Source organism: Rattus norvegicus, chromosome 9 (assembly GCF_021556685.1).
Source record: "Rattus norvegicus strain SHRSP/BbbUtx chromosome 9, alternate assembly SHRSP_T2T, whole genome shotgun sequence".
NCBI classification, from domain to species: Eukaryota; Metazoa; Chordata; class Mammalia; order Rodentia; family Muridae; genus Rattus; species Rattus norvegicus.
This window is the reverse complement of record NC_141542.1, coordinates 64,564,292-64,694,750: the sequence shown is the minus strand read 5'-3', so window position 1 is coordinate 64,694,750 and position 130,459 is coordinate 64,564,292. Positions and strand designations below refer to the sequence as shown.

General features: G+C 40.4%; 2 protein-coding genes across 11 annotated transcripts; one reads left to right on the top strand and one right to left on the bottom strand.

The window, feature by feature from the left end:
- The first annotated feature begins 12,201 nt into the window (after positions 1-12,201).
- Stat1 (signal transducer and activator of transcription 1) lies at positions 12,202-52,372 on the top strand. 2 transcript variants are annotated; one of them, NM_032612.3, is given in 25 exon segments: positions 12,202-12,302; positions 12,615-12,800; positions 15,332-15,462; positions 15,856-16,000; positions 19,090-19,188; positions 24,809-24,898; positions 27,693-27,771; positions 28,996-29,087; positions 29,292-29,443; positions 30,209-30,367; positions 31,746-31,838; positions 33,832-33,891; positions 35,130-35,159; positions 35,247-35,340; positions 36,312-36,353; positions 38,462-38,545; positions 39,063-39,161; positions 40,087-40,222; positions 41,681-41,730; positions 42,344-42,438; positions 43,277-43,422; positions 45,392-45,577; positions 46,503-46,578; positions 47,492-47,591; positions 50,812-52,372. In NM_032612.3, coding segments are annotated over 23 exon segments (2,250 nt in total). In that variant the 5' UTR covers positions 12,202-12,302; positions 12,615-12,800; positions 15,332-15,334; the 3' UTR covers positions 50,827-52,372.
- A 2,661-nt stretch (positions 52,373-55,033) lies between these two features.
- On the bottom strand, positions 55,034-127,091 carry Gls (glutaminase). Of its 9 annotated transcripts, NM_012569.4 has the most exon segments (18): positions 55,034-57,640; positions 59,877-59,940; positions 60,029-60,105; positions 60,825-60,886; positions 82,368-82,460; positions 83,082-83,213; positions 84,700-84,876; positions 87,221-87,271; positions 87,743-87,809; positions 90,842-90,900; positions 90,987-91,019; positions 98,300-98,358; positions 104,376-104,539; positions 106,226-106,305; positions 107,429-107,558; positions 111,617-111,738; positions 112,076-112,172; positions 126,475-127,091. In NM_012569.4, coding segments are annotated over 18 exon segments (2,025 nt in total). In that variant the 5' UTR covers positions 126,876-127,091; the 3' UTR covers positions 55,034-57,483.
- Positions 127,092-130,459: the final 3,368 nt, after the last annotated feature.

Here is a 130,459-nt window from a genome sequence, read left to right as displayed (position 1 = left end):
CATGGGAAGCAAGTAGTACCCCCTGGACCTTGGATTCCTGACATCACTCGTAGGTTGCACAGTTTACATTTCTAGGACATATTGGACTGTATGGGTTCAGGAATCCCTTAGCATTCCACTAGTCTCTGGACCTGTAAACTTACTCTGAGACTACAGAAGGGGCAAAACATTCCAGTCTCTCTGATGGAGAGAAGGAAGGTGCACTAGCACTCCAAGTATATAAGCTGCAGATGCACATTGGGTCTCACTACACGGTCTATGAGATCATTGATCACTCTGCCCATAGCAACCATGTAGAACTTCTCAAGGCTGGAAAGAAGACACCTAGTCTAGTCTTTGGCCTTAATGTTATATGTATACATGTGCGTGTGCGTGCACGCATACACACACACACACACACACACACACACACACACACACACACACACACACAGCTTATAGACTATTATTATCCATGTCCTTGCTGAGTCTTTTCCTCCTTTGTTGCTGACAGTAGTCTGAGAAGCTGTGTGATTGATGAGGACCGTGTCAGCTTCCTGAAATTGTCTGAAACTGACAGGAGCATTGAAGGAAACACTATATATTTGGGAATAATGGTTACAGCTTTCTTATTTCCTACCAGGAAATTCTCCACTGGGCTTAGATGTCAAAGGGGGTTTTAGAAGCTTCTCATCCCTGAAATTTAGAAGTACCACAGATTCTTACCTACCTAGCAGATATTTTTAAAGTTCTCAAAATAGAGGGTGCTGACAAAATGCCAAGGCTCCCTGTGTGCTGTTCGTGCTAGACCAGAGCGTACATGGAAGCTGGTGGTTTACTTTCTTTGACGGGGACAGGCGTTACCATATAAGTTCAATAAATGTTTGCTTTTATTTATATCTAAGAAAATCAAAATAAGTTCTTTTTTAAGCTTAATTTTTATTTTCAATCATGAGCATGTAAGTACAAGTACCCTCAGATACCAAGGACATTGGATCAGTTGTAAGCCACCTGATGTGGGTTCTAGGAACCAAACTATGGCTTTCTGCGAGCACAGAAAACCAGGACACTCGAGTTGCAAGATATTTCTCGAGTGAGTCTTGTACTCTAGAGATTGTTTTCTTGGGTGACAGAATTTGGCCATATGAGCTACAAGCACAATGGAAACGGAATTAGATCCTGTCTCCACCAAACCCTTCCACCACCATTTTGTCTCCTTTTAATTGTTCTAAGGAACTGTGCACTATATGGCGCCTGCCACGGGATCTTTTTCCCCACCACAGTTCCAAAAGTTGGAAATACAAGAGCAGGCACCAGCAGGGGCAGTTTCTCCCTCTTCCGGGTTGCAGAAAGGCCTCATCTTTTTTGTGTCATCATACAACCGAGAGGGGACTGGAAGCTCACTGAGGGTGACAATCCGATTCCGGAGAGTTCATCCTCATGATAGCCACGGTTACAACCACTGTGACCAAATCCCTGACAACAGCATGGAGGGATCAGTCCATCACTGTGGGGGACACATGGAGGAGCAGCTCCAAGGGAATGCAAGGACGAGGCTGTTTGCATTGTGGCAGAGCAGAGTGAAGAAGAAGAAAGCAGGCCAAATGAAGTTGATTTAACCTTGGAAGACTTATCTCCTCCGGCTAGGTTCTACATCCTAAAAGATGTATAACTTTCAAACAAGTGCCGAGGACCAAGCATTCAAAATAAGCTGGTCGTGGATATTTTGGATTTAAGCCTTAATATAGCTTAGTGTCCTACATCACTTAGAGCAATGATGTCAGCATAAGAACTTGGCAGACACAAACCTTCAGTCCATAACAAGCCGATGGCAAACGAGAGGCATTTAACGAAACAAGATAGGTTTGATTTTTAGATATTTCCCTTCTCTTTTCATCGATCCCTGACCTGATACACATTTCTCAAGCCATTTTTAACCACTTGGATGAGGGAAATAGTTCAGTCAGTAAACAGATTTTTTGTTTTTGTTTTTGTTTTTGCAAGTGCTAGACCTGGGTTTAAGGACACCCCCCCACCCAACCCCACACACACACCCTCATACTGGCATCCATTTGTAATCTCAGAGCTGGGGAGGCAGAAAAGGGTGTGTCCCTGAAGCCTCCGAGAGCCTCACCTGGTAGGAAAGTTCAGACCGTCGAGAGACTTTTGCAGGGAGAGGTGGGCAGCACCTGAGGGTTGATACTCAAGATTGGCCGTTGGCCTCCATGTGTGTGCAAACAATCAATTCTTCTTCACCTCACATGGTTCAGGATATCTGTGCATCCCTTGTAGTAGTAGGTGACAGAATTTTGGGCCAGGCATAGAACTTTTCTGTATCCATAAATGGATAACGACATAGTCCAGACTTAGCAAATTGGGTGCTGTACACGCTTACTCTAATTCCTGACACAGGGTAAATATTTTTTAAGTTGGCCCTGCACACATAGTGATCCAAATGCTTGCATTAAAAAAATATGTCTTAGGGGTTGGGGATTTAGCTCAGTGGTAGAGTGCTTGCCTAGCAAGCACAAGGCCCTGGGTTCGGTCCCCAGCTCCGGGAAAAAAAATATGTCTTGTTGGTGTAATTAATATACAATAAAGTTAAATTTTTATCATGCCAATATGAGCTCTAACAAATCCAGAGTTTGGAATCACCACTGGAAGGCATAGACTATATGCCTGGATCCTTAAGAAGGAAAAGTTTTCTCACTGGATAACTTCTTTTGTAGACAAAGAGTTCCATTTAACATCAATGGGGGGGCTAGTGCAAAGGTTCAGTGTGTAAAACACACCACAGAGCCTGACAGTTCAGTTCTGAGATCCCACATACAAACTGTAACGTCGCAGCTTGCATCTGTAACCCGTGGCAATACAGAAGGCAGAGGCAGACTGGGTAGGAACTCAAATGTCAGCCTGGAGCATGCAGGCTGGCAGAAACAAGAGGAGACTCCTCAAAAACAAGATGGGAAGAGAAAACTTACTTCTGCAAGTTGACCTCTGCCCTCCACATGTGTTCTGTCCACACATGTGACTGCACTCAACACGGGCAAACATCATACAAATAATAAAAAGTAACAGCGCAAGCCTTCACTTCTGCTTGAAATCTCTGAATAACTCATATCACTCCACGTTTTACTGGAGCAGATGAGTAGAAATTCAGGGGCTCATAAATCCAAATGGCAAAACCCATAGCTTTACTTCCTCTAACTTCTAGTTGACTTTATATGCCCATCATTTTTAATCTAAGAGCAGCAAATTATAATATACCTTTATATCATATTACAGTTAACCCCATTACATATTACTTCAAAATATTGAATATGCAAGGCACGCTTTAGAAATTATGATAGTCAGCCCCACCGCTAGATCTGAAAGGCCACTAGTAAAAAGCACTTATGCTTTGTCACAAAGGCGGTTTCAGACTGGTTTTATGTGTCACCAACTTCACTAGATAATATATTTCAGTATAGCCGGTTTTCTTTTTTTTTGGAGCTGGGGACCGAACCCAGGGCCTTGTGCTTGCTAGGCAAGCGCTCTACCACTGAGCTAAATCCCCAACCGCCGGTTTCTTTTTTTAATCTTATGAATTTTATTTTATTTTACTGAAGACATTCTCTGAAGATCTTCATAGGTAAAAGCATATTTGACACCGTACCTCTGAGTAAGGACAGTGACTCTCAGCAGATCTTTCCCAAGTCTGGGAAGCTTCACCTCACGCTCTTCAGCTCCATCCTCAATTCTCTAATCTTGCAGTGTTTACCCTCTCCTCATGTGTCACACATGCTTCATGGTCACATGTGCTTCAGACTCTAGCCTTCCTGCCAAATGTTCACATGACTCCGAGGAAGAAAGGGTTCAGGCCGTAGCTGCTCCTAAGTCCCCAGCATGGCGTTCCCTCCTTGTCAATGTGCTCCTTGTCTGTCTGCTGCATGCACAGTGACGAAACCCCGTTAGCCACACTATCCCTAGAGTCCGGCACAATCCGACCTTAATAGACAGTTAATCAGTGTTTGGACGTAGGCTCCAACTCTCCCCAACTTCCCTTTGATTTAGCTATCTCCTAGCTATACCTAACAGCTCACACGTCTGCCCACTCGGAGATGAACCCAGTGTCCTGAAACATTCCCTAACTGCCTTCATTAAACTCATGTCTGTTGCTACTTAGGCAAGGCCAACACAACATTCTCTCGTCAGGATTGACAGTCATTGCCTTAAACATCTTGTATACTACATTTGTGAAGACACAGAGAAACCATCTGCACAGGTAAACAGGCATTGGGTGTGAGGGTGCTATAAAGAGCTGGCTGCCTCATTCACACTGTCGGGAAGACTTTCAGAATGTATGTGCACGGATCGGTAGGCCTCCGGGCCTGTGGTAAGGTCTGCATGGCTGAATTAACCTGTGATTTCTACCCCCCCAGTGTTTCAATATAGCAGGTATCTGTTTTTGATCTTACGAATTTTAAGTAAAGACATTGTTATTTGAATTTAATGATAGCAATTCATTAAAAATAGTTCCGAGAACTGCTCTGTATCAAGCATTACCCTTCTCATGATTTTCCACCTGAGTCACAAAGATTTCTGTGTCCATTTGCTCAATTCTCCCATGGTGAGCATACAGTGTCATTTTATACATTTACAGGAGAGAAGGTGTCCTGACATTACCATATTCTTGGTGAGGATAAATGAAGACAGACAATAATACTGGGGTGGGGGTGGGGGGGTAGATTTAATAAGTGTTATGAGGGTTATAAAACTGCCATTGGAAGAAGTCAGCAGTGAAGGCCTCTCCTAGCAGGAGGCAGTCCTGCTCGGAGAACTCTGCCTGCTGAAAACTTGGGGGAATTTCAGGAACTCAGATACGCCAAAATCACGTAGGACCCTCTGCAGGGAAAGCTAAAGACACTGCATTCTATTGCAAATGTAGAAAGCCAAGAGACTTTTAAAATATAGGAGTGGTGGTATAACATTTGTTTCTTCATTCTGTTTCTGTTCAAATGAACATCTAACAAGGATTCTTTTGAAGTAAACATCCCACCCCCGCCATTCCTCTGTGTGGAATGGCTTCTACAGGGCAGGGCATTTAGGACTTTGTTCTTGAGTTCCCAGAAGGACTGTTGCTTCAAAATCCTTAATAGATCTTGCTTTTAATCTCACATTTTCATTTTGCCCTGGGCTCTGCATACTATATAGATGCTCCAGTGTTCTAATTTGGGAAAGAAACCTGCTTTTGCCTTGTGGGATTTACATATAAACTGTATGTGTGGAAGTCGGGTGTGTATGTGTGTCTGTGTGTGTGTGGAATCCCTTCCAAAGAGGCAGGGAAGGACCAGCTAGGCAGGTCCTTTCACATACTGCCAAAACTAGCATCAAGTTCACCTAAGTAACTAGCATCAAGTTCACTAAGTAGGGTCTTAGTTAAGGAAAGCTACAGAATCTCAATCCTTTGTCTCCCAGATCCAGTTAATCATATACATGGCAAACAAGGGCCCAAACTGGTTTTTGTGGGTTTTTTGTTTTTGTTTTTTTTTTTTTTTGTTTGTTTGCTTTTTGGTTTGGTTGGTTTTTTGTTTGTTTGTTTTTGTCAGTCAAAATCAGAATAGTTTCCCAGTGTGACTAAACTATTCTCCTCCCTTTGTTCTTCTCCCATACTACTTTTGTGAACACCCGGAATGGCAGAGGGTGTAAAAACAGCAGGACATCAGGAAAGGGTGTGCCCTTTAGGCTTTGATCCAATGAAGAGCCCACACACTCACCCCTGGCTGGAGGTCCTAGCTCAGGTGTGCAAGCGTGGAAGGGAGGGTAACCGAGAAGAACATAAATGGAGGGTTAGAACCCTCCGCTCCCTTCAAGTCCCTAGACATGCACTCAACCTCAGCTTTCCCCAAGCAGGACGGAAGCTTCCATGTCCAGCCAGAGGAGGGGCCCCGAGCCTGCGCAGTCTGTGGCGTGCAAGGGGGCGTGGGGGCGGGACGGGGCGGAGCGAGCAGGCTGAGGGAAACCCCCGAGCCCGCGCCTATCAGCAGACGCTTTCGTTTTTCGGTTTCCTCTCAAAGCAGCAACTTCTCGGTGCTTGCCCAGTTCCCCGAAAGCACGTGGTGCGGCTCTTCCCAGCAGCCGCCTCCCTCCCGCCGCAGTTTGCTAACCGCGTGGCCGCAGCGCCCCCAGTGGCGAACGTAGCCCAGGCCGCCCGAGGGATCCTAAAGTAGAGCCTGGCCAGGGTGCTGATTCTGAAGGATTCAAGGTCATTTTAAAAAAAGTATGTGCACGCGATCCAACATTAACAACATTTTAGGGTATTTTTCAGGGGTTTTATTTATTTACATTTGCAGAATTTTTACAAAACAGACTGCCTTTTATTCTTTTTTCAGTTTAACTGTTAGTTGGATCTTTTCCAATGCCTTTGTCTGCATAACTTTGATATTCTGTCATATGAATTGTGCTTTAGTTTGTCAGCTGGAAGACTTTTCAATGATATAACTGGAGCTTTGGTAACAGTGCCTTGCAGCACAAATCTTTTACACATACTGGGTCATTTCCTTTTAATAGATTTCCTATAAATCCAAGAACAGTGTAAAAGTTTTAACAGTCTGACTGGATTCTCTACCCGATAACCTTTAAAAAAATATTGATTGTTTTTATGTGAATATGTGTATTCCTGAATGAAATTATGTGTACCAAGTATGTCCAGGTGCCCACGGAGGCCAGAAGACGTAGGGTCATCTGGAACGGAAGCTGGGGTTACAGATGGTTGTATGAGTTGCCTGATGTGAGTTCTGGGTACTCAACTCCAGCCCTCCCTAAAAGTACGACATGTTCTTAACCACTGAGCTATCTCTCCATCCTCAATATTATAATCTTTGGTAACATTTTGCATGCTGTACCATTTGTAGTTAATAAAAAGACTGTAGTTTGGCGATACATGGCCATTCTCCGAAAAGTGTATTGGGAAGAAAAATATCGTGTGCACATGGCAAGTTTGAAACATGATATGTGCCTTGTGTCTTTGCGAGCTGCCAGATACAGGGCTTACTCCAGATATAGAGTTGCTATTAGCTGGGAAGAGAACCAACACCAAGGTAAGGTATTATCAAAATCAAAAACCAAAGAATTAAAAAACAGTGTATTTCTAGTGTGTTCAACTGTGTTACAGGTAAACAAAAAGGGTGTCTATCCAATGAAGTGGCATTCTGGGACTTCATGGTCCCAGTTGCAAGACTTACAATTGGCCAGGAGGGTGAGAAAGCAGTGGCAGGGAGTTTTAGAAATTCCAGTGGATGGACATTAGTAGCAATACTACTGGCAGGAAGGTATGGCTACATTAGAGCGTGCCGGCTGAGAGGCGAGGGGAGTCTGCAAACATTCTACTGTAAGTGTATTTGTTGGGTACCTAGCTGCCATAGGATCGAGGAAGAAAGATTCCAGATCTAACAAGTTCTTTGATGAGGGTGCCTTACACACACACACACGCACACACGCGCACACACACACGCACACACGCGCACACGCGCACACACGCGCACACGCGCACACGCGCACACACGCACACACGCGCACACACGCACACACACACGCGCACACACGCACACACGCACATGCACGCACGCACACACACACGCACACACGCACACACACACGCACACGTGCACACACGCACACACGCACACACGCACACACACGCACACACGCACGCACACACACACGCACACACGCGCACACACACACGCACACACGCACACACGCACACATGCACACACGCACACACGCACATGCACGCACACACACACGCACACACGTACACACGCACACACACACGCACACACACACGCACACACGCACACATGCACACACGCACACATGCATGCACGCACACACGCACACACACACGCACACACACGTACACACGCACACACACACGCACACACACGCACACACGCACACACACACGCACACGCACACACGCACACACACGCACACACACGCACACACACACACACGCACACACACACACACACACACGCACGCACACACACACACACAGGAAAAGCTGTTCCTTGAAGAAGATGCTCCAAGGGGCATACTGTGGGAAAGGGAACTAGGCCTGTTCCCCTTGAGAGTTTTCATTTTAGAAATCAGTTCTTGGATGTTCTGCTGCCCGCCCTCCACCCCTTCCCCACCCCACCTCTGTGAGATGTGTATCAGTGATCTGGTATATAGCACGTTTACAACAAATGCACCTCATCCTCCAACCCAATGTGGCAAAACAGCCACTTACCATCGCTGGTGAGACTGCAGTGGTGGGGGACAGAGTTCTGTTTAACTGAGTCATGCCTGTCAGATTTTGCTTGAATTTTCTCACAAATTTAAGACCTAAGTCTGGAGAACAGCACTGACCCAACAACATTGGTCCATGTAGTCATCCTTTACTCCCCAAATGGCTAGTCTGACTGGTCCAGACACGGCAGGATTCTGAGACTCTGTAATGCTACCCTCCAACTGACATACGCCGTATCTGTTGCCTGACATTGTTCAAAACGAGTCACAAGTCAGGCCTAGATCCAAAGGTTAAAGGAAGAGTTCTCTCCATCTGCCAAGGAAGTCATGTTCCAGAGAGGTGCAGACGACAAAGAAGACTATGGCCACTGCTGAAAGTGTGGACCAGACGATTCTTCCTGCATTGGTAGGACTGTGTGAATGGTAGACAGTATCTAGACATCTGCCTTGCCTGGTTGCATTGCTATTATCGATGTATGCTTCTATTTCTGGTTACTGTGGATAGTTAAGATACTATAAGTGCTTTGCATAGTTAGATAGGTATAATTAATTAATGTAAGTGGGTAAATATAGAATACAAGAAGGGGTGAATAATAGGAATGATCTTGGGGTTTTCCTCCCAAGAAAAAAAGATGTTCACTGAATGAGAGATGTAGAATGCCTTCTAAGAGCCTTTCCCCTGTGACATCATGTGCTGGAGTCATTCCAGTGCCTCCATTACTCCTTATACAATGTGACTCCTAGGTTTCTTATCCCCATGTCTTTCTTTTGTGTCCATACCACTTCTGGCATGGTAAATCATAACTTTCTTCTTACCTGATGCTTCTGGTTGATTTCCAGTGTCTAAAGGAACCCTTGTCATGTCTTGACCTTCTCTTTGAAATCCAAGGCAAGTCTTTGCATTTGTAGTTTAAAATCTACACCATTGGTAAGACGCCCAGCAGCGTTCCAATTTTTTAAGACTATTTACGATGATTATTTTGTCCTTTGTAAAGTAGCTGTTTCAGGGGGTTGGGAGGGGATCTCGGAGATACACAATGAAAGCCAACACTGGACCGTTCTCCACATGGCAGGCTCTAGAGGGTTCCATGAGCCTCTCTTTTCTGGGTCAGAGTATAGGAACAGCTGCACCATTTCCTGGCACAGGGAAGAGGCAAACAAGAGTGAACTGATGGCAGAGGACGTGGCCAGTTTCAGACATCAGGAGTTTTGAAGGAAATCAGAAGTCCGAGGTAGGGCACGGAGAGAAGTGCTCTGTTCTCGGTGAACCCACGAGACTTTAAAGGAAACACCCGATTAGAAAATTGTAATTTACCAGACATGGCATTGTGTTTTTTAGTGTTTTATCTCTTGCCTATCTGATATTGTTGTTACAAAGAGTCAGTTTCCCAAGTTGAATGCTGCATGATAATATCCTGTATGTAAAAGTTTCTTTCTTCTAGGTTTCTGTTTTGGTTTTGGTGTGGTTACGTTTTGTTTGTTTGCTTTCCTTACGTGTTTTGCCTTTTAGAATTTGAGAATATAATATAATTACAGCTTTCTCTCTTCTCTCCAAGCTCTCCCTTCTACCCCTCTCCCCGCTCTCCTTCAGAAGCATGGCCTCTCTTTTTCACCAATTGTTCTCGTACGTGTATAACATAAGTAGAATCTCTTCAGTTAGCATAGTTGTATGGTTCAGTTGTATGGTTTTAGGGCTGACCTTCAGACAACCAGTTGTGGGGAAAAACCACTCCTGTTCCCAGCTTTCCTCAGTTGCCTATAGTTCTTTGAGGGGAGGTGGGTTGAGACCTCATGGGCTTTCCCCTGACCAGTTTAACAGCTGATGTATTATATGGTGGTAACCTACAAAATCAGAAAGTGATTTCCTTCCAGAAACTGTAACTCTTACAGATAATAAGACTTGGACACTTCAAAAACGTGAAACCCTTGAGGGAAAATACAGACAAATGTGATTAGGTAATTAGACAATGAGAGACCAGACAGGAAGAAAGGCAGGGGTCTTCACCAGGAGTCAGTCCTGTGCTACCTGTGTGAGCATGCATGTATGACAAGGAAATAGACTATATCCGTCTATAATATACATGCACACATATATGTGCATCCTTGGAAAATTATTTAGATCTTCTGCTACCTAAAGTTATGTCATTGTCCAAGGCTTGATTCAAATTCCATCTGTTTAAAGGAACCAGTTGACTCTCTAGGTGTGCCTTCTAAGGAGACCTAGTTGAGCCTCTATGATGTCTATGTAAACAAGTTACATTTGACTTGAGAGTTTTTTGTTGGTTTTGCTTGTGTATTTGGTTGGTTGGTTAGGTTTTGTTTTTTCAAAACATAGTTTCTCTGTGTGTCTGTGGCTGTCCTGGAACTCACTCTTTAGACTAGGCTGGCCTCGAACTTACAGGAATCAGCCTGCCTCTGCCCGCTGAGTACTGGGATTAATGCTGTATGCCATCACCACCCAGCTGATCCTAGGTTTTGACATGAGTTAGTTACCCATCAAAGAATTTGAGTATACAGACGTTGGCTTAAAGGACTTTTCAAAGAGAATACTGCTGATGAGAAGACTGAGTTTGGGGAAAGAGTTTTGCTTATTCAAAGAATAAAAATGCTGTAGCAAGCAATGAAAAGAGCTGCACAAACGGAGATTAAAGAAAGTGATAGGGAACACGGCTTTATAGAATATATTGAGAAATTTGAACTGTCTAAAAGCAAGAAAACCCATCATTGAAATTTTTAGATTGGTATGACATGATCAACTTTGCAATTAGATTTTTAAAAAAATCACCAAAATGATGTCTGATGAATTAAGTGGGAGCCAAAGCCAAAAGCCAAAGCTAGGCAGTCATCAGAGAAGCCACTGAAATGATCCAGGTATGAGGATGGGGTGGTGGAAGAAGTAGAAACAGGAGCTGGATCCACTGAGACTTGAGGACCAAGTGTAGGGGACTAAATGGACAACTAAGCTTGGCCCGCATTGTTTTCAAACTAAGACTAAGTATGAGGAGAAAGCTGATGACTTGTATTTTGAGTACAGTTGGTTTACAGACTCAGGAGATATCCAAGGACAGGAGAACTGTGGCACTTGGAGGAAGTTTGGCGTCAGTATACATCTAGGAGAGTTCTGGAACATGGAAGTTACAAGGAAGGACATCAAAGGCACAATGGGAGAAAGATAAGGTTCTTACATTCTTTTTTAGTGGTTTAGTAATGGAGATCGAGGCCATAGGGAAGTCCAGCGAGACAGGAAGGAGCAAAGAGGTCCTTATGGCTTAGTTATCATGATGGCTAAGCAGAGCACAGTAATGGAGGTGTCAATTGTATAAAGTTTTATTTTTCTTAAACATCTTAATTAGATTTATTCATTTCATTTCATGAAATTTTTGTTTTGCTTCCTTCATGCAGCTTTGGTTCCTGTGGAAGTCAGAAGAGGGCACCAGATACCCTGGAACTGGAGTTGGGAACCGCCATGACGGCACTGCAAATCCAACCCCTGTCCTTTGCAAGGGCAAGTTCTTCCTAACTGCCGAGTTAAGGCCAAGTACACGGTGTTGAAAGTTTTTAAGTTGGTAACTTAAGCTCTGGCTTTAGTAACGAAAAGGTTAATCTCTAGTCCCCAGTTCTGAGTCCGCAGTGAAGCAGCTCGTTATTGCAGGATCTCCAAGACTGAGCCTGTGCAAGCACAGAGTTTCCTTTCGTTTTTCTCCAACCGTGTAAACAGAACCTCCAGTCTGCGGTTTGCACCGGGCAGCGGAGCCCCACGTTTCTCACGCGGGGTGGGGAGAGTGGGCCAGGAAGGCTAGGCTGCCGCTACCGAGGCACGGGGGGAGGTGTTACGCTGCTGGAACAGCCGGCCAATCCCAGCCGCTGATTGGCCGAGGAGGAAAGAGGCGGGACGCCTTCTGGCTTTTTCTCCTGCCCGGTACTTTCGGTTTTCTGCGCTGGGCCTGTCAAAGCTCCCTGGAGACCTCGGGGACTGCGCCCCTCAGACCCTCTTGGGACGTAGCTAAGTGGCGCAGGGAGATCTGTCTAGACTCGAGCTCCTGAGTGCAGTGAGTGAGCTCGGGGTGCGGGTCCGGGTCCTGATGTGGGTGCGGATGCGGGTGGAAGTGAGGCGCCCCACACCCTTGGGACTGGGGTCTGCTGCCCACAGATGACCTGTCATGCTGCAGAAAGAACTTGAGCGGGACCGCTTGCCCAGCTCCTGGCGCTGGCGCCCTTGTCCCGCCGTTTGCACTGCTAGGGTAAAATGACTTGTGCAATAACATTTCTCCCGGAAGACACTGCACCTTCCTACTTAACTCTTGCTTGCCTCACCTCCGGCCGGCTCTTTCCACCGCTGTAACGTTTCCTTCCTTTCGCAGTCATATCAACACTGTTCCATCCTCTGAGCCGACGCCACTCCGTGCATGCAACAGGCATATAACTTGCTGTGTGTGGTGGTCGCTTGTGTTGAACCCCCAGTCTGCACCCGGAGACAGCCCAGTAAGTCTTCGTGGACACGAAAGTATTTGGAATCTCAGCTCTTACCGGCTTTCTAAAACTTAAAGGTGGGATTTAGTTCCTGTAGAACCGCTAATGGTATAATTACTATCTAAAATGCTTCCGGAACACTACCTAAAAGTTTAGGGGCAGGTGTATGGATGGGTGAAGGTTGCTTTTATCTGGGAGAAATGACTTGAATCCTGGTGTTTCAATGAGGATCCTGGATTCAAACTTGTAGTTTCATCATGGGGTTTGTCTTTTGCTTTCCCACTCCTACTGATACATACAAGGTTTCAGCTGAACAAACGGTCCTGCGCTAAGTAACACTTATGATTAGGCCATATTCCTGGCACTCTAGGGTCCAGAGGACGCTATAGCAAAAATATATCCCGTCTGAGGCTCTGATGTTTACGCCACAGCAGACAATCAAAGCTTCCCGCGAGGAAGGTTGGAGCTAATGCTCTAAAAACAGTGCAAACCCCAACAAAGAAAGCTAGATGTGGCAGTGACAGATAGCTTTAGAAGTGCCATCTGTACAGAACTCTGATTGCTGGAAGCAGTGTGGTCCAGTCTGCAGCGCAGGCTAGATTGGGAGGATAGTTTGGTGGAGGCATGGAATCGGGAAAGAGCCAACTCTGAACTCTGAGCCGGGTCTTGCCAGTCTCAGGTTTCATGCCATAGTGGAGGGCTGGCGTCCTTTCCAATGGTATTTGAAACGGTGGCTTGCTTTGTAGTCTAGACATTTCCTTACTATACTTTGGAGGGACATTTGTGCAGCAGACACGACTTCATTCAGCACATGAGTGTTTGAAAACAGGTATTTATCCACAGTTCCACATGCTACGTCAAATTTCAGACCCTTACTCAGAGGTCTGGCAGTACCACAGTCTCTTTACCACTCTGAATTGTGGTGGTGCCAGTGTGTAGTGGTGTGTACCCTGTCACATGATGGTTTCTAGAGAATCTTAAGACTTCCTTAAATTAGGGATTGCTGTAATTTTTAACCTTTAGGATTACAATGTAAAAGTTATCTGAAGAGATAAATATTACTTTATCCTTGGAAATGGCATTTGGCAATGCTGTAGGGAAAAAAAAGACATTTCTTTTTCTGAGCTAATGACTCACTGTGTAGCCCTGTAGGCTAGGCTTGTGCTCTGTGTGTAGCTCAGGCTGACCTTGAACTCATGGCCTGCTTGGCCTCAGCTTTCCCAAGTGCTGTGATTTCAGGTGTAGTCAACCAGGCCTGGGCCGTTGTTCCTATTTAAAAATCATTATTAGGGGCTCTTGAAGATGGCTTAATGCAAATACTTCTCACTGTGCAAGCCTGAGGGTCTGAATTTGGATCGCCAAACTCAAAAAAGAAAGCCAGGCGTACTGACCTGCATCTCTGACTTCAGTGCTGGAGAACACAGAGTTTGCTGGTGAGCTAGTCTCAAAAAAATAAACTGGAGAAAGGATTGAGGCTGATATTCTGATATTAACTTTGACCTCTCCATGTGCCTGCCAGCACATATTAAAACAAAAACTAAAACAAACAAAAATAAACAAAAAGCCAACAACAAAATCAGTACCGAGATTTGGGACTTCTTTGCGTCAGATTTATTGTTTGCTTCAGGCACAAAAGAAAAATTATTTCTTTTAAAATGTGTTTAACAAAAATACTTGACTTTATGAGTCATAAATATAAAATGTCAACTTAAGCAAGCGAGACGGTTCAGTGGGTAGAAGGTCTCGCTGCTCTGCTGGAGAATTTCATCTCGTTCCCGGGACTCACAGACGGAAGGAGAGAACCAACTCCTGCAGGCCGGCCTCTGACCTCCGCTCGTGTGATGTAGCACACTTGTACACATACATGTGTGCATGCACATACGATAAGTAAAATGTAATAGTCATAAAATGCCAGCTTTACAACATACTATAATTTGTAGAAAAAGCTTTAGGAAGTGCTTGTGAACTATATTAAGTCTAATAGCTACTTGCTTGATAAAAAGTACTAATTAGTTTTTAATGTAATAGTTGCTGGATACCTCCTTTGTACCTGACATGGTTCCATCTCCTTTTCTGCCGACAAAAAAAAAAAAAAAAAAAAAAAAAAAAAAAAAGATAAGGTACAGGATAAAACATGTGATGAGTCACGTGATAAATACTCTGAAGAAAATCATATTAAGGGAAAGGGTAGTGCTTTCCAGGGCAGAGGTGGTTACCATGGAAATACGCTACCAAAGTATCTGCCCTGACATTTGAACAAATACCTGAGGGTATATTTTCTGTAGAAGAAAAAAAAAGATGATTCCAAAACTCAACAAAAATATTGGGTATGGATGCCATTCATGTTTTTCAGAAACCAACAGGATAGGGCAGCAATTTTCAACCTGTGGGTTACGACCCCCGTAACCTCAAAAATATTTACATTACAACTCATTACAGTAGCAAAACCACCGCTACGATGTAGCAATGGAAATAGTTTTATGGTTGTGCTCACCACAGCCTGAGGAGCTGTATTGCAGGGTCAGGGCGTCAGGGAGGTTGAGAGGCACTGGGATGGAAGTTTCGCCTGGAGCTGGAGGTGTCGTTTACGTGCGTGCTCTTTCTGCAGAGGATGTCGCAGTGGTACGAGCTTCAGCAGCTGGACTCCAAGTTCCTGGAGCAGGTGCACCAGCTGTACGATGACAGTTTCCCCATGGAAATCAGACAGTACCTGGCCCAGTGGCTAGAAAAGCAAGACTGGTAAGCAAAGCACGCTAGCTAGGGAATGGAGTTTACGTCTTAAAAGGATTTGTTGATGAAGCGACTTGGAATTGTGCTTTACAGAAAGTGAATGTCACCAATGGCCACAAGACCAAATTTATGAGCCGTTAAGTACTTTCTATTCTGTCTTTAAAACATATTGTTTGCTAATAGCAAAAATTTTAAACAACCTGAAAATATTTGACATGGAAAGCTCAGGCCCCTGCTGACTCTTTTCCTTCTGGAGAGAGATGCCATGAATAGTTTTTCTGTACTAATTATCTGGCACTCCCTGTAATTTTTCATTTCCGTGGTGTGTGATCGAAACACTATTCAAATTGCTGATAAAACAATGTCAACTTAAAAAGAGAACCTTAATTCCTGCTGTCCTAGGGAGCATGCTGCCTACGACGTCTCGTTCGCCACCATCCGCTTCCATGACCTGCTCTCCCAGCTGGATGACCAGTACAGCCGCTTTTCTTTGGAGAATAATTTCTTGTTGCAGCACAACATAAGGAAAAGCAAGCGTAATCTCCAGGTACGGACCACCTTTGTGCTTCATTTGAAGGGTCTCTGCTGACTTAAAACCTTTGATTTACCTTAACTCAGCAGACGCTACTAAGTGCACACCCATTGGGCATTTAGAGAGGTTACAGAAGTGCGGATAAACTCTCTTTGTGTGGCTAATGTTTATAAATCAGAAATAAACACAAGATCAATCCTTTTTTATGAACAAAAAAGTTCTCAGGTTTAAGTGAAAAGAAAATTGGCTAAAAATTGTTAATATTTCCACCAAAGGGCAGGGCCTTCGTTTTCAGAAATTCTAGTGATCCGTTTGGTCTTCGGCCCTTAATTTCCAGGAAGGTTTGGCTCATTCAAGCCTTACTCATAAGTAAGTGAGTGACTAGAACTAGACTCACTTTGCTTCTGGAAGACTTGTCTTCCACTGAAGAGAAAGCCAAAGAAGAGTCTAGAATTCAGGGCCCTCGGACACACTCCCCACATGCACTTAGCCTCGCTGCCACTCCATTCTGCATTGCAGAATTTTTGTGGTTTAATAGAAATGAAACACAACCAAACATTCCACCTCCGGTGGTTGGGAGCCTTTCACTGTGTTTTCTTTTTGAACATATCTATGAGTTTATATCAGGGAGAAGGAAAAGTAGATTAAGTGTGTAAAACCTCGCTCTTCTGCAGCCGCTCAGCGGTGACTTGTTATAAAGAGCACGATGGCAGTATTTCACAAAGTAACTGACAGTGAAAACAGAAAACTTGAGACGATGTCTTTGTTCTGTTGCACAAACAGATCCTGTGTTGAGGAATTAATTAAGGACAATCATGGACAGTTCTTACGATGTAACTGTATCCTGAAAGAGAATAGTTGTCTTCAAGATGTCCAGGACGATGGATACTAGAGTATCTATATTTGTGAACACGTGAGGTGTGATGCAGTGATCAGAGGGCTTAGCCTACCTGAAGCTCTGTCTTTTAAACATGACACTATACCCAACCCAAATAATCCACATGTATGAAATGCTATCCCAACCCTCATGATACACATGTATGAAATGCTGTCCCTACCTTCATGATCCACATGTGAAATACTATCCCCACCCTCATGGTACACATGTATGAAATGCTATCCCTAATCCTCATGATCCACATGTGAAAAGATTTTTTTTTAAATTAAAATTTGTAAGTTAAAGCAATTTTGGTCCTAATTTATAAAAGAAGTATTTTGCGTTTATAAAAGTACTTTATGTCTCAGGGGATGGTGGCACAAGACTTTAATCCTAGCACTCCGGAGGCAGAGGCAGGTGGATCTCTGTTAGTTCCAGGACAGTCAGAACTACATAGAGAGAGACCCTGTCTCAAAAACAAACAAGCAAACAACAAAAAACAACCAAATAATAATAAATACCTTATTTAAAATTTAGTAGATAAAAAAAGTAAGCTTTCTCAAGGAAGAGAAAAATTTTTATTAAGCCAAGATCTTACTGACTTTATACTCATGACCTCTTTTTAATCCAAAAATGTTTTCTATAACTTCAGGCATATAAGTATAATATATAAAATAGTTACATAAGTCAGGTTTTTATTGATATACGAGTTTTTGATATACTTGTAATTCTACTGTTAAAGATGGAGTCAAATTTACGTATAGTTAATGGAGTCTTCATCTAATATGATAAAATCAAAGCTCTATTAATTTCATACTGAAGGGGACATATGCCCTCTTGAGCGTGTGGTGCTGGCAAGCCCTGCCCTTCTCCTGAATTCCTTCTGCCTTGCTAAAAACCCATAGACTACAGTCCTAAAGTCTGCCCCCGAGGTCTGTTTCCTTCTTTGGTCACTTCTTCCTCCTGAGGCTGACTACCAGGGTCCAGCTATCGAAGTATTGAAGTGCAGCCATCAAAATCTCCCTTTGGCTGCCCTAGTTAACATCCCCAATTAAAGTTAGATGCCTCACCCTAACTTTTCTACAGCAGGAGTTGTGGCTCTACTGCTTTGAAGCACCGGCCCAGGAGCTGTCTCGGATCTGTGGATGAAAGATACATACATTAGCTCATTTTTAAGCCGCTTTCCTGGCTCATGGCTGGGGTTTTGTAAGCCTCCAGTGGCTAGAATGCCCTTACCTTTACTCCTAGCTCAACACCTCTAAATCTTTCCTAAAACAGTTGCCTGGTTACCTTCTGCAAAGCCCATTGGTCTTGCTGCCCAGGATGCTTTCAGGCTGCCCTTGCCCTTCCCACCTACATTTTGGAAGAGTTCCCCTGCAGCTCCGAGTCTGTTCTGTCTTTCTCCCCACCCCAAGTATCTCCATTCTTTTAGACCTCTCTCCTAGCCTGGGGGAGCCTGGAAGTTCTACCTCTTTCTTTCCTCTCAGCCATTGGCTGCTGGCATCTTTATTGCTTGAGAACCAATTGAGGGCGAGGACCTTCAGAACCACTCTTCTGCAGGTTTCCCCTTTTATCTTTATAAACCGCCATTTTTCTATGGCCCACATCTGTCTCCACTCTACCCACAGGCAGTCCTTTGTCCCCTCCTAGGACAAATACCCCTTCCCCCTCTCTTCTTTCCTTCCCTTTCTTCCTCCTCCCTTTTCTGCAGTCTTTGTCTCTTATTCCTTGTCCTTTGTCCCTCTAGGGCAAATAAATCTTTGTGCTGAGAACTTGGTTTGGGGTGGCAGGAGGTAGGGGCCAATACCTATCTGTACAGATACGGATTTGGAATGACAGTAAGGACATATCAAAAGCCCTGTTTCCTATAAGTAAGCCATTATGTCATTGTAAGGGCAGAAATCATTGTATGTAGACGCAAACCCTGCAGTTAATCACATGCAGTGCTATTTTAGACCCCGTGACACTGTGCTGTGTGGGGGCGGGTGCAGTGCACAGTATCCGTGGCTGTGCACCAAGTCTTCAGTGGAGTCCAGTGGGGTAGCCCAGAAAGCATGGCCAGCGCCCACCGAGGCTTCCTTATGTGTCTGACTTTTAACTTAACTCCCAGTGCTGCATATTTGAGAGCCTTTCACTGTTGCCAAGATTTCTGTGATCCTCAAATTCCATTCCACTGCAACCCACAGTTATTCCGTGATTTATTTTTATCCCAACCACCCGTGTCTAGGATAACTTCCAAGAAGATCCCGTACAGATGTCCATGATCATCCACAACTGTCTGAAGGAGGAGAGGAAGATTTTGGAAAACGCCCAGCGATTTAATCAGGTACTTTATTCTGAGTTAATGCTAACGGTTAGAGACACATTGCTTGGTTCACAGATAGTACCAAGGCCTCTGTCAAGACACGGGTGAATATACCTTCTGATTTTCTAACTTCAGGAAACTGAGACCACACGTTTTCTAGAACTGAGCTTTAAGAAGGTCGTTGTGTAATGGAGCTCCTTCCCAGTGAGAGCAACGGCACAAAAGTGAGGCATCTGCAGGTAGTGCTAAGAGTAAAGAAGATACTGTCATGAGGTGACTGGGCCAGGCCTAGTTCTTTAGGTCAGGGTCAGAAAACTTCTCCCACAGAAGTGGAAGCAGTCACTCCTTCTTTAAAAGGGGAACAAGAATACCCTCGGCAGGGAATAGAGAGGCAAAGATTAAAACAGACACAGAAGGAACACCCATTCAGAGCCTGCCCCACACGTGGCCCACACATATACAGCCATCCAATTAGAGAAGATAGATGAAGCAAAGAAGTGCAGGCCGACAGGAGCCGGATGTAGATCGCTCCTGAGAGACACAGCCAGAATACAGCAAATACAGAGGCGAATGCCAGCAGCAAACCACTGAACTGAGAACGGAACCCCTGTTGAAGGAATCAGAGAAAGGACTGGAAGAGCTTGAAGGGGCTCGAGACCCCATATAAACAACAATGCCAACCAACCAGAGCTTCCAGGGACTAAGCCACTACCTAAAGACTATACATGGACTGACCGTAGACTCTGACCTCATAGGTAGCAATGAATATCCTAGTAAGAGCACCAGTGGAAGGGGAAGCCCTGGGTCTGCTAAGACTGAACCCCCAGTGAACTAGATTGTTGGGGAGAGGGCGGCAAGGGGGGGAGGATGGGGATGGGAACACCCATAAAGAAGGGGAGGGGTTAGGGGGATGTTTGCCCGGAAACCGGGAAAGGGAATAACACTCGAAATGTATATAAGAAATACTCAAGTTAATAAAAAAAAAGAAAAAAAGAAGTGGAAGCAGGTGAAACCTCAGATCCTGGTAGCCTTGCAAAGGACTGGTCATGGGAGGTACACTCGGAGTTCACAGAGGTGGGGAAAGCACACAGATCCAGGCTGTTTTGGGACATGGAATAACCAAGGACGACTCTACAGCTGTGACTTAAGTCACTCGCACAATGGTAATGCTGTCTGCCGAAGGAGAAGTCAGAGAGAGGCAGAACAGGGTTACCATAGGACACGACAGATATGGGAAGGTGGGAGAAAAACTAACAGGAAGATAAAAGCTTCATTTTTAAGAGGATTAAGGCACTTGTTAAATGTTTGTGACATCACATGAGATGAGTCGGAGTTGTAGTCTGATGTTGGGGTCATGGTTTTGCCGGACATCTTGTAGGCCCTCCCAGCACGTGGGTGCAGCAAGGTGTTCGAGTTGCGGTGACATTTATATTTCTTTATTGAGATGTGTGGTGATGAGACCAAGATAGGCAGGTGTCAATGAAACCGCTGTGGTCCGAGTTCCTCTGTCCCAGCCAGTCCAGCAGTGGAAGGAGAGAGCATGCAGAGGACACAGCAAAGTCTGTGCAGTGCATTTCACTAGCAGATGATGCCCGGTGAAATGTGTCAAGGTGGAGAAGGATAGAGAGCAAACATAATGCTGGCAAAGGCCTTTCTCTCTGCATTCCTGAGCTTTTGTCACGTTCCTGGAGAGCCTCCCATGGGTATTTAGCTAACTGACCCCCTACAACAATGAAGACACCTTAACGTGTTCGGTACGTAAATAGCATCTGTCCTGTCGTCAAGCTGATGGTTCATTTAGTACCTCACCTAGAGAGCAATCTGGACAGCAGCATTAGAGCTGGCTACCTTGACTCCTTTCAGAGGAGAATGCCTGTCTTAAACCTGGATGCACGTACAGAGCCTACAGAGGAAGGTTTATTCATGGGAATATCTCATTCTAACAGTGGCAAGGGTCTCCTTATATTTCAGATAGACTCGCAAAGATAGCTGAGAGCAGAGCTTGGCAGAAGGACAGACTGCCACCTTTGCAGGTTGCTGTGGCACTCTTCACCTTTGGCCTCTCAGCCTAGAGTGGGCAGAGCAGGCAACCAGAGCGATCTCCGTTCTGTCACACCAGCCCTACCCTCTGGCAAATCACTGGGACTTTTCAAAAGTTTGCCCACTTTTGAGCTCCCGTTAGAAAAGTCCAGGACCTTAACGTTGAGCCTCCCAGATGAGGAGGGTTGAGCACTTTGCCAAGGCCTCTTTGCGTGTGGGGTGGAGTGGGACCCCGTAAAGTGGGAGGCACAGCAGGCACCCTTTGCACAGTGCTCTCGTCTTTGCTATTTCCTCACTTCTGAGGTTAATTTCTTTTCGTTCTTACATTTGTATGAATAGGATGACGAGCCTGGTTTATGTTAGAAAGTAACGTAGTTTGAGGGACAGTGGCATTTGGGGGATGTGAGTAAAACACTTGTGTGTGTGTGGCTCCAACAGGTGGACCATGTTAAATTTGGAAAATTCTGAGTCTGTTCAGAGCATTCCGAGAGCACAGAATTATACAGATATGTTGACACAGGAAGCCTGTTATTGCTCTTCTGTTCCATGTATGTGTGCCCATGTGTGTGTGTGCACCTGCATGTTGAGGCCAGGTGAGGACATGGAGAGCTATGCTGTTTTCCCTACCACTCTCCACCTTATGTTGAGACAGGATCTCTCATTAAATCTGCACTTCTCCTTGGGCTCAATGGCCACGACTTTTCCGGATCTGCTTGTCTTTAATAACATTTTTAGAAAAACAAGTTACATTATATACATTTTCCTAGAAGACTATACATGCTTTACTGCCTTAGATACTTCTATGATTGCAGTGTTCCTGGGTTGTTAAAAGGAAAGTAAAAACAAAAACAATAAAAACCTACCTCATCTAAAATTAGTATCACTATAGGAAGTGCAGAGTTGTCTTAATGATATTGGCATTGAGTGAATACCTGTGTGGTCCCAAAGAAGCAAATTTCTTATAGGACATGGGAATAAGGCAGAGGAGTGGAGGCAAAAAGGAAATAACAGTCACATGACTAGATTGGAGCAGGAGGGTAGCTGGGTTCCACCTCAGTCCCCAGGCTACTCCATTAAGCAGCACACAGCAATAAGACAGCTGTCAGGGACTGCATCTCATTTGTAACATGACTGTCCATACCCCTTGTCTCATTGGATAGGCAGGGGCTTGCATTTGGAGCCACACAAGGAAGTGGCTCATTCTGCATGGCCCTTTCATTGCATGTTGAATCTGACATATGGGACCGAGGGTGCCCATTCTTTGCACATACTTCTGATACTGACAGCAGCCAGAAGTCTCAAACTCCTGCTGAAATGAAAGTAAACTTCCTGTGGAGCTTGATAAACAGGGCAAGAAACAGTTACAGACCAGATTTGCTTATCTGCTTATGCAATATCTGCAGGAGAATCCTAAGTGGAAAGGCATAGAACAGAATTAAGCGCCACACTATAACAATTCTGCGTCATCACCAAGTAGGACTTATTACAGGGTACAAAGGTAGACTGTGACTAGGGAATCCATTGGTATAATCCACCATCTTACTGGATATGAGAAGGAAAAGTCTTTGCTTCTCTTCAAAGCATGTTAGAAAGTCCTGTGCCCGTTCTTGATTATAAAGAACCTCATAAGTGAGAATTGGTGGATTTCTCATGGATGTACTGAAATATAGTATCTTATTCGTGTCACCATTTTCTACAGACAGTATGTCACTAAATTATGCCAGAAACGTTGGTAATGATGACTGCTATACCCACTGTGATTGGTGCCATGTTGGTGGTGCAGTTATGCAAGAAAAAAACAAAACAAAACAAAAAGCACAGGAATTTTTAAAAATTTTAATTAAAAATTAATTCTTTAATTAAAGAGATAAATTAAAAGTAGGAAGGTCAGGAGTTCCAAGTCACATAGCCTGTTGAAGCCCAGCCTTGTCTGCATGAAATTATTCTAAAAAATGCAAAATCCAAACAAAACAAAATTAAGAACACCAAATATGAGCTTTCTCTTGGTTAATAATTTTTATGTGATCCCAGTAAGAAATCATAGTCTGTTCTCTAAAGCTGTACAAACTGAAATCCCTGTGAAAGATAAGTGTGTAATGGAGGAAGGAGGGAATGCCGGGAGACTACGGCGGTGCACGGGACGAGCACACTAGACACCGTCTCGAATCACACATGGCTTACCGAGGCCTAATGTATGAGTGGACAGGCCAGAAGGAGCAGGACAGCCGACACATAAACTCAGATACGTGTAGACATCCACGAAGCACCGGGAAATTATACGCCTCCCACAAAATGTAGCGAAGACAGCTTTATGATTACATTAAATAGAGGCACAAACTTCCAGCTCGGCTCGGTAGGTGGTTTATATCTATAACCTCAGGACTGAGGATGGGGAGACACATGGCTCAGGAGTTCGAGGCCATTCTCTGGTAAGGTCAGGGTTTCTCTGGGATGCTTGAGACTATCTCAGAACAAGAGAATACGTTTCAAATGTTTGATAGACCTCAGTGTGACTAAGGGGCAGCTTCACGGTCTTATTTCACAGTAGAGTAACTGTTGTAGCAAAATACTGTGTAGCCAGAAGCCGCTGTGTGTGATAAACTCTGCACGTGACGCCGAGTGGTTTGCCATGAAGAAATGATACATGACTGAGGAGACAGATATGTTTGTTCTGAGTAAAACATTACCCAGTGGTTGATAGACCGAGATGTCATGTGATCATTACTGTGCGCGTCTTTAAACATTTTCATCTGTTAGTTTAAAAAGATGATATAGAGGATACTTTAAAGGGTAATAAATAACGAACTGAAAACACTAGGGGAAAGCATGCCAACTTAAATCTTTTAGTTGGGCAAGCTTTCCTAATAGGAGGTAAAACCTAGTAGAGTCTGCACTGTGAAGGGCATAGCACGCTCTGTTGGTGTATCTTAGTCTTTATTTCACTGTTTACAGCTGTGTCCAGAATATTTCTGACATTTACCTAGCTAAGTGAGCAAACCAGGGTTTGCCCAAGGTAGACACAGGTGCTGATTCCTAAATCTTCTGGTAGGTCTGATTGTGCCCAGGGGTGGGGGGTGAGGTCTGTATTTACTATAGATTTTGTGTTTGGGTAGGGGTTCCATAGTCCTGGACGGCAGTGCTTTTGAATTTTGATGCACCTCTGAGCCAATAGGATGAGGCTGAAATGGTACCCAGGGAGGACTTGAGTTTGCAGGTCCACCCAGGTGAGGGTGCAGCAGATGTAGGGAAGACACTTTGGGTCACAGGGTCTTAGGGTAACAGTTCCTGGGCTGTATACATAATCCGAGTGCAGAATTTGACCAGCCGTAAGTAATGGTGCCATTAAACTATGTGAATTCATGGAACCCCAACAGGAATATGCCCGCGCTCCGGCAGCTTTAGTATTAGTTGGCCAGCGTTCTCCAGGGCCTGGGGAAGTGAGGGGGTTTTTAATATGCATATGGGGCGTCTGTAGTGAGATGTGCAGTGTCTTAGAAGGCAGGCCACAAGGTATGGAATTGACTATAGAATGTAGTCAAGTGAGTATAAATAAGTATATCAGAGAAAACGATGGCTGCTAACAGTGTGTTTCCCATTAAAGGCCCAGGAGGGAAATATTCAGAACACCGTGATGTTAGATAAACAGAAGGAGCTGGACAGTAAAGTCAGAAATGTGAAGGACCAAGTCATGGTGAGTACTGACAGAATACATGTGTCGTCGTTGTTGTTGCTGTTGTTGTTGCTGTTGTTGTTGTTGTTGTTGCTGTTGTTGTTTTTCTATCACCTTGAAGGGAAGAAGTTTCAGTTTCTTCTCTAGTAGTTGAAAAGAAAGATCACTCTAAAGTTCTGAGCCAGAAGAAAACTGGTCAACTTCATGTCTTATGACCTCCGTTTGACTTCTAAACCCTGAGCTGCTTTTTCTTCTTTGTGGACTCATGCAGTCAAGGTTGACTTTGCCCTCATTGTCCAACAAGCTAGATGCTGCACTTATCAGCCCTGGAGTTACAGGGGGCTTCAGGATAAACATGAACCACCTTCTACAGCACTGATTTACCCTAAGACTCGGAAGATAAACGAAAGCCATTTCATGCATTTGTATCTCAGTACATTTCTGATGAGAATAAGATGTCTGCAGCAACTTAAGATAAATCCTTGAGATGGTTGATGGCAGCAAATGACTGAGGGGGTCCCCTTGCGTCTACCCCAGCTGAGAGGTGTAATCGTGTCTGGGTAACAGGAGCATGGCCTGGATCAGGGGCTTTGGACAGCACCCTTCATAACCCCAGATTCATGCAGCAGCTTTCTTCTGCAGCGTTAGGGAAATGCTTCACTGAGGTAGAAATAAGTGGAAATAGCCACTGTATACAGAGAAATAAAAATTTAGACCCTGAACCAGGTAATATCAGTTTGATTGTTTTTTACATTTTCTAATTTTGATAAACGATCTTTTTATAATTATAATTATTTTAGTATTAAAAATATAAGGGACTTCTCAGCAGTATTAATTACTACATAATCATTTTCATTTCTGCTTTAGGCTAACTTATAGGACTCTGTTCTTTTGGAGTACTTAACTAATAACAATGAAAAACAGCTTTCTGGTGGTGAATGATTGTGGATGATTGTGCAAGAGGTAGCAATGAGAAGGTGTCCTTACTACTGAGTAAGTGGGCAACATCCCTGGGCCGCAGTTTCAGAGTCACCCAACATAGTTAATATTCCTGGAGTAGATGGTAGAGGACGTGTTCATAGGGAGCTTCATCATAGTCCTTGTTAAATCTAACAAGTCTGCAGACACTTGTTTTCAGAAGAGTAGCCAGCGTCAGCTTCTTCCCAGTTAGTTAAAAATGAAAGTCCAAATGTTCATTTTTAACCCACTATTCTTCAAAATCCATAAAATAATCACAACAGATAGACCAAGATTAACTGTCCCAATCATTCCTGACTGTTTTGATCTTTATGATGTAGAGGAACCCAATAAACAGAAAACACATTTTTCATTCATAATATCCTGCTTATTTGGGGTCTAAACACAGAGGCAAGAGGTGAATGTTTCCCCACCTGGTACTTAGAATGTAGTGGTAAGATAGAATCAAGTCAGGCACAAAACACACACACACACACACGTGCTAGGAGCATAGGTGGGCAGCCTGCAGCCACTTGGGACCTTCCAAGTCTCCATTTCCGTCCCATCAGAATGGATGCATACAAGCCTCTGAGAAAGTCTTTGACGGTTTGAAATGAGTATTCCTGATTTGCACAGTCTGGAACTGGAGGAGCTTGACCAGGGCAATGTGTCTGAAGCTAGTTGGACTAATCTGTCCTTCTTGTAGCTCTGGATATCCCATTCATCTTTTGAGTGCTGACAGACTCAGTATCTCCTATCGGGGGCACCCATCCTGGCCCACTGAGCCACTTTCTAGATCAATCTAGATCGTCAGCTGTCTACAGTCAAGCTCCTGTCTGTTCACAGGCACTCTCACCCAAACACTTCTGTAGCTCGCTTAGACCCGAGTTCAGCTTCATCCTCATTAGCAGAGGCTGAGACCTCCAGACCAACTGGTACATTTCTTTAGTCACTCCCACCCACAAAGTGACTGTAGTTCCACGAGGTGGGGATGCTGGGAGGAGTGAGGACTGGGCTCCCCAGCTTCACTCTGTGCTGTTTCTCTTCCTCAGCTCAAAGGAAGTCTTCAGTCCACCACAGAGTCTTCTTTTTCAATAGACCAGCTATAGATTCTGAGAAAAGAATGGTGGTGAGATCTCAATCCACTGCTCTCCACTGGGTCAAGAGGGATAGGGTATGGAGAGGAAGAGGGACTAAGATGTGCCAGCATATTATAAGCCCTGAGCAGCAAGTAGGTCCCACCAGGGCTGTTCCTGATCATCAGGCTTGTGGCAAACTTGGCACTGGTACTGGGTGAACATAGTGGTAGACAATACCCCGACTCTGGGTTGAAGGGGAAGCTGTATGGGTGTGGGTGTCTACCAGGTCATGTGGCGCTCTAGTCTTTACAATGATTCTCAATCCTAACCGTGTTTACTGTCCAAGGCTACTGACCAGACTTGCTGGTGCCAACGTGTATTTACAGTTTCTCCAAAAATAACTAAGGCGTTACGACTGAAGAGAGGTTCCAGGGTAAATTCACTGTGCCAGAGGGGCAGGATGCATGCCATAACATGTACTAATAAGCCTTCCAGGCATTTCAGTATATATCATTCAGCCGCAGATAAATTCCTCATGCTAAAACCCTTTTCTGGTTTCTGTTTCTGTTCTCATCTTGATGGTTCCCTCAGTAAAGGATGCACTAGGGCTAACCTCTCCTCACATCATGCTCTTAGCTGGAAGCCACAGGTTCGATCTACTCTCTGAAAAATGTTCTTACATTCTTATTATTGAAATCTTTTGTGTAAAAGATTGGAGTTCCATAAGGATGCCCTATCTTTCAGGGCGTTAGGAAACTTATTTCTATCTTTATCTGCAGTGCATAGAGCATGAAATCAAGACCCTAGAAGACTTACAAGATGAATATGACTTTAAATGCAAAACCTCTCAGAACAGAGGTAAGAACCCCAACAGTTCCCATTGGTTGCATCCCCCCCTCCCCCCGTCTACATTAGTAAACAGATCAATTGACTGCTTTGGACCTCTTGATGACCTAGGCCAGTATGTTTTAATTGGTCAGCTGTGACGATGGTTTGGACCAGACATTTTCCTTTGCAGCACAGTCCGGTGCCTTGGGCTGTGTTAGGCAGCATCTGTGACTGAGTTACCAGAGGCTCTACCCTCCAACCTCTAGTAGTGACAATCAAAATTGTTTCCATTCATTGGCAGATGTCTTCAAGGGAGGAGAACGAAGTATTTGTTGGGAAAGACAAAATGGTCCACAGTTGGAATTTCTAGGTCCTAACATCCATGAGCACTGTGGGAGGGCAGTGTTTCTCCAGTGTGGTTGCAACACTGTGTTTTATTGTTGAGACTTGTTTTTAATGATAGTTGAAACTAAAATGATTCCAAAAGGCCATGTACAGAACCCCATGCCCGAGTAATCACTTGGTCAATGGGGAGAGATTGTTAGTGTAACTCGGAGATGTGTGAGGAGAAAGAGCCTCAGCCACTCCTTCCTGGTGTGTCTCCTCCCTGAAGGCCATAGACAGGCTCTGTACACACTCATATGTTGCTTTGCACGCGTGCTCATTTAATCAAAACTTGGACAGTGACTTAAATAGTACATTTATTGTCACTTTACGTGTGCTGGTGAGAGCCGGCATTCGGTTTAAGTGTGGATGTTTTCATACCTAGGATACACATCGGTAAACTCTGCCTTAGTTTCTTTCCCCATTGCTGTGAGAAAATACTCTAACAAAAGCAGCTTAGCTTGTAGTTTTAGCTGCAGGTCCAGGTACAGTTCCTCACTGTGGAGTAGTCAGTCAGCTTGGAGCAGCCGCTCACACTTTATCCCCCACAAGGGAAGCAGAGAGATACAAATGCACGCACTGTTGTTAAGCTCCCTCTTTCCAGTGTATAGTCCAGGATCCCTGCCCAGAGACTGGTCATGCCCTCAGCCAAGGTCAGCTTTCCCACGTTAGTCACTGTAACCAAGGTAACCTCACAGGCAGGCCAGGAACCTGTCTCCCAGTGAGCCTCGGTTCTGTCAAGTTTAACTCAGACACCAGTCACACTTCGCGTTTTTATCGTGGTTTACCCGAGTTTGTGTGAATCTTGGTTTTAGTTGGCGTTTATCCTCTTTGCACATTCAGACGCACTCCCTGTTCCTTCATTCACAGAAAGCGAAGCCAATGGTGTGGCGAAGAGCGACCAGAAACAGGAACAGCTGCTGCTGCATAAGATGTTCTTAATGCTTGACAACAAGAGAAAGGTAGCGACTGCTTCCCAGTCATGGAACCTACGTAATGAGCTTTAATTACAGTTTACTCTGTGGGGGGACGGAGAGCACAGGACATCTCTGTGACTCTCAGGAACCTGGCTTGGCTTGAGCGAGTGCTTAAAAACACAAAACAGAATCCTCGACGTTCAGTCGTTACACATGAATTTATCCCGCCTCGTTCTTCCTCTCCTTCAGGAGATAATTCACAAAATCAGAGAGCTGCTGAACTCCATCGAGCTCACTCAGAACACTCTGATTAATGATGAGCTTGTGGAGTGGAAGCGAAGACAGCAGAGTGCCTGCATTGGGGGACCGCCCAATGCCTGCCTGGATCAGCTGCAAAGCTGGTAAGATTTTCCCAGAGTGAATATTAGCAGCTCATGCAGACCACAGACACTCATTGAGTGCCTTTAGGCTGGTGGTCAAAGGGCCCTGACAGCACTGCATTGGAGACCCTGACATGTCCGGCTTCTTGCCCGAGAGCATTTAGAAAGAACATTGATACAAGTGGCTGTTGCGAAATTCAGCCACATCTGCTCGATTGCCTGATTTTGACCATACAAAAACCCAAATGAATAGTAGTTACTGAGCCCACTGACCAACTTGAGACCTGATACTTACTAAAAGCAAAATGGCTATCCAGACAGTGGTGGCACATGCCTTTAATCCCAGACCAGGTCTACAGTGCAAGTTCCAGGACAACCAAGGCTACACAGAGAAACCCTGCAAAACCCTGCATCCAAAAAAAAAAGAAAGAAAGAAAGAAAGAAAGAAAGAAAGAAAGAAAGAAAGAAAGAAAGAAAATCCCAGGATTAAATGATTAAATGAATTAATAGTTTCTTATGGTACATCCATTCAGTCATCTATCAACTAAATAACCTGCGAATGTTGGCTGGATGGTAAACACTTTTCTGGGACTTGGACACCCAAAAGAGATTGAATTTTGGGGCTTTCTCCTGAAGAGCTTCGCACTGGCTGAGAGTGAAGGGGGTACTTTAGGAAAACGGGGAGGAATTCTTTCCAGCAAGCAGTTCATGTGGTGGAGACGGCAGAAGTGGCCAGCTGACTGACTGGTTAGTGCTCACGAAAACTTCACGTCTGTCCCTTCCCAGGTTCACCATTGTTGCAGAGAGCCTGCAGCAGGTCCGTCAGCAGCTTAAAAAGCTGGAGGAGTTGGAACAGAAATTCACCTATGAGCAGGACCCTATTACAAAAAACAAGCAGGTGTTATCCGATCGCACCTTCGTCCTCTTCCAGCAGCTCATTCAGAGGTAAGGCCAGGTCCCGAAGACCATCTCCGGTCATGTCGACAGTTCCGAAGGGTTTGATGTGTAATGTGGACTTTGGCTACTCTGCTTTGGCTCTCGGCAGTGGGTCGTGTGCTTCCAGCCACACGTATGTGCACAGGTGCGCGCACGCGCGCGCGCGCACACACACACACACACACACTCACGCATGTGCACACGCACACATAAAGACACACTCATGCATGTGCATACGCACACATACAGACACAAACACATACACACTCACGCATGTGCACATGCACACATACAGATACACACACACACACTCACGCATGTGCACACACACATACACACACACAGACACCCAGACACACTCACCCATGTGCACATGCACACATACACACACACACACACCCAGACACCCAGACACACACACACACACACACACACACACACAAACATACACTTAGCTTATTTTTGAAATGCCTTGGCTACACAAGGGCTGGGCAGTTCTAATCTCCCACGGCTATGCTCCTGGCTCAACACCTTCTAAATCTACCTTTAACTTCACTGCCCTGTTAACCTTCTGTGAGGCTCATTGGTCTTTGCTGCCCAAAATGCTTCTGGGCAGCCCTTCCGGGGGCTTTCCCTTTCCTCCTACATTTCAGACGATCTTCCCTCTGTAGCTCTACATCTGATCCAACTCTCTCATGGCGGTTCTGTTTCCCCTCCCTGCTGCAGCCTATCCCTGTGCAAGTCCCGCCATGTCTCCCTTTGCCCAGCCATTGGCTGCTGGCATTATACTGATCGATCAAAAACCAATTAGGAACAAGGACTTTCAGTGTCTGGATGTGTAGATTCCTGATTAGAGAACCAAATCAATTCAAAGCATTAGAACCAATTCCCAAGAGGACGGGCTTACCGGTTTTTAAGGGCACTTGATTCCGTGTACCCCTCTTTCATGCCCATGCCTCTTCCTTCTTTTGGCTTCCTAGGAACGGTATAGTCCTTTGTACTCTTTCTGCCCCTTAGCGTGCGTGTGCCAGGCCCAGCAAGTGTGATGTCAGATGTCTGTTCTCCTCTCCCTGTCCTGTGGTCTCAGCCTGCACCAGGCTCACCTGTCATATCCTGCCTCCCACCAGCCTTTCTCAGTCCTTCCCCTAGGCTCTGAAACGCACAGCAGGATTTTGGTCTGGTCCTTCATTTCCTGGTAACCACGTCAGTTCCTCAGCTACATGTTAGGCCTCCCTTCCTCACTGACCCATAGGCTCCAGTGCTCAAGTGTTTTCAGTCTTTCAAGTTTCCCATCTACTGTCTCTTTAGGGAAAAGTTATTAATTATTTTTCACTGTAATAACTGTGGTAAAATCGCTAATTTATCTATATTTCTGGAATGTTGACAGCTCCTTTGTGGTGGAACGACAGCCGTGCATGCCAACTCACCCTCAGAGGCCCCTGGTCTTGAAGACTGGGGTACAGTTCACTGTGAAGCTGAGGTAATTGACATACAACTCCCTATACTGCCTGTCCCAGAAATGGTGCCTTTATCCCCCCACTTCTCCGGCTTGCTTCAAGTTTATAATACTCCTACCTCAGCTTTCCAAGTGCTGGAATACACCTAGCTCTTTAATTTCCTTTTATAAAATGCTTCTATGGAGGGATCTAGAGAAAACAATTTTTGAGTAGTCGTTTTAATATGAAATCTTACTTTGAATAGCCAGGGTCTATGCTCAAAATAGAAGTATAAGTAATATAGTTGCATATATACACATGTGCCTGTTTTTTTCTCGTTGTAAATGTAGTACATTTTTATAGTAAAAGGATATTAGTGTAGGGAACCTCAACGTTAGATCAAGAATCCCGTGGCCAAGTTCTCAGCATAAAGGGACAGAGGACAGGGATAAGGGACAAAGACAGGCTATAGAGAAAGAGGGATGGGGGAGGGAACTAGGGAGGGGGGGAAAGGGGAGGAAGGCGAGGGGGAGGGGATATTTGTCCTGTATTAGGACAAAGAACTGTTTTCTGGATAGAGAGGGGGCACATGTGGCCCATAGAAAAATGGCCGTTTATAAAGGTAAAGGTGGAATCCCATGTTAGGATGAGGTGTTTATTTTTAATTGGGCATGTTAATTAGGTGATCTAAAGGGGCTTTTAATTGCTGGATTTGACTTCAGTACTTAGATAGCTGGACCTTGGTGGTTAGCCTCAGGAGGAGGAAGTGACCAAATAGGGGAACAGACCTTGGAGGTTAGCTTTAGGAGTGTAATGTAATGGGTTTTTTGCAAGGCAGAGTGAACTGAGGAGAAGGGCAAAGCCTGCCAGAGCCATGTTTGCCATACTTGAGCTGACCAGAGTCCCTTCTCTTGGAATTTCAGGAATGTTTTTAGACAGAGTCCCAAGCAGCCTAACCCAAATGTGCACTGGCTCATATGAATCCTAGGCAGACACTGAAGTAGTGTGTGAGTGTAGACTGTGGTGTATGAATGTTTCTGCTGAGTGAATTCATACCTCTCACCAGGGTGTACCAATGTTCTTGATCTAAATATCTGCGGACAATGGCAGTTAATCACCCATATCTATCCTCCCATAATTTTGTACACATGTGTGTGTTTCACACTTAGACGCATGCACATAAATATATGGCATGTACAGCATTTCAGTTGTTAAAATTAGGATGACATTTGTACGCAGTCTTCTTTTGTCCTTGCTACAGTGGCAGGGATGCTCTGTGGATGCTTTGCTGGGTTCTAGGGAGTGGCTGCATCCGGTAATTACTGCTCAGGAGATGAGGAGCCTGGAAGGGCTGGGCTTGTCGTCTGTGGGGTGCTGCTGTGGGTAGAGGCAGCCCTACAGCTTACAAAAACACCAGTGGAGTCTGGAATTCATAATGGACAGTTAAGAGGAAAGCCACGCCCTCACCTGCTCCTCACCAGAAGCCCCAAGCTCCTGCCCAGGTCTCTAGCTTTCAGAGCAGAGGCAAATGGAGTCCTGGTCCACTCTCTTTCTACGTCCCTGGAGCCATCCTGCTGTTTTCTGATTATGGGTACTGGTTGTAATTTAATTTCTTGGTGGTGCTTTATCTTTTCTTCCACCAGCACAGGAAATTATAAGTTTTTTAAAGAGTGATATTCACTTTTTTTGCCCATATAGTATTGATGAGAAGTGGGAATTTTGATTAAAGCAGTGTCGACAGGTTATATAAAAAAGCAGCTGTTTTTACTAATGTCTCATTACAATGGAAAGTCAGTGCTGTGTCTGTTAGAGTTTAGTGTTAGAATTTTTCCTAGCATTGCCAGCTAGGAACTGACTCTACAAATACACAAAAGAAGAGCCAAAAAGCTATATAAACTTGTCAGTTCATTTTAATAACCATAATCTAAAAGTGGGGAGAGTGGTTTATATAAAAGTTCACAGTTGGGGAATTTGCATAGTAAACACATTTTGGTCAATAGCTTTTGTTAAGGTAATGACTATTATTTTTCTTTCCAGACTGTTGGTGAAATTGCAAGAACTGAACTATAACTTGAAAGTGAAAGTCTCATTTGACAAGTAAGATTTCTTTAATCTTATCTAAGATGCTATTTAAAATGCTGGTTCTGTTAACCAATCAAATAAGCAGATTGGAATTTCTTTCCAGGACTAGGGCTGTACTGTAGGTCCTGAGGCCATGGTCTGTGAGGAGAGGCACCTAATGGGCTATCAAGAGCCAACACAAGCCGTTCTATCAGACTTCCATTACTGGCTCCTTTCTGAGGATTCGCCTAGAGCATGGACTCTCTAGACTAGAATAAACAAAAGAACAGAGGAAAGGGGATTGCCTTCATCAAGTCATAAAGCAGTTGGGCTTGCCACATGGCATCTCTTAGGCCAGGCCCAGAGAAGGGCCCTTAGTGCAACACGCCCAAAGATGCAGGCTTGTGTATCGTAGTCATGGGGGAGGCTGTTTCTGGAATGAGGTGAGAGACATCTGGGGCAGGCATGAGGGGGTGTGACGGGTTGGGTGTGAGGCACAGTAGAGCCTGCTGCATTCACTTACGTTTAGTGGCTGGCACTGAAGGACAAAGAATGGGAACACTATCTTGTTATTTTCTCCAAGTCACTCCAGACAATAGGGATTGAGAGAAAACTCACTGCTTTGTGATATCCTCTCGTTTCTGGGCAGCAGAGCATTGCTGTCTGTGGGTCACTAAGTGCTGAGATGGGATGTATATAGTTCGCTGAGCTCCTTAAACCTGTTAACCATTTACACCTCACAGGTCCCTGTAGTGTAGAGCCAGCAGCAGGCTGAATGAGAGAGAAATGCCAGGCAGGTGGCTTAGCACCCGAGACATTCAGTGTTGCTTGATCTCACTTGTGTGGACGAGAGGACAGGGGCCATGAGCATAGGCGATCCGCTATTGTCTTATACATATGTTATATGTATATTTTATACATATGTGATGTAGAGACCAGTCTTGCTCTGAAGCACATGCTGGTCTGGAACCCATGGTCTCCTGCCTCTGTCTTATGTGTGTTGAGATTCAGGCATGTGCCAGTGCCCCTGCTCATAGATCTGTTTCTTCATTCCTCGCCCCCTCTTCTCTCCTGCCTTCCTTTTCCTCTCCCTGTTTTAAAGGAAGGAAACATATTTACTGAGTAAAGCACAAGAGGCAGTGAGCTAGGAATTAACTACAGTACCACCCGCAGCCGGTATATTCGTTTCGTCTGTTATTTATATGTCTGTGTAATCATATGCATCTATTGTGTCTACTAAATCTAATTTCAAATTTACATATATCTTTTTACAGAGATGTGAACGAGAAAAACACAGTGAAAGGGTAGGTGTAGCATTTGCACCATACTTTGCTGTCTTGTTTGTCTGGTAGTTCGAAGCATTTTAAGGATTTATGTCTTGCATTGTATAGATTCCGGAAGTTCAACATCTTGGGTACTCACACAAAAGTGATGAACATGGAAGAATCCACCAACGGAAGTTTGGCAGCTGAGTTCCGACACCTGGTAGGTAGAACAATTTGCTGTCTTGAGTCTCCTTGCTGTGTGCTTTGACAGGGGCTGTACCAATCTCAGTAAAGTGCTTTATGAACTCACATGTACATAAATTGTATGAGCACTTGTCTCCTCCTCTGTGAGCAGCCCCTATGGTTCTGGCAGCATTCTAAGGAAACCATTCCCAAGTTCAGTTTTCACCTCTCCTGCCTGACTACCAATGTTGCAAGAGAAGGAGGCCTCAAATAAAAAAGGGGTTGGGGGCTGGAGAGATGGCTCAGCAGTTAAGAGCACTGTCTGCTCTTCCAGAGGTCCTGAGTTCAATTCCTAGCAACCTCATGGTGGCTCACAATCTGTAATGGGGTTGGATGCCCTTTTCTGGTGTGTCTGAAGACAGCTACAGTGTACTCACATACAATAAATTAATTAATTAATTTAAAAAAAAGAGAGAGAGAGAGAGAGAGAGAGAGAGAGAGAGACCCCTCATTCCACTGGGTAGAAGGGTGCTACTCTCCGCCGGTCTCCAAGAGGGGGCTGAGCCTGAAGGGAGGTAATGGTACCTTTTCGCTGGGTACCAGCTTGGGAGCTACACGTGAGGTGAGAGCCTCCATCCAGCTTGGAAGTCTATTAAGTGCCCAGATTGGCCCTTTAAAGTTCAAAGATTGAAAGCGAACTGGGAGACTAGGTCAGCCTGGCCTGGAAGATTGCAGAGACCAGTAAGAAGCTGTTTCATGTGCTTGGGGACTTGAAATGGCTGCTGAAGGTGCCTGGAGTACCATTGCGTGCAGAAGGAACGGGCCTTGGTTCTGGGCCATCACCTCTCTTAGAGCACCCACACCCCACCAGGCTTTGGGAAAAGGCACTTTCCCTCTTGTTCTGAGGAGACTATCACACCTTTCTTTCTAGTTCTGACTGAGGACTGATCTGTGAATAAACATATCAACTCTGATGATTAACTTGCCATTTGGGTTCTTCTTTTACAGCAACTGAAGGAACAGAAAAATGCTGGGAACAGAACCAATGAGGTACGCATCTGTGGGTGGCGAGCAGGTCCTAACCGAATAGATCTGCTCCAAGAGGATGCATCCCAGAGTCCTGGGCCCTGGCATGGAAGGGCACTCAGGGTGTCTGTGGGGATGGTGAAAACACTCTCCCGTGTGCTTTCTGTTTGAAAGGCACTTTAACCCACAGTCTCATTGACCTTACGTCCAACCAGATGGGGCATAGCGAGCTTTCATATTGTTCACTTGGGTGAAGAAATGAAGACCCAGAGTTAGCATGGTTTAGCTCAGAGTGCACAGAAAAGCTGGAGAGGCTGAAGGTGACTGTCTTGGTTAGGGTTACTACTGCTGCAAGGGAACTTTGAACAAAAGCAAACTGAGGTGAAAGGGTTTATTTGGTTTAACTTCCCCATTGTAGTCCATCTCTGAAGGAAGTCAGGACAGGAACTCAAGCAGGGAGGAACATAGATGTAGGAGGATATCTGGTCTTTGCTAATTTTGGGGTTCTTTTTTTTCTTCCACCCTTTTTTACCCTGCCCTTTCAACCCTCTAACACTAGATAAGAGAGGAAAAGAGGGATAGAAAAGAAAAGAGGGATAGAAAAGAAAAGAGGGATAGAAAAGTCCCAGAATAATGTCAGTTGGAAAGGGAGTGATGTTATTGTTAGACTACTTCCTACTGATTAGGGGCACCCTCAGGGCCCTAGCATTTGTATATCCTTTGAAAACTTCCCAGAATTCCAAAAGTCACACGATCACGGAAACTCTAGCTGGCAAAGTCGTGCTTCTGCTAACGCATGAAGGCAAACCAGTCAGTTGCTGAGGACAATCCCAAGCAGCCCCATATCCCCACACCTGGGATTAAAACAAAAAATACTCATAATATTTCTGTGGGTTTTTTTTTTAGAGAAACCAAAGTGTCAGAATTTTCACCACACAGGAGCTGAGGCAGAGGCCATGGAGGGGTGCTGCTTGCTGCTTACTGGCTTGCTTCCTAAAGTTTGCTCAGCCTGCTTTCTTATAGCACCCAGTCTAGGGATGCCACCACCACCCACAATGGGCTGGGCCCTCCTCTATCAATCACTACTTAAGAAAATACCATATAGCTGAATCTTGTAGGGGCGTTTCCTGAATCGAGGCACCGTCTTCTTGGATAACTCTTGCTTGTGTCAAGGTGACATAAAGTTAGCCAGCACAGTGACTTATTCTGAAGATCTAGTATTGCAGAGGGTTCCCTGCTACTGCGTCTCCTACACTGTGACGTTGCCTTGTCATAGATCCCTTTTTACATCCTGGGCCTTAGGAGCTATGGTCATGATGATTGAAAGAAAATGAGAAATGGTTGGGCGTGGTAGTGCAGGCCTTTAATCCCAGCAGTCAGAAGGCAGAGGCAGGGGACTCCCTGAGTTGGAGATCAGCCTGCCCTACAGAGTTCCAGGACAGCCAGGGCTGTTAGACAAAAAAACTCTTTCTCAGAGAGAGGGTGGGGGAGAAAAGAAGGGAATGAGAGGGATAGCTTGGGCCTGGGCTGCTTTGAAATTGTCCTGGGAGCACTGTATCGTTGACTGTTATTCCATATCATGACCAGTGGAGGTCACTGCAGCTCCGTCACAAGTGCTGGCCTGTGCAGCACACACTGATGAGTTTTGCTCCTTAGCTGTCTTTGTCACCTTCTAGGTCTAGTAGCTGTCTCTATAGTTCCAAGATGGTGTGACACAAAAGAGATGTGTATGAAGTCACTTCGAAACTATCCCTTTCTACCCAACCAAAGCACTTACGACCAAGCACATGTGGGTCAGTTAGCAGTTCCAGGAGAGGCTCTGACTCGTAAGACCCACCCTCACCTCCACTCCCCCTGTGAGGTGTGTGGGAGCAGGCAGATGGCTGGAGGTCAGGGGGCCACAGCTTGTGGATAAAGCCACTTGTAGTTGCCACCTTCCCACTGGCGTTTCTGTCTCTGAATACATAATCCTCGTCATGATTTACAATCATCTTTGAGAGGACGCCAGGAAACCTGGAATAGTAGAATCTGGGGTATCGAGCTCTGAAGTCCGAGTTCCGGCTCACAGCTGATTTTAGGATCTCTACAACCTCTTTTTGGTTTTGAGAGCTGCTTTCTTTTCCTTTTGGAAGGGTCCTCTCATTGTCACCGAAGAACTTCACTCTCTTAGCTTTGAAACCCAGTTGTGCCAGCCAGGCTTGGTGATTGACCTTGAGGTAAGATGCCAGTTTCCTAAGGGAGAATAAATTTTGTCTTTACTTCCACACGGGTTTGTCTTTCAGTTTCTGTTTCAGAGTTACGTACCTAATTGTTAAAAATGACGATCCCTTTAAAAATTACTGCTTTTAAATTTTTGTGTTTAAGGATGTTTTAGCTGCATATATGTCTGTACACCACAAGTATGTGTGGGGCCTGCAGAGGCCAGAAGAGGGTATCAGATCCCCTGGGACCCAAGTTACAGACATCTGTAAGCCACCATGTGGGTGTTAGGAATCAAACTTGGGCCCCCTGGAAGAGCAGGCAAGTGCCCTTAACTACTGAACCATCTCTCTTGTCCCAAAAGTGATCTTTTCCAGTTAATACTATGTTGACATTAATGATGTAGGAAGATGGAGGCTTGAATTAACCTTAAAATTTTGCAAAAGAAATGTTAGGATTTGTGCCAGCCACTGCTGAGTGTTTAGCTATTCAAAGGGAGAGTCAAGTGATTTCAAGGTCTTTGTTCACTTTCAGACCACCTCTCTTCCCGTCGTGGTGATCTCCAATGTCAGCCAGCTCCCCAGTGGCTGGGCTTCTATCCTGTGGTACAACATGCTGGTGACAGAGCCCAGGGTATGGAAAACACGTGATTTAGTACAAGGCTGCTGCTGCTGGCTGCTTCCATTACCAGGTGTCGGGGAGAACAGTGCCAAGCTGCATGGCACCACTGAGGACCTTGTGTGACAAGAAAATAGTCACACATATGTGCCGGGCATGGGAACAGCGATTTTCCTTTCTGTGTGGACGAACTCAGGCAGTCAATGGCTCTATTCTTTTGGTTGTAGAGGGAGTATTACTTGTTTTAAGATGTATGCGTTCGTTAAATGGGCACGCATTTTTTTAGAGCAGGAACACACTGCAGACTGGCCAGTTGACTCTCATTAGGAAATACTGTGTTCAAGTAGTCAGGAGCTCTGGTTAATCAAATACAGAATCATTGCTCCCAGGGGAAAATGTAGAGCTCAGCTTCTGTGACCTTTCAGTCCCAGCGTTCCTGGCAGCCCACCTATAGGTAATGGGAGGATGCTTCTTTTTAGAGGCACCTTATCTAGTCTATCTTGACTTGTCACACTGTAACTCATGCCTGAGTGAAGTTATCTAACATACTCTCTCCATAATGTCCCCCACAGCTTTCGTGTGCCTAGCACCATTTTAAACAGTTCAGTCACCAACAAAAATCACAAAAATGTGAAAACCAGAGGGGCCAACTGTGAGCTACAACAAAAAGCCAGGATACTGTTTCATTCTATCTTAGCCAGGGACAGCAATCTGTGACCACAGACTTGCCTCAAGTATTGATTTTGGAGTTATAAGTAAATTGTAGTGAATATATAGATTAACAAGCGCGAATCTGCTAATTCTGAGGATTCTCGTCGGCATCAGGGACTGCCTGTGTGTCACATAAGCCAGCACTGAGCTCTGGGGCAGGCTGTGTCTGAGCTTTACCTGTGGCAGGTGGCTCCTCTGTAACCCCAGCTTCTGGGTGTTTTCTTTCCAGAATCTCTCCTTCTTCCTGAACCCCCCGTGTGCGTGGTGGTCCCAGCTCTCAGAGGTGCTGAGTTGGCAGTTTTCGTCAGTCACCAAGAGAGGTCTCAACGCTGACCAGCTGAGCATGCTGGGGGAGAAGCTTCTGGGTATGATGGACATGCACCCACGAGTTGGCCTTCTTTATCCTGTTTCTTAGAGGTAGAAGAGTGTTAAAATCAGTTGGTTTTTTAACTACAGTCAATTGTAGCCAAGTGAGATCAAGGCTTTGAGTCCTGAAAGAAACAATGACTCTTGCTTTCTTACACACATGTGACTGAGCCAGGACCTTAAGGGGAAATTTTTAGATTATGAGTCTGAACTACGATATCAGTGAGCAAGCTGAGCTCTTAACTATCCGTAGAAGTAGAGGAAAGGCCCTTACATATTAAAGTTCTAGACTTAAAACCCCGGGGTCTTGGGCCAACTGTGCCCTTGTTGCAGGAGGCAGAGCCATAGTTTTGTCTGATCAGGCGGCCTGGAGCGTGGCAGATAGTTCTATGTAAGTGGCTGATGTCAGAAGACTTACTTGCCTTCTACCATCAAGGCCTCACAGATCTTCCAGTGAGCCGGAGTATCTGAACCATGTCTTTAAAATTCCATCGACACTGTTGTCCAGGTTTGCTCTCTGTGTAGCAGGCTGCCCACGGATGAAGTGGGACTTCCTTAACTGGGTGTCCCTCAGCAGGGTCTTCGCCCACATGTGCACATTAACCAAGGTCCACATTTGATGAGATGCCAGGATTTTTTTTTTCCCGCTTGTTGTAGCTTAGCTGTGGTTCTCTTTACACAAAGTAGTGGACTTAACACAGCTCAGACCACAGGCTGCATTAATTCACATGGCTAATCATGTTTATGGTTTGTATCTGTTTGAACCACTTTGTGAGAAGGCTGAGGGAAATACCTCAGTTTACAGTAAGCTTATAAAATCCCCTGGGGGTGATTGGTCTTCTTTTGAACTATACTTTTAGTTTGTGAGGCATTTTGTGGGGAGGGACTTCATGTAGGCAGTTAGAGAAACAGTGGGGAATGGTGCTAGGTGGGGGCAGAGGGGGCTTCTTCACAGAGCCTTCAGGGAGACAGAGATCACGCCAGTCAGATCAGCCTGGAAGAGTGCGTCCTGGGGAGGGATTTATAGAGATCGGTCTGCTCTCTGAAAAAGGAGCTAAGAGGCACCAGATGGCCAGCCTGATGCTTCAGCTGTCTCTGCACTTTCATAATCAGATGCTCAGTAAGTCCCCATGCTTTCCTTCATGCAGCTGGGGTCAGACCAATAGACAGCAGTGCGCTGATGCACATCCGTAATCTCAGGCTGGGGGAGTCAGAGGCAGTGAGTTTGAGGCCTGACTGGGTAGAGAAGGTTTGAGACTGCTTGCTGGTCCTCTCAGTCTGTGTGGTTGTTGTTCCATTTCGAGTTAGCATGCCAGAGAATATGATGTGGTCATAGACCTATGATGTAGTCCTCCATTGCAGTAGATACAAGAGCTCTCAGCCCAACTAGAGCAGCAGATCAGTTTCTGTTTGGTAAAAAGGCTCTTATTGTTTGTTTGGTTTTGTTTTGTTTTTAGGCCCTAATGCTGGCCCTGATGGTCTTATTCCATGGACAAGGTTCTGTAAGGTGGGTATTCTCTGGGTTTTACACCCTGAGTCTGAGTTCTTCCCGTTCTGGGAGCTCTCTATTTCTCACTGTGGTACTTCACTGTTTGCTTACTCTGGAATGTTCATCTGCCCCACACCCCCACACCCCCACGGACACGCTGTTTGCTTTCCTACAGGGCAGGAGGTTGGTGTGCAAGCAGAGCCAGGCAGGAAGCACCTGCCTGAGTGATAACATTCTTCCACATTCCTCACACCAGCTTCTTAATCACCAGGGCTTTGGCTAAGGCCGTGAGAAATGTGTGCCGTGGAGCCGTGCAGAGCGGCTCCAGCTGAGGGCACTTGCACAGGAAGGCCATACCCTGCAGGAGTCACCAGCTGGGGTCAGCAGCTCATGCTGGGCTCTGCTACAGTGAGGACACTCCTGTTTTCCAGTCATCTGGGAAATCATCTTTGCTGGGTGCTGCTCTTGGGAAGGGAGCCAAGGAGGGAAAAGCTCTAGCAAGTCAGAGGCAAGGGGGTCCAGGCATCCCCACTCAGGAATGACTGCCACTCTTGCCTGACCTGGGGTCTCTTAGGAAGGGCAGGGCAAAGCGGTGCTTTGGTTAACCAATTGTGCACCTGTATACTTCCAGGAAAATATTAACGATAAGAATTTCTCCTTCTGGCCTTGGATTGACACCATCCTAGAACTCATTAAGAAGCACCTGCTTTGCCTCTGGAATGATGGGTAAGGGTCACGGAGCGCTCTTAAGGCTGGGTACAGTGCGAGCTGGTCTTCAGCTTTGGCAGCTTAAAAATGCATGCATAAGGCTCCGTGAAAGGACACCCTCGGGAGATTAAGCATGTCTTAGGGTATATATATATATATTAAAGTTAAGTTAAAAACAAAAACCTCTTAGTACCATTAATTTATTTATTCATCCCCACAAAAATTGTCAGTCTTTTCTGTAGAGCCATAGGAAAGAATCAGAAACCAGCAGGTGGGGTGGTGCAGACCTTTAACTGCAGCAGAAGGCCGAGGCGGAAGAGGCTCACCTCTGCTCACAGCGTAGCAAGTTCCAGGCAGCCAAGGCTGACAGTGATACTCAGTCTTTTTTTTTTTTGTTAAAATAAAGACAGGAAGGAAGGAAGGAGGATGGAAGGAAAGAAAGAGAAATAAAGAGAAAGTGTTTTGCTCATTCATTCCCAGGATCAACTGATATCAAGTGGTACCTGTCAGTTGATCAGGTGTGCTGGTGTTTGAAAATCTGTTATTTGAGACTGCATCTCCAGTTCAAGATGTATATGCAGACATTTTCATGGCGTTTAAAGTCAGCAAGTAACAGCACAAGACTCATTGCCTGTTTACCGAGCAACATTCCCAGGCTGTGTTCATCTTGATTCTTACTTAGCGCATGGCTCTATAAGTGAGACGCTTCTTTGAAGTACCAGTTAGACATTTTGAAAGTATATGTTTTTATAATATGTTCTCTTGTCAGGTAGGAGAAGTTTTCTTAAACTGTAAAATTGAAAATTAAGTTGATGAATGAAACCCAGAGTGTCTCCATTAATCTCTTTATATCCAGGTGCATCATGGGCTTTATCAGCAAGGAGCGAGAACGTGCTCTGCTCAAGGACCAGCAGCCCGGGACGTTCCTGCTTAGGTTCAGTGAGAGCTCCCGGGAAGGGGCCATCACATTCACATGGGTGGAACGGTCCCAAAATGGAGGTGGTGAGTGAAGTGTCTCACACATGCTGGCCTGCCACACATGTCCCTAATCTACTGCTGAGGATCAGCCCATTTGAATAGCTTTGGAACGGAAATAGCATATCCTATAATTGCACTACCTAGCTCTCCATAGAGACCTGAAGCAGTGTGGACACTGGTGATATGCTGCCCGGAAATGTGTTGTGGAAATGATGCATTTCAAACCAAGGCCAAGTTTTTCCTTTCTCTCGGGGTGATTGCCTGCAGATCAAGGATGTGAATCAGTCCTATCTCCTCCCAGTTGTTGGGAAAGACCACATTTCCCACATGTACGACTTCAGACTCAGCTCGTTCTGGAATAAAGTGCCCATGTGAGGTCAAGCTTTGTGAGATGCATCCCTGCAGACTCCTCCACACGCTGTTAGCAGACTCTGCTAGGGTGAGGTGCAGCTCTGCCCACCTTCGCGCAGAGGAGAGGAGCTGTACCGTCATCTCTGCCGCATATTAGATTTCTATTTAGCCAAATGGCTAAAACACTCCATGGTATCCTACAGCAGGTTGAACAGAACAGATGGGAAACTAATAGTTGCTAAGACTTACTTGGAGAACCGTAGGGAAAGCTGGGTGTCCTAGGACTTTCTGTTTTCTTCAGATAGATTCAGGATAGTCTTGTGATTCTACTGATCTTTGTTCCAGTGAAATAGGAAGCCTGGAATCAGGGCCTAGTAGCAGATGGGTGCTGAGGTCAGCCTTGTTTCTTTTTTTTCCTGGCAGTTTATGTCTCAAGCCCACTGAGATACGGGTCTGAGAAACTGATCACAGAGGAAGGCACTTAGCGGCCAGGAAAGCTTACACAGGGCAGCACCAGCTACAGGGATTTAGGCTGTAGGAGAGGAGAGGAGAGGAGAGGAGAGGAGAGGAGAGGAGAGGAGAGGAGAGGGGAGGAGATGGTCAGGCTAAGCTCAGAGGACTGGTGCACAGCCAGAGCTGGGGTTCTGGGCTCCAAACAGAAGAGAACTGAAGCACAGCATATTTCCTGGAGGTCTAGAGGGAAGAAGTAGCACATAGCATCTTGGTTTTATTTCAAGAATTGCTTGTTTTAATAAAATAGGGATTTTATATCTGAAAGGAAAAGCAGAAAGCAAGCATCTTCAATGACTTGATCTGTAGCCTGAGCCTGATGACGTGTGTGTGTGTGTGTGTGTGTGTGTGTCTGTGTATGTCTGTGTGTGTGAGTGTGTATGTATCTATGTATGTTTGTGTGTGTGTATCTGTGTGTGTGCGAGTCTGTGTGTGTGTATCTCTGTGTGTCTGTGTCTGTGTGTATCTGTGTGTGTGTGAGAGTGTGTGTGTGTGTGTATCTGTGTGGGTGTGAGTCTGTGTGTGTGTGTCTGTGTATGTCTGTGTGTGTGTGAGTGTGTATGTATCTATGTATGTTTGTCTGTGTGTGTATATCTGTGTGTGTGAGAGTCTGTGTGAGTCTGTGTGTGTGTCTGTGTCTGTGTGTGTCTGTGTCTGTGTGTGTGTGCGAGTCTGTGTGTATGTATCTGTGTGTCTGTGTCTGTGTGTATCTGTGGGTGTGTGAGAGTGTGTGTGTGTGTATCTGTGTGGGTGCGAGTCTGTGTGTGTGTCTGTGTGTGTGTGTGTGTGTGAGAGAGAGAGAGAGAGAGAGAGAGAGAGGGAGAGAGAGAGAGAGGAAGAGAGAGAGAAAGAGAGAGAGAGATTGATTGAGATTGATTAGGTACCTATCTTGGGCTAGAATTAGAGCCTGAAGGAATGCAGATATCACCAAGGAAGTTGTTAGTAAACAGTGAAGACAGTGTTTGTTTTTCCCTCCTTTTAAAGCAGGAGTGTGATGCCTTTAAGTACAGGGGCTGACTCCTGAGTGGACAGCACCCGTAGGCTCTAATTCCCCCTGGGCTGTGTCTGTGGTACTTTAGTGCTCTCTGGGGTGCCTGGTACTCACTGGACTTCATTGGTTTCCTCCTTGTAGAACCCGACTTCCATGCTGTTGAGCCCTACACGAAGAAAGAACTTTCAGCTGTTACTTTCCCAGATATTATTCGCAATTACAAAGTCATGGCTGCTGAGAATATACCAGAGAATCCCCTGAAGTATCTGTATCCCAATATTGACAAAGACCATGCCTTCGGGAAGTACTACTCCAGGCCAAAGGAAGGTGAGTGCTAAGCAGGCTGTGAGGCCCCACGAGGGAGAGGCAGCGATGCCCTTCCTGGTGCCCCATGGCTCCCAGACAAGTTAATAGCTCCCACTGGTCCTCACTGTGCTATAGGTGAATCGTAGTAGCACAAAGGCCAACTGTAGACTTCCAAACTGTCATTCTCTTGAACTCATGAAACAGGCTTTTTAAAACAGCACACAAATTCAATAAAAGTCGAAATACATTGACTGGCCTCGTGTGGCCATTAAGAGATGAGTACGTATTTCTGTCTTAAGGATATTGGAAAAGTCTGTTTTTTGATCTTGTATATTTGTTATTTTTCCACATAAAAGGAGTAAAAGGTAGGATGCAAGGCAATTTCTTCTAGCCTGCTTGGGTTAAAATGGAGGAAACTGAGGTCCAGGATCAGTGAGGGGCCCACTCAGGTAGGCTCAGTTACTTGTGGGAACCTGTCGTTGTTAGCGACTGTATGAACAGGAAGCCTCCTCCTAGGGTACGAGTCTGCCTCCCAGGTCATGGGATTGCATTTGGAAAAGTTCAAGTTAGATCTGTCCAGCTTTGCCACAAAGCCAATAGCCTTTTGGAATCTGAAGTCTCACGATGAGATGCCTTTAGCCCACCCACTCTCAGAGCCGTGCATACCCCATCAGCTAAACCAGAGAGACCTTAGGACATAGGGGCTTCATTTGCTGCCTTGTAGGATTTCAAGTCTTGGGAAGAGGGAAGTGGTTAGGCCCCTAACCTTTTCCTGGTTGTTTCTTCATTCCAACTAGGATTTCAGTTGACTTAAGCAAGGTTATGAGCCCACAAAATTTCAGGACAATAAACTGTCAAGTAAATCAGAGTTGATCCCTCAAAGTGACCCTTCTGTTCCCATGTGATTTCCGCTAATGTGAAGTGTATATGGTGTGCTTGCTTGTAGCACCAGAACCGATGGAGCTCGATGACCCTAAGAGAACTGGATACATCAAGACTGAGTTGATTTCTGTGTCTGAAGTGTAAGTGAGCACAGAAGACTGGCTTGTTGAGAACCTCAAGCCAGCCCCATCCCTGGCCGGGGCTCATTGATTGCACTGTCTCGAGGCTTGCTTTCCCAATGTAACTGATGTTGCCACCACAGTTGGACGTTCTGGAAAGATCCTAACTAGTCCTGGTATCAGTGCTTACTGGCGTTTTACTGCCATAAGATTAAAAAACAAAATACCAGCAACAACAACCTGCCACCCCAAACCCACAATAAACAAAATAAAAATGAAACAAAGTTGTATGTAAGGACTCCCCAAACTGACACTTGAAAAGAAAAAAAGCATGAATAAAAACAACCAAAACTCGACGAGTGGGAAAGCAGTTCTTTTTCAAGCAAAGGCCAAAGTTGGAACTGGGGTCCGTTTTCTCCGCTTGCTTTGATTCTGTCGTTTCAGTCCATAGAAGGTAGGAAGTGCTGGAAAAGTCATTGTCAGTTATTTGCTTGCGGCACTGTCTGGGGGTGAATGGATGTAGCCTTCATGTAGAACCCTGTGGAGCAGCCTTATCTGCATAGACCTCAAGGTAGGGAAGAGGGATCCCCCAGACATCTCTTGGTACTTTTCTGTCCAGGGTGAGCCTCGAGAGTCCACCACCTCAGGACAACACTGCACATCTTCACACTGAGGCTCCCCCAGGCCGTAGTGGTATAGGCTTCAGTCTGGCAATTGCTCATGTTTAAATTCTAGTGTATCCCAAGGGGCCGGGCCGGGGACATAAACCTCCCATGATCTGTACTGTGTGAGATTCGTTCTATACAGTGTATGTTTTTCTGACATGAGAGTATGAAGTGATCACGCAGCCTCAGATAGACAAAGTGTCTCAGCTTGCACTAAGGCCTCTGTAACTCAGGTGTTGACATTGCCCTTTCCTCTCTCTCTATTCCAGCCACCCTTCTAGACTTCAGAGCACAGAAAACCTGCTTCCCATGTCTCCAGAGGAGTTTGACGAGATGTCCAAGATAGTGGGCTCTGAATTTGACAGTATGGTGAGTTCTGTGGCAGGGGTATTTCCACCTTGGGAAGACCTGAGGCAGGCTGGTACTGCATCAGATCTGGAGTCTGCTGTAAGGAGCCCAGAGAAGGGTCTCTCCCTCTCCCTCTTCCTCTCCCCTCCTCCCTCTCCCTACCTCCGTCCTTCCCCGCCCCTCTCTCTCATGAGCCTGTGTTTCAGCTAGCTGCCTCATCAGCAGGATTTCTTTGTAGCATTTCACATTTCTGTCCCCTGTGACGTAAAAAGGTCTGGCCGTGTATTAAGTTCACACACTAAGGGATCAAGATTGTTTTCAGAGGCAGACGTTTTCCCGTGCCTGCTGTTTCTATCTGAGCCTCAGTAAAGGACTTACCGTAGGAAAGGATGGATGCCCGCCAGTTACATCGACTGCACACTGCCTAGCAGTGGTAGACAGTTCTGCCTGCGTTATATCCGAGACCTAACTCATTCTGCCGGCTTCTGAGGCTATCAAGGACTTGGGCAGAATGAATGGCTCGGAGGGTGACTTACTGGGTATCAATGTCTAAATAGAAACACGTGCTTGCAAAAGAGAACGTCTTCTTTCGGGAGAATGTTTTTCAGTGGATTAAATAGTACCGTTTGTCCTTCAGCCTGAAGGCCTTCATCACACAGGTTTTGTTTGGGTGACTGGAGTTTTGCTGATGCTGATTTCAAGCTCTGGAGTCAGTCCAGTTCATTTTTCAAAGCTTGCCTGATGCGTTCAAAAACAATTCCCTCAAAGCTACTGCAGGCTTTCCTTCATCAATGCGCGCTTTGTGCATTTATCTGTTTGTGTTCAGTAATGAGAGGGAGGGTCAGAATAGGGGATGGGAGAGAGAGGGTGCAGAATGCATGGCTAAAGCTTCGTGCACCCGCATTCATGTGCTAGGCGTGCTAGAATGTCATCTCAGTGATGCGTGTTTCTCCTGCGTGACTTTGACTTTGGTCTTCACCTCACTGAGCACACTACGAGTCCTAGAGAACACCTTACAGCCTTCTGACCCTTGAGCATTCCTAGTATGATTCCAAAATAGCTGTTTTCTTCATGAAATGAGACTTTGGTCCAGGTAACCTAGCACCGGTTAGTTCTGTGAAACATGCTTTCTAAGTCTCATATGAAAATGGAGTAATGGTGAAGCTTGATTCAGAAAATGTAAAACAGATCAACGGGGCCACCACACAGGGCAAGCTTTCACACCTCCTTTGCTAAGAAAATCACCTTACCGTCGCCACCCCTGCCACCAATGGGTCATGCGTGTCAAGCTTCTCCCATGCACCCGGCAGGAGCCGTTTGCGTCTGTTTGTGAAGGCAGTGCCGGGTGAGAAGCCTTTGATTGGAACTTGGCATGTGCTGTTCCAACTGTCATCACCATTGTAGTCTGTGACATAGAGAACTAAGCTGTTCGTTCCTCAGTCTGTGCAAAGAACACTGCTTTCAGTACGCCGGAAGGCAATACTGTGGGGCCTCTTCCACCTTCACACAAATTCCAGGAATGGGTTTGTAGTCTTTGGACGCCCCATGTAGCTATTGTATTCCAATGGTTTTTTTTTTTTGTCTAACATATGGAATAGATACATAGAGATATAAAGATACATTAAATTTGTGTGTAATAAGTGTGCACTCATCACAGTCGTCTCCAGGCAGACCCCAACAATCCCAGGGACTCTAGCAGAGGCCCTGCTCTGCTTAAACAAGGGAAGAATGAGACTGGCCTGTCAAATCCCTGTAACTACCACCACGTGCTCTGCCCCCAACCTTATTCTTGACTTCTGTCCAGCATTTGCTTTTAGAATTAGAACACATGAGCTAAGTGAAATCCAAGCAGTCGGGAGGCTGAGACAGGAAGGTCTCATGGTGGAGGCCACGAGACTACATAGAGACTCTGTCACAAAACAAAACAAAAAAAAATGGAATTAGTTGTGTGCTCTGAGGTGGAGGTGGTCCATGATTAAAAAGGTACTTGGGGTTGATGGTTGGTCCAGCCTTGGCTCTCGAGGAATTGTCCAGTACACTGGTGCTCTCTGTAATATGACCTGGATATTTATTAGTCTAACATTTCCAAACAACAAGTCTTGTCCCTCTGGACTGGAATAGACCTAGCCTACTTGCCTAGAGGCCTTTGTCCAGAGCTCATGCTAACAGATTGTCTACGACATTTTATACATGCTTTCAGTCTTATACTTTGACCAGACCTATGTGTTAGGCACTATTAGCCAACTTAGCACATGAAGGACTTGAGGTTTACAGAGGTTAATAAGCCAGTCGCAGAGTAACAGGATGTGGGTGTTTCTTCATCTCTCTCTCCCCGTCTCCCTTGCTTCTACAGTATACCATTTTAACTGCCCATTTGTGCCATCGGCCAGACTGCAACTGGGGGCAAAGGCTTCCATGTGCTTTGCAATCTAAAATTGACTACAAACCCATTTTCTGGAATTTGTTTGAGGGAGCAAGAGGCTGTGCATTCTAGCGGTGTGTTTGTATTGGTTCTTCTGGCCCGGGGCTGGAGAATTCTCCATTGTGGTGCTGTCCTGCACCCTGAAGGGTGTTTAGCAGCAGCCAGGCCTCGACTCTCTGGAATATATGATGTCAATAGCACATACCCTGCAAAGGTAGTGTCACAAATGCCTTCAGAGTAGCCGAGACCCATCCCTGAGACAGTCGGAGTCAGCGGCAGGCCAGTGTTCTCTGAAGAACAGTGTCCTGTATCCAGGGCAGCGAGGCAGACTAGGGAGGGAGCTGAAGTGCTTCATAGAGATTTCACTTCCGATTTACTGCCCACATCTGAAACAGCGGTTTGTTTGTAGCAGTTTGTTTGTTTTGCTTACTCAGTGGCCTTTAAGGGAAAGTCATCAACTCCCTCCCTCCCTCTCTCTCTGGCACATGGCTCAGCGTTTCCTCACACTAGTTTTGAATGAGCTGATTTGCCGTGATCTGTCCCCAGACTTGCAGAACAGCAGAAAGCTTTATATAGTCTGTCTGGGTTGAGTCACAAAATTAATCCAGCAGGCCAGACAGTAATAATCCATCAGTTGAGGTGGTGTGAAAGGTCCTGATGGTTCCAGGAGAGGGATAGGACATACTAGCCCTTCTGGTTCCATGGTGGTAGTTTGCTGAGGAAGCATTGTCCTGCTCTCCTTTCTAGGAGGGCGATGGTGTGAAATATGTGAATCACATGTCCTTGTAATAAACCTAACTACATTTTGTCTTTTTGCAGATGAGCGCAGTATAAACACGAATTTCTCTCTTCTCTGGCGACATTTTTCTTCCCATCTGTGATTCCTTCCTGCTACTGTTCCTTCATATGCTGTATTTCTAGGGAAATCAAGAAAGAACAGCCCATTTGTTGAACCCTGTTGATAGCAAGTGGATATTTCTCTAATTAGAAACCTGTTACTCTGAAGGACTTCATGCAGCTCACTGAAGGTGAAATGGAAAGTTACTTATGCAAAGTGGATTTTGTAAACAAAAAACAAGAGAGCCACCCACGCCTCAGGACCGGAGTGTGAGTGTTGAGGGAGGGTGAGGAGTACTCTAGTAATACTCTGTAGTCAGTGCCTACGTGCTGCACTGGAAGATACTTACGTGGGGAGGGACCTTCATGATGTGGGGATACTTCTGTCCTGGAGATACATGTCCCCTCTCCTCTATGGCTGCAAGTCTTCCACTGTCTTACGTATGGCATGGTTCAAAGTCAACTTTAGATACAATGATATATCAGACTGGAGTGGGCATCCTTCATCAGAGTGGGAAGGAAACAGTCGTGTTCCTTAATGCAGCTTCTGCATTGGCCGTGTTAATCTTAAGGCTTGGTTGCTCTCTTCAGGATTAGCTTTGTTGGTGGCTATGGCTGAACAAAACTAAACACCAGTAGAAGTAGGAACATTTTCATGAGTACTCTCTTCAGTCTGTACTCCACCAAGCTAAACGGTTTTTGCTGTCTTTTTGGTCATTGGTTGAATAAAATTGTCTTTGCACATCTATCAAGGGGGCTAACTTTCTTAAGGCAAAATTTTTTTTTTAGTTGAAATTACAGATGTAGGTAAACCCAGCAGTTTAACTCATGTTCTTTAATGGGCTGATTTTATTGTTTTTAGCTGGTTGTCTTAATTAGCCATAATCTTGGAAAAAGCAGTAACTATTTGAATCATTAGCCAAATATGAGTATCAGATAATTTTAAAACACTCCCTGTAAATTCACTGAAAACTACTGTTAGCAATGAATGTGTTTTTCTGATAACTAGTCACAAATGGTTGCAAGGTCTGTCCTGTGTTTTGTCACCCTTTTGAGGGGTGATGTTCTGTGGTACGAACACAGCCTGGTGGTTCTGGTCTCAGGTTGGTCTTCTGGGCAGCTTTCACAGGCTGCCGTCCACGAAGGTACAGCTAGAGTGTTGTCCCATAATCCTTTGTTTTACTTTGGTGAAGATCAATCCACCTTACAACCCAAGTGCAAGGTGTGTACCACAGTTACGTGTGCATCACAGTTACGTGTCCACCACAGTTACGTGTGCACCACAGTTACGTGTGCACAGCCCTTAGTGTTGCAGGGAAGCAGAGGCCTCCTCTCTTTTCATGTCAAAATGAAATGACCAGGAAACAAAACATTTAAAAAATATTGTTTCTAAATTCTGAGAGCTAACCATTGCTTACATTGTTGTCTGTTGAAACAGTTTGTTACAATTTCATTCCGTTGAACTAGCTGAGACTTTAAGAAATGTTAAAATTGTGTTAGTTTCCTACTATTATGTAATATAAAGATATATGTAAAGTGTCTAGTATTGTGAGTTGGTTTTATATCTCATTTATGTATCAGTCCTATTTTAAGTGCTTTTTAGAAAAGATTTATTTAGGTCTATATTTTATGTATATGGGTGTTTTATCTGAATGTATGTATATGAGAAGAGGGCACTGGATCCCATGAGACTACAGTCAGATGGGAGCAGTCAGGTTATTGTGAGGCCATGTGGGTGCTGGGAATTAAAACTTAGGGCCTCTGGAAGAACAGCTGAACCATCTCCTGAGACCCATATCACTTCTATTTTAAAGGAAGGATGATATTTTCCAAGTGTCACCCTTGCTTACTATCCTGCAGTCACAGTAACTATGGCAGTTTAGTCAATGGGCAGACACAGTGGTAAGTCCACTTGAGGTAGGGGCATTGGGATCAGGAGTTTAAAGTCATTCTTGGCTGTGTATAAAGTTCAAGGCCAGCTGGGCCACATGAGATCAGACCTAAGTCAGTGGAAGACATCCACGTACTCTTAGATAGCTGACTGTTGTAAGGAGCCACCAAGCACGTCCTAGTGTGAGGATGTTTGTGTGTTTGAGTATGACTAGGGTGGTATTTTCTAAGTATCGAGCATATAGGTAGCACTTGGGATAGACTGATTTAGGGACTTCCTGAGGTGGCATTATATAAATAGAATATATTGACTGCCTGAAAACTACTGTGGATGAAGGCATGTCTCAGTAAACAGAACAGACCTATGGCATCTGACTGCCCCAGGGGAGCACCTGAGCTGGGAGGCAGGCATTTTCTTGTTTAAGATTTATTCATTTATTCCTCAGATCTGTTAAGTACCTGCCTCGAACCAGCCACTATTCTAGAAGCTTGGAAGGCACTAATAAAAGGAATGCCGATGTTCTAAGACGCTGGGTCACATGCTCAACACAGCCACTTTACCCATTAAAGTTTCGTAGAGATTTTGTGAAGCAAAAATAGCCAAAGGAGCTTGGGAGATGGGTCAGCAGTTTATAGAGCATTTGTTGCTCGTAGATCCAGGCACATCAGTCTAGCACCCACAGGGGTTGGCGGCTCGCAATCATTTAAAACTCCAGTTGTAGGGGATCTGACCTCCTTGGGCACCAGGCACTTACGTGTACATATGTGCACAAATGCAAAACATTTATACACACAGTCTAACTTTTAAACTAGTCAAAAGCTATAGATAATGTAACTGTTATAGAAAAATATACATAATTTCCAAGAAAGAAAATTTAAACCAGCCGCGGAAAGCTGCGGCTAAAGCTGTTCAGGGATACTCTTAACTTGGGGTGGTGTATATTGCACTCAGACTTTAAAGGACTACGTGACTTATTGTAGGAGAAATAACCATAACTCATTAAACTTATACCGAGAACACAAAGTAAAGCTACCCAAGGTAGAGCAGCCCCTGTATTGTCAGACTTGTGAGTTTTGTACTTTCTCAGGCTGGGACACTTAATTCCCCATTGTTGCTGTGTGGGCAGCTTCCTCCAGGTCTTTTCTAGAAATGAAGTCATGATATTTTGGAGTCATGAGTCTCTAGCTCATCAGGGACTTTCTGCTGATCACTTGAAAAGGCAGCAAGAGGCATGGCTAGCTCCATGAGGTCCAGAGTCAGATCAAACCCTAGAAACAGAAACGAGCTCTTCTTGTAATGCCCTTCTAAGCCCAAACACATACACGCCCGCTAACTTACACACGCAGTCCTTTCATACCCAGTCCTTTCATAAAAACAAGTAAGTGCCACCCAGCACATCCACGAGGTGTTTATTTCAGCATCCCTGGTTTATGAACTTACTCATGTTACTACAAAGATTAACAAAATCAACCTAAACTTCTAAAAAGTGCCATAAGAAGTATGATCAGTCTATTAACAAATACAGCTTTTCACGATTGGAGTTACCTGTGTGGTCTGCACCACTACTAAGCTTCCACCTGCAGATACACGTGTGCAGTAGCAGCTGACGTATGTTGCAGGGCTTAACCATGTAGCAGTCATGCTTGGCCTCGAAACTCACCTGAGAGGCTTTAGCTCGTAGTTGTTAGCTGACCTGAGTAAGAAAGATGCCAGCTGTAACTCTGTGTGAGGGGTCAGGGAGAGAATATGGGAGTAAGAGTTCTATGTCATGGTCCGCTCTTGGGTCCCATCTTACTCAATGAAAAGTGTGGGTTAGAGAATTTCACATGCCATCGACACAGCCTATAACCAAGTGGCTTTGTGGAATATAACTTCTGTACGATGAAGATAGAATTGCTATGGCATGCACATAACTGCTGTGGAGTTAGAAGCTAACTTTACACCCAAGAGGAAAGGCTTCACCAACAGGGCTTTGGGGCATTGGAGTTGAAAGCACATGAGGAATTCAGGGAGGCTGCCAGCTAGTGCGACTCAGGCCTGGTATGATCGGACTGGATCAGCCCTCGAGGTAGATTTCAATGCTCTGTGGAAACATGTTTTCATTCAAGAGTGCTTGCCGTGGCATGGGTAAGAGCACGTTATGAGCTTCTAGAGGACTGGGCTAGCCTGCCCAGCACTAACCGTCACAGCTGGTCCTCAGTTCTCATCTTGGACCTGTGGTCTACGTGCCTGGCTCACGGCATGCTGGGTGTAAACCAGTTACAGACTTCCAACCCAACCTCAGTTATCTGAAGAAAAGTCATTTCTCACAGCTTGTTTTCAATACACATATTTATTATGCTGTAAAAAGCAACACTACCTGATCTCATTTAAAATAAGTATTTCCCAATTTCAGAATACTTACAATTTATAGTTTTAAGATTTCATTTTGGGAAATGTTAGAAGTAAATACATTCATAGCTGTGGACTCCCCAGCAGGGACCTAGGGCAGACATCGGTTATCAGGTCCCTGACAGACGTCTGGATCGACAGTGAGTCCAGCTCTGCCGCTAAAGCAGTGTAGGCAGTAGTGGGCGTAGCACATCAGCAGACAGGGGCGTCAGAACCGGGACAGCAGGGACAGCGGTATGCAGAGATCGTTGAAGCCACACGATCATGTAATGGTTCTGAGAGACAGAACCATCACCTAGGGTTGTAAAGCCAGAACAGACGTCTTTGGAGTTTACTGATGGCAGCAGTCAGCGGCTCATTCACACACTTACAGGGTCCTTGCTGTTATCAGCCAGCAGCGAACAGCCAGAGCAAGACCTGGCCCAGGACAAAGAGCGCACTCAACCAAGCCACAGAGACAGTATGAAGCAGCACTGAGCTGAGGAGAGATGAAAACATTTGTCTCAGATAATATACAAGACCATTATCGGAGGGAATCCTTAAAGTCACTGGCAATATTTAAGTCACACGCTGAATTCCGGAAAGCCGGCTGCTGCTGCACAGTGGTATGTCCGCTGACTGCAGCGCGCTCACCCCTGAACCTTGGAGGAGGTTCCTGGGGAGGATGCTCCGAGTACCCACCACCTGTCCTGAGGGGTGTGGAAGGAGGAACACAGTGACAGGGCTGGCTGCCCACTCACATCCTCCCCACAGACTCTGGAGCTTAGAAACACGTTAGTGGTGCCTTGTCTTAGTGAAGGAACACTAGGGAATGGAGGGGATGGCCGAAGCTGACTTTGAAACAGGATCAAAGCAGCTGGAGTGAATAATGAGCCACCAGACATAAAGCTTGGATGCAATCAGTGCAGATAGTGAGGGTCACAGAAGATGCTGTGTTACTGTGGGAACCAGTAGTATCTGTGCAGTTGAGAATGTTGCTAATTTCATAAAGCATTTTCCAAGAAATCCGTGTGTGTGTGTGTGTGTGTGTGTGTGTGTGTGTGTGTGTGTGTGTGTGCGTGCATGCAAAAGTGTGGTTAGTATCAAAAGTCCTCACTAACATACCCTTCATCTCTTGGAGGTATAATAGGGTACGTTATGTGGGACTCCTAGACAATTACGTTCTCACAATATTACAATTATCTAAGGTTGCTTTTTACCTATTATCCAAGTTAATCATAAATTGCCTTTTCCAAAACAAAGAAGGGGTGGGTCTAAATTTAAAATAAAGTGTCCTTTTCTTATTGAACAATATAGCTAGCCCACCAACAGTTAAGCAGTAGAGGAAGAGAAGATACCTGGAATGCCACAAAGGAGTGCTATCTTGATGCAGACATTTGACATCAGGATTAAAAGTAAATGTTATTTGTAGCTTTTCCTAAATATATCATTATAACTTTGGTAACTGGAAGCATTTCTGAATTTTTCTTTATTGTAGAAGCTGAGAAGACCTTGCAGTCATCACTGTCTTTACTCCTAAGACTGATGACTAATTGAGATGTAATTTTGGCTCATCTTCCTCAGATAAACAGCCAAGCTCTATCTCTGATGGCAGAAATGGGAGGCTTGATGGCTTGCTGAGGAGACCTGAAAACTGCATAGTAAGCCAGTGCTCTCTTTCCCAGCTGAGGGGGACCGACAGCTACACACCACAGAGAGGCTGGCCTAAGCCTTGTATGGAAAGGAAAAGTTTCAAAGTGCTAGAACCACAGTCACACATATATTTTGGTCACCAAACATATCTTAATAGATTCCCTGATAAAATCTAATCAGAATCAGCATATTCTATGAACAGTTAGTAGTAATTATTTTAATATTTAAAGAGTCACACTGTGAAGTGAGGTGATAGACATTTTAAACACTCAACCACACAAGTGCAATGGTCTCTCAAACACTCAAACTAAATCTATGTGTAAAGTTCTTAAAGGTAGCACTATTTTCGTCTAATGACAGCATCGACCCTATGGACAGACTGTACAACAAAGCTCAATCCTAATGCATATGAGCATATATCATCACCAGGGCTTGAAAATGTACAGAACACAAACCGTGGAAACCACACAGTTCAGCTAGCATTGGTAACTACTCTTTTACATCAAATTGTACAACGCACGAGGTAACTATTGCTCACATTGTGAAGGGAGGCTACTTCATTTCTATTTTTTTCCCAAAGAACTCAGATTTGTCGTGTGCGCACAATGAAGGAGGCTCCGGTAACACTGCAGGGACAGATGTTGTAAATACACATTACTACCAGATAGAAACACACATGTTCTCCATAGCCATGTTCCACAATGGCTAGGTAAGTAATGTAAGTCTCACGATTCAGACCATTATAACAACCCGTCAAGATTCTTGTGGACAGTCTGGTTTTCTTTTCCATCGTCAGAATCCCCTTGAGGTGTATACTGAACTTGGTATTCCTGGAGGATTTTAAAAACATCATGGTGTCCAAAGTGCAGTGCTTCATCCATGGGGGTGTTATTCCACCTGAAGCACAGAACAGCACACAGATCATCAGTCAAGTGACTCAAAATGGTGCTGCAGCACCCCAGGCTTTCCACCAAGCTCCACAGCCACCCACGCCCGCTTACGCGTTAGCAGTGTTACAAGGGAGTCGGCCCCCGAAACACAGAAGAGTCCTCAGGGTTCAGACACTGGTCTGAGAGAGACATCCTGATAATGAGGCTAATGGAATGGCCTGTCTCCTCATCCAAATGCTAAGGGGGCCTTTGGAAGCCACATCTACTGCTGACCGACATTTAAAAATCAGGTAGTGTAACACCATCCTAACCTGTCACAGAAACTTATGTCCTTGTGAATTCAGAAGTCACAGCAAACACTAAATCTTCCAGGTTTCTATTGACTTCATGACATTAAATGTACGTTAGATGAACAAGATGTGCCCAGAGGAAGTGACCCTTTCATCGTAGCTAGCAAGGGAAGGAAGCTGCAGGCTCCACTGGCCCACTGCCTGGTCAGAACTCCTAGTCCATGTGCTGCATGAGGGGTTGCTGCATCGTGAGTCAGCTGAGGTCTGGGGAAGGACATGGATATAAAAGCCCGGGCCCTGTAAGGGCCAGACTTGCTCCTTAGCTGCTGCTTCCTGCCCAGCCAGTGGGGCCTGCCCCTCACCTCCTCCTGCTGCCTCTCTAACGCTTGTTCCTGTCCCATCTCCTGGCCTTTGCTTCTTCCCATCATTCTGTGTCCATCCAGAACCCATCACCTTCTTTATAGAGCACAATGTGAAGCAAAAAAGTGTTTTATTTCACATTTTAAATGTTTATGGTGGCCTGCTCTTAATTTTTGAAATCAGGTAAGTAAAACTTTACATGTCTTGCTTCTCAAGAGACAGCTGAATTACTGACTTTTCCCTTTGGTGTGGCTTTTCATTAGGGAGTCATGGGCTCTCACAGATCAAGCATTTGTGTCTGCTTTTGGGAAAACTGCCAGGTCACCTCCTTAACATCTCTTCCATAACGTAATGAGCACTAACTCTGCCTGTACGAATACAGTGTTTCAGTCTTGCTGATTTATAACACAGGTGACACTGATTCTGCATGATGCGGAAAACATGGAGCTCCAGTTCTGGACTAGGTGAACACACATTTACCAAGTTACTCAACTATCTTTTGTCTGAAAAAGTTCAACTTCTATTCTCCAAGGCCAATTTGGAATTTACATATAAATATTTCCAACATATATTAAGTAGTGTTTGAGTTGAGATATAAACACAGGGAGACACTTTTAAGTTTTTTACTCTAGAAACCTGGTGGGCACAATATTGGGTATATAGGAGGTCTGTCAGCCTACCTTGAGATTTTGGAGGACTGCCACATAGCTTATTTCAACCCTTCTTTTAAATAACCATAGAAATGGAGAGAGAGCCAACATGTTACTACTTCAGAAAATCACTAACAGACTTCAGTTATTGATGCCATAACTTGTCATTTTTTTGGTAAGCTGAACCAAAAAGATTTAAGCCCCTAAAACAAAGGCTTAGTAATCCAACCGAGTTGGAGAGAGTCAATTTGCTCTAAACTTTGTGCAGCTCTTAGGCTTCATTCCAAACTCTACACTTTAAACAGCACTAAGCATGGCTCCATTGCATTCTTCTGAGCCCCTATCCTTACTGCTACAGCAATGGCTCAGCCATTCAACTTCAAGACGGGATGCCCAAGTGGTGAGCACAGTTTATGGCATGCTTAGCACAGCCCTCAGCCTTAGGCCACAGGGCCAGGAGAGAAGCACAGAGGAGCAGGGTGTTCTAGGTGACCCTTCCCACTCCAGGCAGAATACTTTCCCTCATTCAGTACCTTCAAATCTCTCCTCTGATGGACTATTTACTATCCAACTGCCACAAAGCCAGCTTAGACTAACTGCAGCAAATCCCCAAGCAACTACAGCACTCGACATCGGCTTCCTTACAAACTTTCCTACTCGTCTGTGTCGTCTGTCCTATGTAGTTACAAGTTCCTGAGAACAGAGTTCCCATTTTCTCTTTTCAAGTATGAAGGACTGTCTTCTTCACGTGCTCATTGGTCATCAGACCTGAAAGTCCTGAACAGGACGCCACTCTTGGATATGGAGTTGGATGTCACCCACACGGCAAAATTCTGCATGTTCCTTTGTAAGACACCATGGACGTAAGCACTACTTGACACTCGAGTCTGTGTACTCAACTTGGGACGTAGCGACTATGGGAGCCAGTAATTTAGACACTCACCTGTCCTTGGGGAAGGGGTTAACTTTGCAAGCTTCCAGCAAAAACTTCACAACTTCAACATGACCTACATTCCCCAAAACACAAAAAATGTCCATTAGTCTCAAGTAGAATTTCAGCCTGTAAAAGCTCTAAGTGGTTCCTGCATTTCCTACCTTCTGCAGCAGCAACATGCAGGGCTGTTCTGGAGTCGTAATCTCTCTGTTCCATGTCCATGGCTGACAGAGCAAACCTGACAATTCATAAATAGCTAATCACCACAGAGATTAATTTAGTTTAGTGGTAACATCTACCCCATCAGTTCAATCGAGGCCTCTCATTCCTGCTTCCTGTGTTACCAGACTGAGGGTAAATACCACGTGACTGCTCTTCCTCAGCTTTGCTACTTTGGAGTAAGAGAAATAGCAGTCTCTCCCAGAACTAAGTTCCATCCCATTATTAGTGGCATAGCTGTATTGAAAGGGCAAAAATGTCTTGGCTAAGCTACCTGTTTTCATGATGACTCCCAGTCTTTAACCCATTTGCCAACAACAGATGAGACATCAATAGATTTCTAGCATGGAAAGCAGCCTAGCCATATCCTCTTCAAAGGTCAGTTGCAACTCTGAGAGGGAACCCATGCTCACTATCCAGTATTTCATGGCCTTTCTAATCCTGGTAACATGCACTATACCAAACATCCTGGCTCCTACCTCAACAGAGATATTACAATAAACCACTCGTCAGTGGGCTAGTTACCTCAGAGATCTCGGCAGGTCTGACACACTGGAAGTGGGGGTTAGTGTATATATATATATATATATATATATATATATATAGTTTATATATATATAAAATCTTGTTTGGGTAGCTTTTATTATAGGTGTCAGTGAGACTTTAACCTTAGGACAGCTGCTTGACCAGATGCACCTTCAAACACCAAAAGCCAGTGTTTGCACCCTGCCCGCATACCTTCGGAGGGCAGACACATCTCCAGTGTACGCAGCAAACAGGAGGTTTATCACCGACTTTACCTGTGGACAAACAAACGGATACTTGTGGGAGAAAGCAAATGAGGCCATTGCCATATAGTTTCCATATGCTTTGAAGACTTCAGCTGGATTGATCAGATGTTATCCCAGGCACACATCTAAAAAACACACATGGCCTTAACCAAGACTGATAGAAAATTAAGTGGTAAGATACATGTGGGAACGACTAGAATACTGACACAGAGTGGAAACTCATAACACGTCTGCAGTGAAGAAAACTAAGTTCTTTAGAAAACTCATGTAGTATGTATGTATGTCTCACTCCATTAAACAAGTCTACATGGGTAAAAGTCATCCACGCTAAAACTAACTCAGGCTACATAAATGTCTCATCACTGCCAGCACCATTGGCCTCTCTAATTACTGACTTCCTTGTACATCACCATAAACTTAAGAGCAAAGCTGCTCTTCAGTGGGGAATCTTGACTATTGCCCGGATGATTAGTGCAACTGGGGCATGCTCAGAACATATGACACTGCATAAAGGGCAAGACCCTGCTATAGTGTGGACCATGGCTTAAGGTGCATCTACTTTTGATAGTTACCTGCTCATTTTATAGTTAAGTGGAAAAGGCTAGTTATTCTAAGATATCCAGTTTTGACCTGCTTTCATTCAGACTACTGATCCCTGTTTATTGAAAGCCCAGACAGTACTAATTATAGAGTACCAAGTTTACACCCTGTAGTGTCAGCATTCATTCTGATGACTCAACTTAATGGGACTCAGTGGTAGACATATTAGTCTAACACAGACAGCACAGGATAGCCCAGCTCTCCAGAAATAAGGCCACAGTTGTGGGACTGCTTCCCTCTAGACCTGAAGCCTGACGTTGCCTTCCTCACATTACAGCTCCCCTTTCCATAACCTGTGAACTTTAAGGCTGGCTGCTGAACACCGCTGAACACCTCTGACTTAGCATTCAAAGGGTTTCCTGGAAAGTAGCCCAGTAATTTTCCATAGAAAAAAGGACCCTATGGTTAGATATGTTCTTAAAATACTAAATTCCCCTATTGGTGATTCATGGGCAGGAGCCTGTCTAGCTAGGAGAGTGGCACATCCCTAAACACCACTCTTTACTGAGATCACCTCAGAAGTCCATGCCTACCTAGTCAGTACTTCAGCGCACAAACTCCGTCCTGCCCACTCTTTGCTTCTGCCAGCCTCTGTGCCTATCCTGTTCCAGAGCTGTGGGAGGGCGGGCTTTTACTATAAAGACTCTAAGAGCATGAGAACATCACTCCTCCATCTCTTCACTTGGAGAAGAGTGATAAAAACAGGTTGTTAGTCTCAGTGACTTTGATAGTTCGGCTGGCTATGAGCCACCACTCATGAATGCAGTACCTGATGTGACCAGAGAGGGCTTTGGATACACTGGAACTGGGGTTAGAACAGTTGTGAGTCACCACCATGTGAATTGGGTCTTCTGCAAGAGCAAGAAGTGCTCTTCACAGAGGAGCCATCTCCCAGCCCAGGATGTTTTAATCCCCATCTCCCCTGTGCTACCAGTCAGCGTGAGACTGATCGCCTATTGTTAGAAGTCACTAACTTCCCATTGTCTGCCACTGTTTCTCTTTCCCATTAGTTCCCTTTAGACTTTGCGCAGGCAAAGCCCAGGTTAAAGAACCCCACTGGTGACACTGATTAAAACTACACAGACCACATAAACCCATCTTCACAACTCCCAATACTCTTAAGCAAACACCACGTCCTCCCGCTCTTCCTTCTGTCCCTGCCTCAGACCCTGTCTCATTTCCGAGTCCATCCTTCTGCACTCAGGCAGGCACTCTTCTAGATTGCCTGCCATACTGCCAGGGTCTTTGCTTCTAGCATCTTCTACATTCACCTCCTTCACTTCTTCCAAAATACAGAGAAAAACCTATTCATTCAGCATTTTACCCTAAAGTTTCCCCCTTTAGGACGTACTTTCTGAATGTGTCTTTTATTTCCCTGAGAATTACCTCCACATCTTGCTAGCAGTACTCTTCAAGCTCCACTGCCTTTCTAAGCCAACACATCTCTGGTGGCCTCTTGTGACCCTGAACACCTCCTGTTAACTGCTGGGCACACTCTCCACGGCCTCGTGGTACTCCAAAGGCTGTCATCAGCCTCATTTTTAGCACAGCATCCCTCACAGGGTTCATAGATTCTTCCAGGGAGAATGACTTCCCATTGTAGATCTTGAACATCCAAGGCCTGTTCCTATATCCCAACTGTTGACTCCACCAGACTACTCAGCTGATATTCCATATTCCACATCAGAGACACGACTTACTCCTGTTTAAATGGGTTTGGGTTTGTGCTGCCTTTCTCTCCTCCAGACTCTCCTGGTTTGTGAGACACAATTCAGCACTTGTTCATTCTGAACCCCAGAGGTCAGAGCTGCTGACTTTGCTTGTGGAGTCCTCCACAGGGACGGCTGGCTGAAGTCCAAGAGGATACCCAGTAGCTGCCCATCCCACCTAAGTATTCTACACAGAGTACCTGCTCAGGGAGAGGCCTCTGGTAACCCACATCTAGTGCAGCATATGCAATTAATCCCCCAAAACATTTACCAAGACACCAGTTTTACCACCCATCACTACTGCCATAGCTTATCTAGGTCCCAGTCTTATCTCAAGTGGAGGACTGTGACAGCCTATTAAACCCTTATCATCTAGTCCCCAGCTTGTTTATCATCTTTGTCCCATTTCATTTAAGCTCCCTATGAGCGGAAATCTGGTGTTTTCTTTCCTGACTGTACAGTGGCTGCTGTGTATCTGTATATTAACACTGAATTAAGTGAGCATTTTCTTGCACAGAATCAAGCATTCAACACTATCACTACCTTGGGTTTTTGCCCAGCATTTAAGGTTCTTCAGTTTTGCTAATCTGTTTTTCTCTCTTTATATTGACACAGCAGAGCTGGTCTTGCTCACTAAGCCCTTGTTTCTGTGCCTGCTTGTCCAGGTGTCTTCTCCTTACTTAACCCATTCACACTCCTACTTGCCCTGCCACAGCATGAACTAGGACCCATCATTAGATGTTTTCCTCCACAACCTGAATAGAGATTCTGCTCCTCCGCAAAAGTGCAACTTAGGTCTGTCAAAGTGTGGCCCTCCACCCTTTCTCCATATGCCCTAGGCACCCCTGGGAGCACTAATACAGTATGTGACTGGAAGTAATCTATGTATGTATGCATGTGTATGCACCGCCACATACGACCCTAGGGTATATTCACTTTCTATCTTCCCTCCCCCATCACAGAAGCAAGCTACGGATTCTGATACGCATATACCCACACACCATATACCCTTGATCCTAAAATGTTAACTTTTCCCAAGCAGTCATAATCCTTATCTGTTTTAGTTACCATATACATGAACTACCAGCCTGTGTTCTGGGTTGTGTTTGCCTTTTGTCCAGTGCTAGGGACTGAACTTAGGGCCTTGAACATTTGAGGAAGATGTTCTCCCAGGAATGTGTTCCTTGTTTAGTTACTTAGTCATTGATAAAAGAAAAAAACAAGCTGAAATTTTCTTGTAAGGTCTAGGGAGGGCTTATTATACAATGCAACTAGCCTATGTTAAGTTTTACTAACAATCCTCAAGCATGTTTCAGTTCAGAGATACAAACAAATTGAAATTAAATGAGAAAGAAATGAGTGCAACAGCTAGTTTTGTGATAAACAGGAGGGACATTAAACTTAACAAAAATTACAAAAGGAGAACTAACCATACAAGTTTATTATTATTCTCATTGAAAACAAAAAGCCTGAATTTGGTTCAAACCAGTAGAAAAAATTTAATCATGAACTCTCTCTCTCTCTCTCTCTCTCTCTCTCTCTCTCTCTCTCTCTCTCCAAGACAGAAGGCACTAGAAAGTATCACATGCCTGGGTACTGCTTAAGAATAATACATCACAAATTCCTCCATATTTCAGACATACTTTCTCTGTTTAAAGCCCTGGCTGGCTTTGAACTTAGAGCCTCCCACCCAGCCTGTAGGATCCTGGGATTATATGGATGTGCCATCCACATCCTACAGTGGTATAAGTTTTAGTCTATATAAATTAAGTATGAGCTTTAGGCACCAAGAAATAAAATGAGACCAACAACTTCAAAAGGAGTATCACATTTACTGAGGGGTAACATTTCCTGTTCTGTTCAGTGAAACCGAAATGTCCCCTAGAAGGTACATGGTAATATCAATGAAGGAAAGGGACACCGCACAGCTCCCATGCACTGTCCAGCCAACCTTGCAAAGGATATGGGCCTGCTAACAGTTACAGAGCTCTTTCCTAACTCTCCTCTTGACACTACAGGTCCAGAAAACAGTGGGTTAACAGTAACTGCCAGGGGTATAAAATCTGCTGATTCCTTAGAAACAGAGACCAAACATGGCAGGGACAGGAGCTCTGTAAATTGAGGGTTCTAATATCTACCTTCCCACGGTGAAAAATTCCACTGGGGCATGGATCCATCAAAACTTTATAGATTAAAAGCTCAGAGTTTCCTTGTCTTCCATGTTTTCTAGTACTATGTTTTCTTTATCAAATCATGTCAGAACTTGCCAGAACCAGACACTGTTATCTTAGTTTATTTGTACAAAGTCTTGACGACCATAGGACAAAAAAATGTTATAGTTCACTTGAGTTCACCTGAATCTGGCATGCTAAAACCTTACTTGTTCTGCCAAAGCTACAAGTGCATTGTGTGTATATTAAGCTTACTATTCTAAAATGTGACAGGAATCTAACATCATAACGTCTTCAACCTCTTATTTTGAGCTTTACAAGCTCAACTGTGACTTGTTCCCCAGATACCCTGCTAACTGCCCTTTAAGTTATGAATCGTGCTGAGTTTTTGTAGTGGGTTAATTATGAGAAATTCAATGTTTAGTCATTTCTGAATCTTTGACAGGCCAGATGTTAAATAGATAGATGGCTATGTTCTATTTATTAATTGCTGCTAAGATGAAGAGCCTTGGTTAAGGTTATATGATATCGACTAGTGACCAAGCATAGAACCCGGTTATTTGCATTCTCAGTCTGTACTTAATCCCAGTGATTCAAGGCCTTGACAGATCTCATATTCATAACTGAACAATTGAGTTCTAATTCCTAAGGGCCTTTGCTAACTCCTGGGAGGGAGAGAGCTAGGAGAGTAGGAGGGACTGGGTCACTGGTTTCACTTTTATCCCAACTGTGTGTTTTCTACCTCCATCACCAGCTCCTGTGGAACTGGCCCCCTGATTTCTTTTCCTTAGTTTGTCTCCACACTAACACTTACCAGCTCTATTACAGGGGTTTAATGTAAAACTTAGGTAACTAAAAGGCTGTCCTGTCTGACCAGGCTGTTCTCCGTTTCTGCTCCCTGCAGTATCGGTTGCATGGAATGGATACGTCTGATAAATAAACCATGACTGAAGATCCTGTTTTGTTTTAGAAGTCTCACTCAACATTTCTCAGCAAAGTGTGATCTAAGAAACCTTGCTAAAAAAATGATTACCCACTAAACAAAATATTGAGATTATGCCATTACAAAATAAAGAACAAAACAAACAAAACACCAACCAAAGAAATAAAGCACACCCTTCCTCTCCTTAGCTGAATCAAGGACTTCTAAATATTAAATGAAAATAAGTCCTTGGACTTCTTTCATCAAAACCTTTCTTCCTTTCAGGTAAAAACACACTTACCTACTCTAATGTGGCTAAAGGACACTTTCAAGTTGACAATATATGGAAACCAAATGCCTTGCTGTCAAAGGTAAAAATATATATGCAGTGTTGTGAGCAGACGTGTCTTTTAGGAGCCACGTGACTATCAGCAGAGACGCAGAACACAGTTTTATAACACTGAATGAAAGCAGGCTGAGTGAGAGGCCACCTGCTCAGAAGCTTTCCCGTGATTTACTCGACAATGCTATTCAAGAGCTATATATAGACAGAGCTAATGCAACTGACCTGATTGGTCAGAACAGAGGATTAGAGACAATCCTTATGAGTAATGGGAGCAATTTCATGCTCATATTTACATTTTCCCTGCCATAAACACAGGAAGTTCTCCTAAGGTGATTTCAGCAGAGAAATCAAATAGTCAACTTTGCTCTAATACCAAATTCCTACTCTACGGGAATTTCACTTTAAAAATACCAGGTGAAAAATGGCACCTCCAAAGGGCATTCTATTCTTCATTTAGCTCAAAAATAAACTCTGTTAAGCAAGCCAGTTAAAATCATCTAAGAAGTCCTGTTAAAAAACGACTACTCGGGCTGGAGAGGTAGCTCAGTGGGTAAGAGCACTGACTGCTCTTCCTGAGTTCAATCCCCAGCAACTACATGGTGGCTCACAACCATCTCTAATGGGATCTGATGCACTCTTCTGGTGTGTCTGTAGACAGCTACAGTGTACTCTATTTATAAACAAAAAAAATAAATCTTTAAAAATTACTACTCGTTAAAAAAAGGAAACAGAAAAGAAAAAAGTAAGATTATATCATTAAAAAAGGGCAGAGTACCTCCTCTCCTTGACAGCTAGGCATGTAAATGAAAATCTGGGTATTAGAGCTGAGTCTGTCTGATGCCAGGGACCTTTATCAGGACAAGAGATGTCCTCTAAAAATCTTAATACCAAGATGAAAACATGCTGTGATAGCAACTCAGAGATCTTCATTTTTATTAGTGTCAATTTTTCAATGATGTAAAAATAAGGGAAGAATTCAGTTTGTTATAGCAAAACCAAAATCAAATAAATGCAGAGATGTACAGAATGTATCTTTGTTCTTTGTATTTAATTCTCTAAAACGTGAAATGTGAGTTCTGGGTCCATATAACAACCATTCTGGAAATCAGTCTGGAGAATCCTCAGAAAATTGGACATTGAACTGCCTGAGGATCCAGCTATACCTCTCTTGGGCATATACCCAAAAGATGCCCCAACATATAAAAAAGACACGTGCTCCCCTATGTTCACTGCAGCCTTATTTATAATAGCCAGAAGCTGGAAAGAACCCAGATGCCCTTCAACAGAGGAATGGATACAGAAAATGTGGTACATCTACACAATGGAATATTACTCAGCTATCAAAAACAATGACTTTATGAAATTCGTAGGCAAATGGTTGGAACTGGAAAACATCATCCTGAGTGAGCTAACCCAATCACAGAAAGACATACATGGTATGCACTCACTGATAAGTGGCTATTAGCCCAAATGCTTGAATTACCCTAGATGCCTAGAGCAAATGAAACTTAAGACGGATGATCAAAATGTGAATGCTTCACTCCTTCTTTAAAAGGGGAACAAGAATACCCTTGGCAGGGAAGAGAGAGGCAAAGATTAAAACAGAGACTGAAGGAACACCCATTCAGAGTCTGCCCCACATGTGGCCCATACATATATAGCCACCCAATTAGACAAGATGGATGAAGCAAAGAAGTGCAGACCGACAGGAGCCGGATGTAGATCGCTCCTAAGAGACACAGCCAGAATACAGCAAATACAGAGGCGAATGCCAGCAGCAAACCACTGAACTGAGAATAGGACCCCCGTTGAAGGAATCAGAGAAAGAACTGGAAGAGCTTGAAGGGGTTCGAGACTCCATATGTACAACAATGCCAAGCAACCAGAGCTTCCAGGGACTAAGCCCCTACCCAAAGACTATACATGGACTGACCCTGGACTCTGACCTCATAGGTAGCAATGCATATCCTAGTAAGAGCACCAGTGGAAGGGGAAGCCCTGGGTCCTGCTAAGACTGAACCCCCAGTGAACTAGACTGGTGGGGGGAGGGCGGCAATGGGGGGAGGGTTGGGAGGGGAACACCCATAAGGAAGGGGAGGGGGGAAGGGGGATGTTTGCCCGGATACCGGGAAAGGGAATAACACTTGAAATGTATATAAGAAATACTCAAGTTAATAAAAAAAAAAAAAAAAAAAAAAAAAGAACCACTAGCAACCAACAGCTGTCTCAGTGGATCTGAAGTCCCTGCCAACGCCATGGGCTAGCCTGGAAGATGCTAGCCTGGAAGACTCAAGGCATGCAGCGGCATCCCCTTTATGCTGGGCTACATACACAGCCGACGGCGTAACTCTGCGCTCTTAGGAAGAGGAAGAGGAGGAAGAATCTGGCTACCAAATATTTATGTTACTTCAAAGAAAACAGCACAATCAGGGCCACTGAAATCCAAGGATGGCTACAAAGGCCTTGTCTTGGGTAAATTAAAACTAAACACAAACACGGTCCTTAAAATGGATGGGGTTCTATTCATCCTGAGACACAGTAATGGCAGCAAATTATACCTTTAATTCAGAATCAAATTCTCTCCCAGAATGTCCATTATACTGACAGATGGTCATGAGTTTTCTAGTTACTGCAATCACAACATACATTAACTGCCTCAACATTAGGGGGAATCTTAATTCCCACTGGTCTATGGTAAAGCATACTTGTTTCACTTTTGTGAAAGCTCAATGGTGTACTGTATGCATCACATATAGAGAAGTTCGACTCTGTTTCCCTAATGTTTTGCAAGGTATTTTAATAGCCACCCAAATCTGATCATAATTCACATTACAGTGCCAAATTCTACATGTTTAGAAAGCTTCTGGATAGATGTTTTACTATCTTCAAAAATAAAGTTTAGATATGATATCTGTGTACACATACATCATTCAACATCTGGCATAGGCTTTATTATCACCTAGCAACTGTCCCTATTTTAGCATTTACAATGTTTTTTCTTGCCTCAGCCTTCTTGAGTGCTGGGACTACAGAACTGCACCACCATGTTCTGCCTAGCATTTATACTCTTCTAACAATGTTTTTATTCTGAAAGTAAAGAAGTTAGGCATGGACAGAATCTACTGTCTATACACAGTCCACTTGTGAGTCCGTGATGAATCTGTGCAAAGTTCAAGAAGAGGCACGTTCTAAAAAGGACAAGCAGGGTACAACTAAAAGCATCTCAAGCCTTCTGTGTGGGAAGAATCTGAAGTAGCTTCCAAAGCCTGCTAAAGAACACTGTAAAACCCTCTGCTTTCCAGTCTTCTGCTAAATCCAAACTCAAGGTCCAGTCCCAGATACTGAGCACGCCCAACTGTCCTGCCCCTGCCTCGGCGTACGTGAGGGGCACTGTCCAGTCTCCTGCCCCCTTCTCTGAAAGAACTATTCTGAAACCTTGAAGTTTACCTCCAAGCCCACGATTTATTCTCAACAGAAAGCACCGCCCTTTCTCCAGGGGAAAAAAGCTAACATACTCCTAAACCAACCATATCTTCAAATCTGCATATTTTTTGGAGGTACTTTTCCCAATCAAAGCTAATCTTTCTCTCACCTGAGAGCTCCAGCTCTTTCCAGGAACCCCATTATCGATTACTGCCTCTCTAGGATCTACTCCAACCTCTAATTCTTGACAGGATAATTTTTATCGGCAGTGATGAGTTCTGGGACTTTTACATTTCAAATCAAGTACCAATTTTTTAAACTAGGAGGCAGGGCTAGGTTACCCAGCCATAAGATTGTCCATAGCATCTACTCAACACTTTTTAGGTAAAATGGCATCTTAACACCATGGGGGTGTTGAAGTGGGGGGAGACACATGAACACGATGCCTTTATCTTAGTTCTCCACTGAGTTCACTATTCCTAACTGTCAGAAACACTTTTCTAGACTTCTGACAGTCCTTGGGTTTTCTCCACTGGCTACTTTTTTTATTTCCAAGTGAAGGTCCCTCCTGCTCTATCCTACCTAGAAGTTTCTAGGGCTCAGCCTGAGGTCTGCTTTGCTTCTCACTTGTCCTTTTCTCCTTGAACAGTAACTTCAGACCTCTCCTACTGCCCTCCTAAATATTCTCATGTTCACGAAGTTGAACCTTAGCATACACATCCCTACAGCTCATCCACTGCTCCTGGCCAGGTTGGTGTCCACTTGCAGTAACAATCTCTGTTGCAGGCAGCAATGTACTCAGATAAAACGTGTCCTTACATGTAGTCCTGTCACTAGAGTGAACAGTGCCAAGTGGGTTTCTGAGGAAGGTTTTCCTGATTGAAGGTGCCTCTTTTCTCCCTTCCTCCACTTAGCTGTTCTGCAAAGGCCAAAGCAGCTCAGACAGAGCAGCCTGCTTCCAAGTATAAGGTGACAGGCACGAGATCCAAAGGTTGGTTGAGTTCATTCACCTTGCTGTGAGTACTAACCCTGGAAAGGCTTCTTTACTCTGGTGTTTAGAAAGTAACAACCTTTGCTACCTATAGTTAACTCTTTTAAGAGCTGAAGATGAACTACTTTCTAGCCCCTCCCAAGATGTGCTTCTGTGGTGTTCGTGGGAAGGGCAGCAGCTTTAGTCCTATTGCTCATCCTAGCCACGGCAATGAACTTGATGTCACCTTCTTCTCACCCACTGTATGCTAAGCCTCTCCTAGCACATATCCCAAGTACATCATCAGAATTTTTATTCTCCCTCTAGTACATTTTCCAGTGTTTAAAAACTGAACCATTCTTAAAAGCTGTCAAGGCTCACATGGCGGTTTGTCTAAGATCAAGTCCTTAAGGTGGAATGTAAGACCCTGTATAAACGCTTCCCAAACTATCCTGAGAAATACAGTGACAGAAGATCTAGAGCTTAACATTCTTTACTGCAGCCCTGTTTACAACAGGAAAATTATGGGACCTACCTAGGTCCTTACTGATAAGTGGGAAAGTAAAGATGAATATACATATAGCAGAGTATTCACATATTCATAAGACCATACCTTCTGTGAGAAAACAGTTGGAATTGTAGATCACATTGTGTAACATAAACCAGACACGTGTTTGTTTTTTCATACTAAATCGATCATAGGTAAAACACAATAAATACTGGAGACTCAGAGAGATGGGGTAGGGGTTAGTTAAGAGCACGTCTTGTTCTTGCATATGTCACAGGTTTGATCCAGCATGGTGGCTCACAACTGTCCCTACTCAGTTTGAAGAGATCCAATGCCCTCCTCTGACTTCTGCATCAGGCATATATGTGATATAGTCATACATGCAACAAAACACATACATTTAAAAAAATCTAAATGTTTTTAAAATAAAAAAGACATACAGGCTCAATGAATCAGGAAATGGGTAATAGACAAGAAGAATAATGCCAAGGTTAATTTATAAAGTCTGAAATTACTCCATCAAATTAAAATAGCTAAACAGATTTAATTAAATACATGCTATTTAAATAAAAACTAGTGAAATGCTAAGAGTAATAATAACTTTCTCATTTTAGTTCTTACTTGACAAGAAAAATGCTTTAAAAGACTATATAATATATATGGAAATACAATTTCAGACATCAGCAGGGAAATATATATATATATATATATATATATATATGGATTATGTATGTGTGTATGTACATGAGCATGATTTTGCAGTACCAGAAGTTAAGAGAAGATATAAAATCCCCATTACTGATAAAGGACTAAGAACCTTCTGGAAGCTATATAAAATACAAACTGAGAACACTGAATTGGAAACCTAGAACCCACTGCTCTTATACTCACACAAACAGGAAAGAACTTCCTAAGAGGAACGGACTACTTAAACTCACTCACTCTATCCTTTACCTACCTATCTCTCTGCCTGTCTGTCTGTCTTAACTATCACAAAATCAACACCCAACCAGAACAAGTTATAGTGGGCACACTGACAAGGACCTTGACAAAAAAATAACAAGGGACAGTTTTTACAGGATACCCCTAACTGCAGTACTATGTATTGAAGACTCCCAGACAGTGCGTTCTGTATTCCAGTGTTGTGATTTTGCTTCAACCCCTCTTCCACACCCTACCCTGCACACTTAATTTATCACTAAAGTCAAAACCAAGCCAATTATTCAAGGACAACTATAGTAGGTTTTGGTGAATAGGGAAATTTCATGCTCATCACTGAATCATCATAGTTTTGATTCAGTACAGAAGCTAAATTCACTCTTGGATGATGATATTCCAGTTCATAATCAAGAACTAGAACAGAAGTAAATTCTACTTCGATCACTGAGATCGGAGTTAGTGAAGATTTTCAATAAGTAGCGTTAGGCTAAAGAGACAGTTTAGGGACATGAATTTTAAAACTCAATTTGTTCTGAATCAAACAACTCCCAGTGTTTGCATTCACCGTAGTGTCTATAATATTTAAATAACCTAAAGAATGATTCCAGAGGTAGACTGGGATAGAAGCATCCTACGCTCAATAGACAGCTGACCATTCCAGGTCACATCTGCTCTGATCATGCTGAAAACTTTCTGAAGCTTCCTATCACTCTTATGTGAGGGGATCTAGGAATTTTTTTTTCTTATGAGTACAGAATACACTCATATAAAATCATGGAATATTGATGACATGGCTTGCAAGCACTTATTATACTACTAAGTTCCATTAAAAATTAAATTATAAAACACTGAGAAGTTTCTTTAAATTCTTGGTCTACAAAGTATCATCCCTTTGATTTTTATAGAACATTTCCATCCTATTGACAAGTACAACAGGACACAGCATGGTCTATGGTCAAATATGACCTGCTTTCCTGATGATGCACTCTGGAAGATGTGTGAACCTAGGGGTTTTAATAACCTGTCTAGAATCCAGAGACAATAAAATATTTAAATGTGCAATGGACCTGCTTCCTGGTTTCCATAAGAATAGAAGTAATTCTGAAACATGCTTTTCAATGGTGGGTGACCCACAGTAAGCACAATCTATGTTAGCTATTACAATGATTCTAGAAGCCAAACTATCCAAATTTTAACTTTACACTGCCTCTGCAATGTACAGAAAACTCAACTACCTAGGCTAGCAAGACAAACGACTTGAACAAACCTGGGCCACATGTGTCCAGGCCCAAACCTTTTGAGGACTAAATTAGCTCACGTGTGCACATCTAAGGCTCTTGTGATAATAGTTTTTGGCACTACAAATAAACATGGTTAAGACATTTTCTCCCGTTTTAAACTGTGACAATTTTAGGTACACATGGTCATTTCAAACTTGTAGTTAAGACCATGTGTGAGGGCTGGAGTAAAGCCTTAGAAGTTCAGTGAAAACTTGTAGTTAGGACCATGTATGAGGGCTGGAGTAAAGCCTTAGAAGTTCAGTGAGTAGTTGGAGTTCTGTTTTCGGCACCCACACCAGTGGCTCACTACTGCCTGTAACTCCAGCTCCAGGGAGATCCAACAACACTACTCTCCTGTATCATAGGTATATACACCACCCCAACGTTATTAAAACAAACAACTACAAATGAAAAATAAAAGAAATATGGTATCTCTTAATGAAGCCAGCTTTACTCACACTCTGGTAAAAAAAAAAAAGTTAGTCATAGAACTAGTAAACAGTATGTTTTAAACATACTGTTAAAATAGTGGTTGCAGGGTTGGGGATTTAGCTCAGTGGTAGAGCACTTGCCTAGCAAGCACAAGGCCCTGGGTTCGGTCCCCAGCTCCGAAAAAAAAAATAGTGGTTGCAGAGCAGAATGAAACATAAAAGGATTTCTTTTTAAAAGAAAACATGCCCATATAGGACAGCCCACCCAAATACTAATACTAAACCTCCTTCCTAGCACCTGCAAAGAATGCTGATGAAGATGTAAATGGTACGTGAGAAAACTCTGCAAAGCAAATTATCCAGAGCCCCCAAACACAAGGTAAGTGCACTAAGTGGACATTGACACCTCCGTTCCAACAGTCATCTCAAACAGTATTCAGTCCAAACTCTAGATGCAAACACTAAATATTTAAAATAATAAACTATAACTGCAGAATAAAAGTTTGGGTTATATATTTCAGGTAGATTTTCTTAAAAGGCAACAAACAAAAAGTCCCCCAAGCAAAAGGAAACGACAGACCAACATTACCGAGCAGAAGTGGGAAGAGTCCATGAGCAGCATGGTAACTTAGAGGGGGAATCCCTTCGGGGGTAACTCATCATGATAAAAATTTAGAAAGGTTTCACTCTGCCAGAAGCAAACTATGTATGAAAAGATTACAAAATGAACAGGCATATTTAAATACACATTTGGCTTGTCTGTCAGGATTTTTAAGTTATAAGAACAGACCCATAGAATTCAATTAATTTGTATGCCATGGTTTTATACATTATTAATCTCACTTAAGGGAAGAAAGTCTAAGATGTAAATTTTATTTTGTCCCCACACATGACACTGCACAGTAATGACTAAATGGGCACATATAAAACACTTAAGATTTAACTGTAAACTACAACCAAAGAGAACTTTAACAAAAGACAAAGAATCAAGATTTTAATTTTACAATGGAATAACTCAATCATTATTTATACTTGTACATTGATGCTAATATTCCAGCTTTCTAATTTTGGTATGTAGGCTAGGAGAAGTTAGAATTTACAAGTACAGCAATTTCTTAAAAGCAGAGATTCGCGTACCTGTGAACTGGCAGGGAAAAGACTCTACCCAGCACATTTCAGCTGAGACACAGAAAACAAACCCAGCCCTTTCCTCCTTTAAACTTGGTGCTTGGACTCACCCAGAGTGAGCACATGATCAACACCATGCTATGCAGCTACCAGAACAGTACCTTTTGGATGGTGTTAACTCTTACATTTTACAAGTCAATAAAATCCTTAAAAAACGAGTAACATTTTTCTCATGAAAAAATTGAAATTCCAAACCATAAAATGAAGTCGTGTATGTTAGATAATATGCACTAGAGACGAATCAGGAACTTTGTTGCAGCAATTCACAGGTGCAAATAAAAATGTGTGGCAGCTTGTTATCTTACAGGTTCTTGGGAAAACCTAACACCCAAAGAAAAATAATACTTGCTCCTGCCAATGCTACTTTGAATAACCTTTATATTTTAAACTCCAAAGCGATTTGTTTTTAAAGGCAGTGGTGCAACATTTATTTTTAGAGTCATGCTTCTTCTACACTTACTTTTCTTTCAAAGGTTCCAGGGTAATATTTTTATTTTTAGAACTAGGGTGTAATTATAACACTCATCTCTAACCTGACCGGTTTTTATAAACTGCAGCACTATTACTTAATGAAGAATAAAATTAAATGGTTTTAATAAATGTTGATGCTACAATCAACTAACTTCAGTTGTACCACCACTAATTATGTTTCTCCACACCGTCTGTGCAAACGAAATACTATTCAATATTCCGTCATCACACGTGACTGTAAACACTAAGGAGAACACTGTAAGTGTGAGCTTATGCCTAGAAGCCTTGAAGATTATGTTCAAGATCATTTTAGTGATTCTAAACAAATCAAAACTGCACAAGATCAGAGTGAACCAAAGGACATCACCGATTTACACATTCATCTGTTTTTTTTTTTAGTAGAAAGGAAGTAGACCCTTCCGCTGTTTATAGACTACAAATGTAATTAGTCTCAAGTATTACTTCAGGGCAGAGAAGAATTTTACTATAGAAACAAAAATCAGAAATATAATATAAAAATAAAGACTATTTCAGGTAAGAATTTTTCCTTTCAAAGGCTAATAAGCCTTTCAAAAATAGGTAATTTTAATCTGGGGAATTAGAGGTGGAAGCATTTCGGTAAGTTGATATCAATACTTTAACTCCTGTGTACATTTACGTGTGGGTGAGTTAATGCGTACCAGGTCACGTAGGAACCCATGGGGCCCAAAGGAGGACACTGGATCACCCCTGGAACTGGAGTTAAGGTGACTGAGTTACCAGTGGGTGCTGGGAACCAGGTCCAGATCCCAGGCAAAAGCACTAGGTACTCTTAAGAGCCATCTTTCTAGCCCCAAAGACTACGAGGAAAATCTTAAAAAGTGTAAAACCTTTCCCTTTGTCACAAAATTTTAACAGAAACACTGCAGACTTCGTTCGGCAAGCTCATGGGATTACTGGCAGAATTAGCGGACAATAGAAGTCAACCTATGGCTTCATGGGACTTTATCACTAAGTCACACCACAAATCCCTTACCACAGACTTTTAAAGTACTAAGATCACAATGTTTAAAAATTTAAAAATTGTAATTTAGCGTTAGACATAACTACAAAAATAAGTCTTTAAGAGCAATATACCTAATCCATATTCTACTTAATTAATGGTAATGAGCTTTGAAGCCAAGCTACTGTTGAAGTTTTAAAAAAGTTATGCTTTATAAACATGAATAAATATGAATATTTAAAAAACATCTATTAATCACAACTTGAAAGTGCTAAGATACAAACAAAATGTATTAAACAGAAATGGCAAATATTTCTTAAACCTGTTTCTCATCCATCTGTACAAAAAATATAAATGGAAAAGGATTGACATCTGTAGCAACCCAATTACTTAAAAGATTTATGATCAGTCTTTGTTTTAAAAAGTACTTTTTCATTATTAAAAATGTTAAGAAACATCAAACTTTACATTAGATAGTTTACGTCTCTATTTTACATTAGATAATTTTTCAAATTTCTTCAAGTGTGATGTTTCCAGTATTCACATTACTAAACTACTGGGCTTATGTCTGGGAAAGGGAATAACGTTTGATGTAAATTAAAAAAAAATATCCAATAGAAGAAACTGAAAGTAAACTACCAGATCTGGAAAGAAAAAAACCTCCCATAATACAACTAAATTTCTTACATTTCTAGGAAGTAGAAGATATAATTTTTCAAACTGCTGCAATTTGAAATGAGAATGACTATATTTCACACATAATTGCCCTTAGCAGAGAACTGCCATGTCAGAAAATAGTGTCTGAGTGGGGTGTGTGTCTGTTCTAAATAAATCTTAACCTCTCGACTGTAGGGTCATGATGCATGGCAGTAAACTTTTACTCTGCATCTTCAGGTAGCTTTGGTTTTGTCACACAAAGCTCATGTAAGATTTAATAGAAAGTAGTGGAAAACTGGCGGGCACAGGGATCACATGTAAGTAAACTAATGATAACTCTTAAAATTTTCATTCTTCAACTTAAGGTCATCTAGGAGACATATCAAGATTCTTAGAGCAGATTCTCATAACTCAACTTGCAGTGAATTAAATAAAACTATTCCATAAAGTAACTATTCAAGCTGAGCTATTCAACTATTCAAGTCAATATAAATAGGAATAGGTTTTGCTAATTTGGGACTAGCAAAATTTCTAGTTATGGCAAACACTGTAGCAGGAATACAGTGATTCGATAAATCATATCTAACAGACTACGTGGAACAGGTGGTCATTTTCAGAATTAGTAAATTTAAACAGGTACACATGCTCCTAGGAACAACTGCACTGTTCAAGTAGCATTTTCTCTTTTTCCTTTACTTTATTCAGTGGGTTAAGAAATGTATCTTTAGCTTAAGTAAACATAAACTATTATAAATATAACATGAACCACACTTAAACTTGTTAATTAGTACTGAAAGTTATTTAAGTTATTAATGCTAGATAACCCAAACAAGAATACTTTCCTCTTTGAAAATACTTAAAATGTACTTAGGGAATCGCTCTAAAGTATGGTCTAGACAAACAGAAAAATGTGCCAACAATGCATGTATTCAGTTTATGTAATTTGGATGGTAATTTGAAATGAGTTGTGAAAATATACGAAAGCTCCTAAAGCAGACTTTTTTTTATTAGTCAGCCCACTCCATATGAACAACAGTGTGATTCTGAACAAAGCAACGCATCTTGCTGACTTGGCAATGGTTCCGCCCCCACTATTTAAACAGCAAATGGCATCAGTTACATTCTCCCTCAGAAGCAGAAACAGCCTGCAAATAGAATAAGGTGGTTTTTTTTCTCGTTTGTTTCTTTTCATTTCTTTTTTATAGGACTAAGGGCAGGTCAGTCAAGTCTTTATTTAAATAATCCAAGTATAACCAATGGGAAAATTCCTCCCTACTATACTTCATTAAAAGTTAAAACTCAAATGAAGACTTTCTGGTATTTCTAGTTTCCTTTTCAGGCAATCTTCAGAACAGTAAATACCTTCACAAAAGATAATTTTTGTTTAAGTTAAAACCCCAAGTGTTTTGTTGTTTTTTTTTTTTGTCTGTTTGTTTGGTTTTTTAATTTTAAATGTCACAGGTGTTTCAACATATATATTAAAAAAACAATAAAATCAGCTTAAAATAAATTTATTGTACAATACAAAATGTAGGCATACTGGAAAATAAAGGTACATCATTAAATATACAAAGCAAATGAAGAAAGCTCAACAACACAAATGTTTTAATCCAAACACTAAGATAAAATGCACAACATTTATGCTAAAAACAAAATATTTCAAGAATATGCATTTCAAATGAAATGTTAATGATGGCAAAAAAAAACAGAAAAAAAAGAAAAAGGAAAAATATGCTGTCATGTAAATGCTTGAATATCAAGAATCAAAAATGGTAGGAAAAATTAAACCCAACAATACTGGGTACTTCTCAAAGAACTTTATTTGAAAAGAGAGTATTTATTTGAGAATACTGAAGGGAACTGAGATAAATCCACAAAGTGGCAAAGCTTTTCTTTCCTCTTCTTGTCTGCAGATGCCTTCCCAGTACCTCACCTCCTCTTACACTCACACCTTCCTATACACATTTTTGAATGCTTGTTCTTAACAGCATTCTTTAAACACAGCAGCTGACTTCATCCTACTTCATATTTAAGTGTACATTCAAGCATTACCAGAATTATATATAGGAAGTGCCAAAAATTAACAAGTTTTGAAATTTACACAAACATGCACACAATATGAAAATTAAGTCATTTTGTAAAGTAAATCCAACTTCTGAGTGAAACAATAAAATGTTCTCATAGAAAATGGAGGGAGAAAAACCTAAAATCCTTTTTCCAATTAAAGTGTTCAATTACCTGAATCATAAATAACCCTGGATTTAAGAAAAGGAAATGCTCAGTGTCCGCAGGCAGGGCAGTGGCAAGGCTTTAAAACATCCAGCTAGGAAATGCATCGGAACACCAAAGGAACAGACAAACAAGCCTTTTCTAAAACTCATTATGTAATTATTTAAATACAAATATTAATACTTAAATTAGCCTAACGGCTTTAAGGTCGAACTTTTGAGAAGGAACCTTTTCTTGTATCAGAGTTTCCGATTTCAAATCAGATCTTCAGGAGTTTCCTGTATCTTATTTAGAATCTATATTAGTGAAGTATTTTTTTCCTGCACTTTATTTAGTTACAGAATTTTCTCTAGTGAACATACGTCATAATTTTAAAAAGCTATAAGGCTTTCATTCTCAATCACTTGCCACAATTTACAAGCTTAAAAGTGATTTGACAAAACAAACTTGAATTGTGAGAAAAACAAAATACACAAAGAAAGAAATGTAAATAAATCCAGAACTTTAGTATCATTTTGCCAAGATAGATTTTAAAAATATGTATGTCGTTTACAACCAGATTAAATGGAACCTATGGCTCTCTTGAAAAAAGTTTTGATTCTCAATATTGCATTTTAAAAATAAACAGAAGCATTCCAATTCAACAAATATTTTAGTTATATACTTAACACCTTCAGACTACATTCATTTCGTAAGTATGCTAATAAAAATTCAAAAAGAACAAAATTTATGAGATGCTATAATTATCATAAAAGAAATATTCATTAGCACTCATGAAATATAATAAAATTACTAAAAGCTAAAAAACCAAATTACTGTTCATACTTAAATACAACAAAAAAATTACATGAATAATATGAAAATACAATCCATTTTGAAGATAGTCACTGTCTCTTTTTCTGAGCAGCTAACCATTATAGCTTTTAAATAACAGGACATGCCATTCTCACACATCTGCAACTCTTTGGCTGGACTGTTTCAGTGATGTGAAACATTCCTAATACATTGTGATTCTGACAGAACAGAAAAGTTTTAAAACAACAGAAAAAACCAGACATTTAAAAGTATTTGCATTTTAAATATTCAAAGCCAACTTCACCACTATTACTGGCATATATGTAAATTAAAGTTAATTTTATAATCTACTGCTCTTTTAAATAAAATAGTTTTGATTACTTTGCTTTTTCAGTCTTGTCTTTAGCACAGAAGTACTTACGACTGCTACAGCCAATATCCTATCAGTTATAGTAAAACTGAAAAGGAAAAGCACTTCTCAATGTAATATGCAGGCTTCAGAACTAAGAAAGACAATCTGATTACCAAATTATATAGATAAAATTTTAATGTAACTAAGGAAATTGCATTAAGCTTTAAAAAATAAAGCAAAATTTGCTTTACTTGTAAATGCTCTTTCAAAACTTAAGAAATATTTTTATACAAAGATTACAAGCGGAAAAAAAACCCCACAAAACCTTTTTAAGTTTTGGTGCCAGTACCCAAGGTTAATAACAATCGAATGCTTGAATAAATACTTGTTTAGAAAAATAAACAAGAAAGAAAGCAAATGCCTAACGATGGTTCCGATGTTAAAAGGAGAAACGCTTGCAGCTAGAGCCCACCTCTAGCTCCTCTCCCCCAGACTTTCCATTCTATACACTATAGTTGTAGACGTGTCGTCACTTGACTCAGGTGACACTTTTTTCCACACTGTGTCTTTTAAAGCAAGTTCTTGCTGGAGACTCTCATAGTCCAATGGTCCAAAGGAATGCTAGTTGTTCAAGCAACATACACAATTTATTAGTGCACTTGAGTGATGAAAGGTCCAAGCTATAAAATGTATTTTTCAATGAAAGTTATTAAGATCCATTAACATGTTCACCCATCACTGTCATCGTTTCAAAGTTTTCAGATATTAGTAAAGGTTACTCTGATTGGAACTAACACAAAATAAAGTTGGCACTTACAAGATGTACTTAGTACACATTAAAAATATTATTTGTGTGTTTCTAATGTACACGGTAATTTTACTGTACATTCTCTTCGTGTGGGATGCAAAGGAATGGAATTAACATTCTCAACAGCAAGTCCTTTGGCCCAATGAAAAAAACCCTGAAATCCTGATTTTTCGACTAACTCTAAAAAGAAATGTTTGTGCATATGAGGCCACACAGTGATAATAAACAAGATCTTAAAGGTATTTAGCATAGAGTACTACAGTTTTCTTATTACAACCACCAAAATCTATCATTAAACATGTTCTGGAAAAAGTGTCGTCTCCAGTGGCCTTTTTCTTATTTAGTCTAATATACCTGTCCATTTACATATTCATATACAAACTAGACAACGAGCTAAATTTAATCCCAAACAATAATTGACAAATATTAGGAGTAAAAATTAGATGTATAGTACATAACATCTTCCAATATATTCTTTTAATGTAATCGATCATAAAACAATTCAATAAAAGCAGCAGAAAACCAGTACTGCTAAGCTACCAATTTCCAGTTTAAATATCACAAATGATTTTAATATCTATGACTACAATAAAAATAACGTACTTATTTGAAACTGGCAGACGAGGCTATTGACAAGCTGGAATTCTACATAAGCTACTTCCTCACCTTAGAGGACACTAAGAAGCAGCTAGGGAGGGAGGTGGCTTACCCTTTGATCACCTCCTTCTCTCCGAGGATCAAGTTTTTTTGCAAAGTGTCTCAAATTATCATAGTTATGGAAGTTACACAGAGAAACAAGATCCTGTAAAGAGTTACACAGAACACATATAAGAAAGCAGCTATTCACTGACTGTTCATTCATATTTCAACAAGTCATGCCTTACGTGTGCAGCTTCACTGCTACCTCCTAGCAACCACCTGCAGGCTAGCGTGACAGACCAGAGCCAGGGAGAGGACGGGTCGGGACGGGTCAGAAACTTAGTTCTAATTCTCTACTGCTAAGTTTTTGAAGACTGAAAATAAATTATAACCTGGGAAATTAAAACACTCAGCAGTTAAGAGCATTGACTGTTCTTCCAGAGAATCCTGATCTGATTTCCAGTATCCACAAGGTAGCTCACAACTGTCTGTAACTCCAGTGTGAGGGATACAACAGTTTCTTCTGCAAGGATATTAGTTACAGTGTGCTGCATATATATGCAGACAAAACACACATTAAGTAATTTTTTAATAAATTAAGCATAAAGTAAACAGAATTTTCTGAAAGAATTAAATGGAACCTGTTTATAGGCCATAGGTTTACACACACACAAAAAAAAAAAAAAAAAAGGTAAAAAAGGTAAAAGAGGTTATCACTGGATGGACAGCTTAGCTACTATGCCTACACCCCCCCCTTTTTTCCTCACTAATAAAATTTGCTTACGTGACAAAAGTGAATTCCTTTAACACTGTTGCCCATCTTGTCAAGAGGAGGAGACCAACACATCATGCCCATGACGTTGGGGACAACTAAAAGAATACCCCCAGCAACTCCAGATTTTGCAGGAAGACCAACCTGAAAATAATTCAAATAAAAGGACATTCATATAAATATTTTAATAAACAAAGGTTATGTTTGAGAACTGTTTAACAATTATGGTACATAAAGGACCAACCTTGACACGTGATTTAAAACCCTGAGACCTACATAGAAGGACAAAAGAGCTTACTCCTTCAAGCTGTCCTCAGACAGATATCTGCAACCTTTCAGCCTCCCAATTATAAACAGACAAACAGATAAAAATATCTTGTAAGTTAAAGTACTTAAATCTGAACTGTGGAGCTCTGAATATTTTTATTTTTACAGAAGTTATTTTCTAATTGTCCTAAAAAATAAAACAAACAAAAACCACAAAAAAAAATGAGGTATGAACTCTTCACAAGATTTTCTGTACTTTATTGCCAGAGAAATAGCCAAAAATTAGATAAATGTTAATGCAGACTAATTCCCTGCCAAAAAAGGTCAAACTTATTATAAGAAACACAAGGGAAAACAGAATAGGCATAGAAGAAAAGTCTAGTCAAAAGAAATATATGGAATGAATGACTCAATGTTTTCAGGTAAAAATATCTGTATCTCTCTTTACAGAGATCCTGAAACAACAACAAAAACATTTAAGAAAAGAGAAGAAAAACCCCAATTATAGCCTCATTTACATTCCAAGTCAACAAAAGGTTCTATAACCATAGTTTATAGAATGGTACAGGCAATGTCAATGATTAAATACTGTATTGAATTTGGTGGTAATGTTAGAGTGTAAGAGGAACAGTTTAATATGTGCTAGCTGAGGTTTTATGGCAGTACAATGCTGCACTGTCTTTACAATTACACGCTGGAACATAAGATAAATAAAAAAAGCAAGTATGTACACAGATGAATCAAGATGAGTCATGTATTCATAATTGCCGAAGGTGACTGGTGAATAACATGACATTCATTCCTATAACTGTACTCACTTGAAAACTGCAGTGTCTGCAAAATGGCTCAGTAAAGAAGTAAAGGAGTTAGACAGTAAGTACGGTGGCCCAAGTTCAATCCTTGGAGCCAAGGCATAGGCACTAATGCACAAGCAGACAAAGTTCTTAAAACACAAAACAAAAAATTACAAAACTTTTTGGGAGAATAGTATGATGCAACTTAGTAGGATCAAATAAAAAATGTCTACATATTTTACAAGTACCTAATAAGCAAAGATTCAGGCCTGTGTGAGCATATTCTGAGTTTACAGTCAACACAGTGCTAAGCATCAGTGATGAAAACCACAGCAAGTCTGGACTAACCTGGGACCATGAAATGCCTTAAGATCATAAGTGGTGACGGTAGGAATGACTACATTTTTAAGGACATCTCTCAGACTTTTTAACTGTACTCATCTGTAACCAGTTAACCTTAAAACAAGTCTCTGTCCAAAAATAATATATAGCTTTCACAAGCTGTATCTTGAATGGTACCAATCTAGACCAATTCCCTGCAAGAGAAAGCAAAAGCAACAGTCACTTACATGAAATGCAAACTGCCCTGAGAAGTCATACATGCCACAGGAGTGCATTAAGCTCAGGGTATTCCGAACGGCCTCAGGACTGAGCACTCTTTCACCAGTAATTGGGCAGAAACCGCCATTAGCCAAGGTTGCAGCCATCACACTTGCTGACTCACACGTCACTTCAATGGAACAGAGCTAAATCAAAGGAAAAACAAACGAGTTTTGAAAATTTAGGCTTATGGCATTTTCATTATCTTAGCTTTTCCTTTTTCTTTTTTTCGGAGCTGGGGACCGAACCCAGGGCCTTGCGTTTGCTAGGCAAGCGCTTTACCACTGAGCTAAATCCCCAACCCATCTTAGCTCTTCTAAAGGGATGGTTGTACTCTAAAGCTGACATTTCTAAGATTTCAACCTACCAAAGTTTCTAGTCATCTTAAAATGTAGTCAGATTTGTCCAAATTTATAATATTTTTGTGGCTGAATTAAGTGAGAAAGAGCCAAGCCAGGCTCTAACTTCCTATTATATATTACTGTTAATCTTACTGTGAAAAATAAGCCATATCTTTTAAGATACAGCAAAACACATCAGCATTATGACAGAAAAATGATTACTAAGTATGGGGGAAGGTATGTGTTGATGATAAAACACTTGACGTTTCACCTATAACAAAGCTTAGTATTCTAATTTACAGAACAACAAATGACAAAGAGAAATAAATATTTAAGACAGCCCTGGCCTGGGCTATATAGTACCCAGGGCTATGTAGGGCCATGGATCTATATAGTGCCACCCTTTAAAGCTCCTATCAATCAACATTCATTAGCCATGGGAAACACAGAGTCTAGCTAGAATGAAATTTCTGCATGTAAATGTTATCAAGGTAAGAAAAATAAAAACCAAGGGTATACTGAATAGTGGCATACTTGCTTTTCATGTCAACAAAGCCCTGAGTTTGATTCCCAGCATTGAAATAGAACATTGACAACATTAATAATATACCTCACAAAACCCAAAGTTACCCTAAACCTAAAATAATGTTCCTTCACATTTTACTCTTAATTAGCAGCAACCAAGGGGAGAAGAATAGCTTCCCTAATCAAGTTGTTACACTGACCCACAGAGCAAAAGTCTTATTAGGAAAATAGTTTCTAAAAGAAGTAACATTTAGCCAGGTATGGTTGTAAACAAAAACCCCTGCATAGCTCAGTACTGTGAGTTGGAGGCCAGCCAGAACCCATCTCAAAAGAGAGAAGGGGAGCTTTAAATTCCTATTATCACTGCCTGAGTGGGCAAATACTTTCAGAAGTAAACTTTAAATTCCCATTTAAATAATTTTCTAATTTATACTTAGGATTAATCAGAATTTTGCTTTTCATAGAGGATTGAAATTCCCATTATCACTACCTAAGAAGGGAAGAACTTTTTAAAACAAAATAATTTCCCTTAATTGTGTCCTAATTAAGTATTAATCAATTCACTTATCATAAAGTAATAGTCTCCTAACTGGACAAATATCAATTTAAAAATGATTTCCTGAAAGCATGATGTTCTCTTAGTAAAATCCATTTCTCCACAGAATATAGTAACACCACCATGGGTGTCTCCTGATTTCTATACTAAAGATTTGAAATTTTACAATAGATTAGTAGTATTAATCTAACTGTAATAGCCAAAATTAAATGTTTTATAGGTTAGAGTAAAACTGACACTAATTTCAGGTGAGTTTTGAGGAGTTACTCACGTCTCATGATATGTTCAGTGTTGTATTTGCTGGTAAATGAAATAGGTCATTCTTGAATTAATGTTATATTGATAGACTGAATCCCCACTACAGCTCTCACACTAAGTAAATAAGAATCTGAGACCTGCACTCCCATCGAGCTATCTTCTAAAGATACTATAAGGTTAAAAATCAAAGCACCTTCACAGGTAAAGACAAACACAAAGTAAATGAGAAAATTAAAAATGTAGTCTACACATCTCCACATTACAGCATGATTTACATGGGGAAGGGAGGGATTTCCAAGAAGACTGTCCTAAACTGATGTCTGCACCATAGGAAATTATGTGTGTGGGATGCTCCTGACATTGACATCCTAACTTAGAGGCCCAGGCATACTACATGACACATGTGCTGAACAATTCTCAATGCCAAATGAATCAGATAAAAAAAGATGCAGTTAAGAGGATAACAAGACAGCAGAAAAGAATGACACTTCAAAATATTGCTAGACACCCTCTGAAAAAAGTTTTTCCAAGGCAAATATAAAATCTATAAAAGTACAACAGGAGAAATCAGGTTTTAAAACTGTCCCTCTTCATCTAAATGTATTTCTACACTGTTTCCCACCTCCCGTTCTCATGTGTGGGTTCTTAGGATATATGGACTTGAAGCAACCTTTCATGACATCTGAAAGTCAATGGAAATTTATTCTCTCATGGCCTAGAGTCAGGATTTCTAAGACATCTATATTTTATAAAATGTGACAGAGCTATTTACTTACAAAGATAATTCAAACAACTAAGAGTAAAAATTACCTGGAAATAAAAATCTAGTATCCCAACCATGTCTGTGCCTTCTGGAAAACACTGGAAAAGAGCAAAATCCCAAAATACAGAAAAGCAATGAAAACATGAGCAAACAAAAAACCAGACAAAAAAAGTACACAAAAAAACACACCAGTATTTAACTTTAAGGTACATAAAATGTTTTACTTTGCCATAAAAGAATATAATAATAAAATAAATTTACATCATGTTATATAAAATTCCTAAATTTTAACCATTAAATAATTTATAATCATATAACCTTACATTTCTTTAAAGTAGTCAAATACTGCACTTAAAAAAAAAACAAACTAACCAGAATTTGTACGAATGTAGTCAAATATTTTAATACTACCAAATACATAAATTAAATATTAATGAGTAATAGGCTAACACTGACTCAAGAGTGTTTTGTAAAAACTTTTTACTTTATATAATTAAAGGCTAATGTAGAGTTCTTAGATGTCCTTTTATTAAACAAAAGTAACATTGAATAGGAAAAAAATGTAAAACCTTCTTTTCTTTTAAGTAATATCCTATTGCAAAATTTCGGTCTCCACTTTCTCGTTCAGATTGAAACCTAGAAGAAAAAAATTATGATTGTTCTTGAATTGTTTAACAAAAGTACAGTATAAAGACTGTGATCTAGCACTCAGGCCTGTTGGGTTCTGTCTCAGTTCTCTCAACAGAACAGTCCCATTCCCTTGGGCAGCAAGCCTTTTCTTACAACGAAAGGAGTGACATCAATTCATCTTTTCTAAATTTCATACATCCTGAACATAGAAGCTAATTTTAAAATGCCAAACTGAAATAAGCTGAAATGGCTTGTCAAACTGTCTTTTAGAATCATAATATACAGTGACGTGAGGGAGCTGACAAAATGTTAAAACAGCTGACACATAAAACGGAACCTGGAACAGTCACTGGATTAAAGTGTCATGTCCCATGAAGCAGGAGCAATTACTAAAGTATGAAAGTAGAACCTCCAGGACAATTTTTTTGTTGTTGCTTTTTATTTTTTAAGACACTGTATGTCACCCTAGTTGTCTAGAATTTGCTTTGTAGACCAGGTTGGTCTTGAACTTAGCAATCTGCCTGCCTCTATCCGTCAAGTGCTGTGATTGAATTAAAGGTGTGAACTACTATAGCCCAGCTGTCAAATATTTTTAATGTCATGTGTGATTGGCCTGCATGTATGTCTGTGCACCACTTGTGTGCTTCATTCCCATGGAGGCAGAAGAGGTCCCCAGTCCCCTGGAACTAGCAGCTGGTTTTTAGCCACCAAGTAGGTGAACTCAGGTCCTTTGGAAGACCAGCCACAGATCTTATCCATGAGCCATCTCATCTCTTCAATCCTTGGGGACCAAAATTTTAGAGGTATTAAATGTCAAAACCTAGAACATAATCTGGAATACTTAATCAAGTTTCCCTGTCAAACTCTGACAGTAGTTGGGGAAAGAAAAAGGAGTGAAATAGCAGACTACTGAAATGAGCTGAAGAAGGCCTGCATTTAAGTAGGAGTTATACAGTCAAACAGATGATTAAGTCTTTCATAGGAAACAGAAGAGACACAGAAGTCTTGCCTTAAAGCTTTCTATAATATAACCTACAAAGGGATCCCTGGAGTAATTAAAAAGAAAGAATTATCATGAAAACAAATTACACAGTACATCTGAGAGATCAACCTGTAAAAGTCCAGAAGCAGAATAGTATTTTTGCTGAGTAGTGGCAGAAATAAGAGTGACATTCAGTATTACCTTTAACATTTCTAACAGTAATAAATAGGGAAAAGCTCTTATCCTGTTCTTCCCTCCTTTCCCTCCTGGCACTAGAGAATAGATAAGGTATTTTACATAAGTGCTCTACCAATGAGCCATTTCCCCAGCCCTCCTTTGACTTATTATTTGGAGATAGTTTTGCTGTTACCCCAGGCTAGCCTTAACAGCCTGCTGATTAGCTAGGCTTAGCCTGTGCTACAAGGCTCAGTTTTTTTATACCTTAAAAAAACAAAAAACAAACAAAAAGAACTTAACTTACTGAAAGAACAGAAAAACTCCTTATGAGATCTCCAGAAAGTTCCTAGAAAAAATGGCTAACCTTAGGCAACAGGAACCTCTGGTCCTTCCAAAGAAAACAATCTGTCTGTCCCTGCTCTTTAAAAGCCTGATCTTCAAAACCAAATAAATAAACAAAAATACAACCCTCACAAAAGAAAATTTTAAATGCAAGGATCTAGAAACTGCTCTGCTTCAGAGACTAAACAGTTAACAAATATACAATATTGAGTTAACATTGTTTTCTAAAGTTATTAATATTCTGTTCTTGAACATATTAACAGCACTGTGATTATGTGAGCTAATGAGTCTGACGAGGTGGCAGAGTGCTTAAGAACATTTGCTGCTTTTACAGTGGAGCATGGCATGGCTTCCTTAGGTGGTTCACACAAACGTCTCCAGCTCCAAGGGATCTGATGCCCTCTTCTGGCTTCTATAGGCACCCCAACACACACACACACACACACACACACACACACACACACACACACACACACACACACACCCCTTTTAAACTCACACATACTTACTCTCGGAATACATGCTGAGTGACTTAAGGCTGCAGTATAAACTACATCATGACTTCAAATGATTCAGCAAAGAAAACTCTGGATATATCTCTATTTACAAACATCTAACTACAAACCTACCTCCCCTCTTCCTCTCTCTCACTGAAAAACGAACAGGCCACAGAGATGGCTCACTTATTAAAGTGCTGAGATCTGAGATCAAGTTCCCAAAACCCAACTAAAAGCTAACATGGTGGTATTCACTGGCCTATGACCCCAAAGCTTGAAGGACAGAGACAGGGAGACCCCTGAGACAGCCAAATCAACTATTTCTAATTCAGTGAAAGACCCTGTCCTAAAATAAAAAATAAATGTGGACAGTAAGTAAGGAAATACACTTAATATCAAACTGACAGCCATATATGTGCATGTCTAAGCCATAGATGTGATGTGCATCTCTAATTTGACACCCACGCAAACTCAGAACACAACACACACAACATACAAATTAAGAGCTTAAAAAATGAAAAGGACAGAAGATACAAAACATTCTTAAATTTGAATAAAAGACATATATCCTTTGTTCATTCTTTCAACTTTTCTGTAGACTGAAACTTTCAAAATAAAAAATTGACTTAAAAAAGATCAAGTTAGTCAGGCATAGAAAAATGAGTTAAGACGGGTATTGTATTAGAGCCAAAAAGAAAATAAACAAGCCCAAATATTTTGAGATAAACTAGAGGTCCCTCTGGACTCTACAATTATTCATATGACATCTATTAAAATTTCTGAAAAGTACTTTTAAATGTTTCTTAAACCTGATTACCTTCTAATGACCATATTCTGAGTAATTACTTATTCACTGAAATAAGTTCTAGGGCCATAAGTAAAGACTGCATACACACACATGCTTACATATATATGTGTGTCTGAATGTGTTTATATAAGAAGTAAAACAGTATTAAAAATAAAATTTTATAGTCTAATTGTCGGTAAATTAAAAAGAATTATGAACAAGTGTAAAGACCCAACATACAAATTAGACTCACGTTGCATTACTGAATCCGACATATTCATTACCAGCCATCTTATTCAAAAATTGCATCACCTACAAACCAAATCAGAAGTATGAGTAACCAACATTAAATACTCAAGGAACATTATGCATAAACATAGTTTGGTGTTAATACTTACATAGTCAAATTTCTCAGCATTATTTACTCCTTGCTGAAAAGAAATAAAAGACAAGCATGTTAATACAGACACTACTGATGGTAAGAACGAAGCTAACACAATACATACTTTAAACCCCTACCATTGTAATCAATGTGCTGCACAGTGCCTTTACATCTAAGAACTCCTTCTAAAGTAACTATATTTAAACTTTTATACATGTCAATACCCTTATGTTGAAAAATAAAGAATTACAAAGGGAGTATATATTTTAAAAATATATTTACTAATCCCAGAGTTAAAGAATACAAGTTATGCTGGAACCCCTTATCTTTCAAATAGCACATGATCTGTTTCAAACACTTAAAAGTTCACTCTTAAAACATAACTAAGAATATATAAAGCATGATTTTCAATTAAGAACAATGAATTTTTAAAAATCAAACTCTTTAACCATTATTGAGTTATAAAACTGAGCTCTAACAAAACTGACCCCTTCTACTTCTAGCATATGCAAATGCTGGCTATACTGTCCTAACATGGAGAAAGTTCTACCCTAAGTAACTCTTAATTGTAACAATATTTGAGGTAAAAATTTTATTTCACAGTTCTAAAAAAAATATCTTTTATTATATTTAACATTATGCCAATTCATATTGTGGAAGATGTATTGTTTCATTACTTCTAGTTCTGACATGTCTCTACTGCAATTGTCATGAGAAAACGCCTGTGTAATGGAGATCAGTTCAAGTAGCCAAATGGTTTCATTTTACCTCGACGAAGTTTACAAAGCAGTAAGCTGTAGATCTGAAATCAAACGTATTAATTGGTGATATGCACCCAATAGAAACAATACATCTCTAATTTCTAAAACAGGATTCAAATAAAATAATTTGACAACCATTTTAAAAAGCAATTTCTTAAGAATCTATGCTCAAAGTTCCAAAGTACTGTAATTTGGAATGTTGTTATAAGGGAGTTTTTGTTCCAGTGTCATCTAACATATAAAGCCAGGTCCATTCTCCCTATGAGAAGGTCAAGTTATGACTGAGATAAATATATAAAACACTACAAATGAAGTTATTTAAGAAAGTACAATCACAGGTATATAACTAGAACAAGAAGGAACACCAAAGTATGTTATCAAAATCAGACATTAACAAAACTTAAACAATGTAAGAAAAACAATGACAAATAGATTATAACCCCTATAGACTTTTCTAAAGCATCCCAACATGTTAACAACTTTCTTATATTATACCCGAATTTAAATTGTAGACATGTAACTCCAAAGCCGTTCAATGAAAAATAATTAAAAGAAGAAATTACCAACTTCATTGAACTGTTGCAGTTGTCAAAATATTCCATAGATCCTAATGCTGTAAAATATGTAACAACATTTAAGCCACAAAAACCTTTTCAACCTCAGAAAAAGAAAAGAAAAAAAAAAGCACAACTTTTGGAAAAGGATGTCAGCATTTATACTGTGCTGTCACATGGATATATCACTGATTATACAACTTATCAATAGAAAATAAACAAGTTACATTGAACTTTCATTCTCTGACCTAAGCTGTACCCTGTAAAATTAATATAAGTTTTCTTTGTTGAACTATCAAATTTAATATAAAAAAATCAAAAAACAAAAACCATTTCAACTCTAAACTTGCTCACATACTTGGTCTTACAGCTTACAAATTAAAATTTTTTTAATTGTTTTAAAAAACATCTTTAATGTATTATTTATTGCATTCAATATCTATTTCTAAATGATGTTTTTAATAGGCACCTGAAATACTCTAAGCAGATTTATATAAATGGGGGAAAATAAAAACTGGATGATCATGTGGCCTAAAGAGTACCTCTTTCCCACTTAAATGTAATAGTATTTCATTAATTTTTGTTCTTGTTAACTATCCTGAAAATCTTTACGTATTAGTTGTCTGCATATACCTTGTAAAGGTTTCATGTAACAGATCAGATAGATAGGACCTAACTTTAATATTTTAATCTTGAAATGTTACAGTAAAAAGCTTTTGTTCAAAGCTCTTAGGAGAAAAACAAGTATACACATACAAAACGGAGTAAATGTGCTCTGACAAACCGAAGATAAACTGAAAAAAAAAATCAATTTGCTATGGCTGGTTATTCTATTTTATTTAGTTCACGACTGAAATTTTCAAAGTAAAATGTAAGAAAAGAAGATGCTAATTTGTAATATCTTTTAGAGCATTATCTTAGGTCTTCAAAAGCATAACTGATTTTTAATTCATATTCAAGTTTATACTCTCTACTGCCAGAACAGGGTAAGAATTCTCACCCTATAGTGTATATAGACATTATGAAATCTGCTCATAGCTAATGAGCAGACTGACACAGAACAAGGTTTGGTTAGAGCAATCTTAATTACTCAGGCCTTTACATACCTCAACCTTATCACATAGCAAGCAATATTGTAATTAAGCTGAATGCTTAAGGCCTCATTTCAATTTTGTTGAACTACAGAAAGGGCAATCACCTAGAATACTGTTACTGGTAACACAACTCAGAACCAGGTATTGATTGTTTCCCTGGCTCAAACACTAACTTAAGTACTTTAAAGTGTTGTCTCATTAGCAACCAAGAGTTTTACCCTAGCAGTCAAGTATATTAAAATGGAGAATACATAAGATGGCCTTCCTTCTGGAAAATGAGACCTACCTAAACCCAAAAGCGAATTATTTAAGAAGGGCATATGCAAAGCAATATTCTTAAACTAGCCATGCTCCCGCCCTTAGTCCCTTCTGTACCACAATATGTTTACTCCAGCATGAAGATCAAACTACAAGCACTGTTAAATATTATGTTATTTTAATTCTAGAAAAATCCACAGAAATTTATAGTAATTATAATTCAAAGAATTTGTAAAAAACTAAATTGGGCAAAATGTATTGTAAAATTCTAATGTATTCACTAAATGATTTCTAAAAGCAATCCGGGGTCTGTTTGAAAAGAATAAAAAGGGGTAGAAAATTATATAAATTTAACTTCTATAAATATGCCTATTAAACTATAAAATTTGCATCTCTTGAAGAAAAGTATAAGGGGAATTTTTAACAAGGGTGATAAAGCTTACTGTCTACTAAACCATTAATGCTTTAAATGCCAGGGAGATGGCTCAAGGCACAAAGCTTGCAGCATTAGAAAAAATAAATTGAAAGTCTTAATTTAAGTATGTCCAAGTATTTTTATATCTGATTTTATAACATTCATGAATGAATTCACACATGTAACAAAAATACTTGGTAACACCAAAAAATGTCTCATTAAACAGAATGTTAATCAGCTATTACTAAGCATACTATAGGCATAAAAAGTGAGCATGCTAACTAAATAGTAAGAGATCACAGAAGAAAGAGGCAAAGTGATAGAAAATGATTTTATAAAATAGTCTTGGTTTGTTCCTGCCACTGAAAATCTTCTGAAACTAAACATTGCTAAACTACAAATTAGTATTACAGATAAAAAGTAACACTGTTCTAGATCTGGGTCTCAAGCTCATTTGGAGACAGGGCCTTGTTAGCTTCAGAGCACTGGGATAAGGACATGAGCCACACTGTGCCCTGCTAAGGGCTACTATTTTTATAAAATATTTTTTAAAAAATAAAGAACAGAACAATTAAGTTAGTTGGAAAAATCTACCTTTTGATTAAAAAAGAAAAAAGAAACCCCTCAAATGCGTCAATACAGCACTAAATTCCTGTGCTAATTGTACCAAGCCATGCACTACTAAAAGTGACAGACCATCTTAGAATGTGGGCTTTACTAAGAAACCCGCCCGTTCACAGCTAATATGACGAATGGAGAAGAATATATAGATAAACTGGCCTTGAGTTTATGGAGCAACAATTTGAAATATTTATTTTTTAATTAAAAATATAACTGCTTCTTAAAACATAAAATATACCCACACAAAACCAAACTTTTTAAAGTAATAAAACTTAGAAACAACTACTAGAATAGTCATAAATATAGAAAGTCATGTAGTTTACTATATTTCTAAAATTAAAAATATGTGATAGTGACAATTATTTTGTAATGCTACCCTCAGTTTCCCAGTCTAATACTCAAGACTCGAACTTTTGAGCTAAAATTAGTTTTTTATCACGGAAAACCAAAACATGTGAAATATGCTTCTTCACATCAACATAGCTATTTCTCTTATTTTTATTCTTTTCTTTAAACCAAACAATCACACATCATCATCATGAAATCAAACAGACTGAAACAAAAAACTATTCCCTTAAAGTTAGTAGCTACCAGAGGAAAAAAGCGAGTAAGAATAGTAATCCTTGTCTTTTAATTATGTGCATTTTAAGTGTAAAATTACATTTGTTTTTAAAAAGGTATTTACCTATATAGCTTTGTTTAAAATTTTAAATATTGGAGTTTTCCTATAAGCTTAGTGGTTAAGAATTAATGCAACAGGCTCCTTCTGTCCAAATCCTCCTTTTTCCACAATCTGCTAATCCTTTTGAACATTTGCTTTGCCTCTTCCCCCATTTCCTGAGGATCACCACCAATCCTACAAGGAAAAAATATCAATACTACAAAATTATGAAATAAAGAGTCTTACTAAAGACTCTACTTTTTTTGGAGGCGTGTAACATGAGATTTGTTGCAATGGTACCATAACAAAGCCCCAAATTTTGACTGGAAAGACAAAACAACAACAACAAAACATCTTAAAAAGAACTAGAAGCATGGCTGCCTCTAGCAGCCATGGAAATGTGACCATGCTTTAGGCACAAGGTTAGGTTCCTTGGATCTGTCTGTGTACAGATAGCAGGCACCAACTAGAGTGTAATAATGACTACACATCCCCATTTAAAAAAATCTGCAACTTTTAGGCCAATACATCACTGTGTACAAGTTAAAATAACACAGTATTCTACCTTTATAACTGCTAAAGTCAAAGATATCATTAATTGAAATGGCAATTCAATCACCTGTTATATATAGTACAGTAAATTCTAGTAAATGACAGAACAGACTGAGCTCAAAACCAGATTCTATTGATGACAGAACTCATCCAGTGTCCATTCCCAATAAGGAAGACAACTGGCTCCTTGGCTATGATTTTATTACCTCAACTTCAAACCACTACTAAGTCATCAATGTATTATGATACAAAGACTGCATACAGATACTTAATAAACCTAAATTGTTTCTTTAAAAGAGCCTAAGGAATGTCTTCTTTTTGAGGACAGTTTTACAGCTCTATCAAACTCTATCTTTTAAGATTTGCATTATGTTCAATTAAAAAAATACTTGTGAAACAGTCTGAAAGTAGAGACTCAAAGATTAAATATGAATTTGCAACTTTGCTGGTTAAAACATCAAATTTTCAAATACAAGATGACTTTTCTGTATTATTAGAGACTAAATTGCATTATGTTGTCTGTGTTTCTTTACCATTCCTAATTATGCCAATGTGGATCAATATGGTTCATGACATATGACTGACCATGATAAATGAAACTAATGAAATGATGGTTTGGTATGACAAGACATGCGATTCCCACATGCAGCAGCATATCTGTGTACCTGACTGAGCCCATGAATCATTAACAAAAGGATTTTAACTGCATGCAGTTAAAGAGGTGTTCTGTAAATCATTTATATATGTCCTCTAAAGAGGAATGTACTGGTGTACAGTGTTAATCTGCTCCAAAGTGACCACCTTCTTTGTGATAGGATCTCAATTCCTGTGGCATGGTCTTACTCATCTACCCTCTTTGAGACAGGAACTTACTTCCTGTAGCATGTTCACACTCACCTCAATCCTCCTAGTCTACTCTGAGTCACTACATAGCTGAGGGTCCTTGAACTTCTGACAGACCCACCACTGCAGTAGTTTTTAAGCTGGAATCCACAAATCATCTTTCAGAGGATTACGGAACCCATTAAAATGTATGTAAAATCAGAACCCAGGCATTTTGTGAAGATCCAAAAATGGTTTAGAGCCATTCTAGTGGTTTTTTGAAAAGCAAGCATTGACAGAGATTGCAGGCTAACTTTCCTGAGTTCTAATTTATTACCTGCTCAACTCTGATAAAGGCCCATTTATCTAGGCTTATACTTAAGACACTAAAGGCAGATCTCTTCTTTGTATGTAACTGCATTACTACTGTCTACAAAAATTTTCACCTCAATATAACTAGAGATCATAAACTAGCTACATTAAAAAATATCTAGCTATAAATCTACTTTATTAAAATTTAAAAAATTAAGTGGGCCGCTTATAAGTCATTGCCCTAAAATATACATATATTCTTAAGATGGCAATTTTCTGCTTTAAAATTCACTAGCAGTTAACATAGGACTTCTAGTACAGCAATTAAATAGATTCTTGTAACTGGGCTCTAAGCCTGTAATTTACCCTTCATCGTTTTGCATGTATTCAGAGTAATCCCCATCCACAATAATGTATGTACAAATCCATGAGTTATGTTTGGCTCTAACCTGGAATAGACAGGCACAAATTTACTGGGAAACATATAAGTGTCCCAAACACAAAATAGATTTTAGTAAGTAACACAACTAAAAATATAAAATGAAAAAAAATGGGTAAACATTTGAAATTGTGTGAAAGTTCCATACAACAGAACCATTTTGAAATAGTTATTTCAAAACTTTAGCTTCCAATTATTAAGGCAATCAATCCAACACTAACAGAAATAAGTCAACATACAATGCAAACATCAAAACTTAAGTAATGTAATAATTGGAAGAAGTCTTACTTCTTTTACTTATGGCATGATATAAGTAAAACAAATGAAACAAATTTAAATGAGAACTGTGATTCCAGCTTATAAAACATTTATTGTTTTTCAAATAATAAATGTTTTGTTCTAAACTTAAATTAGAACATTTGCTCTCACATTTATTAATAAAAATAACATATAGTAAAATGCTTCTGTTAATTCTAGTAAAATTCTTTGTAGAAGCAAAAAAGAAAAAAATATTTAAAACATTAAAAAGAAACACCTCAACTCCCACTGATCTGTAAAGTTCTTAAATCTGTCCAAAGCTTCATACCCAGAAGTTAACTAACAGTTGGGAATCATGTTTTTCCCAACTAATGGTTGGGAGTCATGTTTTTCATTTTGTCCTTGAAATGACATTGGGTGGGTAGGGGGTTAAATAAAATTCTTTACCCAATATAACACGACTATTTTTTTAATTACAAGAGAAAACTTATTATCACAGTCCCACATAAAGAATCCAAAATATATATTTATTCCTTATTTATTAAAAAATTATTAGGTTAAAAGGAAATGTCAACATTTTACCTTTATTAGTGAAGTCACAACAATTGCTCCAGCATTTACCATCGGATTATGTGGTTTATCTGTAAAACATGATAATGAAATATTGTTTTAAATGCTTGGTTCCACTTCCTTGGATGCATACATACTTTTCTACAGGGAGACTTGGTTGGAGTAAGGTATACATCAAACCAGTTGTTCATACCCAGAATTCTGTTCTGATAATGACATTGGTAATCCAGTCATTTTACTCAATCTTCCTTTATGTATGTAAGTAGAGACTGAATCTCTCTCATAGTTATGTGTTATTTCTGTGTCTTTGCCTACATGTGTGTATCTGCACCACGTGCACACCTGATGTCTAACGAGGACAGAAGAAGCTATCAGATCCCTTGGAACTGGACTAAAGAGTCGTGAGCTGCCATGTTCCTGCTCAAGACCAAACCTGGGTCCTCTGAAAGAGCAGCACGTGCCCTTAAAAGTTTTAAGCAACTTACACTTTTATGTTCACCCACAATCCTATTTTCTTTTAATTCTTTAATAGAATTTTAAAAGCTTAACTTGCATTACCATTTACTGCATAGCAATTATGAACAAAACTCTAGGGTATAGGAAAAATATTAATTTAAAAACATTATTTCTAGCAAGGTATAGAGGTGCCTTTTCTAATCCCAGCACTCAGGATTGGAGTTCAAAGCTACATGAGCACCTGCCTCAAGAGAAACTAACAAACTTCTATTTGTCAAAGTGACTTATTTCTCATGGGTAAGCTCACTGAACCTGACAATCCTAGCACAAACATAACCTGTACTACATTATAGTCTTCTTGAATCTAGCAAGTTACACTCCACAAGTCAAGCCTCTAGCTCAATTTGTGAGCTTTGAAAAAGCAGTCAAACGTGGACAGACCCATGGCTCCACTGCATATGTAGCAGAGGATGGCCTTGTTGGGCACCAATGGGAGAAGAAGTCTTGGTCCTGCCAAGGCTGGACACCCCAGTATAGGGGAATGTCAGGGAGGCGAGGTGGGAAGGGGGAACACCCTCATAGAAGAAGGGATAGGGGATATAGAGATGGGAAACCAGGAAAGGGGATAACATTTGAAATGTATCAAAAAAAATCCAATAAATACAAAAGGAAAAGAAAAAGCAGTCAAACAGTTCCTCAGAACATTAATTAAACAGAGTCACCATGGGACCCAGCATTCCTCTCAGCTATATGCGAATAAGTCTACTGTCCCTTCAGCTGAAAGGTAGATAAACTGGTCTTATTCATGATTGAATATTAAAGGGAATAAAACTACAACATGCATGAACCCTATACATATTAAGCTAAGGAAAATTAGTCATAAAAGAACAAATATTAAGTGATTCCATTTATCTGAAGTTTCTCAAATAAATCTTTACACAAGAATAGATTGCTAGATTAAGGTCAACAAAAACCCAAAAACCAAAACAAAACCCCAAGACAGGGAATAATCACTGTATATGAATATGGAATTTTTTTGCAGCTGGTCAGTGTTCCAAATTTACTGAATGATGATTTCAAAACCCTATGAAGTCAGTAAAAGCTACTGAATTCTATATTTTGTTACTGCTGTTTGTTCTGAAACAGTGCAAGTAAGCCAGGGTGTTCTCAAGCTCATGACTCATGTAAAAGTGAGAGATGAGAGCACACATAGCCTCCCACCGTACACCCTGAATAAATAAACTGCTATTAATAAGTTTAACTCTAAAGATAGAACATTTTCTGCTTATTTCTTTTATCATCTAAAAAAAATTAAATCAACAAAGTAATGGCTTTCACTTTGGTGTCTTCATACACATATACTATATATACTCTGCTCACATGCTGCCTGCGCTCTTGCTGTCCTCCCAACCCCATTAGCCCCTTTACTAATGTCTCTTAAATATCTAGACTGTGTAAGAGAAAGCATGTGGTTTTAGATACTTTTCATTTAAAAAAATTAAGGATTAATTGTGTATATTATACTCCATTTCCTTCAATGAAGAAACAACAATTCAAAACCCATCCTTTAAAATTGCACATGTTGGATCCAGAAATCCTTCTTAGCGAGTGTCTGCAAAGGGAATAATGACTATATTCTGGAGGCATCATTCTTCTGTGTTCACTCCGTCACTTACTCACCAGAGCTCAGACATGAGATTGACATGCATATGTCTACCAGTGGATCAACAAATCAAGACAATATAGCATATAATAAATATTATGCAACCTTAAAAAATAAGAAAACATTTCATTTAGGTAACACAGATAAACCCAGAGGATATTACGAATAGTAAAACCAGATACAGAAAAACAAATCTTCTTTATGTAGGCTCTAGAAATGTGGAACTTACAGTAACAGAAAATGATAGTTGTTACCATGGCTATATGGGTAGGAGAGAAATGGGGAACTATTGACCAAAGAACAAAATTAAAATTAGATGACAGCAAGACCAGGTTATCTACTAGATTATAATAAGAAGTTTCAAATTGCTAAAGAAACAATGTGTTCATGCTACAAATAAAGTCTGTGAAACAATTCATGACAATTTGATTCATCCTTTTATGGTACAAAGCACATGTTGTACTCCATCAATGCTTACAATTGTTAATTAAAGCAAGAAAAACTACATTCTAAGTAATGTACCATGAAGACTAGTTCTAAATTCAAAGCTTATTGTTAAAATCTAAACACTGCAATGCACTAAGATTTTACTTTCCCAAGTAATGCTTAACAAAGGAAATATCCTTTCCCTGAACATATATAAAATGGTATCACTTGCTTTTTCTGAAGAATGCTATATTATGTGTTATGTACGTCAAGATGAAATAAAAAAAAGCAAAATACTTCTAAATATTATCAACCTGAAAGAAAAGTCCCAAGCCAAGGAAAGCAGAACACAGAACTCGATAGTAAAACTACTCTACATATGTACTTATATAAAACCTTGTTAATCTATTATTTCAGACTTCTTTTGTTTTGTTTTATGCAGTCTCAGGTTTAAATTCTTAGAGCTAGAAGGTAAGCAATGTGTGTGTATCCACACACACTCAGGTATTTGATAAGTATCAAGCAAATGCTATACAAATTCATCCAAGACTTTCTCAAAGAACAACAAATTATTTCAGGGCACATAATCTACTGATTCTTCCACAACTGGTTCAGAGTCAGGTACCTAAAGTAGAAACTGGTGAAGACCAGCAGCATTACTGCAAGGCAACAGCACTCTACTTAACACTCGGGAATGTGAACCTGCTGTTTTCTGAAGTAAGGTAGAAGTGAAGAAGCCAATTTTAAATTTCTGAACATTCACTGGCAAGAGAAATAACAACTCGATGCCATTTGAAGTATTTGGCACACCAGAAAACTAAACACGTGAAACATTTCAGTTTATGGACAGGTTCTTCATTTTAACAAATCTCCAGTTGAACTCTGCAATAAACTATGCGTGAAGATTCTTGACTCTTTCTACTTCCCACTTAATATGCACACAGCTACTCTACATAGCTCAATTTTATAGTGCTCACCTACATTTTCCCCAATCCCTCAGTTTTATCATCTCACAGAAACTCACTTTTCTTTGTCAAATCCTGTATACATATAAAATATTTTGGCTTTGATTAAAGATCATTCCCAATATACAAAACTTGAACTGTCTTCTAAATTCCATTATCAGAAGAACATGACTATGAAAAGCTTAACTCTGCCTTCTATCCTGTATCAGATGCAGTTTGTAAATCTTTCAGTATTAGCTAAATAAATTATACCAAGAACTAAATCCCTTGCAGCCTCAAGCTGATTGATTACTCAACAAGGCTATATAAGTATTAGTCAGCTAACCTAATCCCTACAGTGTAGAAAAGGATGGAGCAGCATGGTGGCTTGGTGGGTAAGTGCTTGTTCTGCAAGCCTGAGGCCTGTGTCTGATCACTGGAACCTGTATACAAGTATGAGATACGTGACTCCACAAAGTATGGTGTGCACACACCCTTCACTGCACAACTCATTACATATTATTTATACTTTCCTCTTCAAAAGTACATGTAATTACAGAGTAACTACCACCATTGCTTACCTTAGTCTTTATTATTATAATCTTACCTAGCAAGAGTGATACTTTTAACCATGGAACGCTGAATACAGGTACAAACACATTTATTTCTTCCCTATTAAGTCTCATAGTAAAATTTTAAATATGAAAAAGATCTCTAAACTGTTTGGGGCTGATATAAAACCAAGACTCAGTAGCACAGCATCCCTTGAGAACTTATAGACAAGTCCTCTTGTTAAGTTTTATATTTTAATTCTTATGAGAACCCAGTACTAAAATCTTGAATTCTCAACACATTTTTCTTATACAGACATGAGTAACTTATACTTTTACAAACCATTCATGAATATGGCAAAAAGTTTATTAATAAATGTCAATTCATTTATCCCAACCTTCATTTTATCTTTTTTCTCCCAATAGAAATTTTAAATTTCTCAAAAGTTAATTTGCTATTTCACATGTTTTCCCTGGATGCATGTATGTCCCAGCCAGTGTCTTAACCACGGAGTCATCTCAACAGCCCCTCAAAAGATTTCTAATATTCAAATTCCTACATTTGTTTTAGATACTTAAATATCTTCCTCCAAATGAAAATATCTGCCAAAATGGCTTACTCTTCCTTGCCTTCCAAAGGAAAATATCTCTTATACTATAAAATGTCTTATCTTCTGGAAATAATAGAATGAACGTCAATGAGACTAATAAGAAATTTTGGAATATAATATCCTAAATGAAATTGCCAATATATGTTAATTTTCAAAACTCAGCTCAAAGATTATGGTAAAATACAGATGAAAACTGCTTTAAAAATATATACTGTATCAGTTGTGATTTCATTTGAAGAACTAATAAAACACTAATGAGTGAGACCTTTCAATTTTTTAATTTGACAGAAAGAAAACGTAAGTTTATCTTTTACAATTTTTCTAAACTTCAACTGCTTCCTTCAATTTTGTACCTTAAGTCATTAAATAACTAGTAACCTTACACATACTGCAGGATACACAAAAGGAACCCTACTGAATGAGGTACAGGTCGCTCAGATTTAAAACCTCTATGAGTAAAGTACTGACTACCACTGTTTTCCTTCCTCGGTGAACGTCCGTGTCTTGAGTAGTAAGTAATCCAATTACCTGATCTAAGATATTTCTTTCAAATAACAAATGTTATGAAGGAGAAAGACCAAAGTCACAAACAAATCCCACTCTATTAGCTATCATAAAAGCCACAGTACATGAATACAATATACCCTCACATTTCTACCCACGGTCCATACAGAACTGTCCTCAGGTATGAAAGCAGTATATGAAACATTAATACATCATGTGAAAAGAGAAATACCACTCTATTAGAACTTGCTCTGTTAGAAAAATCCATGCTATCTCCTTTCTGTGTTTCCTTTCATAATATAGACATACATTTATTTCAACAGAGTGATTCATATATTTTATATGCAAATGAGGGTCTGAGCCTCTAGCCTCAAAATGGTCAGGATGCTGAATCTAGCTGTCTGTTTCATCTTTGCCAAACAGGATCTTTCAACTGAAACAATTAACAATACATTCATAATAGTGAAGACTACCCCAGAACTATTAGCTGATTCCACTAGCTTGTTCTTAAGAAATTCTAGACGCTTTCAAATATTAATATAACCCTTGATAGGTGACACTAATGAGCTCTTATAAATGGACAATGTCTCATGTAGCTAAGGTTACCCTCAACTTTGTTATGCAGCCAAGGATGGTCTTGAGCTCCTGGTCCTCCTCACTCCATCTCCTAACTGCTGGGATTACAAATGTGCAGTGTGCCCAGCTAGAGAATGTATTCTCTACTCCTCTTGCTAATGGCACAAGATAACCTAAAATAACCATTTTAAAAAGTAGATGATTAAACTATCTTTAAAGATGATAAAAAAAAAAAAAGAAATCCTATGGCAAATTTTTAAAAGAAATGGTTTCTTCAAAAGCAGACTTCAAATTACTAAGATTGAAACAGAAAAATGAGTGATCTCTTTTTCTAGCCAATTTGGAGGTATCCCTTACCATCTTCATTCAAAAAGAGCTTGTTGAATCTTAATCCACTTGGCTCCTTCCCAACATAGCGATGCACATACTCAGTTCCCAGGTCATTGACAGCAATTGCATATTTCAGGGGCTTTACACAGGACTGAAGACAAAAGGGAACTTTGGTATCTCCAATAGAATGCCTATTAAAGTAGATTTAAAAAACAATTAGCATCAACTAAAACTGTTACCTGCATGATTTGACTTGTTCTTCTGTATTATTAATTCTAATTTATAAGTACTTCCCTGTAATTCAAGCATAAATGTTTACTTCAACATTAGAGGGATGGCTTGCCATATGCTGCTGTAGTAAAGGTGGCCACCACCTGACTTACATGGGACCGACATGATAAGAGAATAGATCCCTACCTGTTATCCTTTGCTCTCCACAAGCACATAACAAATGTAAACATTAAAAAAGATTATGTTTAAAAGGAACAGTGCAAAAAAAATGATAAAAGCTTAAAGTACTCAACAGAGTAACAGTTTTATTAGATATTAAATAATTTTCCTTCTACTTCAGAGTAAACTGCCCTTTTAAAATTTACTCCTTAAAAAATTAACATGTTTAATTATAATAAAAAACCATTCTTTTTATTATAACTTAGGAATAATTCAGATTAGATAATTAAAAAAGAGATAAAAAAGGGAAGTCTAAAATTCTACGTTGACCAGACGAGTCTTAGTAAGCTCTAGGGTACTGCCAGGCACAGTGGAACACACCTGTGATCAAATGGACACGAGGTGTGAATTCATAAAGTCTGAGAATAGCCTGAGCTACAAAGTAAGCTTTAGGTAAGCCCAGCTACATAAAGAAACCAATTTAAAATTGGAGAAAAAAAAAAAAAAGGAATGAAATGATATCAATATCAATTCATCAAGCTGTATATACAGCGTACAGTTGTATACATTTTTATGTTAAGCTGTATTTTCATTTTAAAAAGTAATTTAAAAGAAGGATTGTATTTGTAAGATAATTTTTTTCAGTGGAACAATCAGAAATGGCATAATTTTCTGACATCCAAATTAGAGCTGGACAATGAAGCATTAATGTCTGACTTGCAGCTAAATTAAAGTAGACTGAGCATTGAGTTGTGTAGACATTTTTGCATAAGTGCAGGTGCATGTGTGTGCACAACTGTGAGGAAGCCAACACCAATCTTTCCTCTGCTGCTCTCCAGTTTATTGAAGCAGGGTCTCTTGCTGAACACGGAGCTTGGCTATTCCCCAGTTTTGCTAGCCAGCCTGCAGAGATCTGTCTTCCTCCCAACTGCTGGAATTTTAGGGAGCCACTACATTTGCCCAAGATTCTGTGCCAGACTCCAAGTCCAGCCTTCACATTTGTAAGCCAAATCCTTTATCCACCAAGACATCATCTCCCAAGCCCAGAAAGTACCGTTCTTGAAAAAAGATTCTCATAGTTTAGCACGTTTCCAAAGGTCTTTCTTAATTTAGATTAAAAAAAAAAACAAAAACAAAAACAAAGCATTCTCTTTATAGTTCTCCCTCATCATAAGACTTTCTGATAATTCTCTAAGAAACCTCATTTGTCAGCAGCTTGCTTAAAATACAAGCACTTCTCAAATACGGTTTTCACGTATTTATAAAAGACTGTATTTTACCAACTGACTTTTACTTGACAAATTATTGATGAATAATGGTTAGATTATGCTATATAACTTCAAGGCCAGCTTTAGTTAGTTGCACAGTGAGTTCAAGGGCCAGACTAGGTTTTAAAAAAGTCTCAAAATAAAAATTATCTTCCTTTCTAACTTATTAAACAAAATTCAAGACTTAAAACTGTTCTTCAGACTTTAAAATAGACTTACCTTTGCCCATCTACGGTACAAACAGATACACCCCACAAATCAGGACTGAATTTGGCCAGTTGAGGAATATAATCAGCAACCTATCGAAAATATTAGAAAGTTGTTAAGAGATACAATATAGGCAGTGTTTGCGCTCACCAATCGCTAGTTGTTTTAGTGTTAAGGAACTGACTTAGCCTGTCTTAATGATGCTTATAAAAACTAAGAACACTGATCTATAAACTTTGAGTATTTGCATGACATTAGGTGACTTTTCTACCATTCTGATTTCCAATGCAATCTTACTTCTTAAAAATGCAAAGAATTTAAAACAAGAACTTAAAGCCTTTTTTTTTCCCGGAGCTGGGGACCGAATCCAGGGCCTTGCTGCGCTTACTAGGCAAGTGCTCTACCGCTGAGCTAAATCCCCAACCCGAACTTAAAGACTTTTAAGAAAAAATAAAAGCTTGAAACCAACCTTATAAAACTGAGGTTATCTAAAATAGTCTGCTACTATTTGGAGTATCTGGTTGAGAGTACTAATGAATGCAGTGCCTAAAGCTGATGTTGTAGTTGGTAGGGTAGGGTGGGTAAGGGTGTTACAAGTTCTTCTACAGCACAGGCTGATAGGCTGGTCTCAAACTTGCTTACACTGTGAAGGCTCCTGATCCTCCTTTCTGTCAATCCTATATGATGCTAGGGTTACAGGTAGGCACAACAATGCTTGGCTTTCCCTATATTATTTTTAAAAACTAGAAATAGTTTACTATTTCTAACATTAATGGGTATCAAATCTGCAGAAATATCAAATAAAGTCATTTTTATTAATTTGAAAATATGAAGCCACTTTAGTCATTTCTGAATTTAAACAGAAACTTTAGCTAGGAATGGCGGCACATGCCTTTAATCCTAGGACAGAAGAAGCAGAAGCAGAACTCTATTGAGTTCTAGGCCAATTTGGTCTACAAAGCAAGTTCCAGGACAGTCAGAGCTGTTACACAGAGAAACTCTACCTCAAATATCCAACCCTCACTGCTCCAAAACTTTAAACTTGGTTTCTTTCTAGGCAGAATAACAAAGGGTTAAATAGTTATAGTGATTTAAAAAGCACTAAATCTAGAGGCTCGACCCACTGAGTTTCTTAATTTATACACAAAATATTCAGGCTTATTGTCTTTATATAAAACATTTTATATTAGGAAAATATGTGTATCCAAACCTTACCTTCCCTCCAGACTGCTTTTTAGCACTTTCATATAACTCATCGATGTGTGAGGTAAAAGACATAAAGTCAGGGATGACAAACTTTCTTCTAAATGCTTGTGTTAACAAAACGATGTTGCTTTGAACACACCTGTGAAATGTGATGGAAAACAGAGTGGGTACCTTTCAGTTATCGGCATCCACTTAATAGGAGAATATATTGTTAAATCATAAAATTATACAAGTCAAATTTAAAACATGTTCTTCCTATGTTTTCTTTCCTTCTAGCTTATCCTGAACAAAGAAATAAATTAAACATGCCTAAAATTTTGTCAGATACTAAAATGTAATTCATCCTCTGAGGTTTAAGTATTGGAAAAAATTTGCATCCTACCAGAATTAATAAATACTCAACATGAGATCTGGTTAACAAAAATCAGCCTTTAAAACACCACAAATGAGATTATGAATATTTTTCAATATTAAGTAACCTCTGACATATCTTTCTTAGCTCCTATATAATCACTGGGTAATTTTCACAAAAATGACAATATTTTAATGCGTTTTTCCTGAATAACACTTTGAAAAATAAAACCAATTTGATTTAGTCACATTCATCAATTTTTTAAGTGTAAATACATGTTGACATGTTTATAATTTGAGTAGTATTTTATATAAAACCAAAACAAGATATATATGTATATATGTAACATTACAGAAATGTTTTCACTGTTAAAAAACATTTCAAAGACACTGATATAAACCAATATTCTGTTTTCTTCTGAAAAGGATTAAGCCAAACCTAATGTTAGTGTGACCTAAAGAAGTTTGTGTGTCATAGTACATTTTAAATTCTGAGCTAAAAACCGTCTTAAGATTTCTGAGTATCAGTAATTCAGTCACGGGGCATTTAACTTATGAAAGACCAATCACTACACATGAACATCAAGATGCAACACCAACTATAATATTTTAAGGCAAGTCCCATAATAAGATTTAAAAGAAAGAAATGTTGAAGTCAGATCATTGCTATGAGAAAGTTATTTACATAACTATAATCCTTACAGATAAATAATGTTTTAAGGAAAAGGAAAAACAATGGGCACTATTAATGATCTTAACCTTAAAAATACCAATACCTTCTAAAGAATTTCTCTGCTTCACAGACAAGCAAATGAAATTAAGAAGCCAGGAAATGTACTAATAAAATTATCATTGATTAAATATTTAACCTTTAAATATCTCAAACAGCTTCTAAAATTCAATTTTCAAAAATCGAAGTTAGAAGGAAAAAATTACTAGCATACCTTTCTCAAATAAGAAAGCTAAAAGTAATTCCTAAAAAGTACTATTTATTTTTAAATTAAGTAAGTTTCATTTTCAAGAAGTTACAAATAAAATGAGAAATACCAAGCAAATTTAAATTATCAACTCACTACTACCTGCCCCCACTAAAACCCCAACACACACTAATATTTTAAATATTTAAAACTATTCAAGAGGCTAGAGAGATGGCTTAGTGGTTAAGAATACTGACTGTTCTTCCAGGAGACTCTGGTTCAATTCCCAGCACCCACATGACAGCTCACAGCTGTCCGGTACACCAATTCCAGGAGACACATTCCCTCTATAGGCCTCTATAGGCATTGTATGGATGTGGTGCTCAGACATACATGCAGGCAAAACACCATACACATAAATCTCAAAATAAACAAAGAAAACTAATCACCACCTTTAGAGAGTATTTACAGTCAACAGAACACTGCACACAACTTTGGGTATGGTGTTTGTTTGTTCTAGCATATTTGTAAAAACCACGTGGAAATAGCCTTAAATGGGTTAAGTTACCAATAAAACTTCAGCCTTCAGAAGACTCCAACTACACATAATGACAGGTGTTCAAATAGTAAAGATTTTTGTGGAAATTATTTTAATATAGATCTCATCAGTGTACTAGAAAATAGAAGTTATTTAAAATGAATTCTGAGGAAAAATACTTTTGCCTTTCCACGGGCACCATTACTTTCTTGACAACTAGGTCTTACAAATACAATGTATATTAATATATTACAAATTTTTTCCTCACATAATTTTTTACTATTAAGTAATATTTAAGGTTTTAGAAAACCAAATAATTACAAATGTAAACCATTTGCTGTCTCTAAATAAACAATTCTTAAAATATGGTCATACATTAAAAACAGTTCTTATATTTCTATAGTTTAACAAAGAATGAACAAGTGAATAAAGAATTTGCTGTTAACACAAATATTTTCTTCCTCTTGTAACTTTAATGAATAGTAATATAAAAATAATGACTTCAAAGATAGGCATAGGCAGCCTCCAACTTTTAAATGATACAATTCATTTACCCATGCTTTAAATAGTCACATACGATACTGGTTTCTCACTGTGAGAAACCAGAATTATTGATCTTTATAATTACTTCTTTAAGAAAAAAGGAATCCCATGTTTTAAAATCGCCATTCCAGCAAACATGGAATGATACTGTTTATTTTTGGCAACCCCAATGAGGTAACTTCTTATACTTGAAATCAGAAGGAATGTCTCTGGAGTCATCATCTTTCAAAGTGACCTAGAAAAGCTAGTAAGAGGTTCTCAGTTATTTCATTTTAGAAATGAAAAGGAAAAATCCTTTGTCTATGACCTGCTATAAAAGACTACTGTATTTCCATGTTAAATTGGAGACTGCCTACATTATAATCATAGGTTTTTATAACTCAAGTTTGTATCTAAAGTTATGGTAATTAATATAAATTAATTCAATTACATTTTATGATAGTGGTTTCTTGGGTTCATAATTGAGAGAACATTTAAATTGCTTTTAATTTTATAATGAAACAATGTTCATAAAGCACATTTTAATGTTTAAATGTGCAAATTAGTTATTCCTTTAAAAATTACAAAGCCAGTTCTCTATATTCACAATCCAATCTACCAGCAATTAACTAAACTCACAGATAAACTAAAATACCTTCCCAGAAGACACCATAATCAAGAAAGAGTATGCTGCACAGATTATTCCTAGGACAAATCCTTATTACAAAAGCATCAACAAACCTAGAGGTGAGTTCATTCTTTTCACAAAATAAACAGATCAACAGACTTAAATTCCTAATACCAAGTACACAGTAAGCATAACAGCTATACTTTAAAGTTGGCTGCATTAAGAGAACCAAGAGCTTTAGTTCAAAATTGGCAGATATCTCACAAACATGGCAAAAACTTCAGAGAACTTTATTTAAACCCTCCTAGGGACTCCAAGATGATCTACAACAAGTCATTTAATACACCAAAGAAAAGGTAATTAAACCACACACACACACACACACACACACACACACACACACACACACACACACACAAAATTAAATATAGAAATTCCTTAGATCCATCTCAACTGAAGCCTGTGGCATCAGAAAAAATACCGTCTTATAGTTGTTTATAATTGTATACTGCTTTCTATGAACTAATAAATTAAAACATTATTTGACTCTTTAGGGTCAATTACAAACATGCTAACTAAAGCTTAAAGTAAACTAATACAAACACAGTAATGAAGATATGCTAATTCAGCAATGTCAAAATGTTCTCATCCAACAAAATCAAGGTTTTAATCTTCCAAGCTGTCTAAAGTTCTCACTATTTTACAGAGAGAGGGAGGAAGAGAGAGGGAGAGGGAGAGAGAGGGAGAAAGGAAGGGGAGAGGGAGAGGGAGAGGGAGAGGGAGAGAGAGAGAGAGAGAGAGAGAGAGAGGGAGAAAGAGAGAGAGAAAAAAGAGCCCTTAAAACACTTGAAAAAGAGAATTAGGTGATGCAAATATGCAAATACAAGGACTACAGAACTGTTTGAAGTCCTCCTCTCATGGTCATCATCCAAGTCACGGGATGGAAACAAACTACAGGCTAAACTGAAAAAGTCGGCAAATCATGCAGACAGAATAGAACAGCCAAAGTATACACTCTCTAGGCACAAAACAACATGTATGGCTAACTTTCATTACAACGAATTTAAACCCAGTGTATAACAGAACCTTAATATACACCATCACTGGTTTTCAAAGAAATAATATTTACAAATCCTTTTCTCAATTACACTATGGTCTTTAAAAGGTAAAATTGTGTTTTAAAAGCAAAATCATCATACAGCATAGCAAATCACCATTAAAGGTTTGGCAGAAATTTTTACTTTTTAAAAAGATCTTTGTCTAGCATGACACCATCTGACGTTGTCTGAAGAGTTAATCTTAACATATCCATACACTCTTTCAACCTGGGATCAGATGTTCGCAATCCTGTAGATTTGAGTGCCTGTTTTTAAAAAAATAAGAGTTTGTAAATATATAGCGCAGATAATATATATGCTTATTCCAACTATAAGTTTCATTCCTGCATATAAAAGTTTCTACCCAATACTTGGTCATGAATGTGGTATTTGTATCACAATTATCCACTTTCTGGACAAGTTTCTCATTGTTTCCTTTTCTTTCATTACCTTGGAGTGAGCATAATAAAAATTTGAAAACAAGAGAAACACTGTCAGTCAGAAACTACAAGTCAGTAAACTTTAAGATCATATTTCAGTAATACTGTATAATGAACTTAGCATTACTTCTTTGAAAACAGAGAGAAAAATGTAAAAACTTACTGTAATAAACTTGTGAACAGGTATCTTTTCTTGTCCTTCTGCAATTGTATAGAACAGCAAATCTTCCAAGCTAGGTAACAGACCCTGCTTTACTTTACTAAAGGAGAAAAAAAAAATAGTACAAAATCAATCCTTGAGTACATTTTCTAATCAATTCCATTATTAAATAACCACTGTACCAGATGAAATGATACATTCATGAATACTATAACCATAATAAACACTGATTCCCCAAAGTCAAATCAGGGTGGTGCGGTGTTTGGAGAAGAGGGGTTGAATCTAAGTCTTGAAGATGTTTACGCTCATGACTTAGGGAAAGTTGGAGAGGTCAATGTCAATGTCACCAAAGATGATGCCACGCTTTTGAAAGGAAAAGGTGACAAAACTGACATTGAAAAATGTATTCAAGAAATCACTGAGCAGCTAGACATCCCAACTGGTGAATATGAAAAGGAAAGCTGGATGAGCGACTTGCAAAACTTTCAGACGGAAGCGGTGCTGAAGGCTGGAGGACAAGTGACGCTGAAGTGCGTGAGAAGAAGACAGGGTTACACATGCTCTCAGTGCTACAGGAGCAGCTGTGGAAGGAGAGGCTGTGCTCTGCTTCGGTGCATCCCAGTCTTGGATTCATTAAAGCCTGCTAATGAAGATCAGAAGATAGGTATAGAAATTACTAAAAGAGCAGGTAAAATTCCTGCATTGATGACTGCTAAGAATGAGGGTGTTGAAGGATCTTTGATAGTGGAGAAAATTCTGCAGAGTTCTTCAGAGGTTGGTTATGAAGCCATGCTTGGGGACTTTGTGAACATGGCAGAAAAGGGAATCATTGATCGAACAAAGGTTGTAAGAACTACCTTACTGGATGCTGGGGTGGCCTCCCTGCTAACTACAACTGAAGCTGTAGTGACAGAAATTCCTAAAGAAGAGAAGGACCCTGGAATGGGTGCAATGGGTGGAATGGGAGGGGGTATGGGAGGTGGCATGTTCTAACTCCTAGAATAGTGCTTTGCCCTTATCAATGAACTGTGGCAGGAAGCTCAAGGCAGGTTCCTCACCAATAACTTCAGAGAAAATGACTGAAGAGAAGGCAGGCTGATCACTGTAACCATCAGTTACTGGTTTCCTTTGACAATACATAATGGTTTACTGCTGTCATTGTCCATGCCTACAAATCGGTTATTTTGTATTTTTGAATAAAGACATTTGTACATTCTTGATGCTGTGTGCAAGAGCCATATACCAGGGTCCTGCTTTCAACTTAAATCACTGAGGCATCTCTACTGTTCTGTTAGCATCAGGACTGTAGTGCTGTGTCACCACATGAGAAGTTCAGAAGCAGCCTTTCTGCGGAGGGTGAGAATGACTGTGTACAGAGTAGAGAAATATCTAATTATGTGACAACCTTTGTGTAATAAAATTTTGTTTAAAGTTAAAAAAAAGAAAGAAAGAAACCACACTGGAAAAGGTAAAAAAAATTTAGTAGTTTTCAAATGTCAGGTCATTTTTATTTTCATACATATATGTAATTTTAAATCTAAGTTCTACTTATAAAAATATAGTATGTCTCCTTCTGACGTGTGGCTTACTTCACTTAACACAATGATTTCCAGTTACATGCATTTTCCTTTAAATGCCTGTAAATGATTTCACTGTATTTTACAGCTCAATAAAATTCCACATATATACACACAACATTCTCTTTATCTGTCTACCTGATAAGCAACTACAGTGATGCACTTCCTCGCTGTTTGACTACTACAGTGATAGAAAACGTGTGTGCAAGGATATCTGTGGTTTGTTGAACTAGAGCCCTAACCAGAGGAATGACAGTTCTTCTAGTTTCCGTCTTCTGAGAGGTTGCCATACTGATTTCCATAAAGCCTACACATGTTTCTATTCCCGCTATCAATGAAGAGAGTTCCTTTCCCCCCACATTCTCACTTATGTATATAGCCTCTTTTTTTTGATAGCTATTCTATAGAGTAAGATGGAATCTCAAAAGTATTTGCAATTTGCATTTCTGTATTAGTTAAAAATGGTAAACATTTTTACAAGTATTTATTAATTTTCTGTATTTCTTCTAAAATTGTCTATTCAAACACTATGCTGATTTAGAATAGTTTGGGTTTCAGTGCATCCTGCAATTCTTCATTTACCTTAGGTGTAGTATCCTACCTGATGTATAGTTGGAACAGTTTCTATTTCCACTCTGTATAGGCTATCTCTTGACTCTGCTGACAATTTTCCTTTTGTTCTGCAATAGCATATTTTCACCTAATTGCATTTTCCAATTCTTCATGTCTGATTCAGAAAGCACTTGACTATGCTCATGCTTAACTGTTTTCCCCTAGCAGTTTCAAAGTTTTAGATCTTAAGTCTTTGATATAGTCAAAATTAAAGTCGTGCAGAGTAAGAGATATCATGATTCTATGTACAGAAATACAGTTTCCCAGTTTCCTGTTTAAAGTTCAACACTGTCAGGTTGATATTTAGGTTGCCAGACAGCTAATGCTTTACCTGTGTGTTACAGTTAGCATCTTTTCTAGCAAGCATATTCGGTTTAATTACTCATGACTAATTAGAGATCAAGAGATGTTCAAGTAGTAGTCAACACCTGATGTATCTCTATAAAATATTCAAATAGTGACCCTAATGGTAAAATCTAGAAGAGACATACACAAGTTCTTGAACCCTGACTACTAATACTATATAATCTATAGGCTACTTAATTAAACTTCCTACAATTCAGAAAAAGGAGGATCTAGTGTCTGCCTCAGAAAGCTGCCATAAAGACAGCTAAATCTATATACCCACCACTGTTAGAACACTGTCTGACAGAATGTAAACACTCCATGCACAGGAACTGTAGTTGTTCTTTACTTCTCTTTTATGTGCAAGTGCCTGAAAAGGCCAGAAGAGAGCATCAGGTGTCAGAGACCTGGAGTTACAGAAGTTGTGAGCTTCTTGACTTGGGTGTTGTGAACCAGACCTGGGTGTTCTGGAATAACCAAATGTTCTTAACCACTGAGTCATTTCTCTAGATCTCTTTTAGTTATTCCTAAAGCAATGTACACTTGCATAAAAAACAAAACACAGATTATAGAGTATAAGAAGAAAGATTTACCAGAAACGCTTAATAACTAAAGTAACAAAAATATGCTAAGATTAACCAAACTACTAAACAGAAAATCAAATTCTCCTTTGTATTGAACAGTCTTTAAGTACACAAATTATCACACACCAATTTAATGTCTTTGCGGGAAGAGCTCTCAGAAACTGAAAACACTCCATTATTCCAATTATCAATCTGACATAAATATTATAAATATTATAATGATAAGAATCACAGGTCTCAGCAAAGCATAACTAACACCTGCAAGCCAAGCCCTGGAAGATTCACATAGAAGGATTATCCCAAGTTCAAAGCCAGTCTGAGCTACAATTGAGACCCTGTTTCACAATGGAAAAGGCAGATCAATCACCCTGCCTACCTATCACAACTCATAAATATATACAGGAGAAAATATATATCAGAAAAGCAAAAAAAAAAAAATTGAAGAAATCTCATTTTTAAATACCATCAATTCTAGACTAGTCACAATAGCAACTTTCATGGGTAAATTGCATACATTAATCTTGTTAAAAAATAACAGATGTAGGGGCTGGGGATTTAGCTCAGTGGTAGAGCGCTTACCTAGGAAGCGCAAGGCCCTGGGTTCGGTCCCCAGCTCCGAAAAAAAGAACCAAAAAAAAAAAAAATAATAACAGATGTCTGTTAATAACTGTTTCTGTACTATTGAAAAGACCTTTTTAGATGTCTAAACACATAGGCACTTGTTATAAAAGACAGTAAAGGGGCTCAGCGGTTAAGAGCACTGACTGCTCTCCCAGAGGTTCTGAGTTCAATTTCCAGCAACCACATGGTGGCTCACAACCATCTGTAATGGGATCCTATACCCTCCTCTGGTGTGTCTGAAGACAGCTACAGTGTATTCATATACATAAAGCAAATAAATAAATCTTAAAAAAAGATAGTAAAATAGCTGATTTACAAGCATGTACATTTATACATAAAACAATTTATCTCCTAAAAATATTAATATTGCATCAATATCATTTATATTTGTTTTCAAAACACTGTTATACCAACCTTAAGGTTAAAAAAATTTTTTTTTAATGACTGCAAGTAGGCATGAGGCATGAAGGAAGTCTGAAATAACTTTCAGGAGTCAGTTCTCTCCCTTCAAGTGGATTCCAATGATTCTACTCAGGTGTCTGGGCTTGGGTAGCATGTGCTTTTTTATCAGCAAAGCCATCTGCTCACCTCACTAGCCCCAATTAAAACAAAAACAAAAAAAATAAACGAACAGAAAAAAACTTAAAAGTACATTTATCAACACTAGTATGTTTAAAAAATTAACCTTTATAAAAATCTAATGACAGAACCTGATCTAACTTTGACCTCAGACTACATTTTTTTAAAAAATCTACAACTTTTCATAATTAATAACTGAAAATTATTTACATACTATGCTAAGTGTTTTACAAACATTCTAATTTAATCCATTTTAATTTAATGATCTGATGACAGAAATATACCATAATCTCTGGTACTAAAGAAGTTTACTTGCTGACACTATCTTTTCTCTACAGATGGAGAAAGAGCTCGAAGGGGTGAGGAGCCGTCCCAGGCTGCACAACAGCAGACATGGATTCTGAGTGTCTGTTTTGCTGAATCTGGGATCTGCACTACTAATCCTCTGACTTACTACCTAGTTACTACTTTTACAAGCTACAAGCATGTTTTTTAGGATTTATCCTGATCTAATAGCCTTAAACAAGAGTTCAACAATATTGATGACCCAATATTTAAAGAAAAATTGAACCAGCTGTCAAAATCAGTGGATAATAACATACCAATTATTTACAGAAAGTGGTTTGTCAGATAAAAATTTAGATAATGATAGTTTATCACTTTAAAAACTGCAGAACAAGCTTTCTACATATTTATCACACCGGTAAATGGTATTTACTTTGCCTAAAAGCTATGTAAATAACATGAATTATACACTTCTTTCACTTATGGTACATAGTAAAAAAAAAAATTTAATGGCCCTTTATTACCATAGCTAGCAAAGTGAGTAAATATTTTCTTTGCTTAAAAGAAATGAAACTAATTTGTATCTGTAAGGGAAAAAATGTAAATTGTGCCTAAGATACATGATCATAAAATTGTCAAGACTAGTATAAAAGCTCATACCTATAAACTCTGTACTCAGGAGGCCAGAAAAAGCAGAATTTAAGTTCAAGATCATTCAAGGCTATCTAAAGCTACAGAGCAAGTCTCTGTCAAAATACAAAAAAAAAAAAAAAAATTCTACCCATAGAAGTTACTACTGCTTCCCCAAACTTTCAAGAAAGTGGAAATCACTTTCTTATCTTGTTCTGTTTTCTTCTTCCCTAAAGCATTGCCCTTATGTTGTCATAACCATGTATTTTGTTATTAGAATTCAGAAGCTAAAAACTAAGTTTTAGAAATTATATTCTAGATGACTATTTCTTTTCTGCCTTATCACAGCTTCAGCTGTTGACACAAATCTAGAGTCACCTGGGCTTCCCAGGGACCCTCGAAGATCATGTCATATTGTTCTGTTGTCATGTCTGAGACATTTTCTTAGTTTCTAGTTAAAGTAGGAGGTTGGACTCCCAGAAAGATCTATCCATCTCATGACAAAAGGACATGCATCTTCTCAGAAATACACCTGAGCAATCCAGTTTCAGTGTAAACTCTGGTCTTAACCTACAAGATTAAATAGAACCTTTTTATTTTCTCCCCAATTTAGTTTTGGTTATGGTGCTATGTGGGCTAATTATATGTCAACTTGACATAAGCTAAAGTCATCTGGGAAGCAGAAACCTCAATTGAGAAAATGCCCTCATCAGATTGGCTGGTGAGCAAGTCTATGAAAGAATTTCTTGATTAATGATTGATGTGGGAAGGCCTAGACCACCTTAGGTAGTGCCACCCCTAGTCTTGGATGCTATCAGAAAGCAGGCTGAGCAAGCCATGAGGAACAATCTAGTAAGCAAGCACTCCTTCATGGCCCCTGACCAGTTCTTGCCCTGACTTCCTGTGATGGTGAATTGTGATATGGAAGCATAAGCAAAATAAACCATTTCCTCCCAAGTTGCTTTTGGTCATGGTGTTTTAGCACAACAGAAACTTAAGAAATAGGTTTATCACAGCAACAGAAAACAAAGAATTGTTAAAACAAGCTTTTACAAAGCAAGAAGGTAATTATGTTAAACAAAAGCCAGTGTTTCATTGCAATCACTTTGGCATCACCACGGTTGACTTATTCAGAACTAAATTATAGGGAGAAGTTAATAAAAATCAGACTTTAGGTATACGTAAGGAAAAATCAAATTGGTCTGAAAATATAATGAGCACCCTGCACCCCTTTTACTCTTGTCAAAGTATTTCAATAGAAGTAACAAACAATCTTTACAAACTGTAATAGAAGTGGGGTGAAAACAGAGGCTGGAGAGATGAACTTTTAAAGTCTCTCCCAAACCTAAGCCTAAAAAGACCAATTAATTCAATAGTGTTCCATTAAACCATCAATAAGGGGATGAGATGTGTTTGTGTGCATGCTATATGAACTTGGTTAGGTAATTTATTCTTCTGGGGTATTTTGTGAAATACACAAAGTGATGTAGAGTTAAATGATCTGTGATCTCATTTCCTCATTCTAATAGCTAATGAGTTGATAAACTTCAAGCTACGTGTATTGTTATATTTAAAAATTGGATATAGAAGGTAATAGTCAAGGATGATTGTCAAAATGAAGATGGTAAAATTAATATATCACAAGAAAACCAGTCTTAAAAAGAAAAGAAGCAGAGTACCAGGGAATTTTTGACACTGAAATACACTTCAGTGTGGGATAAGCAAACTACAGCCGTGTACAGAGAATTAGCTAACCACTCTGCTCCCATACTTGCTGCACTCACTCAAGAGCTCTCTGGGTTTGAGACACACACACACACACACACACACACACACACACACACACACACGTGTTTAATTTTGATATGCTGTGACTAGCTTAATGGCTGGGCATTTCTAATCCTTCATGCTGCTAGACAACAGTCCCCTCTGGTACTCCTGAGTATCTTTTAAAATCTGTATTTCATCTCTGGTACCCCAAACACAATTGGGAAAGTGGCCCCTGTGTTCACTTTCCCTGACTCTCACATGTTTGTGGGCCTTTAGGTCTAGTCTTCTTCCCCATCATGGTGATGTCTGCTTCCCTCCTCTCTCCCAGTTCCTAGACTGCACCAATCTCAAAGCCCTGCCTCAGTCTACCTGGCCAACCACTGGCCACTGGTTCTTAACTGATGGATCAAAAACAAACTGGGGAGAAGGACTTTCAGCATTTGGACACTTAGATTCCTGATTATGAGGGTTGGATTAATTCAAAGCATTAGAACCAATCCCCAACAGTCATGATCACTCCTTTCTATAAATGAAGTTCACAGAACTGGAAAACAGAAACACTCTTCATTTACCCACTAGAAATGACCACTTTGTACCACCACTGACCTGAGAAATTCTAAGAACCAGGGAATCCCAGAAAACTGTGAATCCACAGTATCTTGCCTTTAACAGAAAAAGTTTATCAGAACTTGTCTTAAAGTATTCTACTAGAGCATAGTATAGACACTTCATTAAATAGCAAAATATGTAATGAAAAGCATTAAAACTTTATTGTTTTAATGTGGCAGAGAAATCTCTCCAAAAAGACTTACATCAAAACTAAACTAGAATTTACAAGTTTAATGTTTGAGGATTTTATTTTAGCTTGTATGACGATAATGGGTAATAAAAAAAGAACTGCCCAAATCTATTCTTAATAATTTTACATAATTTCTTGGTGCAATAATATTTGTGATTCTTGTACAACCAGATACAAGAGGATATCAAATTTTAACTGATAAGTGTCTTGCATTTTTAAAAATGTTTTCACTCACAAGGGAAATCCTGCTTAGAAGGATATTAAGAGGTGGGAACACATGTACATTCTTCTAATACTGTCATTTTTGCTGTCCTATTATTTCTTTTTGCCTTTCTTTAAATTTTAAGATGATATAGTTCATAGAAAAATCTGTACTCTAACAGCATTAGTACTCCATTTCCTCATAACTTAAGAAATGGCTAATTAAGTATCCCCACTGGTGCTGAACAAGGGAACCCCTTATAACTAACTACATCTTAACCAGGAGTAAGCTCATCCCTTTCTATAAATGAAGTATGTAAGACACTATATTGACAATATTAAGGAACAAATCTTTATATATTTTAATTTGGATTTTTAGCCCAAATTTCTAAAAATATGAATAACCTATGAGTTCCTTGTTAAGTTAAATATCCTCCAAAGTCTGTACTACTTTAATAACTTCTACAAAAAGATTCAAGGAACTGCCTGTCAACTATTAAGTCAAGTTTAAAATCTTTAAAACTGTACTAGAAACAAGTAGGTGAAATATATACCTCCTAAAAATTATTAATTGGTATTCATTATACCAAAACAAGCTCTATGCTTTGAAAGTAGTACTTTCATGTAAACATTTCTTTAGAAATCAGTAAATACTGAATGTCACATACCAAAAAGAGAATGGCTAAATCCCAAAGGAGTCCATTTTACTCCTACTTTCAACTCCAGACATCATTTCTATACTGTACCATAGCCAAACCAATGTTATAATGGAACAGTGTAGGGTAAAATCAGAGTAAAGACCTCTATGTACAACTGTGTGCAACATTGACAAATATTAATAATCACAAATTTCAGAAATGTTATTTTCTTAGCTTAAAGCATTCATCTTAATAGAAACTAACTTAGATGAAAATATCCACATAACTATGAAATATGCCCTTGATTTATATAGAATTTGATATTGCTGAACTATTTAAAGAACATTTTTTCACCTTAATATTACAAGAATATAACAGGCTTTTTAAAACTAATTTCAAATGTCTTAAAAACTGAAGAAACCCAAGTATCTTCACAAACCTGTTTTTTCAGGTGACATTTACTTTTCAGAGAAAAACAATGCCCTTCCTTGCCTCATTTTAAAAACAAAAAATGAAACTGTAGGCTAGGATGGCTCAGTGGTAAAGAGTACTTGGTGCTCTTACAGAGGAACCAGGTTCAATTTCCAGCACCCACAGGGTGACTTACAGCTGATCCAAAGCCCTCTTCTAACTTATGAGGGCACCAGGCATGCATGTGCTGTACATACACATTTATGCAGGCAAACCACAATAAAAAAAATTTTTAAAGGTGAAATCCCATTTGGTAGCTCTCTAAAGTTTATGGGTGTCAGACTTCTAAATAAGCAAGAAGCTAAAATTTCAGGATTCAAATTTCTGTGTTCAGTGCACTCTATGTAAGTTTGTTTATATTAATACTATTCAGTTAATTATAAATCATATTCATGTTTATCAATGACTTCTGGATGCATGGTTTAATATCAATATTAGGCTTCAAAAATGACATTTTCATAATTCTATGGTCATAGTCTTAGCTTCCCATTAAAACTACAGCATTGAAAGGCAGTTTAGTAGCATAACATATGCCGATATGTGAAAGATCTAGGCTTAATCCTCTGCATTGTAAAAACAAAAGCAGGAGGAAGGTTTACTCCTAGTGAAACCATAGAACAATGACTAAAAAGCACGTGCACGCACGCATGCACGCACACACGCGCGCGCACACAGACACATACACACACACACACAAAATATTTTCCCAATCCTAACTCTTAAGCAAACTGTAATACTTTTAAAAGATTTATTATTTTAAGTATGTGTTTGTGAGTTTATCTATGTGAGCATGAGCTCGTGCATGTGCAAGTGCCTGCAGAGGCCAGTAGTAGGCGTTGGGTCTCCTGGAGTTGAAGTTACAGGTGCGGGACATGATACAGGTGCATGGACTATGATCCTCTGGAACAGCAGTACATACTCTGTTAACGACCGAGTCATCTCTCCAGCCCTGAATTGTAAATGTTAACCTTTAGAAATTCAAAGGAGATGCGAACAGAAGTATCATGAAAGTATCTGCCACCTATTTCAAAAGTTATTATCTAATACCAAAATATATTATCTACATCCGCAATTTCATTTTCGATACTATTTGAAGCATATATTACTAAATCCTACTTTGAAATTCAATTCTCACAAAGGACAATGCAAAAATTTCTGTGTGCCTCATATTACATTTATTAAAAGGAAGAACTGTGAAACTATGCCATTCCATACCATTTGAAGCTAGGTGAAATCACTTTGTACTTAAAAGCACATTTTTAAAATGCCATACTGTGGAGACATGCAAACACAGCCAATGCATAAGGGGTGTGGAGTTGTCTAGCAACCACCAAACTGTCTCTAAAAGAGTGAACAACTTTATACTTTTAACCAGCAATGCAAGGTGTCCTATTTTCTATGTTGGAATCACCTTACTTAATACCTGTTAAATTGACAGAGGAAAATGGTCTCATGACTACTTTAATCAAATTATCTTCAACATTGCACCTTACAAAAGGTATGTTTTATAAAGAGTGCATACCCATTAGTATTTCAACCTAATCCTTTTCTCTAATAAGTAAAATATCAAAAATCAAAGGTAGGGGGAGGAGGACGGGATGGGGGCTTATGGACAGGAAACCAGGAAAGGGAATAACATTTGAAATGTAAGTAAAGAAATATATCTAATAAAAAAATTAAAAAAAAAAATCAAAGGTAATTTAATGTACATAAACAACACACACACCAGCCTTTCCTAAGGATCATCTACTAAAAGACTTTGCTGAAATTAAGAATTTCACGCCTAACAGAAGATATACATCTGATTTCTTTTAAAATGTCTGTTAAGCGAACATGCAAGTTAATCAAAGCTCTTAATGACACAACATATTTGTAACTGACAATGTTCATTCTAGTCCATGTTAGTTTTCTGAAAGGGATACCCTACATTAAGATTCTAAATTCGGGTTGGGGATTTAGCTCAGTGGTAGAGCGCTTGTCTAGCAAGCGCAAGGCCCTGGGTTCGGTCCCCAGCTCCGAAAAAAAAGAAAAGAAAAGAAAAAAAAAAAGATTCTAAATTCAACTTCACAAACTATTAGGAAAAAATGATGAATCTGGCAATGAAAATTTAAAATTTCAAGTCACATCATGAACATAAAGGACAGAGCTTGTCCTAAGAAACTAAGGTATTATCTATACAAAGGTGGAATCAAAGCTAATGGAAAGGAAGTCCTGTTAAGAAGGTAAAGAGGGAAAAGACGTAGACCTCAGTAAGGAAGGAAACCCCAAAGTAGCCAGGAAAGCAGACAGAACTATTTGAAAATTGGGGTTGGGGGACACAAAACAAAAGCCAAACCATTTGGTTTTTAATGATGGAATGAATGATGATAACAAAATAAAGTAGGACCACTATGGAGAAAGCTGAGCAAAGACCATTATGCTTATCTTTAGGTATTAAAATGTTACTCATGTAACAACCTTATCAGACGGAAAGACAATATAATGTAAGGTGATACTGGTTCAGAGTTTTACAGGTTTTTGGAAAAAATATAGGTAGACAACTTGATCATATTTCAACATCTACAATTTAAGACAAGGTTAATAAAAATATAAGGTCTGAGCTAAGAAAAGAAAAGCAATATGAACTAATGAGAGTGCTGTGGTTAATAAACATTAAGTTTGCTCTAACCTTATTTCATAGCAAAGTTTAACAAAGTAAACTGCTCAAATCACACGATTTCAGGTAAGACATGTGTCTTTCAAGATTAACTTTCTCTGGGAACTAAAAATAAAAATTGACATAAGTCTGAAATTCAGAGATCAACACTCACAACAGGTTTTTAGGGTAAAATTGTTATTTAGTGAATAAAGCTATGTAGTTTTCAACACATGCCCATTGTACAAAATATCAGCTCTTAATTTTTCATGTGGGTATTTCTTACTAACACTGTAAAATCTGGTAGTCCTGTGGGCTGCTGACTGAGGAGGGCCCACGCTCTAGAGGCTGAGCACTGAGAAAGGGATAACTGGATCAAAGAGGAGCTGACCTCCTAGCCTAGATGAGAGAAATACACAGAAGATGAAAGCGTTCAAAGGAGGAAAACTTTACTTTTGGAAAACAGATCAAACAGAAACTTCAACAAAATTATCACACTTTCTTCCTATCTTCATTTTCTATACATTCATGACAGTTGTGGCTTCAACCAAGTCCTTGACTGAAAACTCTTAGAATTCTTTCTGAATTGTTTCTGAAACTTACTGTTTAGTTGTTATCTAAATTTTGGTGCAAACACACACACACACACACACACACACACACACACACACACACACACACGTATAGTCCTTTAACTAAGGTAAGGAAGGTTATCTTATTGGCACTTAACACTCTCCATGAATCTGAGCAAATCTTGGGAAATTCCTTCCCTAAACTAGGTTCTTCTGCTAGGCAAGATGAGGGGGAATAGGATAGAGCATTAGCCAAAAGAACATTCCTAAGTTGTTGCTTTGAGAGGATTTATTAGTAATATGAATAAAGTGTGTGATGAAACCAGAAACTTCTGGGTAAACAAAAACTGCATTATCCTATCTGATTTTTTTTTCTTTTTAAAAAGGATAATTGGGAAAACAAAAACAAAACAAAAAAACCATAGAACCAGAGTACTTTAATAGAAAGCACCTCCCATCCTGCAACCTGGGTATTACCTATTAAGAGGTAGTATATGCACTTTACAGTTCTATTAAGTGTAAACGTGTTTTGTGCCATAAGCCTGGTAAACCAAATGAAGGTTAGGTGAAGGTAAGGTATTTGACTAAACAAACATAATACATATTCTACTTTCTAAAACATTAGAGGTGCAAATTTAACCAAAGTCTAGGTTTTAAAAACAATACAAAGCCTGGAGGAAGTGGCACATGCCTTTATTAACCCAGCACTCTGGAGGCAGAGGCAGGCAGATCCCTGAGTTGGAGGCCAACCTGGTCTACAGAGTGAGTTTCAGGGCAGCCATGGCTTCACAGAGAAATCTTGAAAACCAAACCAAACCAAACCAACAAGGACACCAAAAGGGATTTGAGTCACCTAATCCAACACATGCAATAATGTGCCCATGACCGTGAAGCTGGCTTGTGGTACAAAGCCATTATCACAGAATACCATTATTAAGTGGGTTTTTTCTTAAGGTCTCTTTGTTGTTTTGTTATGTTTTAAATAGCATTTTTCACTCTGGGAAAATAACCAGGAATGTTTTGGGAAGGTACCAACATCAATTGCAGGAAACATCAAGCAGCCTGATATTGAAGTCATAAAATTCACACTTTCATTTTGACTTAAGCTACTGTGCAGGGCTGAAAGAGAAGTAAAATGCAGAACAGGATAGGGCACATCATGTCAGTACAAAATCAGAAAAACAGGGTACAGAAAAAGCCTAAAAGACGGTGTTTACCTATTTGGGAAAACTATATCACACAAAAGCACTCAGCAAAGTGTCATATTTAAGAAAACTCAATTTTGTTTTTCAGGCTAAATTCCCTGGCTATACACAATGAGTCAACATCCTATCACAATAAAATCCCCAGAACTACTTAGATTTTTTTGTGTATTTTATGTCACACTTAACTTTTGTGCTTTTAATTTTTTTTTCTTTAAAAAATTTGTCCACCTCACAGAAGACATCAGACGAGCTATCACTGATGCCCGTAGGAACAGGTGGTCCATGCTGCGTGCCTCGTCCTCTAGGCCACATGTCCCTATTCCGCCTAATCTCATTTCTGAAGCATTATTTCCGGTGGCCCAGATGGCTCTACGCACGCCAAAACGATCCACCTCAGAAGGATTAAGAACCCTAGGTCACATCTGGCATCCAGTGGGATGGTGACGGAGGCTTACTGACTGGGGTAATTGCGGCCTGGCAAAAGGTGAGTTGGGAAGGTAGAGGCTCCCCCGCTCTACGCCCTACTCCTCAATGTCACTCCAGAGAGATGGAGGTTTGTGTGGCATCACCCTCGCAGAGCCTGGGCGCTGAGCACGCGACGCGGTCGGACAGTAGCCTCTGCTCGGCCGAGGATGCAGCAGACAAGACCCTCCCGGAGCTCACCCATCATCCCGGGGCGACAAGCGCCGGCAGCGGAGGGGAAGTGGGAGCAGGCAAGGGGCGCGGGCGGGGCCGGGCCTAATCACATGGCGCAGCCGTCGCAGGCCGCCTGGCATCGCTTTCTTTCTCTTCCGCGAACCTCCGCTGCCACGCCGCGCCGCCGCCGCCCACCGCCCCCCAGCCCGATCCCTCCCCTCCGCCTCACCCACGCAACTCACTTGTCGCCCGCAGCCACCATCTCCTTGCCTTCGCTGTTGCCGAACGCGTCCGTCTCCCCCGGGCTGTCCTTGGGGCCCGGGGCTGCGGGTGGCGACGCCCCTGGCTGCTGCTGCTGCTGCTGCTGCTGCTGTGGCGGCGTGCCCCCCTTGCCCAGCTCCTGCAGGATCTCCGAGGGCGAGCTGGACAGGCCGCCCGAGCCCGGGCCCTTCGCGCGGCCGCCCCCGCCCCACCACGGGTGGAGTCGCGCAGCGGCCACCAGGCCAGCGGCCGGCCGGCTCCCGCCCCGGGGGCGCCGGCACAGCGTGCCGAGGGGCTGCGCGCGCCGCAAGACGCCTCCGACGGCGGCAGGCGGCCTCAAGAGCAGCTCCCGCAGCATCGCCGAGCCTCGCAGCCGCATCATGCCGCCGGCGCCCGCTCGTCAGAAGAGGATGCTCGGGGCGTGGGCGTCCGCTCTTCTCCCAGAACGGTGTCCCGCACGGCGGGACGAGGTCTGAGAAGAAAAAAGTCCGCGGTGGGGTGTGGCCCCTGCTCCTCCTCCGCCGCTATCGCCGCCGCCGCCGCCGAGCCTGCCACCAGCCTAAGTTCCTCCGGCCGCCGCGAGCTCCGCACTGAGACGGACGCGCAGGGGAGGGCTGGAGACATACCGCTCTCACCAACCGAGGGCGGGAGGACGCCGACGGTCTGCCCCCTGCGCGCCCTCCCATTGGCTCAGCCTGCCGACCTCTCTTCTGATTGGCGAGCGAATCAGTCAAATTCGTCTCCGCGCCCGTGCGCAGTCCCGCGGGTCCTGGAGGGCGGGGAGAAGGGCGACTGACGTGTGTCAGCCCCGCCAGCCGCTCTTCCCCTCGCTTCGGGCCACCTGAGGCCACGCTGGGCGAGGACCCGCGGCTCCGGAGTCTGGCTATTCACCAGGCAGGTACGCTCCAGGGAAGCACGTCCTCGAGCTATTGAGGAAGCTGGAGTGCGCCAGTCCGGGCCTCCCAGGGCTGGAGGGAGGCCGGCGGTGGCCGATCGCCTTATCCAAGCCAATTGCTCATTCCCTCGGCTAGGGGAATGTGTCTGCCCTTCTGAAGGCGTCGGTCCTGCCAAGGCCGCCCTAAGGAGCTTCATCCCTCTCCCAAATGTGCTTAAAACTTTCCATGGTTGGCTACTGCCCAGAAACGAAATGTTTTGGAAAAAATGAGCAAAATCCTTTCAGCTATGCAACTTAAGACATTTAGAACGGTTGAGCGTAGCAACAACGAAGAAAAGAGAAAAGCCAGAGTAAGGGTGGATCTCTTCTATCATCTACACGATTTCTCCAAATTTTTTATATACATTATTTTATTACAAATTAAAAAAAAACAAAAATGCAACATCCTAAAAAAAATTCTTTTACTGGTAATACAAATTCCTATGAAGTTTTTTTTTTTGCTATCATAAGAAATTAAAGAAACCATTAAATATTTAGAAACATTCAACATCAAAAGCTTTACATCTAACTGTACGTTGTAGCCCCTGAAAAAGCTACAAACTCTTTTTAAAAAGTATTTTCTCTACAAAGAGTCTAATCAGCTATACAAAAATCTGTACAGTTTTTATACTGAAGCTAATGTTGAGCTGCACTTGAATTTCACATTCTTAGCAAAATAATTGCCTGAGCACATATACTCCACACTTTAGGACAGATACTTACTCTTCAGCCTCATCTTCCTCCTCTTCATTTTCATCATCTTCCTCCTCCTCCTCTTCCTCATCTTCTGGTTCATTCTTCTTTGAGCCTGTTGGCCTACCAGGACCCTTCTTTCCTACTTCACTTTTGCCCCGGCACGGTATGCAGCAATATCCTTTTCATACTTCTCCTCTAGTTTAGCTGCTTTCTGCTCATACGGTTGTTTATCTTTGGCAGATTGCTCAGACCACATCTCCCCCAGTTTCTTTGCAGTATCTCCAATAGATTTTTGAACAGTGACTATTTCATTAGTACTGGTTGGCTTGAAAGCAAAATATACTGCAGATCCCTTTTCTATTTTAAAACCTGTTTTAAAATGAAGCATCTGACTACCCTGTCTCAAAACTGTTTCAGCATCACTCCATCCATTTCTTCTTAGATCTGTGCAACATATAGTTCCTGAGCCTGTACACACATTCCGCTTCAGAATAAAAATGTTTTTAAACCATCTTCTGAAACAAAATGGCTTAAATGAATAGATTCACCAAGGTTAGCAGGATATTTATGAGATGGGAAGGGCATAATTCACCAGATTTAGTAATCCAATGAATCTGTAAATGCTGAACTGGATTAGTAACCAAAGAATCTAACTGTGCCTACATGTTGTATTACATACAGGATTGCCGTGTTCAAGTTGTTTTTTCAACCTGCTCTTTAGATAGAAAAATGTGAGGGAAGTGACCTTGTAGAAAAAAAAAACAGAATTGTAAATTACTTGGGTGGCTTTGATTATGGCTTAAGGTTAACTTCTCAAAAATATATATTATTAGTAAATCAAAGTTATAATGTTTTTAAGAAAAACATCACATTGTGGGAGAGAGATAGCATGTGTAACCCTTAATAATACCTAACTTTTTCTTTCACTGATGGGTGGCTTCCAAACCTTAGTGTTGCTCAGTTTCTTAAAAACAACTAATCAGTTTTTTACTGCCTCTGTTTTCCTTTTTCTCAACCTCATCCAGACTATTCACTAATCCAGTCAACGTTTTCATGCCAGTTTTTCCTACTTTCTCAACCATTGTTCAAGGAAATGACTTCTGATGTTAAAGATTTAAACTCGTTCTAGTATATTTAACAATTAGGAACTTAGGACATGGCTCAGTGGGTAGAGGAGCTCCCTGCTCAAGTGTGAGGATCTGCAGGTCAGATCCCAGGCACTTACCTAGAAATCAGGCCCGAAGTGGGGACAAATGGATCCCTAGGACTCAGAGCTAGTCACACTAGCTGAATTGGTGAATTCCAGAACCTCTAACCTCCACACAGAGTAAAGTGTGCTGCACACATGTGCAGACACAGAAAAAGATAAAAGTAAAGAAAAGGCACTTATTGGTAGATTATTTTTAGAGTTTCTACTTTCCAGAACGAACTGATAAGAAAGGTCGCTCTAACATTTGGAAGACCTGAATTTGCTAAGGTTTAAGCTCTGAGATAGTAATAAAATAGCCAATGAGAACGCTATAGCAAATCAGAACTATTACAATTCGAATAGAAATATGGCAGGATAGTTTGACTCTTTTCTTCATCTTAAATATTTTTATCTTCAATGATATTTTAATCATGCAACGTTGGAAACAGTGTTTGTATTATATTAATTTAGCCATATCACCTGTAATCCAAACTATCAGTATCAGAACACTTTTTACACATAAAATAATCTAAGGAAATACCTGCAAGAAGAAATGTTACACTGTTCGGCTATCAGAGACTCTCTTGGACTTCTACTTTGCTAAGTGGGATGCAGAGTCACCGTCTCGTTGATGTGACCTCCCGAGGGAGTAACTGGAATGTGTGTACTCTGCTTCTGTTCTAAGCTGAGGAATGTCACTGAGCTTGCCCCTGAGCATCTGTGTTCTTCATGGCCAGGAAAGACTAATGCCTCAAGATTGTAATATAACCTCTCAATACATCTTGTTTGTTCCCATCTAACATTGAGCTTGGTGATTGTTGTCCAAGAGGGAAATAGAAAGTAAATTCTTCTTAGACCAGTGACTCTCAGCCTGTGGGTCATGACCCCTTTGAGGGTTTGGATGACCCATTCACAGGGTCACCTAAGACCGTCAGGAAACAGATACTTACATTATGATTCATAGCAGTAGCGAAATTATAGTTATGAAGTTGCAATAAAAATAATTTTATGGTTGGGGGTCACCACGATGTGAGGAACTGTATTAAAGGGTCACAGAAGTAGGAAGGATGAGAACCATTGCCTTAGACTGAAGCCAAAAAGACCTGCCTGACACTCTTTCTATTGGTTTGTTTAAATTCTTCTGGTT

Bases quoted from the DNA above. Each gene is read 5' to 3' on its own strand.
- Gls (XM_087564695.1), bottom strand. From the start codon at position 126,875: ATGATGCGGCTGCGAGGCTCGGCGATGCTGCGGGAGCTGCTCTTGAGG. The intron at 91,020-98,299 runs GTAAAATGTTGA...ATTTCTTTTCAG, and splicing joins TTGTGACTTCACTAATAAAG to CAAGGAGTAAATAATGCTGA. The intron at 82,461-83,081 runs GTAAGCAAATTT...AACTCTTTACAG, and splicing joins AAGGAATTCACTTTTGTCAC to GATCTTGTTTCTCTGTGTAA.